The following is a 139,447-nucleotide window of genomic DNA, read 5'->3' on the forward strand; positions in this document are numbered from 1 at the left end:
AGTGACGATGACTTGAGAGTCGTTAGAGCTGCGAGCACTGAGGTGTGAAATGGTGTCAAAGTGGCAGAGACAGGATGTGAAGATGTGGCGGCAAGTAGCGAACACACCACCACCGCCACCTCCGCCACATTTGAACAGTTCAGACCGTCTTCATCTTCCAGAGCACTTTTAGAGTTTTTCTCCAACAGTGATAAAATAAAAGCCTCATCAAACTTCCCGTTGCCCTGTAAAACATAGAAAAATGGCCACCGATCCAAACTGGTTCCAGCTGGTTTTAAATGATATTTTGATGGTTTAAAAGTATTCCCACTCTATTCTCTTAAGCTCTCGTCACATATGGAAAGTGCTTTTTTTTTTTTTTTAAACCCCTGATGGTGATTTGAGTGACTCCAAATATGAGCATGGGATTACACCAGCCAGATTAAGCTCATGGCATTAAAATCTTATTCCAGCTAGGTAGCCAAAATTGGCAAACCTGTTATGAAATTACGAGATAAAACCTTCATGACAAACTAAATCCACTGATTTCATTTCATGTTAATGTGTTATTTTTTCTTTAAATGTTTTTTTTTTTAAACAGAATGTTATCACAAGAGTATTTCTGCGGATCTACTTCAAAATATATGAGTTCACTCTCAATAGTTTTCATGATTGAGATATAATAGTTTCTTTTAATTAGAAATAATCTGTTTATTTTACTTCAAACATTTTTTTTATTCAATTTAAGAATTTCAATCTAATTATTCTCCTTCATTCAGTTGCGAAGGCCTAAAGAAATTCAACTCAACACGGGAAAAATACACAACCGGCTCGCTTCTACTGAGGTTAGAGACGAATTTCCCTTCCACATTCTGTGTAACTGCAAAGAACATCATCATCATCATCTTTGCTAAATGAGCAGGAGAAGTTTCCTGACATCCACTTCAGTTGTGTGATTATCAGAGCAGCTGATCTGACCCACAGGGCACCGAAGGGACCAGACAGGAAGTAGCTCCTGCGTCACTGAGTTCAGTTTTTTTGCAGGGGGTTTGCTGGATTACTGCTGTTGAATGGACGTTTGGATTAAACATCTGTAAATGTTTTACTTCCTGCACAAAACCCCAGGATTTAAACTGGGATTGTAAATGTGTGTATTTTGAAGTGGAAACCCCTTAAAAAAAACCACACACACACACACACACACACACACACACACAAAAACCTCAGAAAAACATGGATTTCTCAAATCAACAGATTCCGGATGTTTGTGATATTAGATTCACTTCTAAACTGCACAAAACATCGGAGAATTTTAAACAGTCAACATCAGTGAGGCTGCTTTTTTAATCTTGAAGCAATTAACACACAGAGAATCCATTTAAGTAAATGTTGAATAATTTATTTTCCTCCATTTTCTTGTTCTTCTTCTTCTTTTTTTTTTTTTTTTACATCCGTCATGAAACTATTTCCACATTTTCGATGCTATTCCTCTAAATGTTCAGGTACATATCTGGAAGGTGTAAGTTCTGCATTGTGACGTACAATTTGTCAATAAAAAGTGCATTTCTCCTATTTTATGCTGAAAATCTTCAAATATCTTATGTAACAGCAAATCGTAGATATAAAGGCAATATCATACATGAGTGCTGCAGCAGAGGGTGGTTGTTGTTGTTTTTTTATGCCAACATAATTTTCTTAAATCAACATCATCGTCCAGTGAAGTTTAGGAGTAAAAAAGTAGATTCTTCCGAAGACTCAGCTCAACGCAGTTAATAAAAAATTCATAATACTTGCAAGTAAATGATTTTCAAGTCTCGTCTGGCGCCTGAAACGGACTCACATCCCCGTCTCCATGTTTTCGTGTTGCACCTGTTGCAGGGCCTTCTGGTATCCGTGTCCTCGTGTCTCACTGGTGCTGGTGGGACAGATGGGACGGCCTTCCTCAGTGAGCGGGAACCAGCAGGATGAAACCGTCTCTGCTCTTCTTAAAATCTGCATTGTTCTGGCCCGCTTTGGTTTCCACGGTAACACTCTTGGGTTTTCCCCGCATGTGTAGCTGTAAAGCTGACTGGCAAACCTTCACAGCAAAGGGGGCTTTTCTTACGCTGGGGGACAGAGAGACATATTTAATACGACTGCATGGCTTTTAATGTTTATAGCAAAGGGAACACGTAGGCCCGTTCACATGAGAACGAACCCACGAGATACCAAGACATACAGAGATTTATTATCCTGTAACAATCACCCACGATGGAGCTATGAGCCAAACGAGGTTTGGTTTGCCGACAAATTCGGTCAATATATGCAAAAAAAAGTGTTTGCAAAGGAATTTGAGAGGAAAATAATTCCTATGGTTTTAGCGCTGCTTGGTTCTTCCTGAGTGTCCAGCTCTAACCTCTCAATTTCACAAAATACGCTGCTAGAAGTTTTCATATGTGTTGAACGGAAGCTAGGTTTCCATCTGCTCCTCTCCCTGTGTTAAGATCAACTAAACGAGTCACAGCTCAACCAAACTGAATCCTCTTATCTGGTTTTATCATTATAAGTCCGTCTACACAAGCCAAAAAACTGACACCTGAGTTCCCTAGAACAGGTACAGGGTATCAAAAAACTGCTAGTTTGTGCATGCGAGTGTGTGTGTGTGTGTGTGTGTGTGTGTGTGTGTGTGTGTGTGTGTGTGTGTGTGTGTGTGTGTGTGTTTTCAGGGTACATTACAATAAGGCAGTGTAGAGGGGCTGTGTATTTCCACCACCCTAATGACTGCACGCCTCTCTGAGAACCTGGCAGGTAAAGGCCCAAACCGGTTCTAACTGATTTCTTGTGAACATTTCCACACCAGCTTGAACAACCACTGAAGTGGGCCAACAGAAAATATGAGTTCGTTCCAGACCATTTTGCCACAGAGTGATTTGAGGTGACCCTCACATGCCCAGTGCGTCTGCTAACAGCTGCAGTGAGGAAGTTTTGCACTGCTTAGTCGACTGCTGCACCGTCAGCTAAAGACGATCTGCCGTGGAGCCGCCGCCGCTGCCTCCTCTCGTCCTTCAGGCAAACTCACCGCTCTACCAGACACAAGTCGGCCTGGCACATGGCTGCAGCTCTGCAGCACCCCTACCCAGGGCCCTATACTGTATCGAGCTACGTCACGCCGAGGGCCCCGGGGGACTCTGACTGGGATAAATCTCTGATGTGTGGATTCACTTGACTTGTTTTTCTGTTAGTCAACACATTGTTTTTGAGCCCAACATGAGGAACACAGAACAATATTAGCCGCGCGGCTATTTGGGGATACCTTTGAATGGGGCTAATTAGCAGAGACGGCCAGACTGACAACTGTTTGACAACTTTGGCAACAACAACAACCTCATGTAGCAAACTGATGAGGCTCCTGTTCTCTCCAGACTGACATGAAAACAGTTTGGGCTTTTTTTTTTTTTTTTTTTTTTTTTCAAAGGAGAATTTTCAAAAGCGCAGATTACATAATGTTTAGTTATTATGAAATAGTGCCGGCAATCTGATTTACAACCGTAGATGAACATGCCAGGTGAGCGCAGCCGTGTGTGTGTGTGTGTGTGTGTGTGTGTGTGTGTGTGTGTGTGTGTGTGTGTTATAATCATTACTGAGATTAGTTTAATTTTTTTCTGAGTGAGTAAAGCAAATAAGAGTTTTAACTCTCACTTTTCCCCCTTTTCAGCATTTCAAATGTGATCATTTCGGCTGCTGCTGCGTGTCGTCAAATTTGTAAAAATAGCCCTCAGGGCAACTCCAAGACAAAAGTGCTCCTTTGAAACCCATGAAAACTGCAGTTTTGGATCTCGCTGTGTTACACCATTAAATCATGTGCTCTATGTCAGGGTTTCGCTCTGGACTAGATTGGCTTCACTGACGGAACAAATACATAAATCATACGTTGCTGCTTCAGCATAACTTTTTGTACACCACCAGGGATGCACAATAATATCAGCACGTCATCAATATCACTCAACATTGATTATTTTCTTCAAATGATTGTTCACCCAAAAATGCATACGCAGACATCATCTACCCACCATCATCAGTTTTCTTTTTTTTCTTTTTTTTTAAAGATTTTTAGTCCCAAAAGCCCTTCAGTGATATTTTTTTTTTATCAAGTTGGTACGTTAAGGCTTCAGGACATTTGGTTTACTTCAGCATGGAGGAATTTCGTGGTTTTATAATGTATTTTTTGAACCTTTGTTGTTTGGGGGAATATTGTGAGATCTTTTCCTGCAACTTCAGCATTGTTTTGTGAACTATAAAAAACTTCCCCCAACCTTCCAGGATGAAGGTGAGTAGCAGGTGACTGAATTCTTATTTTTGGGTGAACGATCACTTTGTCGATATATCGGCATCAGTCCGAGGGTCAGGTTACATCTTTGCTCATCATCCGTCGTCGTCCTCCACTTATCTGGGTCCAGGTCGTGGGGGCAGCAGCCTCAGCAAGGAAGCCCAGACCGTCCTCTCCCCAGCCTCTTCCACCAGCTCCTCCGGGGGAATCCCGAGGTGTTCCCCGGCCAGCAAAGAGATATAATCCCCCCAGGGTGTCCTGGGTCGGTCGAGGCCTCTTCCCGGACGGACATGCCTGGAAAACCTCCCGAGGGAGGCGTCCAGGAGGCAGCCTCACCAGATGCCTGAACCACCTCAACTGACTCCTCTCGACATGGAGGAGCAGCGGCTCTACTCTGAGCCCCTCCTGAATGACCGAGCTTCTCACCCTGTCTCTAAGGGACAGCCCAGCCACCCTGCTCATCATCCGTTGAAGTAAATATCTGATTCGTGGGCTTTTCCAAATGTTCAGGAAATAAGGAAAAATGTTCCTCTTTCAAATTCAACATGTGTTTTCCACTTTGTACAAAACTGGAGGATCATATAAATGTGTCTTGATGCCTGAAAATATTGACAGAGGTAAATATCAGCTATCGATCAGCTGTGGACCAAATCAGTTGTTAAATATCAACATATCAGAAACCAACAAAGAAAATAAATCCAATATCCTCCAACCCGATTCAACACCTATGTATCTGTTGCCATTGTAGTTGGTTTCTGGATGAACGACCTTTGATATCTGTCATAATCTCTTATCTGGAAACAAAGAGACACATTTGTCCTGTCCTGGTTGTTAGCAGACATGTGACTTCTGATCAGACCAAGAGCACCGGTTCACGTAGGAAGCAGAGATGCTTTCGGTTGGAAATTCCGAACAACAACCACACAAGGCTCAATTTGTTTTTCCGGTGCTAAGATAGTTGAACTCCGTGACTTCAGTTTTCCGAAGCTGTGTCACTGCTCATCATAAGTCACCCCAACAGGTGTGGCCTTGCTCTGTAATTTCTTAAATCCCTCTTGGCCTCATATCAACGTCAAATCCCACCTGCTGAAGCCTCCAAAACCAGCTGTCCCGCTCTGCTGGAGCAGAGACAAAAACCAACATAGAAACCCACCGACCTCCAGAGGGTTTTCATTGGTGTGTGTGATACTGATCTGATCACACAGCTACCACAAGTGCAACCCAACACCGGCGGGGCATGTCAAGAAAAGCCTTTCGCAGTGCCAGAGGACGGCTGTGAAGGTCTGCGGCGCAGTGGGACGAGTGTGCAGGCTGAAAAAGTGGTGAACAGTGACAAAGTGGGTCTCGAGCTGAACTAAACCCCTCTCTATCGTAACTGGATGGAGCTCAAGGTCTCTGCGGAGCTCAAACTCTCACTTAAGTTTTTCCTGCAACGCTTATTACCAGATTCATACTCTCGTTAATTCAAAATGGCTTCCACAGGAACGGTGTCAAGCAAACATCTGACTTCTTGCTTTCTAGTACGAGTGTGGGATGTTTGTGTGTGTATGTGTGTGTTTCTGTAAGTGTAGCCAGATGCAGTATACGTCCCAGAGTCTGCAGTCTGCCAACCGACTCTCGTGCTGCAGTCGAATAATTTATGGCCGTGGAGACAATGTTGCAGACAGAACTGGGGCGCAGCAGCAGCTCCTGCAGGGTCCTCCTTGGACCTCCTGCTTCTCTCTCTTCATCACCGCTCCCTTTTTCATTTCATCCTCCTTTTCTCAGCACCCCCCCCCCCCCGTCAACCCCTCTATGATGCAGAATGCTGCTAATCCGATGTGAATATTTGCCGCTGGTGTCTCCATTATGGGGAATTACATGCCGTTAATCTGTATGTGTGCTGAGGCGTAGCCACTGAGCCTGATGCTACACCATCTTACTGATGATGTTTGTCGGAAAATCAGATCAACGGCAGACCTGCACACTCTGCCTCCAATGGGAATAATGTGCCAGCGAGATACAGGATTATTTTCTTTACTCTATTGTTTACTGCCACAAGACGACACTCAGAATTTTGTCTCGATATATTGAACATGGTCAGACATTCCACTGAATTGACATAATGGATAGAGAAAGCAGAAGAGTTCCATTAGTAACAAAAAGAAACAGAAAACAAAGCCAAAAACTCCCCGTCTGTTAATATGAGTGGAACCTCTTTAAACTCATAGCGTCTTTTGGTGCTTAACAGTTTCACTGCAATTGTCCGAATTCACGAAACGGAATTAGTAGCGGTTGATGAATTTTGGGGACATTCTGCCTCGTGATGCGTCGTCCTGGATCAGATTCCTACCAAATCCCTTCCAGTGGCATCGACACTGTAATAATATTAGGATTTTTGAGCTTTAAGAGCTCTATTCTTAAAAACGCAATTCTGTTTCCACCAAGAGATTCTGTTGCTAGCTTGTTGTTAATCCTCCAAACTTGCTCGCCCGTCACTGAGTTACGATGCTGCGTCCCAACTTGAATGTGGAGGTCAGAATTTCTGATGAACTCTGACATTAACGATTTTTGGATCTTAAAGAGTAACATTAATGAATGATTTCATATAACACATCAGCCAGTATATTTTCTGAACTGATGTTACATTGATGAATCTCTGACATATCGACCACAGGAACCTGGGTCGTTCACATCTCTGGGAATTACACGAAGGTTTTGTGAAGATGAACTCAGACAATAATAACAATGCTAATGACTGAGAGTCTGCATTTCACTGCGTTTCGATTTGAGGCCATTAGTTAAAATATTAGCGAGCCACTGAGCGTGATACGCTTGATTTCTCACATCATAATGTCACATTTGAGTTGAACCAAAAAGTCGTATTACCTGTGTGTTGCTACATCAAACAGCGAAGGTTTTTTTATGACAGCAGGATCATGTCGACACAAAGGGGAGAGTGAGTGATTGCGGGGAGCCATTGCTTCTCAGATGTGGACACTTTGTACCGGAGAGCTGTCAGATGAGTTCACAAAAAAGTGATGACACGTGCTGCTGATGATCCCAGCGGTCCAAAACTTACAGGGACAGGAGAGCCTCTCACTGTCTGCTGCGACCCCACAAACATTCAACCTGCAGAACAGAGAGAAACTGCAGAAAGAAACAAGAGCTGCACACCTAACGTTACGCAGCAGCACCTGCATCAGACACTCCTAATGAGTGCGAAATCCCTTCAGGAGGCTGACGTGAGTTTTACGCTGCACGAAAGTTCGAGGACATGGTGCTCATCACTGCATCACCCTTTTCACCTCTGATTCTTTTGCACCTCCTACTTCAGTCTTACTGCTTCCTCCTTCTTGTCATCTGCCCTCCTGCTTCTCCATCCTCTCTCTCTCCGTCAGTGCCACCAGGTTCAGATATAATTGGGTCTCAGGAGGCGATCAAACACCAAAGGCTGTCAAAATACTGACCGAGCTGAGCAAAAATCTGAGGCGGGTCAGGATCTCAGACAAGAGACCCAAACGGGAAGCAGCGATGGACAAGAGCCAAAGCAAATGTGTGGTTAGTTCATTTCAATTTGGTACCAGAATTCAAAACATCTATTCACCGTCATTTTCCACCTTCAAAAACTAGTCTTCATCACAATGAGGAGATGACATTCCTGGCAGAGCCCAAATATTTTTGAATATAAGATGCAAGACTTATTCATGCAACAGTCTGGAAATGATCCGCTTGTGTAGGTGACGCTGTCATTCTAATACCGCATGTGACTCACTGTACACTGTACTATACGTATTTGGTGATTTTGGATCACTGAGATAATTTTTCATGAAAAAAGATGCCCTGTTTTTTTTTCTCCAAACTATGACAAATCCAGCCTTTTCAAGAGGAACCATTATCTCCTTTATTCAGAAAAACAGGAATTTTTTTTCTCATGAAAAAAATTATCGTATTAATTCAGAAATGCAGATTTTTTTTCAGGTTAATTCAATGCTCCTCCATAACTGAGATTTAATGTTAGTCATGTGTTCTCCTGGACGAAGATGAATGTTTTTCAGTTCAACTATTGTTGACAGTTCTTGGAAAAACATCTCTGACTACTGGCTCAGTTGCTGAACGCGGTCACATGTTTAACATCCACCAGTAGCTATGAGTCAGAGCTGCACCCATCTTTCCCTCACATCAACTTTTTCCCTCCACCCGAGTGTCAGCTTGACACCTGCTCATCAATACAAGCCTGAAACGTCCCCCTGATATCTCAGTTAGCTTTTCCCCAGCTGCCTGGCAACCATTGCTGGGGCAACAGCAGCATCTGCGTCCCTTTCGTCGGGGGGTGGGTGGGTGATTCAAGGCCACTCAAGCTGACCAGGCGGGGGGTGCAGACTGCCCCACTGTGTTCGTGTTAGCGTCATTGCGTCGATCATCAGCGATCTCATCCATTATAATTAACGTCGGCGTCATCGGAAACAGTAGTGCGATCTCAGCCGGCTGCACCCAGCCTCCAGAATCTCCTCAGGGGGCATTCTGGGAAAAAAATATTAGTCATATGGGCAAAGCGTGAGAGTTTTCTGTGAATGGGGGGAATTTTTATCAGTTTACAAAACCTGTATCACACGAAGCACGTGTCTGGGATCATAAATGTGCGTCATCAAGTGTGAACTGAAGTAGCACCGCGTATGACTAATTCTCACGACCGCTGCCACGTTTCTGAGCCAAGATCACATCAGTTTAGTGGTGGGTCAGTTCGGGAGCACACGGAGGAAGTGTTGCATTAAATGATAGATAATCAACAAGAGATATGATGGAATGCTGTCAGATCTTTGAATGCAGCAGGAATGTTCCTTCCATGTCAGGGAACATTTATTTGACAGGCAGCTGGAATTGGTGGATGTTATTGATCAGATCACGCTGAGTGACGGCATGAAAAATGTGCTTAAACAGTTTTTAAGTGATGAGTTGTGTGTACTCTGTTCAGCCAAAAACATCCAAACTATACCTGCCCAATACTGTGGAGATCCCCTTTGTGCTCCACTCCACAACACCTGTCCTGAGGTGGCTGCAAGTCCTGCAATTTTGGGCCTCAACTTTGGCCTTGATTGGCCCTGTTTTTCCAACACGTTCCTCAAGTAAGTCAGATAAAGATCTGGGGAATTTGGAGGACAAGACCCTGAATGTCATTGTTAATGTTCATGAGGGTCTCCGATAGTTGCTCCAGGGCTGCTCTTCCTGCTCCATCAGACCAGACCAACGGCCACTGATGATCCAGTGCTGATGTTTGGGGGAGAATAGATCCTGCAAGACAGGACTTGACCTGTCAAGTCATACTGGAGCATCAATGAGGCTTGAGTGACCCGCTTCACCAGTTGTCCTTCTTTGGACCACATTTGGTAGTTACCACTGCACACCAGATAGACTCCCTGAGATTTGTTTAGAATCTGACATCTATCATAATTTGGTACGCAGACCTTCACCCAAGAACTGACTGTTCACTTCCTGCCTACCCTGACAGGTGCCACCGAGACAAGGAAGTTAGTGTTTTTCACTTCAATTGTCAGTTCTTTTAATGTTGTTGTTTTTTTCTATAGTGAGCCTGTTGTGAAGCGTGAAAATGCCGCTCCATTTGTTGCAGTCTGAGGTCGATTTAGAAGCAGCACGTGGGGCACCATCTGAATCCACAAAGAAGCCTTTTGATGCAGATGTAGTTTCGAGGTCAGCAGCCTAGTCTGTGTGCCCAGGAGGCTGTGAGATGCTCCGACAGAAAGTCCCCACCATCTGACAACTGAGCCAGAAGACTTTGTAAAAACCTGCCCCTCCACAGTCAAGGTCTTGACTTCATCATACAAATATGATGTAGTACAGTACACTCCGATGTCTCGGAGGCGCTCACACGCAACACAAAGTATCTCCTATTCCTGCGCCAGTCACAAAGCACTGTGGGTTGTTTTGGTAGTTTGTTTTTGTGCAGAAAAAGTTTGTGGAGGTATTACAAGCCGCAGAAGAGCTTTTTTATGCCGCTATAGGTTGAGATGGTAAACATTAACATGCATCTTTATGCGCCAGTAATGATGGAAGTATCACAAGGCGAACATGAAACTCTCGTGAATTCCTTTGAGTTTAACTACTCCTGTTAAAGGAACATTCGTTCGACTGCTCGAATCTATTGGTTTAGATGAGAGGGACAATTGAAGACACATTTTAGAAGGTAACAACTAGTAAGATACGCTGTGTGGTTTCTAGCCAAGGCTACCGTCCGACCCCCATCCCTGGTTAGGCTGTTCTACATCAAAAGAAAAAAATAAACATGATTCAGTGATGGCAAATCACTAAGAAAATGAAGTGAATAATAGAAAGTAAAAACTCCAAACCCACATATCAGTAGTATCGTTTGTCTTTAACCTTTTCACCAAATGTTTTCAGGCTTGCTCTGGTTGGTAGAGTATTCCAATAATTGTTCCTAGCCACTGTTCGACGCCCTGGTGGTTACTCTGTTTGTTCATGTATCTTTTGTAATGAGGTGGACAAAGTACAGCTGTGGCAGGACTGCTTACACGGAAATCAATTTGGTTAATGAGAGCTTGATGGAATCATCAAAACTGAGTAACTATTTAAGTATGAAACAGTGAAACCATTCATTGGTTTGTGATTGAGTCATTCTTTCATGATAACTTCAAAGGACTGACGCACGCCAGCATCTATGCCACAGCATTTATGTTTTAGAAAAAAGTTCTTATAGCCAGAGCTTGAGTTATTCACACACATACACACACACACACACACACTGCTGTTGATAACAAGCTTCTTTGATACAGAGCGGCTGCAGTCAACAGTCAGATTGGAGCTGGACTTTGTGGCTAACTGGGGAAAATCACTACACCACATGACCTACCGGTTCAATGGGAGCTGAGCAGGAAGTAGGTCAGTCTGAATATACACTATTTAGCACCTGGGTTAAAAGCTGTTGCCATAGTAACGCTCTATATGATCAAAAATGCATTGATCATGTGCCATTAAGCCAAACCAGCACAGAAGCCATGGGATGGGAAAAAGAAAAACACGGAGCTGAGAGAAAAGTAAGAGTCAAAGCGAGCCGAGGGGCCGAGCTGGCCGACCAGCGTGGCGTTCAACGGCAGCAGACGAACACATCGAGGACAGTCACTGAGGGAGAAAGAAAAAAAGGAGAGGCGGAGAAAGTGAGGAGGCTATTTCAGGAGTAGGATAGCGCCTTTCATGACCTAAAATTTAAAATAGAGGCAGAGTTTCAGTGACTAACTGGTTGCACATGGACTGTTGACGTCTGACTAGATCAAACAAGAGAATCAACAGGTCCTCGGCATCATCAGTGACGGGTTAACGTGTGGGTGCCTCTCCTCAATCATTAAAACCACATCACAAGACCGCTCCTCCTTTTTCTTTTTCTGTCAACACAGGGAGAGGAGGGGTGACCCAGAAGATTGCTATTAATGCAACACCGTCCCGGGTCTTTCCATATTCATAAATGAAAACGCTGATGAAGAGAGGAGAGGAAGGTTGGAAGAAGAGTGCATGAATGTTAAAAAAGAAGGAGAAAACAACTGAGGGAGAAAATCTGCAAATCCTCACACTTGATAAAGTACAAATTATGACATTAATATTTGTTAGGATACTCATAAATTCCTTATTAAAATTGTTCAATTAATTCCCCATTGAATGACAATGACAGCAATTAGGAATTTTTGACATTTTCAATTCATCCGCTGATTAATATGGTTTTGTATGTGCATCCTGTTAAATATTTTAACAGCAATTAATGATGTTGTACTGCAATTGTTTTCTAACACTGAAAACAGAAACATGCCATATAACCAAGAAGAACTCGAATCCTCGCATCTGTGCATCTAAAATCGGTGAATATTTTACATTTCTGCCGTGGAAATTAAGGGAAACCATCAGCAAAACATGATTAAAACAGTCCGATTAAAACAAACTCTAATTATGATTAATTGTCTGGCGGCCTCTCATACAGCCTCCTTAAGAGTCTCAGAGTGAAAAGAAATATATATCATTTGTATATCGGGGGAGACGACGTGAGACCCAAGTTTCTATCATCTGATACTGAAACAGAGCTTCCATCTAATAACAAAAGCGCCGTAAATCCACAGGAGGAAAAGGGAGGGGTTTAATAGTTAAAACAAAGGTCCTCTTTATTTGCAATAACAACTATAGAAGTCCTCAGCGGTGTTGCCCATCATTAGTCTACACTACACTGTTCTTGTTTTCTTCGCTCCTACAAGGAAGAATCTTGAAATCGACACCATAGATGGAAAAAAAAACAAACCTCAGATAAGAGTGTTTCCTGCAGCTGCTGCTAGCTCACCTGTCAGGTGACACACAAGAGGCAGCGCAAGTGAACAAAATGTAAAATAGTCTTTGTGGTCATGGATATACAGAAAAAACAAAATCTAAATAAAGTCATATAGAAATCATCAAGAAATAGACTTTTTTTTTGCTATATTTGATCAAGTAATTGCAGAATACAATCAAAGTACTTTGTATTTGTGTAGTAAATGTGCAGTCGGCACGGCTTTACAAAGTTTTGTTGTATTCTCAGAAGACTGATTGATAACATCCCCAAATTGCTTCTTAAGAAAAGACCCCTCCTCAGTCATTCAAGGCCAGGACGGCTCACACCCTAAATCCTGCCCCCGGTCCTGTCATACACCCCCCAGCTGTCCCAGCAGATGGTCCACAAGTCCCACCCCCCAACTCACCGCCTATCTCTCAGTAGAAGCACATTCACATACCAACAAACACACGCACGCACACACACGCACACACACACACAAACACATACGCCTCACTCATGCTGACAGCTGAGACCCAGGTGACGGGAAGAGAAAGGATGGAGGAGATAGAGGGGATGGGGGGTGTACAGGAAAGAGCGATGGGTGAAGTGTGGAGGAACGTCGAGGGAAAACGAGACAGATTTGACATGACAGCCAACCAGACAGCTTGTCTTTGCCATCCTCACAGACAACACGGAGCAGCTTTGAAGTCAGATGTTACCTTGTGCCACTAACGCTGCCTCGACTGACCCAGTTTTGCGCGACTATGCACCCCTTTTGTAAACACTCAGAGCCTCACAGATCCCGTTTCTCAAGTTAAAGATGGAGGATGAGAAAAAAAGAACAGCAGCAATCACAATCACGCCATTGACCCATTCCTCCAGTGACCACTCTCCCATCCTCCAAAACTAAAATGATGTGCGCGTGACTCTCATGTTGTGGGATCTCATTTCCTGACAGAGGGAAACACAAGAAGAGTGTGTTGCCATCCCTCCACCCCCCCCCCTGCACAAGCTCACACACTTCCACAGCCTGCCCCCTGACTTTGTCTCATGAGTCTTCTTTTGATAATTCTAAGAGGTCACGGCCTCCTCCTTTCACCCCAGATGGTGGCACAAAGACTGGGGAGCTGAATCTGACTCCAACGGCCGCCGCACCTACTAGAGCCACGCAGCTGCTGCAAGGACCCCGTTGACAAATAGACACCCCCAAATGGTCCAAGACTCAAAAAGCCCACAAAAGCCTCAGCGGGGATCTGGGATCAACTAAGGGAGCACGCACACTCATAAAAGTGATAACACACGACCTGCTGTCTGCTCGGCCTCTGAGACGCCCTCCCGGGGGGCTCCAGCGAAATAAACGTCTGAACACAAGAAGTAAAACGACACTGAGATGAGTGAGCTGACAGCCGACGTATCAGGAGGCACAACAGGGTTCTTTATTTCCTTGGAGGTCATGTGACCATCACTTTTTTTTTTTTTTTTTTTTTTGGTCTGTCAGTCAGAAGGTCCATGTTGCACGGGCCAAAGGAGAACCCAGGAAACTTTTTTGGAAATATTTTTGCTGTTGTTATTGACGCTCTTTGTTATACAATGTGCCCTTTAGCTTCATGCTGAATATACGTGGCCGGCTCTTTCTGCAACACTTTAAAATAATGAATAACAGCTGGTTAATGCTCAGTTATCCCTAAGTAATGATTCATTAACCAACATTTAACTAACGTGTCAATAATCGTGTTCTTCAAAGGCTGCAGCAAAGATGGATAGCAGGACTGGAGGACACTGGGGAGGGATTAGGGGTGTTGGGGGGGTGAGGGCGAAGCCTTACTGAAGGGATACAAGTTCCCCGCTTTAAAATGAGGGTCACAAAGAGCATTAATAAATGGTTAATGCTTATTCAGCACTCTTGTTATTGAAACACCAGATGGTGCAACTTGGACATATCATCAGTGATGATGTCACGGGGTGTTTTAGGCCTTAGATCATCAGACACCCTCACCTGGGCGACCCACCCGGGGGTGATCAGCCCAGACTTGTCTCCAAGTGGTTGAACTACACCGAGGATCACCCTCCTCGATCCAAAACCACCAACCGCCTTTTCTGCAGCTTCTTGCTGTGTTCTTATACACAACTAAGCATTAATTGTGGTCGAGGTGGACAGAGCAACTCCACCTCTCCACAATCACACAAGCCCACAGCATACAGCCTCAAAGAGGACCACAAGGCTCCTTCTGAGCACCTCCAAAAAGCTGTGAAAAAAGGTAAGATTTATTGCAAGGCAAAGGTATAAGACTGCACTAGTTTTCTGCTGGAAGAAACTGATCTCCAAAAGTGTTTTTATCCTCCAAGAATGTGAGGCAATGAAGGAAAATGAGGAAAATGGAGAATGTGAGTGTTTATGCTCCAGCGTTTGTGTGTTTTCCTCTCTTTACATCACCCACTGTAGTGCAAGCAGGATTTGAAGGATTAATACTCAGGGAAACCAATCACAGCAGACTGAGTGCTGTCTCAGTGGGCAGCGCTTACGACGACACACAGACACACCCCCGCACGCACGCACTGACACTGCCACAACCTAAAGAGTTGGCTGTGTGTGAAAAGTTGTGTTGTCGTGGCATTCAAATCCAGTCTAATGTGGGTGCATGTGAATCAGATCTATAAACAGCAGTGACAAATCAGGTTCCGAGTGATAAATGTGATGAATGCGTGCATGGCTGACTCATTTCACATCAGTTATTCAGAGCAGGATGCATACACAGCAACAACTACGACTCTGATAAATGTCAACAATATGATCTGCGTAATAGTCAGGCTGCAACGAGGGACTTCACTCTCGCCAGTTACAAAAAGTCGAATCTTGCAATAGATGGGATGCCCAAACGTTTTCATTTTTCACAATCACTGCACCACCTGATCTTGACTGTTTGTTTCTTTTGTTACAATGAAAACTTTCTTTCTCCTGCATTAAAAAAGTTACAAATTCTGTGGCGCTTCTTAATCCCGTAGGTTTGACGTGACAGGACCGATCGCATTTACGTGGTGTGTTCACTCTTCTTCGACTGGCCGTGACTGATCATGACAATGTCTTAGCCCCTCCCACAAGTATAACAGTGTTTAATGCCCATCTGTCATTTAAATGACACCTCAACAAAAGAAGAGTATTTCATCCGTCAAGTACTCACAAGTCAGAGTCTTGGGCTCACCAAGATGTTTATTTCACAGCTGCATCACTTCTTTGTGGCTCCAGAAGGCAGCGAGATCCAGTATATTTAGCTTGAAGCTAATAGCTACAGATGGCTAACAACAATAACAATAACCAGCAAACACTTTGATTTGATCTGAAAGCCAAAAAAACTAGGATTATGGTGGATGTCAGTGAAGGCTCTCAGTCATGGTAGTCTAAGAGTTCGGCGTTTCACCTCTTACCTAAGACGTGAAACAACGTCTGTGAAACGTCTTCCACACCAAAGAGACCGACGCCGAACTCTTTGACGAATGGTGGATGCTGACAAACGCTGGCGAGCTGGTTCAACTGAAAGAACTACAGTGAATCAGCAAAAACCTGGAAGGAATGTAGTTAACTTCATTTGAGCTCAAAGTGCTCGTGAATGAACTCACAACCGGATAAAGACAACGCGCCGTGAGCTTTAAACTAAATATACGTGGCTGGCTCTGTCTGCATCCTGGAATCACAAAGAAGCTGTGACAAAATGTCTTCACGAGCTCAAGACACATTTGTGAGTTCTTCACAAGGGAGAGAAAAAATTACATTTTGGTTGAATTCATGCATCAATATTCTACTTTGTCACTGTGAAGCCAGTCATCCCCTCATAAGCCTTGAGTCTCTATGAAATTCCCTCTTCGAGTCGTTGCAGCTCGGCATGGAAAGAAAGTAAAACACTTTAACCTTGTTACAGAGCCTCTCGATTTCTCTGCATTCTTCTTAAGAAAGAATTATCCAGTAATTTACAAGAATAGCAGAACGGTTAGAGCAAAGCCTGTAAAAAATAAACAGGACTTTGTGCAGCGGACATAAATGATTCAGCTTGACAAACATTACAATTAGATTTGAAGTAGATAAACGCTACTCTGTAACCCTCATGACTGGGTAAGATGTCTTTTATATTTTGTAGTACCAGTTGTTGTTGTTGTAATAGTATATAACATTATAGATGGGTTAATTTAGCTCAGGAATTGGTATCACAGTTGAAAATGCTTGCTAACAACAGTTAGCGTTGGTTACATTTCCAAAGTCTTCAATCGAACTGTGAAATTATTCACTTTATGTAGCTGCTCTTTCTTAATATTGAGAATATTTTTGATGGGATGAGAAAAACTGCAGCTCACTGACCGTGTGAAGTAGTCGAGCAACATTCCCACCAGTTCGCCCACTCGGTCCTGGTTGGGACACAGTTCCCCTCCAGTCAGGCACAGCAGGACGTCATCCTGTGAGGATGTGTGCAGCACCACCATCTGGTCCACTCCGCTGGTCACACTTGCTCCTGTAAACTGAGGAGAACGACATAGTGGTTTTCATTCATGCAATTTTCCTCGCCACAAATGTGTTCTTTTGACCAAATATTTAGTCTTGCAGGCAAGAAACAAAGCCTGAAACAAATGTCGCTCAGTGCCCCCTGACATCTATTGCGTAGCTCTTGTAACTCTCAATCACTCAGGCTTGGAATCACTTGAGTTTTAGAATGAGCGATGTCTGTTGTGCAGCAGCACAGATTAGAGCGCTGGAAATTCATTTGTATAAAAAAATATTTCAGGGATTATCACGTCAATGCAAAGTACCTATGAATTTAATGCAATATGTCAGAGAATATCCGGAGTCAAAAATCACTCCATACTCCATCCAGTGGATTATTTCTGTTCCGCGTACGAGTGGAGAGACATTCCACCAGCGGTGCACGCGTGGTGTGGTGGTGCAACGAATTCATGAGCTGTGATCCGGCTGGAAAAACATACAGATTTATTTCCACTGAAGAATTTAAATAGGGGCGACATGCCCTCATGACGGATACTGTAGCAAAGATACAGAGGCAGAGAAAATGAGGTGCGTCACAGATTTTAGAGAGGGACTAAGCCTCTTACAGCCCCCAGCACACCCAGGTTAATCCAGCAGAGTGAGGGATGTCCTGACACTGTCAAGGCCACATTCTGGTACAACCTGTCCCCCCAGTGGAGGGAAAACAGCAGAGGTTATTCAGCTGCATCCAGGTGTGTTTCTGTTTCCAAACATGTCAGGAACAGACATTTTTACTCATTAATAGGGTGAGATTCCATGAACTATTGAAAAAGGGACTGCAGCAATGTATGTGTAATACAATATCTGTGTGATACTGTATGAATACGTCGTCTTTATATCTTCAGTTATAATTATTTCAATTATTGAGAAACATATTTGTGAGTGTAGAGAAAAGTAACGGGGAATAACGGAAAGGCAAACACCCCTTGGATTAAGTATCGCTTTCAATTGGCTGTCAGTCAGATCAATTTTCAATTGATTGACGTGCGATTTATTGCAGCCGTTGGTATTAAGGTGCTGTGTCAGCGTTTGTCTGCACAAGTCTGAGGCAGAATCGACACTATCTGATTTACTGACTCACTGAGTTCTAGTGAATTTCTTTTGAAACTTGCGTCACTTCAGCCGAGAAATCAAGACATTAAAACAAAACACACGAAACTGTTTGTTTCCTTGCTCAATCAGCTTCTGACCTCGACCTCTGACCTGTGTAACAGTCCAGCCTTCTGTGGCGATGACTCCGTACCAAAGAGCATGGTGATACAGTACGAGGACAGAGAAGTACTGTCTTTGGCCTTATTCTCTGTTTCTGACCTGGATAAGACTCGTACCCTCAGTCTGAGCAGCAGAGCTTAATGGCATCAGCTATCTTTAGACACTCGGCTGCTGCATAATGATGGTTTTTAACCCTCTGGCGTGTTTTGAGCTCTTTGCCTCTCTCCCTCTCTCTCTCTCCGTCTCTATCTTTCTCTGTTTCTAAAATCACCGGTAGAAATCCAGCTGAACTGGAGGTTATTCATAATGACTCATCATTGTTAACAACGTAAGTCTCCACACAAAATCCCTGACTTGTGCCAAACATCGGATTACCAGTGAAGCCTGTTCAACAGCACAGCTTTCCTTCAAATCTCTCCTCATCTATTTGACACAAAACTTCTCAGGAAGGTTTAAAAAAAAAAAAGCTTCCTCAAAAAAGAGCAAAAATTGGATTTATTTCAAAGTAACTTTGATGTAACTAGGCAATGTTTTTGGTGGTGGAGTTGTGTAGATTGGGCTGAAAAGAATCCATTACATTTTGGGCTAGTTTAGTTACAGCGCCACCAGGTGGCGACAGGAAAAGTAGGTTGTTTTTTTTTACACTTCGATGTAAGCCCACCCTCTTGGTGATGGGTTACTGTGACACCTGAAGGTTTTTGTTAAATGGCGTTACAGTGGGGAAGCTGACGGTTGTGATATTTCAGCATAGAACAGTACACAAAAGCACCTGGACTCCCGCCTAAGTCTTCCATCTAGTTAGTCTGAGTTTGCCTCGACAGAGTTATGCCCTCTCTGAGTGTCCTCCGGTTACGGTTCTCTGCCAACGGTCATCTTAACCAAAAATAAAGTAAATAATGAATCCCACTTTTTCAAGATCCCTCTCAGATCCATCCTGTTTCATTCAGAAACTCCTCCAATCACAGAAGAAAATCACAATCACAAAGATGTTTCCAGAGACCTAAAAACATCAGATTAAATGTTAAGCTCTCGTGCACTGCTTTTCTTCCCTCTTCACTTCCAGAGCTGACGGAAAATGAAAATCAAAGCCAGGGTGTTGCGCCGGTGGTCTCAGGTACAGCAACTTCTAACATACACTCAAATAAAAATACACACACTTGACTCCCTCACACAGGTCATAAGCCCTCAGAGCCATAGGAGATGCAGTTTTCTCTCACTCTTAGTCCTTTTATTGCTCTGGTTCTTCCCCCACTTATTGATGGATGGCAGTGACCCAGGTCAAACATGATGGAAGATGTGTGTTTGAGGACTTGTACAATCGAGAAGACAGAGTGGGAGATAGAGGACAGCTGGGATAAGTGAAGTAGCAGTGGTCTGACCCACATTGCAGACTGCTGTTGGGAAGTGGAGCCGCTGTACAGTGACTCTCACTGCCCCTCATCCTCTCCTATTTAAACTTGGATCATTGGCAGGTTATTGTAGGATTTGACCTTTAGGGTTAAGGGTACGGTTACGTTTAGTTCAAGGAAAAACTCTGTCAACTTTGCTTGTTAAATTGAGTCTATTTGCTGGAATGATGTCACTGCTAGGAGGAGTTATGACAGCTCTATTCACCCAGAACGTTCTATGAACTCCGTCGGCTTTCACTAGACCGATAATTCACCACATACTTGCCAAAATGCCAAGACAACATGCCGAAACTCTGTAAATCTGATAGTTAGCTATGGATTAGCGGAGAGAGAGACATCAACTCTGGGCCAAGGTTGAATGTGTAGGTAGTGCATGCAGACAGAATGATTTGTGTGTGCACACCCAGGTACAGTAAGTCAGGTTATAGTTCCAGTTCACTGGGCTTTAGTTCCAGTTCACATGAACAGTGAAGAATCAACGTATTCACCAAGTTTGTCGACCTCCAGAGTGGAAGGTGGCAGTACGCCGCCTGACTGCTGATGGCAAACTCTCTTCCAGGTCACCTCATTTTTGTCACATACCAAAACAAGTTAATCCGCGGCGTGCCTTTCAAACAGTGGGTTTAATTTCAAAGAAAAGAAAAGGACAACTCATTAAACTTAAACAGCATAAAAGTCAGTCTCTTTGTCCATGAATGCCAGTTCCTTGTTCACTGTTTGACTTCTGGGTTAAAAGCTGCAGTGGATCCTGCAGAACGCCGGCGGATGAGAGGTCAAATGAAGCGAATGAATCGTGGAGTTATTTGATTCCAGTCCACATTATCGAGGTGAATTTGTCAGACTTGGAACACTTTGGCTTAAGATAATTTAAGTCAACTTGTACCAACACCGTGTGTAGCGCTGAGTGAGCGTTGCTGAAGCTGGTGTGTATAAGGCTGCTGCTGTGTGATATCAAACCACAAAGTTCAACAGTAAGGTTCCTCATATACGGGGCATAAACTGTATGCTCTGAGTCCATTTCTGGCCCCCTTGTTGGAGCTGCAGGACTCGCTCGGAATTTGGCCCTAATTCTAGCTTCATCAGGCAGCGTTTGCCCTGCAGGGTACAGAAAGACAAGAGCCAATCAGCTGCTCCCGAGCCGCCGTCCAACGTCTGGATGAATTTCAGACATGTCCGAAATTCTGATTGGACGTTACCATCTTCTGACACAACGGAAGCCGACAGTCACGAGCTGGTATTCTGATGTGAGTGCGTTTTGTCACCTGAGGCAGGTTGCTTGACGGCACCAACAACAGTCTTCCTGCTCCGATCACAACAGTACGAACCAGAAAAATGCTGGCATCAGGAGCCCCTCAATAAACTTCCCACAAACTCTTCTCCTCCTCCTCCTCCTCCTCCTTCCAGATACCAAACAAATCTAATCTTCATCTGCAGTAGAGAGAGGTCTGCCGGTGCCCACCGCAAACAAATCTATTTGCACACTGTCGCTTAGAATTAAACGTTTCTCAAATCATCCGGCGTATATTCGGCTTTGAGTTTAAGAAGATAATGGAGCTCCATGTCACTGACACATCACGTATATCTAATTCAGGCCGTGTTGGCAGATTAAATTCATCACTGGTTTTAATCCTGACGAGAATGTCAAGACAAATGGGTACTCACTGCGTCTAAGGAAATCCTCTTCAAAACCTTGTACTGTTTCTTCGGCTCTAATTTGTAGACGTAACGGTCTGTGACGAGCAGACCACGGTCCGTGCTTTTGTTGAACCTGTTCACCTGGGAGAGAGGAGAAGAAACACTTTTACATCTTTCTCTTTGCCTTTGAGTGTTTTTTTTTTTTGCTTTTTTTGTTGTTGTTTGTTTGTTAGTTAGTTAGTTTGTTTGTTTGTTTGTTTGCCACTTTCTGGGTTAACGCCAAATCTGTTCGCAAACGGACCTGAGATGCAGCGATAAAACCAAAAAAGAAAAAAAAAAGGAAAAAACCAAATCCTCTGAGCTTTCTGGCGGCGTCGGCGCACACGTGCTGTTGCTATCTAGTGAGGCTAAAGCTGCATCCAGAATTAAAAGAAAGAAAAGAAAACGGGGGGAAAAAGAGGGAGAAACGTGGTCATTATCATCCACTGGGATATGATGAGAGCAAGTTCAGCGTGAGGTAAAATAATGACCCCAGCTGACTCCAACTCAGTTGATTCATAACTTACAGACTTTCTCACAACAGAAGCAACTCTGCATAAATTCACAATACCATTCCTTTCATGATTCATCCTCTGATCATTTCTCCTCTCCTTCCTAAATGTTCCCTTCTTACGGGTTACAATCGGTGTTAAAACATGAAGTCTTAAAAGACGACTTGACGCGAGGGCTGTGGGGGTGGAATAGAGGAGAGAGCAAAGTGAGGAAAACATCACCAAGAGAAAAGGAGGCAACAAAAGAGAGAAACTCCTCGTGGCTATAAAACAGAGTGTATTTGCTTCCCACGTACTGTACCTTCCTGCAGATGCCGGAGAAGAGGACCCGACTGTACCCGTCTCTGATCCTCAGCTCCTTGGAAATGGGGATGAAGGCAGAGCTGGTCTTTGGGCAGTCTAGCACCTGCACAAACCAAAGGCCGGTAGAATTACAAGAAAGCTGCTGATGTCACAGTCGTACATGAATGTATGTCGTTAGTCATGAAACTCTTGGTGGCCTCTCTCAGCTGTTTTTTTTTTTGTTGTTTTTTTTGTTGTTTTTTTTGTTTTTGTCGCTTTAAGCAGAAGTAAGAGATCAAAGCACGGAGCCTCGGGGAGCTGTTAGCAGACATTGTGTTTAACATAGTGAGGGATCAGAGCGGCTGATGCTGAACCTAAACCGCCCGGCGAGATACGCAGCTGAAAGCGTGTCACAGCCTCCCCTCCTAAAGAGCGGAGCTGTTCCAGCGCCACTTTTGTCTGACTATTTCTCTTTATAACCACGTCCGCTGTAGCTCAAGATTCATGTTACTGCTTTGATCACATGGCCAAAAGGACGAGGACAGCCTGCATGTTGGATCATGGGCTTTGCAATGGGCTGCATTAGTTCTAGCTGGGAGGAATCAAACATTAACACCGCATTTTAAGTTCTACATCAAGTCCCCGGGGACCGAATGTAGCCTCGCCTCAGTAATAATAACATGCCTGATAATACATAAATTATTTAAGAAATTACATTGTAAATTACTGTTAACGCTTTTTTGTGAAAGTGAAAATGCTCTTGATAAAAAGTGACTGAGTTTTTTTTCCGGGGGAGGGCTGGAGCCTACCCCAGCTGACACTGGGTGAGAGGCACCCTGGACGGGTCACCAGTCCCTGACAGGGCCATCAGGAGCCATCAGGGGCTCAGCATTTTGCTCACGGATATTTGGATATGGTCACCGGGGGAAGTGAGGATCAAACTAGCGACCCTTCGGTTGCTAGACAGCCACTGTACCTCTGAGCCATGCTGCCCTTCGATCACAAACCCCTCCAGAATAATGAAGTCAGTGTTTGAGAGTCCCTGTCAGGCTCCCTGCATATTTGTGTTTGCAGACAGACAGAGTAACAAGTAAAGTTCCAGATTTAGTTCAATGACTGCACCACAACAATCAACACGCGTGGCTAAAACCTATAAGAACAATAAGGGAGAGGAATACATTTTCATATGTAATAATAATGGTAATATATTACCAAGGCAAAACTGGGCCTACTGAAATGTAAAAATGAACATTAAAACCTTATCGTGTTAAAGGCCTTAGTTTAAAAACTGCTTTTACAGCTTTTCATAGTTTTTAAAGTGCAGGTACACTTTGACTCTCACATAGTCAGTTAGGTTTATATCAAGACAAATTCTATTTTAGAGGTGGTAGAATGTTAAAAAAAAAGATGTTTGGAGTCTAAAAATATATTATTTTGTTCACATAACAAATAGGGACCCCAAAAAAAGGATTTTGCAACCACCAGATTGAGAACCTCTTGCTCTCACCGTCTCCATTAAATAACTTTTTCATGGTTTCCCTCTCTGATCCCCGCACAGGTCAAGCTCCTGACTTGTCACAAACACATCCTGATTCATGTTTTTGTAATTATATCGAAGTACATTTTTAGGCTCGGAGAAGCCTGAGAACTTCAGCATTTGAGCTTCCCGAAAGCCTCTTTTACAGATTAGAGAATGGTTCTCGTAATTGGTTGTGAAAGAGTCAAACTTAAGTCAAGAACATAAAATCTATTCAAAAAGATGTCAATCCATCTCAGCATGCTTCGTTAAATAGAACCCTACAGCTAAATGTTGCCTCAAATGAATTCCCTCAGTGATAAAGGAGAATTCCCACAGTGAAACTTGGAGATGAACTTTCATTTTCTCACTTTCATTCTCCCTGCACCAGAGGAGCTCACACGTCAACGCGGGTATCAGCTATGTTAAAACAGTGCAATGCCTCCACGACTGGCTTTAAATGTCCCTTATTCCTTCCTTCCTGAGAGGCTTTAAGTTGAACCACTTCGGCTGTGTCGCCCTCCACACACCATTCTATAGGACTTTGAAGAATTAACCACGATCACGTGAAGCTGGAGCCCTGAAGGAGGCCAGTGAGTCACGGGCCGTCTGACAGACTAATGAGGGGAGTGACTCAGGACTCTGTTGCAGTCATGCTCACGCTCCCTGAAGCCTCCGGCCACCAAACAACCTCAGATTAGCTGCTAAATGAACTGAGTGTGGGATTCATTAAAAGAGCTGCTGTGTTCACCAGCGCCATCCTTCTCTAGTCACACTTTTTCGCCGTAAGACTCGTCACATGGACCGCATACGTTCACAACAGATTATTCCTGTGGGTCCATACACCGCCTCTCATTCAGGTCTTGTTTAACATGTGAAATTCAAGCGTTTAAGTTGCTGTGCCAGGGGTGAAATACATTCAGCGGATTTTCCAGATAGAGCAATAAAAAATATCAAGCATCCAGCTGCTGAGTGTGATGGTGTGATGTTTACAGCAAATTAGCTCCTCCTGTGGTGAGGGCAGTTCTGAAAATGCTTTTGGTAAAATCAAGTGAGGAGAAAACAAGGAGGACTCATAACTTTGGATATTTTTCCACAAACTGCACGCTATGTTCTGCATATTTCTGTCTCTAAAGAAGAATATATATTCCGCTTTCCAAAGGCAAATAAATACTTCAAGTAATTAGATGGAGATATTGTTCTTTCTGCATTTAAAAATACACAAAAAAAATGAAATAAAATGAACAAAAATGAAAGTAAATGAATCGGTTTCCTGTAAAAAAATAAAATAAAATAAACGAGTGAATTCTAAATTGTATGAAAATAAGTGTATCTTTTTCTAGTATTGTAATAACATCTGGTATTGATTCAGGATTTCTGGGTCACAGGTCATAGGAGGGGGGCGGCACAGTGGTCAGCACTGTCCCCTCACAGCAAGAAGGTTCCAGGTTCCAGTCCCAGCTCCATCACAGCATCTTTCTGTGTGAGTCTGCATGTTCTCCCTGTTCCTGCGTGGGTTCTCTCTGGTACTCCAGCTTCCTCCCACAGTCCAAAGACATCAAGAGGGGACGAGGCTGATTGATACTCTAAATTGACTGTAGGTGTGACTGTGAGTGGGAATGGTTGTTCGTCTCTATGTGTTGGCCCTGCGATGGACTGGCGACCTGTCCAGGGTGAACCCCGCCTCTCGCCTGAAGGCCGCTGGGATAGGCTCCAGCCCCCCACCCCCCCACCCCGACCCCTAACAGCACAAGAGGTAGAAAATGAATGGATGGAAGTTGGAGGAGTTATTGAAATTTAAGATGAACGATGACATGAAAAAATTCATGTAAAATAGCAAAAGTGGTAAAATCGTGAAAAAAGTTGTATGTCCATATTTTTTCACAGTATTTAATAATCTCTGCTGTTGTTTTGCTGTCTCTGGATCACATGATTTTGACAATATTCTAAATGATTGGCTGATAATTTAAGTGGAATATTCCAAACCTGCTGCTGCAAACATTGCATTAATGTACAAGAACGTGTTTTGTTTCCATACTGGGTTTGTGTTTTGTGTTCCTGCAGGTATCGTTCTTACATTGGCCAGGTAGTCCCTCTCCCAGGCTCGACTCAGGCCCCAGTCTTTTCTCTTGCCGCTCAGAACTGTCAGAGCCGCCACTTTGGCCCGAACCTCCTGCATGTCAGACGGTGGGATCTTTTTCACGATCTGCCTCGCCCACCACCTGACAGCACGGGGTGAGAACAATACAGGGCGTGGATGGAGTGATAGATCAAAGGTGTAAGAGGAACATACAGTAGGAGGAAGCCTGCAGTGATTAAGCTTCATCTGTCGTGCCAAAACATTGCTAATCCAAAACTTACTCTTTTAAACACACACACACACACACACACACACACACACACACACACACACACACACACCAGCCAAACTGAATCTAATTATAGTGTAGTCAGAGTTTATTACACTCAGAAATCTTCAGAGAGGTGGAAAGATTCTCATTTCCAGTGCAAATCAAAGCATTTCAGAGTCATTCTAGTTCTTTATTATACTCTTATTGATCGTGAGTTTATTTTCCGTGCAAGTCAATTCACCTCTCTTGAGTCTGAGGCTGAAGCATATCTCTTTTTTGACATTTCAATGCATTTAATTTTCTGACCTGCGATGCAGCATGACTGTGATGTTGTGAAACTGGGACAGAGCGGCGGGCGGCGTGGGCCACTCCACACTTTTCCCATAGTCGGTCATAGTTCGCACACTAGCGAACCTGCTCTTCATCTCCCAGAAGTGGGCCTTGACCTTGTAGCGCTTATAGCAGCCCATGATGGTGTAAATGGCCCTCATCCGCCGACACCTCATCCGAGCTAAAGCCCCACGCCACACCTTATGAGTGTTTTTTGGAGAAAAAAAAAAGGGAGACTTATTAAAGACAGAAATCAGAGGACAGAGCTGAATCTACAGACAGGAGGAGGAGGATGTCCCACTGAGCAGAAGACAAACTTGTGCTCCAGTTACAGACAAACAGACTTCTCTGCAGAGTCATCAAACTAGGTCGGGGAAAAAGAACGGAGACGAATATTTCATTGTAAGTAATTGACTTTTATGTAACTGTGCTCTGGATCTCATTAATTATCCCAATTATTGTTACAGAAAATTAGGATTCAAGCTGGCAGATGATTTTCAGTCAAACATAACCAGGAGCCACATATTCATGAGGCTGAGGCAAACTGCAGTCTCCACTTTGAAACCTAGACGTTAGTGGAGATAATGTTGTGGCTGATTAAATGTAATCACATGAGCTGAGCCGCTCCTGGCATCAAATTAGGCTTCTGTGTCAATTAATTGGACTGTCAAATCACTGCGTCCTCACCCTTCCCTCAGGAGGATCTACTGTAGCCTGTGCCGTCATTTACATGACTCAAATTTCTCCCGAGATAAAATTGTTGGCGAGCACCAGAAATCTTCCTTTTCAGAACCATAAAACATGGCCGACTGTCACGTCTGCTGTGGATGTGTTGGCCAGCGGTTGCTAAAACCCAGTTAGGAGAACGGAAATGATCGTCAATGCTCTAACGATTGACTTCCCATGAGGTCATCTGGCAACGGGTCAGAGACAGTTGTCTAAAAAATAAAATAAAATAGGAAGAAAGGCTTAACACTTCGGGCTGCCAGATGTAAAAACTTGACGACACTTTTTTAAACTGATGTTTCAACATTAAGTTAGTTTTCTTTATATTTAGCCAATTTTCCACCTATGTAGCAACGATACAACATAATGTTCATGCATATAAAATAATATTTTCAGGACTAAACCAAACTTCATGTAAATTAAAATGTTGAATAGAAATGTTGAGTCCAAATCGAAACGCTAAATCTAAATGTTACATGTAAATGCAAACATACGTTAAATCAGAATGTTGATTCTAAATCTAAATCTAAATAAATATAAATGAATATATATTTCAAAGACAAATATGAATGTTTAATGTTTCTATAAATATTAAGTCTAAATCTAAACTTGGATTTAATATTCAGACTATTTAGATTAAGAGTCAACATTTAGATTTGGGTTTAAAATTTAGATTTTAATTTAATATTTAGATTAAACATTCAGATTTCGCATTTAGATGTGATGATCAACATCTTGATTTAAATTTAGCATTTATATTGTACTTAGATTCAATATTTAGATTTAGATTAACGTTTAGATTTGAATTTGAATTTAATGATCAGATTCAGATATGCCATGTAGATGCTCTTAGACAAAGTTAACACAGTCATAGGGATGGTAACATGGCAGACCTTTTGTAAGAAGAGCACAAGGATGGGGATGAGGGTGGCTCTCTCCTGCTCCAGACTAAAGAGAGACCGCGGTGTTCGCACAAACAGTTTGGTGTGGCCATACGCAACATCATCCTGGAACCCATGCTGGGTGACGATGGCTTCCACGGCCTCCCTGTCGGAGGCCATCAGGTGGTTGGGCCAGGTGTACTCACATGTCATTTTATATCTGCAGCAGGGTTAGAGGGGAAGGAAGGATTTAAATCAAAGGGTATAGCAACAACTCTGCTGAATCAGGATGCTTTGGTACATTTAGTCCCCTGGTGTTGTGCTAAACTGCTGAAGGAGTGAAAAGAGAGGACTTTGTCAAAGGAAGGAACCAAAGGAATGAATACATCTTTTTCCCCAGAGGAGGGCTGCACATTGACCGTGTTCTCTTACCGCTGCAAGAAGCGATTGTAAGGTTGCCTGTAGGCGAAACCTGCCCTGCGCACCATGACATTCTCCAGCAGGCCAAGATAGGCCACCTGATGCTGGCAGCGAGCGTCGTCAAACAAAACGGGCGACTTCATCTCGTTGGGCTTTATGCATCGCACGTAGTACGGCTCCTGCAAGACAAAGGTCATTCTCCTGAGTTAGTTTGGTGTTGACTGGGTCAGTGGCAGGTACACAGATCCACCCTGAGGCATTTGTCGACCTAACTGTACCATGGAGACTTTTGCTTCCCAGCACAGCGTAACCAAGAATCATGTTGCTGAATCAGGTTGCGGTTGCTTATGTCTGTTTACTATCTTTCCTTTTTATGTATTTCATCACATCATCTTTATTCATTTTTTTTTTGTATTTTCGTTGAGATTTTAGTGTAGCTTTTATATACATACAGCATCCTTATAAAGGCTTTTAAACCTACTTTACTGTATTACATTTTCATCATTTTCAGTTTGTCTTCAAATGTATTGTCTCCCAGTGTCAGCTGGGATAGGCTGAAATGTTCAATGCCATTGATTTAAAGACTGAGATTGATAGACGGTTGTCAGGCAGACCCGAGTTCTTCAGTCTTAGTCAGAATTGAAGATGTCAGCAGTTGCTTCAACGGGCCAGCTCATCTTCATTCAATACATCTACTAATCAATGGCACTTTTATCTGCACATAGAAGAGATAAATGAGTGAGAGCTGGTGTGAGAGCTGGTGTGAGAGCTGGTGTGAGAGCTGGAGTGAGAGCTGGTGTGAGAGCTGGTGTGAGAGCTGGAGTGAGAGCTGGTGTGAGAGCTGGAGTGAGAGCTGGTGTGAGAGCTGGAGTGAGAGCTGGTGTGAGAGCTGGAGTGAGAGCTGGAGTGAGAGCTGGAGTGAGAGCTGGTGTGAGAGCTAGAGTGAGAGCTAGAGTGAGAGCTGGTGTGAGAGCTGGTGTGAGAGCTGGTGTGAGAGCTGGAGTGAGAGCTGGTGTGAGAGCTGGTGTGAGAGCTGGAGTGAGAGCTGGAGTGAGAGCTGGTGTGAGAGCTAGAGTGAGAGCTGGTGTGAGAGCTGGTGTGAGAGCTGGAGTGAGAGCTGGTGTGAGAGCTGGAGTGAGAGCTGGAGTGAGAGCTGATGTGAGAGCTGGTGTGAGAGCTGGTGTGAGAGCTGGAGTGAGAGCTGGAGTCAGGCCTGCACCTCAACAGGGATCCCACTCTCCCTGTCTGCCTGAAAGATAAACAAAGTGAGCACTTTCTGACACTTGCCCAACGTTGCCATCCACAGCGTCAGTGATGCATGTGTATGATTGCCCACAGTTTCATCTCAGTTCAGCAGAGGTTTAGGAGCAGAGTCAGTGGAAGGTGGCTGAGAGCAAATAAGAAGGGCAGACTAAACAGAGGTGCTCCTGCATGGCAGCTAAAGAAGGCAACCACTCTTTCAACTTTAACTCCAAAGGAAAAAAAAAAAGACGCCAGGAGACTTCCTTTTTCATTTTATCTCAGCCACACAAAGACAAGATGCTGCAAAAGGCCAACTGCAAACCATCCCGAAATAACAGCAGGAAATGTCAGACTTCAGTCAGTTAGAGGACGTCTACCTCCCTCTGCAACCCCATTCGCGGCAAGACAAGATGAGGACGAGCGACTTTACTCTCTAAAACCAGAAAGGGCACACAGCTCTGCACATGCGGCTGAGCACTTCCTCTTTCTCCATAGCTGATCATGGTGGCAGTGACACTCCTTCACCCTGGCAGCCTCAGAATAGCTTCTGACTCATAAAAGCATCCTCTGGACGATGACAGCAGTCGGAGGGAACGGCTCCACTCACTTGCCTATTTATTAGGTTCAACAAAGACTAAAGTATAATGCAACAGCCTCGCAATGAAGCTTCACTTAATGAGAACGGCAAAGGTCTGTGAGAGAGGTACATTTTGAAAGAGGCTGTAATTTGTAGTTCTTTTGAACTGTATTGTTGAAATGTGCATATTTTATTTAATACTTTTTTCTGTCTCATTTGTATGTATTTGTGTTGACAAAAACAGGAGGGACACCTCCTCTCTTACATATTGGCACTTAGTGCAAAATCTGTGATACGAAAACTGAGGCATCTTGTTTTGATAATTTACAATTTTATACATGCATTGTTTGTTTTTGGTTTTTTAGATATCACAATTATCATCAATAGTCAATCGTATTATTGACAGCTTTCTTCCATATTTGCATGTATAGATGTTTTTCTTGATTCCATTGCCATGGCAGCACGGTGGTGCAGTGGTCAGCACTGTCCCCTCACAGCAAGAAGGTTCTGGGTTCAAGTCCCGGCTCCATCACAGGATCTTTCTGTGTGAGTCTCCATGTTCTCCCTGTTCCTGTGTGGGTTCTCTCTGGTACTCCAGCTTCCTCCCACAGTCCAAAGACATCAAGAGGGGACGAGGCTGATTGATACTCTAAATTGACCGTAGGTGTGTCTGTGAGTGTGAATGGTTGTTTGTCTCTATGTGTTGGCCCTGCGATGGACTGGTGACCTGTCCAGGGTGAACCCCGCCTCTCGCCTGAAGGCCACTGGGATAGGCTCCACCCCCCACGACCCCTAACAGGATAAACTGTAGAAAATGGATGGATGGATGGATGGATGTATAAAGCAAGGTTACAGCTTCGCCCCCGGGGTTAAAGCGGCATTCTAATTTTGTTGAGCAACAGTGAACTCTGCTGACACAAGCAGGGCACGGGTGCATTCAGTTACTCCAATATAAGAATTAGTGGAGTGCTGTACTAGTTGTGTTTTGTATTTTATACACGTTGGATGCTTTTTCTTTTGTTATGTTCATTAAATCCTTGTCAACAGTAACCGCTCTATACTTGTACCCCGAGAGTCATGACATTTCAATCCTCTGCGTGTCTTTTACAGAGGCACCTTATTTAACTATTCAACATATTTGGGAAAAGAGAAGAATTGAGAGCAACCGTGACATCCTTCACACTTATGGTTGAAGTCATTAGCAACCTCTGTCAAGACTGCAAGTTCGTCTTAGCGTCAGCTCAGGTGGCATCGTTACCTTGGAGGAGGAGTGACAGTTGAACCCATCTGCTGTTCACAAGTCAGTGAATGTTCCCTTAAAAGAGGAAGAAACAGGAAGCCAGATATGAACAAGAACTACTTTCTGACCTTGCAACCCAGTTTATCCACCAAGGCAATGATGGAGTTCTTGAAGAGGGTGGCTGTGGTCAGGGGTCGCTTGGTGACCTCCGTGATGCTCAGCTGACCATCTGGCCACATCTTCTTCAGGACTGGGTTGGCACTACGAAAGAAGGGCAAGAAAATGGGTCAAATGTGAAGAGAGGATAACTAAACTACCAGAGGAGAGAAGTGTAAACAGGTCGAAGAGGAATCCATTTATTTACATAACCCAGTTACTGGGACTACGATGGAAAAAATGTCAATCAGGACTGTAGTTGGCACCTGTTGTACATGAGGTGCTTGAAATCTTGGAAAAGCAGGTCTTTGTTTTTGTCCAAAAAACCCTCGACGGAATATCTGTAACAGACGTAGAGGGGGGAGGGAGAGAAAGAGGAAGTTAGCAGACAAAAGTAGTTCAAAGGAAGGAGGGTGGCCTCACTGAAGAGCCCTCGGACTCAGAAAAAGACTCAAAAATTACAGAGGTCAGACAGAAAATAGCACAGTGGGAACGTGAGTGAGGGGGGTCACATCATTACCCGTTAACGCCACATTTCCAAGACCTGAGACCAGAGGATTAGAACAACTGTCACAACGCTTAGTCCAAATTACAAACGGAGAACACGGTCAGCTTCACTTTTAGAGAAAAGCCTACAGACTAATCTGTCTGCGGCGTACTACGCACTGCTCAGTTGGTTTTGTGAAGCATCAGTGGGAGGTCACAGGCGCACTGTCAGGCACAGTTACATAAGCCATTCAGCCGCTGGGTAAGAGCCTTCTGTGGTATAAGCGGCGCCTCAATTATTATTCACGATCTAACAAAAACTTGCAGTGAGGATGCTGCGCAAAGTGAAAAAGATCCCACTCATATATTCTAATCTTCACATCCCCGTCCTTTCTAGAAGTAAAACCAGTGTGTCGCTTGTCATCTGCGTGGCCCTGTGACTGTGTCCTAGCCTGTCACATCTGGAGGCAAAGACACTGAGGCTGGCTATGACAGATGTGTCCCCTTGGCTCATGGGTGCCGAAAATCACCTGACCAGATTCCGGTAAGCTCAAGAGAAGAGACGGAGTGTGTCAGAGCAAACAACAAAAACAACAACAACAAGCCACAGCAGTCACCGACAAGGACAGGACACACAGGAGAGAACACGCAGACACGAACGGTCTCCAGACACCAGGTGACTGTTTAGAGGATGAGCGTGAAGTAGCGGGATGCAAAGTGAAAGGTAGCACACTGGAGAAAGAGTCAGGAAACAGAAAGGTGAGGGTGTCTTGAGAAATGATGTTATGCAGGAGGGGGATTTGATAAATCTTGCGGCTGCTGAAAGTGCTGCATGTGCAGACTGAAATCCTGCAGGGACTTCATATGTGGATGGCAGAGAGACGGTGGGTAAAGGTTGCAGTATAGAGGGAGGAGAAAAAGAGGAATTAGGAGGAGGAGGGAGTGAAGTAGGTCAAAGCTTGTGACGGTTTGGTGAGAGTGGAGGGTATATTTAGCCAGAGTTAAGGCTTGACTCAGATGGGATGGGATGGGACAAGGAAAGACAGGAGACCAGCACCACCGAGGGGTGACAGCTCAGCTAAGGTGACCCGGATGTGGCCCTGAGTTGGGGAGAGGCCGGGTGAGGGGACACGCAGCGACAGCGATGGGTCAATACCTCTGCAGCTCTGTCCCACTCCCTCTGGTCCCTTGTGCTCCTCTGGTGGTGGAGGGAGGTATAACGCTTATTCAAGCACTAATAGTTCCGTTTGACTCCACTACACTTCAGTGACATGTATTTTACTTTTTACTGCTCAAACAACTGTTGACAACAGTTTAAAACTGTAATTTTGAGACATGGACATGTAATGAAATTGATGAAAATATTATAAACTCATTAAAAGTGACTGGATAAGAATAATCATGAAAAATAGGCAAAAATAATTTAAAAAAAGAACGACTTAAACAGGTAATCAGTGACCTCTGTATCTTAAAAGTTTATTTGGTGCAAAGATTACAGAGATGTCATCTTATCAAATGGAGGATTTACTTTTATTTGTCTTTCACTACAGTGACTTGTGGCTCTGACTAACTACGCTCACGCCACACATTTAACGGAAAAAATGCATAGTAACCTCAATCCTAATAAATATATCCATGGTAGAATAAATCATTTATAATTGCACCGCCATAATAATACTTAAAAATGACAACAACAGAAAAAATATGTAAATGAACAATTTTTCAACGTCATACTATCACTTGATCATGTTGATCATAATCAGTACCAGACTTGCAGTGGGGTGAACTGTGTCTCAGTGCGGTGTTGGAGCCTTGAGGGCCTGCGGTAGGGAGACGCAGCCATACTTGTGTCTTCAGCTCCAGAGATGGATGAAATTGCTCTGTGTGTTCAACATGGTGTTAGCCTGGATTTCCCAGAGTCAAAGGACCTCAATAAACCCTACTCTAGTTCTCCTTGATTACTGCGGCTGCCACATCCCAGAGCCAAAACCGTCTCATCAGCCGGCTCCGTCCCTCACCCTCCTCCTCCTCCTCCTCCTTTCGTGTTCTCTTGACATATTAATGTCAGATTGAGGCCAGTACACGTGAGCAGTGGGAGACCAAAGCCTCAACGGCTGAACGCTGGCCGGAGGAGGCTGTATCTGACCGTGGTGCCATCATTTATAAATTTAAAAAAAAGAAAGAACAGTAAAAATAAAAATAAGAATATATTTGCTTGCAACTATCTATCTATAAAATGAAAAAGAAAAGTTACGAACGTGACGTTACCCGAAACATGGACTGAAGAGTGTCCCTCAGCCTTGTTTCTCTGAGGAGGATTTTGATGGAATGAAGACAGTGTCTTACTATCGCCTCATATCTACTATTTGTATGAACATCTTCATATCAGATGAGACCTTTACTGACAGTACAAATCATTTTGTGCCATCATGCTCAGTTTCTCCAGTTCATTTGTTATCTGCTGTCCTGGTAACCTGAAGTATTCAAGTAATCAACAACAGTGACGGATACAAGATGATTGTAAGATCCAAACTTCTGTTTATAGGCTCGGAAATGAAAGCTACAACTGAATATTAGCCCAAAACCTGAAAGGGCACATTTGCATATTCTGCTCAGTGAGAGAGGAACCCCAGTACCACCACTGGAGCGTCTCTATGAATTCACCCGCTGTTCCAATGTCATAAACTGACCTCCACTAAAGGGATTACACGGTCTACACTGGTGAACGCTGCACCACGTCCTGCCACAGAGCAGCACAAGGCAGGGACAAAGACGGTTAGATGTGACTCACGTGACATCCCCGGCATAGTGGCGAATGCGGAAGTGTTTCTTAAAGTCCATGGTTTTGTCTGTCGGAGTTAGCTGGGAATAAGCACATGACACCGTGAGTGAAATACTATTTCTTTACCCAATCTGAATAAAACAAACGAAAGGCTCGTGTTTGTTGGCTTTAAAAAGGGTTGCAGTCAGCGAGAGATTGCCTCTGTTCATTGTTTTAAAAGAATCTCATGATATACGAAGCATTAAAGGAGGAACACTGCCCTCTACTGGAAGAAGTAGAAAACTGCGCTTGTGTTGCCTGACATTGAGAAGTCATGGTGGAGTACAGCAGCACTTTTTATTCTCGCTTGTCAGTTTTAAATATAGAACTTTTTATTGATAATATGAAAATGATGCATTCTTTACTGCGGTTATGCTAGTTAATAGTCATTCACCACCGGTAAATAATTTCTCTATTTTGAAGTAAATGAAGAACTAGGAACGAGGCTGTTGACTTGTTTCTTAATCACACTTGAGACAATTACAGTTTTGTCAGAGTTCGGTCGTGTCTGATCACTCAAGTACAAGATAAAGAATAGCAACATCAATTTTGTCCTAAAATAAGATTTCTTGATTCACGTTTCCCCAGAGGAAAACCAACTCTGTGTAAATTACCACTTCCTACTACGTTGGAACCACATTTTCAGAGATCCGTTTTTAAACAGTTTCATAGTGGCAGCAATCTATGAGGGGAGCATTTTGAAGAAAGTTCTATGCTTCTAAATCTATCATCCATACAAAAACAGCATATTAGAAGCATTTGGTAGCAGCAGAGTCGTACACACTCACAAACAGAGGTACTGGTTTGTACCTGAAAGGCTACAAATACCCTTTGAGAGACAACTGTGTACCTCTCAGTTCCTCCTCCCCCTTTTCTGTTGTCCTCTCTGGCCCAATGTACAAATATTCCTTTGAGGGAACATTTTCCAAAAGTAGTAACAGAACTGTTGTCCATATTTGGAGTGTGTATGAGCAGGAGGATGTTCTGTTCTCACCTTGCGGGAGGTGTAGTGGGGATGCTGTGCCAGATTGGTGTCCATCCTGTCCAGACAAACCATGTCAGTGACTTTACCAGCGGTGAGACAAGCTTCGTCTAAGATGGAGATGATTCCTTTATGTGGCTGCTCCACCAAATCTACGATGATCTGGTTGTTGAAGTAGTCGATCTGTGTAGAAACAGTCGTTCACATGTCAGTAATTGTTCGTGTGGTGCTTCAGTTATAAACCGGTTCATCGGTGTGTGTCAGCTCACGTGCTGCCAGGTGATACCCTCTCTATTATATTCCCCTTGTTCCTGGCGGAGGATCAGCTCAATGAAAAGCTGCTGCAGCTTTTCGTTGCAGTAGTTGATGCAGAACTGTTCGAAACTGGCCGGAAAAATAGAAAATAACACATCAGAATTGACATCAGTTCCCTTAAGTTTAAATAAATAAAAAGACGCAGCAGATTCACACAAAGGACATCAACCTGTTGTTGTCAAAGATCTCAAAGCCATAGATATCCAACACGCCAATGACGGTGTTTTTGCCGTGAAGCACCGGGTTATAGTCTTTAACTTCAATGACACTGTTGATGCGTCCAACAATCCAGCCGAAAAGCCTCTCATACAGAGCCTACAGTGAGAATTAGGAGATTAAAATAATGTGACAACTGTGAAAATGTAATACAAGCACAGCCTGCCACACTGATTACGTTCCTGGGAAGGCTGGGGAACCATTCATCTGCATTCTGTGACGGGCAATTATTAAACACTCTTTGTAAATGTTCAGTACCTTGGCAAAAGCATCCCGTCCAAAACAGGCCTCCTCAGCTGTGTGGCCTTTCTCGATGACCTCGCCGCCCCCTGTGGCCACCCTGCGGTACAGCAGGGTTTTGCTGAGACTGTCCGGTTCTGTGACTGTCAACTCTGAAATGTGGTTGAGAGCTTCTTGGCTGAGGACTTGGACAGTTTCACCGTCACTTTCAAACTGCACGTTACCCTGAAACAAACATCATGATGACATCATCCCATTTGATCCAAGGTCGTCGTACCTGCGGGTACATCGCTGTCACAACATTTAGAAGCCAAAGCATTACATGCAAAAATAACTCACCAGAAGCAGAATGGATGCCAGAATCTGATAAATGGTGTTTATTTCTTCTTTGGAGAAGCCGATGATGTCCAGGGCACTCAGAACTGCTTTGTGGCCGCACCGATCATTGTTGGAGGTCTACAGGGAGGCGCGGTCAGGAGAATCCGTCAGTTGTTTATGTAAATGTTTCCTTGATTAAAATTGTGAGGATGACAAACACACAGTTGCTGCAGCTCCCTCTTTTGTATACGGATAAGCAGCCGGATCACTCTGCAGGTGAAGCGATGTCAGAGTTTCATCTGAGCCTCCACGCAACAACTGCAAAAACAGCAAACACTGCGCTGAGAGCTAATCCATGAAACGCTCTCGGTGTCTGAGCTGCGTTCAGGAGGAACATGGAGCATCGTTAGCGTGTGTTCTGCAGCAGCAGCGCAGCTCAGACTTTACCTGGTAGAATGAGTGGAAGTTCCTTTCCCCATCTTGCTGCTGGACCACTCTGGGCTTGAACAGGAAAACAAACAAACAAACAAACAAACCAACAAACAAACATCCACCATCAGATGCTTTTATGCTGTTCATTCATTGAGGTTAAAATGGCTGATCCACATTTACAGTTAACATTCTCACAAACCTCTGAATTGTTTGCGGTTTTTCTTCTCAGCTATGAAAATGATAATCAGTCAGAGATTTATGGGAAAAGAGAATTGCTTAAAAGTTTATGGTTAAACCGCCAAATGCTGAAGTAAAACTCCTGTCATGGGGTGGCACCCACTGAACTGGGAGTTGCTCAAGTGAAACTGGGGGACAAACGTGTGACAGCCGTTCAGGGCCAGTCCCTGCCATCCAAATACATACCAGTAGTGGTTTTATTACGTATTCTTTTTTATATCATTCGTATCTATTTTTTTTAATTCACCTTTGTTTTATTAACATTTTATTCTATTAAAATATATCTTCTATTTATCTATCTTTAATAAACTGTAATGTATTCATGTACTTTGTGCAGGAATTCATAGTTGTAGTTTTCTTATCATTCCTGTGTTACCCTCATGAGCGTGTCAGTCAATGATTTTATTCATTTTGTTGTTGTTGTTGTTTGCGTGTGCATCCTACCTTGTGTCAATCATTTCTTAAACAGTTTCAATTTTTGGGGGGGTTGAAAGGTGCTACATAGAGTCTGATTGCTTGATTGATTGACTGGTTGATTAGTTGATCGATTGACAATGAAGAAGTACAAAATAAAAAGTATTTTTAAAATGCGGTTTCCCCAAATATTTTAGTACTTTAAAGTCTTGGAGGTCGAGCCTTTAAACATACAAAGCTGTCAGCGTGACGTGACCGTGCAGCACAGAAACAAGAGTGAGGTTATTTCTGCGCCTCCACAATGAATCACCGCGCCATCGCTCACACCGGCTCCCGGTGCCAGACGGTTCTTCCGTGCAGCAGACAAACACCGGAACATCAAGAAGCCCCAGGTGAGCCATTTTTCAACACACCGTCTTTGCAGACACATCTATTCATGGATGTTCTCTCACATATCGCTTATTCACCGTCTCATGAAACATTTATGTTCATGAGGAAAGATTTAATTAAAACTGCGCAAAGGAGCCGAACTTCCAACCCGTCCACCTCCTCTCACCTTCTCCAGCAGGTAGTTGTGGATGTGACCGCCAGTGGGATCACCATTGAAGTTGAAGTTGATGTCCATGTACTTTCCGAAGCGGCTGGAGTTGTCGTTGCGATTTGTCTTGGCGTTCCCAAAAGCCTCCAGCACACAGTTGGATTTGAGCAGCACATTCTTCACGCTGATTTATTCCGCAGCGGTAACCGTCGATGGAGGTCATTGGGGAGGTGAAAATGGAGTTTTGAAGGGCCAGAAGAAAGGGAGATGATTTATGGAGACATCAAATTATCATCAGTCAGTCTATCAGTGTTCAGTACTGTTTTAATAAATGATGTTACAATCAATCCAACTACCGTGATATTGTCCGCGACTCACCTCTCCACCTCGGCTCTCTGGCTCGGGTTTGTGATGGCTGCGATGTACTGCATGATGTATTTACTGGCTTCAGTTTTTCCTGCCCCACTTTCACCTGAAAAACACACACACACACACACACACACACACACACACACACACACACACACACACTGATTATATAACTGTTATAACCATTACCTGAACCTAAATACCATTTTTAAGGTAGATGACAAAAGAGGAAGCAGGTATGCACGTCAAACCGTCAGGTCTTTCCTTGCAAGTCCATGTAAAGTTACAAGTCATTGGTTCGAAGTCTGATTCAAGTTTCTTGCTCTTTGTTCCTCTAAATTTAGTCGTCATGCCAATAACAACCACTAGTAGCCCTCAATTCTGTCATGTGTGGTGTTTCCTAAACCTCAACTTCCAGATCCCTCCTCGGGTGCCTGGTAAGAGTTTAGCAAGTTTGATCCGGTCTCTTATTTTCCACGTCACATTCTAATATTGACCTTTATTTTACCAGGAAGTCACGTTGAGGTTTGAACCTCTTTTAGAAGAGAGACCTGGGATGGTGGGGTCAGAAATAGCAGTTTAAAGAACAAATTCCATGTAAAAACAAGACATTTCAAGACATTTTACAAGACGTTAAACAATAGCACAGAACATGATAAAATACCAAAAAACAACAGGCCGTTATTCAATAACCCAGACATGAATAAAGTCCCACAAAAGACAGACAAGCATGGACGTGGTTAGAACCTAACACTCTCTCCTGATCTTCCTCTCAGGACACAAAAAACATCATTGAAAAACTCGAGTTTGTTTGTTTGTTTGTTTCAAATTCAAGGCACAATGTCAATCAGTTTATGGCAATTCTTTTGTTCGTGCTTTGTGTGAGAGTCCTCATGGATAGAGTCTCTCCGATAGTCCCAAAACCTGAGTCCGCATCACGTCTGGAACTGTATTTAGAACACGTGAGTCAGCACCACGGCGGCTGAAAGGGCTGATTAAAGCAGCCATCTATAATTAGTCCAGTATCCACGCAGATGTAAAGCAATATTCATGCCACTGATGATGAGGAATGTGTTGTTTGCAGGCAGATTTGAAGAAGGGGAACGTGTCCTCAAGCAGCAGAGCCTCGGCAGGACGGTGGTCAGTGAGGAGGGTGAAGGGGACTGACCTGATATGACGATGCAGGTGTCTTTGGCTCGCCTCTTCATGGCCTTATAGGCGGCGTCAGACACCGCGTACAGGTGAGGAGGATTTTCATACAGCTCCCGACCGCGGTACACATCGATGGCGTCTTTGCCATAAATGTCCATCTGTCTGTAGGGGTTCACGGAGACCACCACCTCTCCGATGTAGGTGTAGATGCGGCCCTTCTCAAACCTGCCCACATGAAAGATGACATTGATGTCTGCGTAAACATGTACAGGTCTTTATTCAAGTGTCAATACATGCAGAATAACATGATTAGTTTGAACTTAGGGAAAGGAAGCAGTTTGTGACATTTTGACAGCACCCAAGAAAAAAAACCCAAAACCCTCCAGCTCAGACACCCATACGCCACCTGTCTGTGTCGCTGCCAGGAAGTGATACGAGTGTGAAAGCAGGAAATGAAACTTGTGGTTTAGAGTCTTTTGAAACATCCTTAGCTGGCTGGGGCAAAATTGACATGTCAGAGTCGAGGGTAATACAGACACTTCTCCTAGCGTGTGTTGGTTGAGTCGGTGACTTCTCAAGTCCTAAGCAGTTCCGAGGTCCTTGCGAGTGCTGCACTACTATTCAACAGGTTGGAAGCCCACTTGAGCTGATGGTTCCTTACCTGTTGACAATAATGTGATTCTCCTACACATCTCCAAACACCATGAGCGCACAGAGGAACCAAGTGACGTATTAGTGTGCAGTGCCTCAGTACAATGTGGAGATTTTACAGTTCCAGTCATATTTCTTTCATTTTCATGCGCCTCGCTTTGTATCACCGTACTTTAGAACTTCTAGTTCCTTTCACTTTTCTGTGACTCGTCCGTTTCCCTCTCTTGAAATCCCACCACTCATATTATTAACACCGTTTATGTCATCTATTTGGTCGTTTACAGTAAGAGCGCCGTCATTGATGAGCCATTGCGGGCGGTGAGAAAAGATGAAACTGAATCAGTGGGAAATTTTGAGGCCTTTTTTTTTTTTTTTTTCAACTGTGGAGCTAGTACAGGAAATGAGAGGTCTCCTCCCGTGTTATTGTGGGTTTTGGTGCCAAAAAAAATAAAGAAGTTAGTAGAGTCTTGTTCTTAGTCATAAAAAAAAAAAAAGCCCATGATGTAACAGATACAGGTGAGTTCATGTGGAACTTAATCTGCTGTAATCCACAAGGCATTCGAACAATAAATTCTTGCCAAGTGTTTTGTTTTTTTTGTGTGTTTTTTTTTTCAATTTGCACCCACAGCAGAGGTGTCAGTTGGTGGTTTATAGATAAAGGTGCTGTAGGTTGTTCAAGTACGTGTTTAATAGCTCCACAACCTGAGAGGCAGAACTGATCTACAGCCTTGGCTCAGTAACCTGGGTCCTCTACTCTGCAGCAGACAGAAGAGACATTTTCTAGTTTCAGGAGAGAAGATTCCACAAATGTGTTTTCTGATTCCAGTGCTGAAAGCCTCCAGGATCCGGCTGATAACCGGCTTTGTGTCACAGATGTATTTATCTATTCATTTCAGGTTCAAGCTACTTTTCTTGAAAGACACAAAAGTCTGAATGCTTCATTTTTTTTTCTTCCTATTTCAGGTTTTCATCGCTTTGTGAAAATCTCTTTTGTTGGTAGGTTTGGTTGTGAATTGATAATCTGTTCATGTGACGTCTCTATTTTAGATTCGCTTATTCATTACATGTTAAGATTTGCATTTGTTGGGGGGGGGGTTTCCCCTCTATTTCAGGTTGAAGTTTTTTTGAACATCTGAAGTCACAATAATTAAATAATGTCATTTTTTCATGCACTGATTCTGTACCTATGATTCACTTGGCGCGGGGGTCCTGTCATCGGTGTGTATAAAGAGTCTGCATGTGTGTGTGTGGGGGGGGGGGGGGGCGCCAATACGGCCAGGGGCAGACCCACGCTACCGACCAAACACTCTCAGTGATGGCTGTCTGAATGTAGAGCAATAAAACACTTGTTTCAACAAAACTGAAATCCCTTACTTTACCTTTAAGACTATAATCTGATGACTAAGCAGCTAAATGCGAGAAGTCTCCAACCACAGTAGAAGTCAGCTCATGGCTGGTGACAATCAGATAATTCAAACATAAAAAAAGGAGACAAGTACAAACACAGACGTGGGACAGCAGTGTGCGTAAGTGGATGCAGCAGGCAAGTCTGATCAAGCTTGAAAGGAACACCACAGACGCCAAGTGAGAGTTCCTTTTGGAAAAGAATGTTTATATTGAGACGTTTGCTACAAAGCTGAAGTAGCGCCTGATGGCTCATAGATTGATGCCACGGACACTGAGGAAGTGAGAAAGGCCAAGTAAAAAAACACAACTGTCTGGACTCGGAGTGCATCATCACGGAGAGGAGTAGAAAGGTCACAGCATAAAAGGGACTTATGGAAGAGTAGCTGTTGCTGCTTCACATGAGAGCCGGGTGTCAAGTCACGCGCGCGCGCTTCTACCTGAGAGAGCAGGAGAGTCCAGGTGCTTCCGCTCCTCTCCAGCTCCATCTTAGTGTCCTCTTATAACCTCATGTTTGAGGGGGAATCTTGCCAAAGTGGTATTTAGATTTAAGTTTGTGAGAGTTTTGTGGCAATTAAGTACCAGAGCGCACACACACACACACACACACACACACCCAACCCCACCCCCCTCCTCTAAGAGGGTATCAAGCCTCACCTCAACTTCAGGTTCTCCATAAACTGCTCCATCGTCACTTCATCCAGGAGCACAAAGTCTGACTTCCCAAACTCCAGGCCCTCCAGCTCCGCCATGCCTGTCTCTGTTCACCAAACCCACACACACACACATACACACACCAAAAAAAAAAAAGCAAGAGGACAGAGGAAGAGAAGGCAGCTGAAGAAAGAGAAGTTTGGTGTACTTCAGAGGCCAGCGAGGCGGGCCGTAGGCGTGGCGTGCTGATGTAGTGCTTAGTAAAGGCAGAGCCCTGTGGTGGACGTGCTACAGCACGGCATCCTGTCACTCACACGCACATCTGTATAAATAGTAGGAGGCTATCTTTACGACTCGCAGCATTACTGCATCCTCCTCTCTTCCTGCCACACTCTTGCTTCACTCTCGTTGTAACACTCCGTCTCTCTCTCTTCTCAGTGTGTATTTAGTTCTTTTTTTTCCTCCCACAAACAAGCCAGGCAAGAAAATATAGCCGTGCAAATTCAGTCGTGGAAAACAACATTTGTCCCTGGGGAGGACTGTGGCATTAGCATTCCTAATATGGCAGTGGCAGCAGCACTTTTCCCTCGGGGGGTTCTCTTAACCAGAGGTTCTTCGACTCACCGCAGCCACAATGGAACTTGAGAAACTTGGTTTGTAGATGCAGAAAACGGCAAAATATCTTGTAAGGCAGTGACCATGTCATACACAAAACCTACGTGTGAGGCAGTGGGGCGAAACTGAACCGGTTCCTTTCTGAACTGTTGCCCACATCTCGGCTTCTGAGTCGATTCATAACCTTTTAAAGATGAATTGTCTGTCTTTTCTCATTGCATTGTGGGTACTTCTCCGCTGTGTTTCGTAGAATGACGCTCAAAGAGTCACAACTGGGGAGGTATGCAGTAAGTGAATCATGCTACCTGGAAGTGAAGTGGAAGTTGCTTTACATTAGAAAAAAAAAAAAAAAAGTCCTAAGAATAAAGTGTTTGTGTTGTTTTTCTGCCACCTGCAGGTCAGTGACACTACAGCATCACATACCGGCTCATAGCAGTTAGCTATTGTTACTTTATTTTTCCAGATAATGCTAACCAAGCTAGTTTTGGGAGGCTGATACACATTTATCACGTTTAATTATCTCACTTTCAAACATCGCCGCATTTTAGATATTTCGGTGATGACTTGCAATCACAAAATAGCTATGATATATTTTAGCTACGTAGCGTCAAGGCTACTTCCATTAAAAGCCACCAGCTGTCTTTACCATTACTGGATGTTTGTTTATCTCGTTTATAGTGAGGTTTCTAATGGCAGAACAATTAAAGAGCAAAACAAACAAAAAAAAGAACATTTGATCAATAATGAAAGCGCAGGTGAGTTTGAGTATCTTCCTTTTTTTTTACTTTATAAAATCTTGAATTGGAAATTAAAGCCCTTTGTAATAAGACAGAAACATTTGTAATCAATAAAAACGAGACAAGTGTTTGTTTTTTGTTTACTGCATAGCAACCGTGTCCAATCCAACATTCTGGGTTTGAAGTTACCTTTTACATCATTTTACATCCCCACCAGCAGTCAGAACTTCCTCTGTTTCAGTGAATGTCACTTCCTGTTTAGGCTTCCTCTCCTCTGCTGTTTATGTTGCACACGGTAACAAGGGTTCTCGGAACAAATTTAATAGAAACAACCAGCGACAAAAGTTCCCGATGTGTAGTGCAATTACAGTGTGGCACAAACTTAGAGAGCACAAATGAATGTTTCTAAAATTAAAATGATATCTCTCTTTCATCGCATAAATTGATCTCGGAGGCCATTTGTGTTAGTTTTGTATTTATCATAATACTTTTGCCTATGAATGGCTAATGTCTGCAAAATAAGAACTACAATGAGGCTAATCAAGGGTTCCAAAATTTACACATTACCAGTAAACTGACATCAACATAATCTACTTGAAGAGATTTTTACTTCAAGACACACTGGCACTCATCATCTCACTGAAGTTTCTTTTCCAACCGTAGGAGATCTTGCTCATTGTATATTTGGAGTCATTTGTTCTCATAAAAACTTACTAATTATAGGACATCTTGTTTCCCTGATGTTGTGGTCATGTGCTGCCCCCTATTGCCTTGGAGTGTGAAAGGAACTACAATGTTAAGTTCAGAGCACCCACAACTTGAACCTGTAAAAATACAGATATTTCTGTATATATTATTGTATTCATCTGCCTGAACAGTCACAGACTGATTATTTACTGAAGCTTTTTATCCTCCACAGAATGATTTTTTTTCTAAACAGGTTTTCTACAAAATTCATGAGGAAACGTTTTGATTTGTTTCTCTCGTGCGATTCCATTTGCCCTTTCAGCCACAGCTCTGTCACGTGACCAGAGGCGATTCTGGAGCCTGAGGGGGCCCCAAGCAAAAAGTACAGGTGTTCATGATATCGATTAGATCAGTATGCATGACGTTGCTTTACCACATCTCTCATGATCACTATAACTGTGTGTGTTTGTTCACTGCAGCCGCCTTGACCACTGAATGTTAGCAACTAGCTTTGTTGCTAAATTAAGCTAAGCGTGATAAGATCACCGCGCATGTCTGGGGTTTCTATAAAAAAGCGTGGATCCTTTGAACTCTTGTGACCCCAGATCCGCTGTTTATAAGGGCAGAGCATACATGTACTGTTTATACAACAGGACAGGAGAAAAATGTCGTAATCCATCATTCCATCTCTATGGACGAAATTCTCGCTTGGCTTGTCCCACCGGCACACGGGCTGAGACCAGCAATCGAGGGCCCCCCAGCAGCTCGGGGCCCCAAGCAGTTGCCTGCCTTGCCTGTTGAAAAGCTGCTCCCCTGCACTGGACTCTCACTCGCCTCCTCTCTTAAAATGTCCAAATCTGAAGATACGAGCAGCCGCTCCTCATCCTGGCTTGGTACCTTAGACCTTAGTGCTTTGTTGCCGAGTAACCACGGGCGCCGGCTGGTAATGTCTTTGTGATGCCGTCCCAATCGTTGCCTTTGGACCGTCGATTGAGAGGTGGCAGAGTCTGGCTCCTCTGCCTGACGCCTTTATCAAGGGTTCTGCCTGTACGTCCCGACGGCATGACTGGCCTTCCCAAGAGCCTCTGCTTCAACTCATAGCTCTCGCCAGACGGTCCTATCAGGTGGAGTCTGTCTCTCATTTCACAAACCAGCACTAGGCTGTAAACGCCCTTGTTTTTCTGAATCCGCTTCAAAACCACCTCGGCATCCTGGCCCATGTCCTCCAGAGGAACTTCCTGAGTGCATAACTGTTTCTGGAGATCATTCAAGAGGCTTTGCAGTTTATTCGCCGCGACCTTTGCATTCTTCCCTTGCATTATTATATTGTAGCTATTGCCAATGTTGTGCTCTGTTAGTTTCACATTATGGCTGTGCAGGATGACGGCTATATCCCTTTCCCTGAACCGCTTGGTGTAATTGAACAGATCCGCATCAACAACAAAGGTCTCGCTTCTGGACCTGGTTGAGGTACGCTGCTCTGGTCGGGGGGGGGGAGTAGAAGCTCTGTACCGTGGCGCTGGTGAAGCTGGAGAAGCCAGCGGTGGCTTGTCCACGTATCCCTGCTGGTTCCTGTTACCATCTGTCCCTGAGATCTGGCTGGTGTAGTAACTGGATGTTGCTCCAGGGGAAACCATCGAGACCGGCGAGGATGACAACGATGTCATCCTGGTTTGTGAGTCAAGAAGCTGCTTCAAACGGGCCCGTACAACTCCTAGCTTCGAAAAAGAACCCTCGACATACACCCGATTACCGCTCAGACCCCACATTTCAAAACCATGCAATGTGAGGATTTTTCGCACTTCTTTGTGGTTGGCAAATGCATTCAAATGGATCGTTGCTTCCACCGGGAAATCCATCTAAAGGAAACAAGGGGAGAGAACAAAAAATGACGCACAATAATTACTCCAACACTGAATATTGCCAAAGTAAACTTACGCCGTTGGAGCTCGGCTACCTCGCTGCTGGCTGTTCACCTCAACATGTCAGAGCTCCTCCTTCAGCAGGAACTGTGGGAAAATACACTCAAGATGACTTCATGACTCACTTATTTATTGGCCTTGACGAGGAAGAAACCTGAAGATAAAAGTCAGCAGTTTTCTGCCGTGAAAGACTGGTTCAAAAACTACTTTTACTTTTACTGTGACACACATTTTAGCACTTCTCGGCACCAGAGGATGAAGGTTTGAAAGATTCAACACAAGCATCTGGGAGAGTTCGGTCAACAGTTGTCATGGAAAAGATGGTACCTTTTTTTTTTAAACAAAAAATGTCAAGCTTGTGCTGGTTGCATTTTTCTTTTTTTTTAAATATTAGGATTTATTGCTTTTTGTGTCCATTGTGACAGGAAATGAGGAGTCTTTAGGGTTTTGGATGAACAACAGGACACGTCACTTTGAGCTCTGAGAGACAGCCATGAGGCTTTTATCTAAATTTCTTAACATTTCAATTGTGGCTTAAATTCAACGAGCAATGACAAAACATAGTCGATTCAAAACCTGAATATCGAGCCATTATGTGAGTCACCGTCCTCTGAGCCCAGTCAGCTTTACTTTGACCTTATTTTATTTTAGTCGCTTCATTTTATCTTCACGATTTGAGTAAGAGCTCAGGGATAAATTGTGAATAGTTTTTTTTTTTTTAAGTTATGATCTCAGAAATATTTTCTTTTTTCTTGAAAATGTAAAAACTCAAAAAATGTCTGCGTACAGGAGAGAAACCAAATATCTATCTAGTCCCTATACTGAGTTTCCCTCAGCGCAACCACATTCAGTTGAAGCTGGACAACAGGGACGGAACGTTAATATTGTTGCACCTGCTACGCATGACCAGAAGAGGGCGATAGACCCGCTAAACAAAGAGTAGATACACCTGTAATACGGTACTTTAGTAGGATATGTGACAGTAAACTAGTTGAAACTTTCTAAAAACCATCGACATCCGTGACGGCTGTTTGTGAAGCGGTGACACCAGCTGACGGCTTGACGCATCACCACTCTCACTCTCTTTATTCATCCGCGGAGAACGCCACTTGTCAACAATGTAACAGTACTGCAACTACTAGTACTACTGTTAAACTCTGATAGTCTGGTCTTTGTCAACTTCAGGGGGATATTAGATTCATCTTCGAGATCGATCCGGGCTTAACGAACCACAACGATCACGTTCAATCGAAAGTGAAAGTAATTCAGTTTGGAACAATTATGCAGAGAAAACTAACTTGACATTTCTTCTAGAAACTTATTTTAACGTAGTAGTTTGATTTACAAGCGACCCGAGCAGAAGCGATAGCTACATGCCTTGAGCTCAAACCAAGTCGTGTTTTCCTCACCTTCAACATCAGCGTTACAAGGACACCACGTCACTTCCGCTGCACAGTTGCGAAATATTTACACAATAAATGAAGTTTAACCGTTTAACTTTTAAGCGTGATTTATTTTCTTTTAGTCATTTACAATGCGATTTTAATGAGAAAAAAAAATTACAAAGCTCGTGTTGGAATAAGTGATGGAAGTTGGCAGCGACCAGGTAACTGCTGGAAAAAGCCAAATCTGATTTAGAGACTTTAATTTTTCTCTTTTGTACTTTCAACAATTTGTCAGGACCCGCTTAGAATTCTACATTAAACTGTAAATAGAACCCAAGACCTGTTTCCTATTGCGCACTAAAAGAATAAAAAAAAAACAAAACACTTAAGAGTAACCTAGACAGTTCCGGTCTGGTGTGTGTGAAGCTCAATCACTACAAGGAGGTTTAGCTTTGATTTATTTTTAGGGGTTCTCATGTTACGTTCCATAACGTTCACTTGGAAAACCCCAACCTACAACTCATTACAAACAATTTAAAATATTTATATTCATCTGCACTCTTTTGAATCTTTACCCTCGTTTGTATTTTTAAGTCTTCTGGATAACCAGGAGTCAAATGCTTTGTGTAAGTGTGTGTACCTATGATCCAGCAACATGTAAAATGGCAGCTCTTATTGTTACAATATCTAAATTTGCAAGTTCATCACCAACATATTTTACTGAGTTCATTTGACACTTCAACGCCATGGAAATCCACTTGGAACAGCGATTCAGTCCAAGAACTTACAGGAGAAAAACCATGAAGCACACGAGGGGTTTTCTAACTTTACTAAGAAATCAGAGCGCACAGTAGAAGTCTCGTGGCAGCACCGAGGGCCAAACGCCGGCACTCAAACTTCACTCCGTCCCGCTGACTGGAGAACAGCTGGAAGACCTGAGGATTACAAACAAATGAGATTATTTTGAACAAGAATTTGTGCAAATGTTCAAAACCTTTCAACTGTGCTATTTTAGCGACAAGAAGAAGCAAGAATATTCAGCAGAATCCTAATGATTCAGTGCTCTGGGGGTAAATTTGCTTTGTGAGATAGATTTGAGAGACTGAAAACCATGTTTATGGTCCTTGGGCGTAGAGCGGCTGGTTAACACACCTGCAACAGGACGGGCAACAGCTGGGCAGCAGCCACACATCCAGGAAATTGAGGAAATCCTCCGTTACTGTAACAAGAAAGGATTTGAGTCCCCTTTCTGGATCACGATGGGGCAGGAAGAGAAGCACAAGGACTAAGGTGATGATGTCGGAGGTTTACCTATAACCCTGCCGTGAGGAGCCACAGCAGGGCCTCAAACAGCCCCGCGTCTCTCTAGCAGACACAACAGGAAAGAACCGAACCACCGCAGGTTCGGCCTCGCTGGAAAGGTCTGCGAAAATGTACCCTCAACTGAATTGTATCATCAGTCACAGGATGTCTGTCTCTAACTGGTTTACTTGAGAACCACAGAATTCACTTGTTTAATCGTTAACAAACCAAGTTGTAATTTTAGGTTTGAAGCACCAGGAGGAAATGTAGGAAAGAACTATTTTACTTTAAATCCCCCTGATGTGTTTTGAAAGGATTAGGCACAGAAGCATGACGTAAACCACCAATAATTCACCTCCAACAGAGTCCAGTCTCAACGCACACCTGAAGTTCCAACATTTTGTCAACAAGCAGAATTCACGTGTCAGTCGGGGGGTCTTAACACGCCAGGGGTGGGCTTCATCTGGTCACACCTGGAAGATACAGAGGATGACAACTGTAGAGCGACAGAAAGATGAGCCCTCAAGACTCAGACGCAAGTTAGCGGTGTTGAACGTTCCCTCGTCTCTTAATTTCCTTTGAACATCTCTTTAGGTTAAACGCTTGTAATAAGCTGTAAAACCTTTTGGTCTAAAACATGAAATACATCAATAAATACCTAATGATCTCTCTTTCCGAAATGGCGGTTGCTGACCTGTGGTTAAAGACGGTGAGAGGTGGTTGTGGCTTCTTGCTACAGCTGCTTGTGCTGATGTTAAAAGTCTACTTGCGCTTGAAAGTCGCAACGTTTTTACACCACAGAATGTTTTTATGGGGATCATCAAAATCTGAAGATTGAAAACCTAATGACCCACTGTCGTCCACTTCCGGGTTGGCCTACAAAAACACGTGATTCATTTAAATCAAATCCCACATCACATTTACTTTGATCCTCTTTGCGATAAATGTGTATTTCTTCATTAAACGATTCATTACAGCCTCTTTTTTTTTAAATTTTCCACGTCATTCTGAGCCTAAGTCGAACCTGCAGGAATCCTAGGACGGCTCTTCTGAACACGACTCATTCCCTGGAACAGTTAGCATAAACCGACAGAAGTGCATGTGTAGACTTTGTCGGAGGTTTACCTATAACCCTGCCGTGAGGGGCCACAGCAGGGCCTCAAACAGCCCCGCGTCTCTCTAGCAGACACAACAGGAAAGAACCGAACCACCGCAGGCTCGGCCTCGCTGGAAAGGTCTGCGAAAATGACCACATGATAGTAGAAAGAGGTCGTACCTGTCCATCATGGCGGCCCAAGTTACATTCATGTCTCCAATCTGTTGAAAACACAGAAGACAAAGCGGATGGTTTGGAAAGTCGCGTCCATGTTTTGGGGTTGTTTTTTTGCATGACTGGCAGCGGTAATGCGGCATTTCACCATCATCCACCTATAAAAGGGACATCAATCACAACGAACCACTCGCTTATCACAAGTTTTAACTTCTGCTCAAAGATTTAAGACATTCATAACATTGAAGGTTTATTAGTTTTAATTCGATGGAAGCGGATTTACTTTCCTACCTTCATAAACCCTCTCGACGAACCGCTTGCTGGTGTCCAAGTGAAGTACCCGGATGTGACGCGTATTAAAAGGGTCAACCCGCCAGTACGCCAGTCAGCCAGCAGGGGGCAGGAACACCCCGCAAGGAGCTGTGTGTTTTATATGTCGTAGATTAGAACATCCAAATACTTCTAAATAAAAGATGGCAACATTTAAACGTCGCTTTATGGTGAGAAACGATGAAGAATGAGAATGAAAATAAATTGAAAAATACAGCCAAAGGCTTTCATTTACAACGACAAAGGACACCAACAAGCAATGAGTCAATGATATAAAAGTGCAAGTTTAAACACCACAGTTCATAATGTTATAGAATGAAATCGAGGCTTCAAATTCAAGCTCAGTGGAATTCCAAATATTTTTGAAAGGTGAAAGATGATAAAACACAGAAACCATACAAAAAAGAACAGATTAGAAAATTATTTTAAATATATACCTATATACGTGTTTATATATGTGAGTATATACATATAAATGTGTGTGTGTGTATACGTGTGTGTGTGTGTATATATACATATATACATATATGTGTGTGTGTGTGTATATACATATACACACACATACAAATATATGATCACTTGCATACAAAATATTACATCACCGGGCAAAGATAGGGAACACATTGACATTGCGGTTATTTCGGCTGCTGGAATGAAGGTCTCTGGGCTTGGAGCTCCATGTAATTCTAATTTGTGAGACAATCGCTTAGAAACGCACAGGACCGAGATGCCACATTGATCAAAAATGTCCAAATAGCCTGAATTAAGCAGTTTACATTCAGTGTTCTGACAAGTGCATTCTGGGCCGTGATTGATGATATCTATGTAGGAGGGCTTTCATAACACAGTGGACAGCCGTTGCTGGTGGGTGCTGGCAGCTCGGGAGCGTCGCCCTCACGGGGGCTCGTGCTCCATGACTCAGACTGTATTGCTGCACAACAATGCAGACCATAGTAACCGGCCGAGCCCTCGGACAGCCCAGATGAATTCAGCTTTGTTTGCCTGCACTGATGCCGACCTCTTGCCCAGCTGAAATGATTTGAATCCAAATCTGACAATCTGAGTCTGTTTGGACTGAAAGATTGTCTGTTTATGTGTTTCTCCTCTGAGAGAACCACACATTTCATTTGGAATATTTTGTCAATTAATTTGGAGCCAGAGATTTCCAGCATCACAGCGAAATTGCAGGTAAAAAGATAAATTATCTTTAACCGTCCGTCTCTGAGGGCTCCAACAAATGGTATTCTGCCAATTATCATAATTCGATCTCCGTGAATAATCCTGTTTCTGCCGTGTCTCTGGATTAATTCTGACGTGCTGCATAAACATGCCTGTACAATATCAACAACATAAACAGACCAAGCTGGAAATGATCGAGCAAGATTGAACACTCAGATAATCACATTTCAGTCTTGGAGCAACGATCTTAAAATAGCTAAGGGACTAAAATGCTCTTCCCCAAGATTTGATTAACTCTCTTGACAAATGTTATTTCAAAATAAAACACAGCAGTAGGCACCATTGGGGACAGCGAGTTCATGTTGACTGTGTTTTGGGATTATTTAATATTTGATTTTCAAAAAATTGATTTGGAATTTTCACACTCAAAAATATCTGAGAACATCTTTGACACGAGCCCACGATCAGATACAAAACAGGGGAAATGGGTGACATCGGCAAATATTGGACACAACATTCCAGCTGGTAACCTTCATTACCTTCGTGCCCCACCCCCACCACCACCAAACACAAACACACACACACACACACACACACACACACACACACACACACATCCCTGAGTGACATCAAGGTGGGACGTCCTCTGGTACTCTTAGCTGCAAAGCAAGAGAACGAAAATGTAGTCAGAGCTGTCACCAAATTATCTGGAGACGGTTGTCTCTGGAGCACCTCAGTGCTATCCTGGACCCTGACCGGGACGGCTGGCAATATTTTTATGGCTATTTTGCATAGGTTGGGTTGGCAATCATTCTCCTGAGAACAGACTTGACGACCTCTCTACGTCCACTCGGACCCTCTCAGGAGTGCCCTCCTCGACCAGTTCCGTGCCCTCTCCAACAGTTTGTTCAAGAGGAAGTTGCTTGCTGCAAGGTGCCCCTTAACCATCTTCAGTTAGATGTATAGTGGCAGGGCCCCCTCTGCATCAGCGGCAGGCACAACTAGAGAGAAAGTGCTGCCGAGGCCCCAGCTGGTTCCCAGTGCAGTGGCTCCCAGCCACTCTTACGAAACCAGGCAGTAATTTCAGAGGATTTGTGAGGTTGCAGTTTGAGGATAATTGGGGTTTGATTCAGAGTTTGGGTTTAATAAGCGCGTAATCCTTTTCACCTGATCCCTGTCCAGCGGAATGAGAGGAAATTCTTAATTCCTCATGGCTGGAAAAAAAACTGTGTGGGGCCACAAAGTCACGATCTTCCCTTCGGTTTGTATCAGCTTTCTTCAATGTCGCTGGTCGATTTGAAATCCCCCAAAATGTTTGAATCCTGATTTGAACGCAGAAGAGTTTCAAATGCCATGATTACTTTTAACAGGAATTGTTTAGAGGTTCGTTTTTCAGCTGCTCCAATGAAAATGAAGTTTACGGTGAGAGAAGTCCAAAAAGTACTTATGCCACTATTATCTTGTAATTACAGGTTAATTATCTTCTTATGTTTATCTTGTTTTGACAAGTTATTTTTTTGTCAACAAAACATAACAATTTCAGGACAATGGCAGCTATCATATGTTAGTTGCCCCAGCACGTTGAGATGATTTATGTATCTCTTTTAACAAGTTATTAGCTTCCACTCATCCATCCATCCATTTTCTACCTCTTATCCTGTTAAGGGTCCCGGGGGGGGGGGTGGAGCCTATCCCAGCAGCCTTCAAGCGAGAGGCGGGGTTCATTTCACCATTCACACTCACAGTCACACCTTCGGTCAATTTAGAGTATCAATCAGCCTCGTCCTCTCTTGATGTCTTTGGACTGTGGGAGGAAGCTGGAGTACCAGAGAGAACCCACACAGGAACAGGGAGAACATGGAGACTCACACAGAGAGATCCTGTGCTGGAGCCGGGACTTGAACCCGGAGCCTTCTTGCTGTGAGGCCACAGTGCTGACCACTGCACCACCATGCAGCCTGGTTATTAGCTTATTATCAAAAATGATTATTACAGAGAAGTCGTAAGTCAGAAAATAACAGCAAGTATGACTTTTCTCAGCTTCTGTATTCGGAGTTCATAAACTGCATGTGTTTCCATGCTAATCAGGTAAAGCCCACCTGCTGATGAAGATGATGAGATATGATTGACAGCTCCTGCATGGTTGTATCTTCCTCTCTGCTGGATGAAGAGCAGAGGAGCTTGGTTGAGTCACTAACGCTTCCCAGAGAATGTCTGTGTAGGTTCTCATTCATCCAGGTCATCGTAGATCGAAGCGAAGTAAAATCTGGTCAACTGGACGTAAGTTTATCTTGAAGACGTTTCACCTCTCATCCGAGAGGCTTCTTCAGTTCTAGTGAAGAGTGTGGAAACTCCAGCTTATAAACCTATGTGGGAGTGGTCAGTGCTATTGTGGTGGAAACGACCCTCCCGAGACTCACCTGGCCTCCCCAAACGACAGTCGTTGTGCGGTGTCAGGGAGTTTCAGGGGTGGTCGTTAGGGAGTTTCACCGACCACTCAGATGCTAATGGGCTGTGCTGGCATCAGCCGTTCCACATGGGTCTTTCAGCTGAACTCTTTGGGGAAGCTTTGAAAGGACTTGGTTGTAAATAGGTGAAAGGAAATGTCGCATGTCAATGTGAACCAGTCTTTGTCTCAGAGTGTTGTCTGGTTTAAAAGACACAGGGATGCGGTGCTTCTCATAGATTCTCCTTAATTTCTCAATTTCATTTCAAAGACTGGTTCACCCCAAAGATCCCACCCCTCACAGCCAGAAAAGCAATCTGGTATACGCTGTCAGATGCAGTGAGGCCTGCACGGATCTCTACATAGGGGAAACCAAACAGCCTCAACAAGCGCATGGCCCAACATAGAAGAGCCAACTCTGGAGGACAGGACTCAGCGGTTTTCCTCCACCTCAAGGAGGAAAGCCACTCCTTCCAGGACGACCATGTCCAAATCCTCGACAGAGAGGACAGATGGTTTGAAAGAGGAGTTAAAGAAGCCATCCACGTCAGGATAGAGAAACCATCTTTGAACAGAGGAGGTGGACTGTGACATTTCCTTTCACCTATTTACAACCAAGTCCTTTCAAAGCTTCCCCAAAGAGCTCAGCTGAAAGACCCATGTGGAACGGCTGATGCCAGCACAGCCCATTAGCATCTGAGTGGTCGGTGAAACTCCCTAACGACCACCCCTGAAACTCCCTGACACCGCACAACGACTGTCGTTTGGGGAGGCCAGGTGAGTCTTGGGAGGGTCGTTTCCACCACAATAGCACTGACCACTCCCACATAGGTTTATAAGCTGGAGTTTCCACACTCTTCACTAGAACTGAAGAAGCCTCTCGGATGAGAGGTGAAACGTCTTCAAGATAAACTTACGTCCAGTTGACCAGATTTTACTTCGCTTCGGTTCCCAGAGAATATTAAATAATGACTTTAGTGACCTGAGGACTGTTTATCCTCATCAGATCAAAACTGAAACACATCCACCGTTGATCTGATTGCCCAATATGACTGTCTATCTATTCTGTGACTCTAGATGAATCCAAAACAAAATCATGGATAAATTATATTTGGTGGCTGTAAACTGCCTCATTAATCTGAGCTGGTGTGAAACACTTCAGACTAAATAAACTGCGATCGGCCGACGCTGCTGCCAAGAATGTCGCCAAGCTAGTAGGAGCATGACAGGCGATAAAGAGCAGCGATCGGAAGCTGTGGTCTCTTGATAGTATGATAATCTCGAGGGAAATCGGAAACCTGTCTTTTTTCCTCTCCTTCTTTTTCGTCAGAAAAAAAAAGTACTTTTCTGCCACGGAACAAAACAACTGTATTCTTTAACAACACAGAGGACTCATTTGGAATGTCAGTAAACGGTGTGTGTCAATGTTCAAGTTCTATTCTTCTTTATAAATGTGAAATGATCTAGCAAATCAATTATTGAGATAAATCGTTACGACTACACTGTGTGTGGTCATTTCACGAACTTGTCACTAACCAGCTTGTTTCTGAGTCCTCTCAGTCCCAAACTCAAACCCATGACGGTGCACGTCTTTGTCCACTAGTTTACGTCATCCTACATGGGTGAATGTTCGACAACACCCAGGAATGTGACAGCCCCATCCTTGCTGTAGATCTCATTTGAAAGAGAATCCACCTGAGCAGAGTGCATCTGCATTTGTAATCCAGGAGAAGGATCAGGTATGAATAAGATTTCAGGACGTGATTTTTCCACCGAGCGCGGTGAGTCAGATTCTTAGGTCTGCTGCACAGCACCAGACTCATGCAGGATGTTCTCTCTGTCTGCGACCCTGACTCAGCGTCTCCTCACCACCATTGCCCACTACACCTCAACACTCTCTCTCTTTCTCTCACACACACACACACACACACCTTCCCTCACCCTAAACCCAGTGGCGCCATGGAAGGCTTAAACCCAGGTTATTTGAGGAGGCTAGATCCTTCTCTAATAGCCTTATCACATGACTCTGCAGATACTCTCCCCTCCAAGCGTCATGCGTGTTCCTTCTGGGAATTCTACATGGTGTGTGAGGAACATGTAGTCTGTGTCTTCCTCTTCTGCTGAGAGAAACTTCATCTCAGCATAACATGTCCTGCATGTGTCCTCAGCAGCGTCACCACTCAGGATGCTCGAATATGCCGATTCACAGTCTGCAATAATGGAATTTTTTTTTTGGTTCACTTACGAGTTTACAATCAAAGTGGAACTAAATGTTTTGTTCTCAAGCGCCCGAAACAAAAACACATTCATGTGTCGCAACGCAGCAATATTGATAAGGAGTTAAACTGTAGCCGACTCTTTCGCAATGTTTCCTACATTTCTGCCCCTGAACAGGAAGTGATGACTGGTTTTTGTCACATTTTATTGCAGTTCCAGTTCACCGGGCAAGGGAACAAAATGTCAAGCACACATCAAGTATTTACGAGGAGGAAAAAGGTGTTAAAATTGTTTTTTTCCACTTTCAGATCAAGATGAATGTGGGACAAACACAATTTTCTCATTTTCGGTCACATGATGGAGAACACGGAGTGACTGATTGGTTCTAGACATGTGAAAACATCCTGAGGTCACGGCAGGACTTTTATTTACATTCAGTCGACACACTTATCCAACACATCCTCTCTTTCTGTCTCTCTCTCACACACACACACACACACACACACACACACACACACACGCACTCACACACACAGGCTCAGTCAATGCAAATACACTCCCATATAAACTGAAGTATGGCGCTGCTCTTACTTATAGAAATAGATGCTGAAAATAATCAGAATGGGAGGAGGAAAGACTCCATCACACCCAAAGTCCAGCTAATATGGAGACCAAATAAAGCAGGAAAAAGGAAGTACAGGAGTATTTACATGTTTTTTAAGAACTTGTGTAATAACATGACTCTTACATTGAGAAAAGCCTTTGAAAGACGTGATTATTTTTACTATAATTTTTTGCATTCGTAAAACATCAGCAGGATTTCTGGAGGGAGAACTGGATTTTGTGCTCACAGAGTTCACCATTTTCCTGTTGTTGTCTTTTTTTTGGGGGGGGGGGGATTAATTGCATCATCAGTCCCAGTGGCTGCTCCTCTCGTGTCTCGTAATTCAACCTATGGACTTTGGTTGTTTTTTTTAACCCCCATCACAGCAGCAGCGTTAACTTGAATCACGAAGGTTGGCGCACGCAGGGGCGGATCAGAAGCCTGATGTGATTGCCGCAGTGATTACGGCTCCATCAGACAGGCAGTAATTGTGAAGTAGATGTGAGGAGGCAGCCAGAGGCAGGGGGGCCGAGCAGCTTGACATCCGGCCAGGTTAGAGGGAGGAGGTCCGGGACAGAACATGCTGCTCCGCTGCTGCAGCTCATAATTGGTGGCTTGTTTCCTGGCCTACCTGTGGGGGTGTTGCTCAAACCCAACTGTGACACCCTAAAGCTATTTGAGCTTTCATGGCGCCCATTCAGGGACTTGTTTTTTTAAAAAGGATCCACACAGGAAAAATCAATTAATAGCAGCTAATGGCCCCAGGGAATTTTTTTTTCCTCTGATGGATTTAATCCATTTACACACATTTCAGGGTGGGGTAGGCGGTTGTATGTTTTCCCAGACTCTCCGCTTGTAGGGACATTTTGGTGCCCTGTTTGTCAGCTGGTATACCAGTCTTCTCTTTTTCAGAGTTGCTATCTCTCAGATATCTTTGCCTACAGTGCAGATGCAGAACATCAGCTCCCCAGAATCCTTTTAGTCTCTCTGTGTCTTCTTGCACTGCAGGATTTTTTTTTTTTTTTAAATCAAATCAGGTTTATGGACCGCAATCTAATATACCACAACAAAACAAACTCAGAACAGTTGGCTAATTCTAATTGAGTCATTCTTTACAATATGTACAGTTTGAGTGTGTGGGACAGGAACCCGTGAGGAGACGCAAAACCTTCAGTCCTTCAGCTGAAAGATGGAAACATCAAGGTCCCCTCTGATGACGTTTGTGATTTGAAGTGCAAGACTGTGTGTGTATGTGTGTGTAGTCACTATGTTTAGCATATTTGTGTAAGATTTTTAAATGAGGATTGTGCTACTAACATATAAAAAGTCCATCCTCTGTTTCATTCTCGTCTCACATTGAACCACACAGCTGATCTAACATAGAAAACCTGTCCAGTCCGGTTTCTAACACCGTCAAGACCAGAGTACATCAAGGGTATGAAGGAGGGCCCAGTGGCGGAGGGCCCAGTTCTGTTTCTACAATATCTGATTTTGATCTGCAAGAATTTCATACGTGACATCTGCATTGCATCACAGCGTCGTCAACTAGCGCGTGTCAAGTAGCTGCCGCTGTGCATTTTGGCTTTTAGACGATTTAAAAATCAACACAGCAGCTTCAGATGCAGCCTGGCACGAACCTCTCTCAGAAATTTAACATCACGACGATGAAGACCACAGCAGCTGTGACTGGCCTGCTTCTCCGCACCACATTTCATTTTCCTTTTTCTCCGTTGTGTTTTGTATAGTTTAGTAGATCGTTGGTCAGCATTTCTTAGCTTCGCCTCCAAACCTATTCACTCTGTTTCAGCCACCACTGAAACTCAACATGGTGGTGAAGTCACTCCATCACTCACTGACCCGGAGCACCAGTATAAATGCTCACTAGGGCCACTAGTTTATGGCTTTTGGCACATTTTTCAGTTTGAACTACAACTCAAGGCTCATTTAGGTTTGGTTACCATCTTCTGTTCCGATTTACTTTATTGCCAAGTGACAACCCTGATTGTGACCGACCTTTGACCCCATCATTCTGGAGTTATTCTCGACTTCAATGGAAAGGGCAGCAGCAGAGCGAGACTAAAGTCAGGTGAGCAGCTGGTAACCATGGAAATATGTTGTCAAGGAGTGACATTTGTGGCCTCCCACCCACTGATAGCCCAACAGCTACCAACACACGTGCTTTAATTACTGCAGACAGCTTTTTAGCTACTATTACTGATCGCTGTCGCCAGGTAGACTACACAATACACCTCTTAACTTCACCAGTCATGCTTGAACTATTTAGAAGTTAAGAAATGCAATTAAATAATAGCACAGAGGGCTAGACAGAGGAGAGATTATTATAACTGAGAACATTACATTCTCTCTTACATAAGTCACCATAATTCAATACATGTTCCAAACATCTTTATTTGATGTTTTGAGGCTGACGTCATGCCGGCCGTTCAAACCGTTAAGAGTTTCAGATTAACTGGCCAACTCCAGCCGATCAATGAGACCATCACAGTCCAGCGTGCTGTGATCCTCTGGCAAGTTTCCACATCAAGGGGTTCAGTGATTAGAGCTCTCAGCGACAAAAAAGGGGCAAGCCTGCGCTGATCTGCCTTTAAGTCCATTATCTGGAGCCCCGATCACACAAGTCTGATGGGAGCTGCGTCACACCCTCCTCAGCCGCACGCATAAATTCTGCCCTTGTAAGAAAACTTTTAATTTGTGGCGTCTTGCTCGAAGATTTCGCTGATCCGCATTTCGTCTGTGTGTCTTTGTCCCCGGAGGCTCCAAACACCTGACGATTGTTTTCATACGCTGCTGCTGCTGCTGTTTTATAATTCAACTGATCAGCAAAAATTACGAAGCAGAACTTTTGTCACACAGAACTGCTGATTTCACCCTGAATTCTGATACGAACACGTTGAAACATACGGAAGTATGTGCTGTTGATTGCTGCTAAACTTTTCACTCTGGTTATCATTCGACAAATAAAATGTTGGAATGTTTAACTATAACAAAACTTTCCCCAGAGAAAACAGTAGTGATCTGAAACAGCAAAAAAGCAGCAAATCCATACATTCAGAGGATGAAAACATTTTTCCGGATTGATATCATCATCAGGTGAAGGCTTTTGTGTTTCAGACCAGACGACACAGGCGACTCCAACACTTTGGCTCTGAATGTGACCTTCATTGACACGCATCGACGAACATATTAATTCTGCTGGATACCACTAACGACATCAGCGATAGTCAAATACAGGTTGTCCACTTCCCAACTACGAATAATGCTGCCAACAAGTTGTCAAAAAAATAATAAAGTAGAATAAAGGTTTGATAGGAAAAAAAACAAAGCGAGTGCACTTTGTCCAGCAGCGGAGGAGAAACAAACATACATAACAGCAGATGTCTGAGGTCGTCCCGGTCAGTGAGCTGCTATAATTAGCCAGACACACTTGAGTCTGAGCCAAGGAAAGAGCATATCTGCAGGAGGGCCAGTCAAAAACATTCTCAGTGCTGCTGGGAACCGCTCGGCTCTCTTCTGATGTCTCACGACGTAAGAGTACTCCCGGTGGGGGGGCGTCCATGGGCCATTGTTAAAACACACACACACACACGCACACACACCCAAGAGGGACATCTCACCCTGCTACACACTCATCTCCTACGTGGAGGTAACCCACATACAGAGAAACTCCTTTTGACTGAATTAAACCTGCAGATTCAAGACCAGCTTAACCACTTCCCTCAGTGCATTTAGTACCAATCAGTGCTTTAATCCCTTCAAGTTGCCCCCCCCCCCCCCCCTGCATTTTAGGTTATTTGTGCCTGCGTTCCTCCAGCTGTTGCTGAGGTCTGATGAACCAGGACAATCTCAGGACAGATGTGCTCCTGTGCTGATTCAACCACTTCAGTAACCAGTGAGGGCTCATGGATCAGAACTGGTGGCGAGGGATGCATGATAAGGCATGTGGTTTCATTTTATCCATGCAGCGTACGCAGTATCAGCTCTTCCTCTGATGAGGAAACAAATGTGATAATATTCGATTTATGAGCTTTTTCGCATTCAAGAAATAAAGAAAGCTTTACTTTTCCATATTTACTTCAGGGTGTTTCTCAGGATGTATAAAATGATAATATCCTACCAACCTGTTTTGGTAGAGATAATGTGACAGGTTAATATCAGCCATCAGCTGGATTCCTTCTCATATATCAGTTATTGGCAAAAAATCCAATATCTCTCATCTGTAATGATGACTGGCGTCGTTTCATCCATCTAAAGATGGCGCCGGGGGATTTGAGCTTCACGTTTCTCTACCACAAACTGGATTATGCCGTAAACGCACCAACCGTAAATTAATCTGTACAATGTATAACAAAGTTAGCTTAGCTTGGTGTGAGATTAGAAAAAAATATACTAGTTAAACCTTGAATGGGGAGTTCATTCAGGAAGTGGTGCTGTTCTACAATAACATCATCACACATCAACCAGTGGGACAGCACTTTTTTTTTTTTAACTGCTCTCAATTTATAACAAACATGAGAGAAACTTCTTTTTTTTTCTTGATGATATCTGCCAAAAGCGCATCCGCCATAAAAGCATCCTCGTATAGTTTAATTCTTCTCCGTCTACTTTGCTTGCCGTATTTATTTATCCAAACCACTTCCTGGATTCTGAGGAGCACATTGGAATCCGCAGAATGTGTTGTGTGATGAATGAATTAGTTTCCCCTTGCCAAAATTCAGGAAGCTATTATGAGATGGTGAACAGTAACACAGCGTATTTCTCCTGAGTAATGGCTCCTGTCAATCAAAGCACGCGGGAGAAGCTGCTAACCCAATAAATTATTTTCCTTTTCCCTGCACCTGTCAGGAACATCAGCTGTTATTATAATGAAACACACACAGCGGCGTGACCTGACAATAACCCTGCTGTGTCTTCCTGTCCATCCACCCCTTCATCCATTCATCCTCTCATTCATTCATGAAGTCAGATTAAACGTGCGTCTGTTAAACCCCACCCGTGCTCTCCTCATCCCCCATCCCTCCTTCATGTATACGCACTTTATCTGCTGTTACAGCTTTGTGGTGAAGAGGGATTGAATTTTTTCATGAATGATGGTTTTTATCTCGAGAATTATTGCACAGAATCATGCACGGAGGCTCAACTAATCCCAATTAAACAGACAGAGGATGAAAAATCCAACCAACACCCATCCCTCCCAGCTGTCGAGAGAGAAGCAGGACATCGGCCAGTCACTGCCGCTAACCTCAGACATGTCAGATTATCTCCTGCACCATGGCAGCAGAAAAACTGCCAACAAAATATTCAGTGAGACTTACTTTATTTATTCTGCCCTACAGGGCATTTATCACTGAAATAAATTGTCTTTAATTTTTCGTGTTACTGTGGGGAGTTTTAGTCTCACAAGATAGACGACATTCGGTTTTATGGCACTATTTTTCATCAGAGAATTATAAAGAGTTGGCGAGTACTGATCTATTTACTGTCCTTTCAGACACCCTGAAATGAAAGTGATGTCAAGTTTCCATGTTGGTCTCGTTTAAATCAATCTTTCTCGGTTGGCAACAGTAAAAATTTCATTAAGTTCGAATTGAATGAGGTCGTATCAGTGCAACCCCAGCAAGCACAGAATGTTCCCACATTCGCCTACCCAATGCTAACGATGTCAAGGAAAACGTTGATAATCTAATATTTAAAGAACATTCCAAGGATGTTAAATTATTTGAAATAATGTTCCTGCACGGTTAAATGTTTATGAACACAAACTAGCATAATGTTCACGGTGTTATATAACGTTAGCCATCTTGTTTTAGCAAGTTAGCATTGTTACAAAGTATTTAGCTAAAGGAAGGTGACACAGCGGGATTTTACCAGTGGTTACACTGAAAATAGTTTCTTAATATTAATCCAACACAAACCAACTACAGTGTTATGTGCTGTGGAGGTGTTGCCAGTGCCAAAGGAGAGGACACCGTTTGAAGGTTAGCAGCTAGGACACAGTGTAAGAACATGCTACCTTGCTAATTAATAAGTGCTAAACACAAACTGGGGCTGGTGGGACGCAGAAAAAGAGCTCACAAGTATTTCCTTTGTCTCATCAGAAATAAATCATCTTACTGAGAGATTAGTGAATTCTGACCTGTTTCTCCTAATCCCCACTTTAGGAGAAAGAATAAATCAATTCAAAACAAATGCTCCTGTCCAGTTTGAGAGAAACCAACCTAGAAACTAATCTACCAGCTCATGTGTGTTTAGTCTGGCGCCAGGCGAAAGAGCAACAGCGGGAAGGCAAGAGGAGCAGTAGTTCTAGAGCTAAACCAAAATATATTAACCTACTCACTATTGTTGCATCTTTGATATTTGCCTGCCACAGTGATTTTGACCTCTGACCACCAAAAGGTTTCAGTTCATCAAGTCCCAGTGGACGTTTGCGCCAAATTTCAAGACATTTCCTAGAGGCATTGCATATTCATGTGAGATGAGAGAGTGGCCCATCCTTTAACCAAAACTGTTTCAGTTCATCCTCGAGTCCAAGTGGACATTTTGTGCCAAATTTAAGGAATTCGGCTCCCTGAGATACATCGTCAACAGTAATGGGAGGAAACAGTGATGGCCAGTTCGTCCTCGCATCCCAGCGGGACTTTCTGCCAAATTTGCATCCCTGAAATACTAAATCACATTTAGAATAATCTATATTATACTGGATAGACGTCCTGTCAAAACAAAAATACCATCTTCACACAACAACAATAATCTATTAATGTCATTCATATTTATTTTTCTTAAACAAATATGAGATATAGGGACGTATGTTTACTTTCACTCATGGGACTCTGGTTTTTGAAATTCTTAGGTGACTACAGAGGATTTAATGTTTGTCCATTGGGAGTTTAATAACATTTAATGATGACATGTTGTAGCAGGGCTGTATGCCTGAGAGGTCAAAGGTCAAATAACGCTCATAAGTAATAATGAGCCTCTGACTCATCGTAAGCGCCCTGTTCAAAACAAAAAAACTCAAAATCGCTCAATTTTTATTTTTTTTTTTTTCAGAGTGAAGAAAATAAGATTGTTAAGTCTTGGTGGTCTCATGGTTCTTAATAAGAGTAAATGAATCAAATTAAGGTTATAAGGGTGGCGCCGACCACATATGCCATTATATAACACCCTCAAGGATATTAGCCTAATTCCACTCATGTGGCACAGTACAGGAGTCTCTCGTGAGTAGAAACACGAGTAGAAGTTTACAGTCCATACAGACACAGACGGGGGGGGGGGGGGGGGGGGGGGGGTTGGAAAGAGATGCCAGAAATGTTAACAGGTTGTAAAATACACTGCTCGCATGCATCTCAAAAGCTGTCATATGATTCTGTAACATGAGGCCGTCCTTGTGTGTTCTCTGCACCAGCGCTCAGCCTCTGGTTCTCATGATACAGCTCAGCAGCCCGCCGCTCTCATGATCCCATCACTGAGAGGTCTTGTTAAGGCACGTGGGTTTACTCGGGTTGTAGGCTGGGGATGTCAGGAGAGCCTTTCATGTTTTCGGTCTGATGTTTGGTAGGTTGAATTACACAATAAGTGCTAAGTGACAGTTTCTTTGCCAGAGAGATGGAACCAAATGATGTGCGTCTCCCTGTAGTTCAGGGTGGAGACGAGGAGAATAAGTTGCTTCAAAACCCCCAACCCTCAAAAACAGAGCAAGTTTGGGCAGCTGGTAAACATCAGTGAGCCTGTCTGTGCTGAAGAGCCTCAGAAATTATTTAATATGTTTACTAGCTGACGCTCAGTGTCCCACAGGTGCCTGCAGCACATTGAAGCCACACTGTGGCATTTCACACATAGCTGGATCATTTATGGCCTGCAGAAGTTGAGCTACGCTTGGATGATCTCCGGATATACAAGGACACGAGACTGATGATGATCATCTGTCACATCACCACATTCTGCCCCATTCAGAACCCGGAGCAGTGATGTGCCATAGCTTGCAGTTAAATCAAGAGGTCACTGGGAGAGATTACCGCCTTCATGGCCCAACCCGAGGCTGCACACAGCGGACTTCAAAGGCTCAGCAACATCAGGTAGAGAGAGCGGACGCCCGCGCTGCATCCTTTCATCTCTGATCGGCTTCAGCGAACCAGATGTTTTCTGCAGACCCGCAGGAAGAAACCACTCACACCTCCACTTCCTCCCCTGGCTGACTACAGCTGGTACACCGAGGGAGCCATGCAGGAGGGAAGGAGGACAGGATGGAACCACTGAGGCTACTGATGTTAGCTCAAAGCTAATGATCAAACTGCCAAAGGTCAACCCATTCCGACCTGAGGCGTAGTCCCAGCCACTAAAGCCTGAGTGTGGTCATGAGTCTTATTACACTAACTTAAAAGCATTCATACCAAACATGGTCCTAAAAAGTTAAAAACCCTCCTTGTTGACCTTTTTAAAGCTCTTACAATAATTGAAGTTCCATCGTCATCTTAAGAGCAGATCATAGACTTGTGCATCTTCATATAATAATAATGACTACTACTTTAGTAATAAATACAGGTCAGATTTTAGCCTGACAGTAACATCCGGGTTCATGGAATTTACACTAGTTTGAAATCAGTGTGGTAGGAAGAAGACTGACAACAGCCGTGATTGTTACTGATTAATTAATGATACATGATTACTTTTCTAGTGACTGTATTATCTTGAGATAAACACACCTTTCACAAGAAAGCAAAAGTTGTTTTCTCAACCGAGGGAGAACAAGCTCACTCAAGTTAACAAGATAATTGGCCGACCTCGAGATAACGGCATTAAAACAGTAGCATGGCCTCTTTCTCTGATTCCATATTAAAAGATACAAATCACTTGTGGATATGTTTTTGGCAGAACAATCTCTCTCTGTCTCACATTATCGGTTCTATGAATACGCGTGTGGTTGTTTATGTCAGCCTCATCACATACGTCACTGTCACAATTTGCTGTGAGTAGAACATAGAACATTTTCACCTCTTGACAGGCACCAGCTAGATTCTCAGCAGTCGTACAAACACACACGGCGTCCTCAGACAACAGCAGAGACACAATCAGGGAGCAACCTGGGTACTAACACCTAATCCATGCGTAAAAGTGATATTTGATATTGCCCGAGTCGTGTGTGGAGGATGTGCCAACAGGGGCTAATGTTCCAGCTGGAGACGGATTAGCACGGAGTCATTCGTTCAGTTCAGAACGTGTCTGCAGATGAACTCAGATTGGTCAAGCATATGTTTAAGAGGATTACGCCTGTGCCGCGATTCTGGCAAGTCTCAATTGCGAAATCAAGAAGAAGAAATTCTCTGCTTGAGTTAAAAATGATAGCGTGCAATCGACATGGAACTCCCACACCCTTTGTGCACAGAAGCAACTGCAGCTGGGTGAAGCAGATGAACTGGGTTGTTGCGTCAAAGGGTGACAGTGCTATTTTTAAATGTCACTGACAGGCTGGGACAGCTGTAAATGAGAGGGCGGAGGAATGTACAGTTCAATTAAAACATGCGTGATATCGACATTTGATGTTTTGACGACAAAGGAAAAAAAAAAACTTTGCGACTGACAGCAGCATTGTCTTGATGTTCGTGAAGGCATTTCAGAACAGAGAGGCATCGCCGCAAATATCAACGCACATTAAATCATCGTGGCCTAAATACAGCTGCTTCCTCTGCTGCAGTGATGCAGTCGAGCAGAAAAAAACAGAAACAAGCCGTATTCACATGCAGATGCATCAGTGTGATCCTGATAAAAAGAAAAAAACAAAAAACACTGTCACACGCACTGCAGTGACCCACTTCCACCTGTGTCTATAAAACAAGAGAAGAAGAAAGCAGCTCTCTCCGGGGAAGACACGCAGTGGAAAATTCCTCCTTCAGTGGCCAAACAAACAGCGAGGAGCCCAGAAGACGCCTGGACAAACTCGGCATTGTTCTGAAGAATAACTGCTTATCAGAGGAATCCCTGGGCTGGCAAACAGAGGGAGTTGCAAAACACTTCTCGGCATAAAAACAAAGGCATTCCTCTGAGAGAGAAAGAGAGAGAGAGGAGCTGAGAAAATATAACGAGGTGTCTGAATAAGCAGGGAGAAGCCGGCTGTGATCTTTCTGTCGGCTCAGATGACCAAGTCCCTTTGTCAATGTCTAACAAAAAGCAAAGGACAAAAGTGAAGCCATCGCGTAATATTGTTAGTAACGTAGAGCAGCGTTTAACCCCGCGACCTATTGTCTTCACAGCAAGCTGGTCCCATTTTTACTCGCCTTCATACTTGACCTCACTCGTGAATCTCCCGATGATCCGCAGGAAGTATCTGACCTCATCCTGATTCAGCGTGAAGGTCAAATCCAGATGTTTGTTAAAAGTCCCGTCTGTGACGGCTGAGCGGCGAAGGCTGCCACTGCTTAAGCAGCATAACCAACAGTTCGAATGTTTTCAACGTGCTTGTGCCTGGCTTCGTTTGCTGAAACCGGTCCCGTCAGTGAGACTTTCATTTTGCATCTGAAGTAAAAATGATACTATTAATTTATCAAAAATTATTTTCTTTGAAGAATTTTGCACAGACAAGTTTCAGAGTGACTCCAGAATTCAAGATATGTGAGGAATTGTAGTGGCTTATATTTGCAACAATCAACATTTCTTACAGACTTATATTAACATGTACACCAGCTGAGACTGGAGAAGGGGTATATGCATTGGTAGTAGTAGCAGTATTTGTGGCAGTAGTAGTAGTAGTAACATTACTAGTTTTCCTACTAGTATTCCACTTCTTCCTTCATCCCCTTTCAAAATCAATACTTCAAAAACTTTTTCACTTTTTTCTTCTAATGCACACACACACACACACACACACACACACACACACACACCTTTGATGCTTTTTCCTTCCTTCACTTTTCCTCTTTATTGTTAATTTGTTTGTTTCGAACACTTTCATCTCTCAAGTGTTCCGGATCTGTTTGTTATGCTGTTTGCGTGTTTATTTGTTTGTTTCTTTTGTCTGCTGGCTTTCTTTTACTTGGTTATTTTAATGTGTCATCTCGTTTTCTCACATTGCCCCCTTGGTATTTTAGTAAGTACTTAGAAAAAGAAACAATGGCGTATAAATAAATGGATGATGATTACTGTCGTTTCAGTTTTGCTGCACAGTTTTGACCCTGGTGTTCCAGGACGCCGTGTACGGCAGAGTCACAATTACCGTCTTTAACCTTCAAGGAGCTGCCAGCGTGCAGTGACCTTGTAAGGAAATCTCTCAAACCTACTCTGCCTGTACCACTTCAACATATAGCATCTGTGGACCAGTAATGGCAGAGGAACTGTTTGTTCCAGCACAAGCAGAATAATCAGCCATACATCAATAAGCGACAGAAGTTACAGAACGAAGATGCAACACTTTGAAGACATTTAACAGTGGATGTCCTGTCAGAGCATTTGGCCGGCGATACTGTACAGTACACGGATGATTCAATTACTCTCCTGGAGTTATTACATAAGTAGAAACATGACCATCCCGGGAGACAGGGAGACAGGGTTGAGATGCCGAGCAGTCCCTCCACAGCGTCTCTCCAGTGGTCATTCAGGACAAATCGGACCAAAACAGGAAATTTATCAAGTAATACTGGAGTACTTGCACACCGTCAGTCACCCAGAAAAACAGGAGAACAGCATCCAGCATGATCAGGACCTAAACTTGTACAGTTCTGGATGTGGGCCACGATTACACAATGTACATAAATAATAAAAGCGTCATCTTGAGTTTCTGCAACTGAGCCACGGTGGAACCATCGAATCAGAGCAATGAGGCTGATCTCTTACGTTCTAAATTCTTTAGTCGTCTCTCCCTATTTTTCTAGGACATAAAGCCGAAGCAGGACAAGAAGCAACTTAAAGCTGTAGTGCAGACCATGACATTATAGGCTACTCCGCCTTTACAGTTTTTGACTGTAAAAACAGTTGATAAATTGTTTTTTAGCGTAACTCACCTTTAAAATAAGTAATTTCACTGTAAAAACTGGATCTGTTTGGTATGGTAAACTTTTGAAAGTCGTAAGAGCTGCACAATTGAATTAGTTATCCACATTCAAGATAGCAGGGGGGCTAGCAGGAAGTAGTAGTTCCAGCTGGGCCTGCACTCTACTGTTACTGCAGCTGTAAAATGGTGGTAAAAAAGCTCTGCGCGTCATGAATCCACCACGAAATGACTAATTTCCCTTTTGGAATTTGATCCATTTTTCTGATACCACTGGAAAGTCTAGAATTGATTTAATTATTAATCCTCATTCAAATTAGCAGAGCGCCAACTGGAAGCAGTAAGCGCCTTCCTGGCAGCCACCGAAACAAAAACATCTAGCATGACATGCCTGACTACAGTCAGTTGAATGACTATTGATTAGGAAGTTCCTTTTTATGAAAATCTGATCTTGATTAAGTTGTGTGACCTTAGGGTGCAAGATCCTTCTTTCACAACACTTGATGTTCTTAATCCACCATCACACTAGCCTGCAGCAACTGTCACCAAGATTCACCTCCTCCACACCTGCCCTCTCTCGCTCCAGTTGAGCTCCGATACACTCGTATCTGGTCTGACCATCACACTTCTGAAAGACTTTGATGGAGAGAAGATTACAAAAACAACAACACCTGAGTGGTTTTCTTTCTTTCTTTTTCAGTTTTTGTCTTGTTAACATTTTGCAGAGTGAAGCTTGTTATCTTTAACAGTTTTTTATTGATTTTCACATATATTGGACATACATTGTTTACAGCATAGATTGCATTATCAACAAAAGAACCCGTTCCCCATCCCTCCCAACTCTCCCTATCCCTCCCTCACAATTGCCCCTGGATAGTCCCAATAGTCCAAAAAAAAAAAAAAAAAAAGGCGAAAAAGAAGAAAAAAACAAGGAAAATAATAATAATAATAATATAAATTAATTAATTAAAAAGATTAATAAAATGAAATTAAAAAAATAAAAAAAATAAAAAAGGAAGGGGAAGGGGGGGTCACCGCCACACAGGTGTTATTACTCTAGTTCCGCAGCTCGTTCAGTCTGCTTTACTTAATGGGATTTGCAAGCTTTCATAATACTCTAAAAAGGGAGTCCAAGTCTTATTAAAGTTTTGCAAAGACCCTTTGAGGGTATATCGTATTTTCTCAAGCTTCAAAAATTGCATAGTGTCTTGAATCCATCTTGAGAAGCTAGGAGGAGCATGATCTTTCCAGGAGAGGAGAATGATTCGTCTAGCGATCAGGGAAGTGAATGCAATGACTACACGAGGTTTGCCTCTAAGAGTATAGGTTTCAGGAATAAATCCAAATAAGGCACACATGGGGCTGGGAGTTATGTTGCAGAGTGAAGCTTTTTGACTCAACATTCTGGCAGGTCGCAATCCAGCCGATTGAAAATACGGGCAGAGATGGTCTTTGTAGTTCTACGTAACCTCCAGTGATGCCCTTGTCCTCCGTTTTTTCCTGATTCTGCATGAGCATCAGACTGTGGATGACGTCGCCCTGGAGGAGGACATTGCATAAGGAGTCGGCTTTTTCTCCACTTAAATGTGCTGGACTCCATCTGGGTTAGGTTGTCTGGACTGTAAATTAATAAGAGGGATAATAACTGCACATATAAAATGAATTATGAAATCATTTTCTTCTTTGTTTTTTGCAAATTTTTAAAGCGAAGTACCCAGCCTCTTAACCTCTCCAGCATGTATGTAGCATTTAACTGTGAATTCACCGCAAAACTTTCCATCTAACTGTAAATAAAATCATGGGCTAATCAGTGAGATTAGATAACAACAAAGAGACTGAACAGCAGCAATTTGGGAGGCTCCCTCTTGTTGTCAGAGTTTAGCTTTGTAAAATTGTGTTTTTCTACTCATTCAGGCAAACGCAATCATGGAGGTTTGAAAATCAGCAGTGTTTTTTAAAGCCAAAAACACAGAGAGCCACAGGCAAGGCCCCACTGTTCATATTCAAAGGTTAATTATCAACCAACTTGAATTCTAAATTAAACGATAATGACAAAAGATAATGGCAAACAATAAAAAAAGCAATCCCTGATAGACCTCAGTCAATAACAGAGCCAATAAACCCATCCCATCTCGCCGTCCCAGTTGTCATCGTGTGATAAAAACAAACCAGAAAGTTGAGTGAAGCGATTCTATACAAGTGCGTCCTGTTCCGCCTGGTTTGTCTGGTGCCATTACTTTGACATTTCACACTGGTGGCTTTGTGACCATGAACAGAATTTCGGAGGTGAAAGCAAAAACGCAAAGTCCTTCGCTACCAGCTGTCCGGGAAGTGAATCACATCTCGTGCATCTCGCGCTTACAGCCGGACGACACCTCCCACATGCTGCTCGCTGAGGCCGGAACTATCGGCGAGTCATAACAAATATGCTCAAATTTGTTTCCACTTGAATTAAACTACATGTGAGATTTCCCCGCTGCGCCACACTGTTGTATCTGAGAACCAGTAATCCCATTATGCACAGGACTCACCATTATAGTAACTGAATGGGAGGCTTCAGTAAGCTCAGTGCAGTCAATGGAGCATGAAGCAGAGGTCTCAAACCCGGGTCTACGAGGTACCAAACATGCTCGCAATCAGAAAGGGCCGAGAGTTGCGATCCGTGAGCACGTTTGGTACCGTAGACCCGGGTTCAAGAGCAGGGTGGGGTGACCACCCCTACCTACACTACAACTGGTGTCAGAAGTGGGATGATTGGGCGTGAGGTCATTGGAACTGTGCCCAGTGTATGAGCCACATGAAGGGCCCCTGGGATAGGTTGACTCACCGTGTGAGGGAACCCAGAGATGGGTAAGGCACTAGGGTGTGGGGCACCCTGGGGAATAGAGGGGTGGAAGATGCATGAGCAACGTCTGAGTGTATGGTTAACTTCCTCAAGGACAACTAGTCTAAAATACTCGTTACAAACTAAAACTAAGAAGCATTTTAGTAAAAATGCTGAGCTCTAGTTGGCATTCAGCTGTTTGACAAAGACAAAATTCTCATTAAATAAGTGTCACCAAAACTGCTTGTTACTCTCTCTCTCTCTCTCTCTCTCACACACACACACACACACACACACACACACACACACACACACACACACACACACGCACACACACACACACACACACACACAGCGAGGTGCAGCTTTGGGAAGACACTGTAACAGGTTACATTTTACTTAGGTTGAGATAATTATAACACTTTTCACCATTTAGAATTTGATTAAATAAAAACAGAATAAGGGTGATTGAATATGAATAAAAGTAGAGAGAAGACAAAAAACGTGACATTACTTTAAACAGAACATGTGAATTCATATGTTGTTCCTTGTTATCAGCCTTATGACTTCACATTCAAGCTCCAGAGGCATTAACCCAGATACAAATCAGCACAGTTTGGTGACGAAAAAGCTGGCTCCTTATGCAACGCCATTCTCCGAGTAGGGCAACATCACCCGCGGTCTGATGCTTCCTGTGCATGCAGGAATCAGAAAAGAATGAGAAGAATGGGGGACAAGAGCATCACTGGAGGTTATCTAGAGTAAAAAGCTACTACATTCATTCACTGCAGCTCCTCGGGCCTGCTGACGCTAGTGTGCCCGGCCATGCAACACCACAACTGAAAGAAGCAAAAGAGCTTTTCACAAGCACCGAGTTCCTCCACTCCAGCCTCTCGGTTTACATAAGAGAGGGAAGAGCCGTCAGTGACATCGGGGGCTGACGATGAGACAGAAGACGGAGGAGAAAATTAAAGAACAAAAAGTCATCTGGAGACAAAATCCAGCTTAAGAGGTTGAGACGATTTAACCGCCTCATCGACTAACTTCTTACATATTCAGTATTTTCATAAGGCAAATTGATGCCTCATCCACCAACAGCCAGCTGTTCTGGTGTCAGCAAATTAAAGTCTTATTTCATCAATCAGTTGTGTAAGCTCTTCAACTGTAACAGAGGCTGAACGTTAACTCGGCTCACCGGCAGGAATATTTCTTCCACTGTCGACAGCAGATTCTCATATCCCACTCCAGTCCGCAGAGTTAATGGTCAACAAAGAGCACGTTTAGGATCCAGGAGCATTAAACTAAAGAGCTGAATGGTTTTGTTATTTATTAATATGCTTCCTGGAAATATTAGGTCCTCTTGTGTAAATGAAGTAAAACAGAACACGACCATATTAGACGTCAATAAAACAGTCACCCATGCTCCCTTTCACCGGGCACACCCGCGTCTTTGGCAGCTGCTCTGCATTTCTGCCGATATTTCTGGGTTACATTTTCTCCAAAACTAGTTCATCCGGACATGCTGGCAGAGTAATCCCTGGCTGGTACGCTCGCAGCACAGCCCTGTGAAATTCTTGTATAATCACAGTGTTGGCTGATCCCAGGTCTTTGTCTAGCTTGAGTTTTGTGTTAATGAACATGATCTACATTTCTGTAAAGTATCCATCACCCATGTCTTAACAGTGAGACTCACAAGCGTCACAACCATTCAGAGCAGTCGGAGTTATGAGCGTAATGTCCCAAACCCGTCGCACCAGTTCGGAACTTTTCTCAGTGATAAAGTCAAGACGTTTATGCTTTCTCCCATTACTGTCGGAGTACCAGTCCAACTTTTATCAAACTTGATTATCGATATTTTCATTGGTTTATTTTTGGTCCATTTACACAACTCCAATCAGTTGGCTAGGCTCAGTCCAATTGGAATTCATACGCTTGGTTCATTTTTTTAGTCCAGTTCAGTTTCACCTTGGGCTCAATGAAGCAGACCAAATTTTTAAAAACGCATTTGCTGAGGGGCAAAGTTTGGGACTGTGAACGGCCTCTGAATTAGTTGACCGATTTCTGACTGCAGCGTTTGAAGTTCCACAGACTCAGATTGTTGTTATTCTTGAGAATGAAAGTTGTCTTCGTTTGTAGCACAGCAGGACGTCTCATTCGCCTCTTTTAAGGGTGTCAGTTATAATCACGATAATGTAGGATGAGGACATTCATCACTCTGAAATGAATAATTTCTGCCAAGGGTGTGCGCAGTTCAAGTGTTTCGTAAAAGTGAGCTTTGCTATGAATGAACTTCCCTGACAAAAGTCAGAACAGTTTGGGATAAAAAAAAGATCCAACTGTTATAACTGTAGCTGATGCTCGCCAACATCCAGCCTGCCTCCTGGTTGAAAACCAGCCCCCTAACATGAGGGGTTAGATGTTAAATACAAAATGTGGGCAAAGCATTTTGAATATGTAAGAGGATTGGAAGCATTTTCAATCTGTGCTACAAAGGTTGTGTCATCCTGGGTTGAATGCTAATCAGCAGTCTTTGTGAGCAACAAAAGAGGTCTGGCAGTCAACGCTTTGATATGCAGGTTTTCAAAGCAACACGAAGCACCAAAGAGCTCCAACCATCTGTACCCAGACAGCAGGTGCTCAGGTGAAAGTGATCTCCAGCCCACACACTTGCTTTGTTTGTAATTTAGATATTTTGCTATGTTTTCCTCCACATTTGGGCTTAACAACGAACAAAACGTGTCATAATGAAAAATGTCAGGCTTCCTTTAAAGTGGTGCTTCACCCAAAATGTATATTTGAGCTCACATATACGTTTTTCCCTGCATCGTAACTTTGTCACTCCAGAATGCAGAAAGAGCCAGTCACGTGTATTTAGCTTGAAGCTAATAGTTCCTCACAGCCATCAAACAACAGCACAGCATCTTTTTGTAAACTCTCAAGTGCATCTCCTGGTATAATTCCTGTCTTCTTTTATGCTCAGTAATCCACAAACACTTTCGCTCTTCTAGCTGGTTTTCTCTCACCTCAAATCAAAGACTTTGTGGACTACTTAGCATACAATTGGATGACACCACTTCCAGGTTTGTAAACAGACATTCTGGACAGTTTTGCTGTTGTTAGCCCTTCCACCCATCTGTCCATTTTCTATACTGCTTATCCATTAAGGGTCACGGGGGGGGGGGGGGGGGGGCTGGAGCCTATTCCAGCTGACATTGGGTGAGAGGCGGGGTTCACCATGGTAGGGTCGCCAATCCGTCGTAGGACCATCAGGAGCAATTAGGGGTTAAGTATCTTGCTCAAGGATACTTGGACATGGTCACCGGTGGAAGTGAGGATCAAACCAGCGACCCTTCGGTTGCTAGACGGCCACTCCACCTCTGAGCCATGCTGCCCCATGCTGTTGTTAGCCATCAGTTATTATTAGCTTCAAGCTAAATATACGTTACTGACTTTCTGCTTTCTTAAGTGACAAAGAAGTGTTGCAAGAGGGGGAAAAAATGGTGTTTATGTGCTTAAAACACCATCACTGAGTACTTGAAAGGCCAACTACTCTTTCTGGGTGGAGTATCATGTTGTTAAAAGTTTTTATGTTAGTTAGAGACACACTTAATTTTCACATCCCTATTCAGAGTTTCATACAGTACTTCATACCACAGTGCTTTTGACACCTTGGTTAATATCAATCAATCTTATCTGTCAGTTTCTGTTCTGCTGAGAACCTGTTTTGCATGATGCAGCTGGTTCCTTAGCCGTATGTTCTTACAATATTTAGTCATCTCAGATTTTTTCTGTCTTCACTTCTCTGAGAGCCACAAAGGCTTGGAGGTCTCTGAGTATTCCCTGAAAAGCTCTGAGCATCCTTGAACACCCTTTACAAAGTTTTTTAAACCATCACGTTGTTTTTTTTTTGGGGGGGGGGGGGGGGGGGACGTCACACTGACTTCCTCCCCGCAGGCCTTTGCCTCATCATGGTCTTTAGGTGACGATAAACAAAAGGATGATTCTGCTGCCTTGAGATGATGGAGCCCATCGGGATGTACAACTTATTTGTCTTCCCTGTGGAGTAGCGATGTGATTTCACATGCTTTCATTATCACACCACATAAGAAAGACTGAGGTTTCACGTGCGCTCAGCAGATGAGCAGTGAATTTGAGATGACGACAGAAGAAGCAAAGAGGTCAGAGTCACTGTTGGGTCAGATGAAAGCTGCAGGCCATGAATGAGGCTTTTTGTTGTTGTTACTGCTTTTTTAAAATTTTGTTAGCATCCTAGCAACCTCAGGGTGATACCAGACTTCAACTCCTGACTGTAGCTTCATATTTACTGTGAGAGGAGAGAGGTATCGCTTAGATTTAGTGGTCTTTAAGAAACCAGCTGAGGATGTTTCTTGATAAATGTAACTGTTTCAAGAGGAAATTTGATGAACTTTCAAATTTAGTGTAAGTATAAGTCGCCTTTATTGTCACCAAGGGATCGAGCCCAGGGCGAAATGCCATAAAGGGCTAGTTCAGATTTTTGAATCGAAATCTGAAATATCCCTTTAAATGTTACCCAGGTGAAACATTGCTTAAAAGGTAAGTAAATCCAACAAACCAAAATCTGAAAAGTAAAAAAGCAGCTGATTTATATTTTTGGCGGCACGGTGGTGCAGTGGTCAGCACTGTCTCCTCACAGCAAAAAGGTTCCAGGTTTGAGTCCCGGCTCCAGCACAGGATCTTTCTGTGTGAGTCTCCATGTTCTCCCTGTTCCTGTGTGGGTTCTCTCTGGTACTCCAGCTTCCTCCCACAGTCCAAAGACATCAAGAGGGGACGAGGCTGATTGATACTCTAAATTGACTGTAGGTGTGACTGTGAGTGTGAATGGTTGTTCGTCTCTGTATGTTGGCCCTGTGATGGACTGGTGACCTGTCCAGGGTGAACCCCGCCTTTTGCCCAAAGGCTGCTGGGATAGGTTCCAGTCCCCCCCCCCCCCCACCCGTGACCCTAACCCTGAACAGGATAAGAATATGGATAGATGGATGGAATTATGAGCTGAGCTGCTCAGCCAGCCAACACTTCTAGCAAAACCCCAAAATATTCCTCCAAGGTTCAGCTGATTATTAGTGTTACTGAAGGAACATCTGCAGATAAATAGGCAAAAAAAAAAGAGAAATAGGTATGAAAATCTGTCTAGGTGGATGAATTTCTTTTCCATCCATCCATTTTTTTTTTTTACCATTTATCCATTAAGGGTCACGGGGGCTGGAGCCTATCCCAGCTGACATTGGGCGAGAGGCAAGGTTCACCCTGGACGGGTCGCCAGTCTGTCGCAGTTGTTTTTGTTTCCTCCCATGAAAAGTTCTTAAAGTATGATCTGCACAATGTGACCCCGCAGAAATGGTTACGTTTCAGCACTCACAGAACTTGTCGATGGCATATTAACATCTGACCACAAGTACAAATCGACCACCGACTTAGATGCTTGTATAGTCTCTCTCTCTCTCACACACACACACACACACACACACACGCACGAGACTCAGGATGCAAACCTAAGACTGCAGCGTGACGGCTAGACCTCCCCCCTGCAGCTGTGGTAAGATGGATCAATGAAGAAGATCATTCATGTAAAAACACGGTGCCTGTGGGCCAAACTCGACTCTTCAGGCAGATGAAACAACACAAGTACTCAGCTTGAGAGAATGAGTCAGCCATCGTACCATGTTCCTGCTCTGTCCGTGCAGACTCCACGTGTTCAGATGCTAAACTCGTATGCAGGGTCAGACGTCCCAGAGCGAGTGCACCTGTAGGTCAGAGCACCCCCCCCCCACACACACACACACACACACACACTGCTGGTGTCTTTCTTTGGAGCGTCTCCTTCCAGCTGATTACATAACTTCCATCAGACCAGGGAGAGGAGTCAAAACACATGAGCTTCAAAACCTTACTGCTTTCAGCTGTTTACCCTCCGCTGAAGAGTTCATAAAACGTTTTTTTATCCACTTTCTTATGGACAACAGACAAGACCAGAGACAACCGAATGACGAACCAGCACTCTTCTATCTTATCACTGATCTAAAATTACACTGTCCTAATAAATAACTCATTAATGAGCAGTCAAACAGTCAAATAAAAGAGCAAATTCAATTAGGCAGTCCCTGAAAAATGAAACAAAATGATTTTTGCCATTTAAGAGGTCCGTAAAGGTTTGCTTGGAATAAATTATCAACGGATGATCAAATTGCTGTCATTTAATTTCCTGTAAATTACGAAAGTGGATCAATGTGCTTAAACAGTTCAGAGAGTATTTGAGGAAGTGCTTGTATCTCCCCAAATTCCCCCCGAAGGTACTGAACAGACAAGAGTACTTCAAGGTATCATGACACCATTATCCATCCAAAGGATTTCCCAGAACCTACAAAGTGAAACTAAAAGATAGCCTGGACCTGACTGAGGGAATGTGTGTGTGTGTGTGTGTGTGTGTGTTCTCTCACTCTTTATGTAAGTGTTCCAGTCATGTTTCTCAGATTCGTGAAGGGATTCGTCATCCCCTGCTGCAGCGCCGGACTGCACCTGCTCCCCTTTTCTCTTCTGAAGTCTCACCAACGCCATCATGTCAGACAGGCTCATTAACATTAAGAGTCGAGGCTCAAGCTGACGTAATCGTCTCCCTCTAACCCTCGCCAGCTCTCTTAATTCCTGGCGGCAGTGATGTCATTTAATACAACCCAGGACTGGAGGACATGTAACTTGACATCTGGATTAAACTCCATGCAGAGCTTTGCGGCATCACTTTATTAAAATTCAAGCTGTGAAACAAACTCTCCAACAGAGCAGAGTGACGCTGCGCTTGGATCGGTCCTGGTTGTGTTGGAGCTGTACGGCATCATTCAGCCCTGTTGTGCAAAAAACATGAATTCACACCTACAGAATTTTTAAAAAATGGAGATATCAGTACTGTAATAGCTGAAAAAGAGTTCCCTCTTTAAATTTTGAAAACGGTTGGGTCAATAACCCGATGAAGAGTTTCTCATCTGGCTGACCCTTTCAAACTGATGCAGAATCAAGCCTTTCACAGGCTGGGATCAGGGTCCCAGGCCAAAGGGCAGGGTCTGGTGGAGGGGCTGTTTTGAGTAGCAGGAAAGATAAAGATGTAATAAATAAATGCAAAAATAGAGAAATATCCCTAATAATTACCAAATAATATTCATTTTCCCATTCATTTATTTCTACTTTTTTGTCTTTTTTTTTGTCCAATAAAATCTTAAACAATTTTAATTTTGTTGTTGCGCCGTTGATCAAAACAGTTGGAAAATATCACTTATGCACAGTCTTTTAACATTTTGTAGCCTTGAGAGATTCAATGTGCCAAGCAGAGTTTTCTTGTAAACAAACAAAAGCAATATTTCGTTGGGAAGGGGAATGTAAAAGTACACAACAAACTCATTGTGAAGGACAAAAAAAGTAGAAATAAATGAATGGAAAAATGAATATTATTTGGTAATAATACGCACACGTATACGTAATAATAAGAGGCTGAAACCAGTTAAACATTCACATTACCTCTTGATAACTTACTTAAAATTTATAATCAATGACACATTTAATTGACTTGCTGCAGAAATTCACTCTTGGCAAGTTGAATGACGAATGGCATCATCATCGCCATCATCATCACCGCCATCATCATCACCGCCATCATCCTCCAAGAATAGCTAAATGAGCCAGTGGTTGACACATCTGGGACACGAGGCTTTGAGATGAAACACCCTCAGCTAACTGAGAAAATCCAGACTTTTGGTCTTTATACTAAATATCTGGGACACGGCTTATAAACAAATGTTGCATTTATTCAGACTTTGTCTGCATATCTGTCCGTCCTGGGAGAGGGATCCTTCCTGGGAGAGGGATCCTTCCTGGGAGAGGGATCCTTCCTGCGCAACTCTCCCTGAGGTTTCTGCTTTTTTTCCTGCTTTTCAAGTAATTCTGCTTTGCATCGTTTTACACCCAATGATGCGGCAGAAATGAGGAGGAAACAAAGTAATCCGCAATATTCTATGAAAAAACCTCCACTCACTGGTTAATGGCCTGGTGTATGCTGATACCCCCACCCCACCCCACCCCACCATTCCCAGTATCCCGCCACATCCCTGTGATCCCATCCAGTTGCGCAGCAGCGGTTAGGTAAGATTCCGAGAGTCGTTGTGTAACTTTCCAACAACAAAGTCATTCCGATGATATACGCTGATGAGACATTTCAACTCATCCTGCTTTCTGGTCTGGACACACAGTGCCACATGCGTGACTGCACAACACACACACACAAACACGCTCGTGCACTTATACAATAAGCTGTCATTGAGGAATTGGCAGATTATGACATAAATAGTGAAGAGATTATATGTATACACATCAGGGTTACTCTGCCAGGACACATTAAGGATCTGACTGCTTGTGTGATGTAATGTGTGGTTTTACCAGTTTTCTAACCTGTGACAGAGGCCGGAGACTTCTCAGAACTACATGCAAGTGAGCGGAGATGAGCGAGCTATTTTTATACGTTATATTTTCCATCCTGCTCTGTCCTTGGGGGTAGATGCCCTACAATAGTGCAAGTTCAGAGCGCTGCCCTCATTGAAGTGGTCCCGTTTCCGACAGCGCAGTTGTTCTCCAGTAAAACCAGTTTGCTATAAATTTGACTTCACGTGATCAGAATTGCATTCCAATGAATCATTTACCAGATATCTGACCGGCATCATAAAGTGATTAAAGGTGTCTAGGTTATCTGTCTTCTTTCAAGCATGCGTGTGTGTATATGTGTGTGTGTGTGTGTGTGTGTGTACACCTGTGTGCATGTGTGTGTGTACACGTGTGCGAATCAGTGCTGATAACTGAAAGTGACATGACGAGAAAGCCTACAGAATCTCATGTCTACCATTACTGTAAACACAGTCTCCTTTCACCCTGTGAAATTACTGGCACACATAGCCCTCTCTCGCTCTCTCTCTCTCTCTCACACACACACACACACACACTGTCCAAGTACTGATGGCACACAACTGCATGACAGTCCATCTACAGCTCAGTGTTTCAGTAAATAAATAAATAGTGGTTTCTTGTTTTCTACTCGTTTTCACTCCTCTTCATCTTAGTTACTTGTTGTAAAAAAGCAACAGCCAAAAAAGCGTACAAAGTTGCATAAAGCCTGTATAGATGAGAGTAAAGTGTTTTGTTGATGTTTAATCCATAAATGTGTATTTTTGAAAATAGGATCACAACTCTGACGCTGGACTCAAGCTGCTTTGAAGGCACCTCAGTCAGAAACTCTGGTATAATTTCAAAAATGTAATTTTTGTTGATAAATTTCCAAACAATTTGATGTGTACTTCTGAAATCTGTTTGTCTCCTTCTGATCACAACAGTATGTTGGGTTTAACGTCCCAGCAACGAGCCACAACATGCTGCGCCTCCATCAGGTGTGTTGTATTAGACGAACGTTTTCATCGGCCACGAACGCCACATGAATAATTTTTCATGTTACGATGCAAAGACGATCAAAACAAAGCTCTACAAATGCTGATGTATTTGGTGAACCCAATGTTTTGGGTTTTTTTTGTTGTAGTTTCACTCAGAAGTTTTATTAGGCATCAATAATGGAATCCGCATAATCAATAATGATCAATTAAATGGTATTATCCCCACCCAATAAATATCCATTTTCAGACAGATAACTCGCGACAAATTAGAAATGTATGACTTTTCAAATTATAGTGGGAGTTCAACTGAGTTCCGATACGAAAATTTGTGTTATAATCAAATTTGTAAAGATATGCAGTAAAAATGAAATACATGTCCTGTCAGTTGGTGCCAAGTGTGACTCAACATTTCACATTCAGGATCTCACGGTTCTTAAGGTGACTGAAGTAACCTGCTTGTGTCTGTTTGTATGGCCATGAGTGATTAGCTCTTCCATAACCAGAGAGCAGTCTGGAGGCGGACTCAACACACACACACACACACACACGCACGCACGCACGCACGGCAGTTTTCTCTACAATATCTCACTTGAACAAATCCTGTTTGCTGTGGTTCTTTATTGGGTCCTACAGAGAGACAGTTCCCATGTTAAGTCTTGGGAACCACAGGCTCATCTCTCAGGCTGAATTGATACACCCACCCACACACACACACACACACACACACACACACACACACACACACACACCTGACAGATCTCTCTCCAGCATGACCTGCTGCTAATCAGGTTAAAGATAGAAACAGTGAGCCGGGGAGCCGGGGCTGTTCCTGGACTGACCTACTGTGCAGACAATGTGAACTCAATCCCTCACCTCCTCTGGCCTTCTGCTGCTGCCCACAGGTTACGTGTCCTCCAGTCAAAAAAAGACACTCAAACTAAGACTCGTCTATTTTCATACGGATTCACCTTTCGGATGAGGAGCTCGGTGCAACATTATACTGTACTCTCCTGATTATTTTGAAAACTGTTGAGTTCAGCAACACATATTTCGTTTTGCTTTTATAGTTAAGTATTTATGGTTCAAAAATGTAATCAAATGTCATATTTGCTCGTATTCAATTCAGCTGTACGCATACAAGTCGGTTAATGTCAGTGGCATCGCTTGTACACCGTCAAAGACACACACACCAACACACACATACACATGCTCTCTCTCTTTCAACTAAACACTTGCCAAATGGTGGAGGAACTAAATCAAAAGAACCGTCACATTTTCAGAATTTTTGCATTGATTTGGAACCAGAATATCAGTTCTTGTAACATCTGCACAGCTGCCGACCAACACCGTGACGTACACATACACAAACAGTCTGGAACATTCCAAAAAAGTCTCTTGAGTATGTATGTTACACTAAACTCTGATCCTACGCTGGGCAGGGCCTCTTCATCAAGTGACCCCCTCATTCATGTGAACCACCTTCTCTCTTTTGATCCTGAACTCCTGTTTAGACATCCTGCTGGTGCTGGTCAGTTGGATGTGCAGCAAAACTGCGAGAACTGACTTCTAATCCGGTTTATTGTTAAAAAAAAAACAACAACCATGTAGCAGCCTGCTATCAGCAGCCCCCTTTTCCTCTTCTGTGGCATTGTGATGTGACCTTTGATTAACCCTTGAACTATAATCACATTTGAAGCTGCATCTTAAGATTGGTCATCCATTTGTTTCATCTGACAATCGGATTTGTTTCTTCACTTAATGAATTTTCCTACAAACAAAGACAGATCCATAAAAGCACATTTCCTCTTTAATGGATTTGTCACATCCAACTGGAAGAAAGAAAAATAATATGATTCTATTTGACCTCACTTGTCCTGTTGCCTGCCATCAATAATGAAACAACACGGCACCTGTCTTTGTGACAACAAAATGGTGCTTTTGTGGCTTCTGCATGTCGACTCCCATAGACGTCACTCTTCAACACACGTATCTGATAACCTACAGCCAGAGGCATCCAACTGACGACTCACGCAATGAGAAAAAAAAACACATAATTTTGCCCCCCAAAACGCCCCCAAGACAAGAAATGTGAAAAAGATATGTCCTGATGAGCTGTGAACACACCCCTGGATCAGTGGTGGGCAATTAAAGCATCTGGAAAGCTCAGGATCGGTTCTCTCTATTCCTCAGGTGGTTCCCTTGTTATGGAGACCAGTTTCCCTGAGGTGGAACTCTCACACTCACAGGAGCTGTAACCAGACACCAGCTTTTGTTTTGTTATCCAGCTAAAAAAAAAGAGCAGATGAGGGTGGAGGTGGAGGATTTGGGGAGGGGAGGAGGGAGGATCTGGGGATGTGAGGCAGGTGTGTCACACATCTATGGTTTCAGCTATTTGGTCTCAGCGCACACACTGGGCAAAAAAGAGGAAGGAACAGACGGAAGACAGAGGGAAGCTCAGCAATGAGTGCAATCTGCCTTTGAACCAAAGACTTTCAGACCACAGCTGCAGTCAGAGCCATTGGAAAGAAGGGCAAGAAGGCTGAGGAGGTGTATTTATAGGAGGACTGCAGTCAGAGACATCTTTCTCACACACTCAGTCACCTGGATGCTCTGCAGCAGACGCACGTTTATTCATCAGAGACTCTAAACCTGAATCTAATCAATCGCTGACACCATGAAGACGGGAAAGAAATCCTTCATTGGTAGGTGCCCCTTTAATTCGCCGTCTGTGTACGATGAGATTGTCTTGGAAAAAACACGCAGCCCCTCAGCAGCACTCAGAGGGTGATGCACCTTGAGACGTGCAACTTTTAAAGCTTTTCCATTATGAGATTCTGTATTATAAACAATTTAATCGCCCATTGCATTTCTCTCCTGCTCGCTTTGGCGTCATCGACCGGATTTAAATGCACCATATGCGCTCATCTGTTAGTTCTGGCATTGTCTGAATAATTTCATAATATTCAACCTTGAGAGCCTCATTTTCTCCCTGCAGTTCCGCCTCTCCTCCTTTCATTTTTCACTGACAGAGGGGCCTACTGTCCTGACATAAAAGGATGAATGAATCCAGTCTTGAGTTATAGTCACTTGACTCCATGGACACACATGCATACGGAAGCTCGATTCTGCCAATGAAATAAAGCATAAATAAGATTTTGTAAGACAGTAGAAGGATATACATCCTCAAAATAAATAACTTTGTTTCAGAATAATGGCATGACATCTCCAAATAATGACATAGCATCTCAAAAATAAGGACTTAGTTTCTCAAAATAAACATGTAGTCTCAAATTAATAAGAATCCCTCCTAAAAAAAAATATGATAGTATCTCAAATGATGGGAAACACTGTCAAAATCTAAAATTTGAGAAAGATCCTCAAAATATTGGACTTTTCATTTCAAAAATAATAGCCTTGACTCAAAATAATGTCTTAGTATCTCAAAATTATGAGATATACTGTCAAAAATAATGACAGTATCTCAAAAATATTGATGTGGTATCTCAAAATATTGAAAAATACTGTCAAAATAATGACAGTATCTCTAAAATATTTAGTTAGTATCTCAAAATATCTAAAAAAAAAAAAATACTGTCAAAATAATGACTTGGTTCCTAAAAATAATGACTCAAAGTAGAGAGACACCCTCTTAAAATATTAACCTTGTATTTCAAAACATTGAGTCATGGTGTCAGCAGTGGTCTAATTTAGCCAGCAAATAAATGTCCCTTGACTCACAACCATCTGTTAGGTCTCACTGGCTGTTTTTGGATTAGGGGCCTCATCAGTCGGAGCAGACCTATATAACTTCCCGGTGGTGATTGAATCAGATCGCAACAAAGTGAAAGACTTCAATCTCTTGCCCCTGACTGAAAAATCCCGAGCGCTCGCAGAGCTTAGACTGCAACATTTTAACAGATAACGTCAGTTTCTGAATGGCCATGAAGTGAGAAACGGTCTTGTCTGCGTCATAGCTATGGTAGACGGCTCTATGTTGACTGATGGTGCATTGAAACTGAGTCCAAATTCAGAATATAATGCTACTTCACTCTCACACTACATTAACTTGTTTTGTTTCCTCCTGCACTAGTTTATTGGTTTCCCAGAGGGAACCTGATGCTGGATTTGCAGGAATATCATAGGCAGGCCATAAACACGACCCAGTAAAACAACCCAGTGGCTTTGCTGTCAAATCCTCTTGATTCAAGCAAGTTGTAGTTATTTGAAGTAGTATTTCCACTTGTCCAGACGGTTGGTTTCTCCTGACAGCTCAGATCACTAACAGAGAAACAGGAACTGCGCTTCATATTGGAAGTCCCCATTCATTCATGGTGTTTGGACTACAGAGAGGCCACCGTGAATCAAAGTGTCTCTGTGGTCTGTCCTGTTTCTTCTTGACTGTTGTGTTTCAGCAGACACACAAATCACTGGACAGCGCAGAAGTGTTAGTAACACCGGAGTACCTAGTTTTGTTTTTGAAATTATAGCAGTAATAACAGTCACATTAACATAACTCATTTGCTGTTCTAAATGGACACCCCCCCCATGCTTCACTGCAAATGAAAGTAGTGCATCATGTGAAATTAATTGGCAGCAGAGTGTTTCTGAGTCATCAAGAGAAAATGTTTTCCCTCTTATTTTTTATCTGATGAAGCAGGCGTCTGAGAAGCCCTCTAATCCCCGTAGAGAATGGAAAAAGCATGTCATCCACCCAGGAATCCACGAGGGAAACAAACATAATTGTAATTCCAATTTTGAGAGCAAAATCGGCTCCCACACGCTGGAGCCCGAGGCTGCACTGCGGCGCTCTTGTGAGTGGACCGCCACCTTCGGTCTTAGCCTCAGCGGTTCTCATTATGAGTAATGCCAAGTGCCTGGATATGTGAGAATGATGGTGACAGCGAGCTCAAACTGCAAAAGGGGAACTGCAGAGAAATGTGATTTAAGCAAATGAGCTGGGAGGCAAGTTGACAGTCCTGTGTGGGTGTCAAAACAAGACTGCTATCGCTCCTCAGAGCGAGTCACCAAGACCAATGTTGTAATTAGACAGCCTCCATCCTCATTAGCCAGCAGCCTTCCTGTCCCCCCCACACACACAGACACACACTCACTCACACAGCTGGTCACAGAAGGCTCGTTGGCTTGCGTGGCTCATTTCACCCCCTTCTACTGCTAGCTAACCAACACCGGTAGGCGCAGCGCCACAGGCAGAGGTCCTGTTATAGAGCAGCCCCAGGTTGTATTTTCCAATCATATCAAACCTCCCAGAGTCACACAACCTCTGACTTAGACAAACACGGATTATAAAAAAAAGTGACCTGTCTTAACAACACTAGTATCTCCAGAAATCTGAAAGGTTATTCTGACCATCCAAAGAGGAAATATTCAGTCAGTCAACACATTTAATTTTAATTCTTAAAATTGCACTTCCTTTTTTGAAATCAATAAAAATTGTAGCAACAAATTACATACTTCCTCCGCTCAACCTCAAAGAGATGTTTTTTTAAAGCTGTTGATAATTGAGTGTTCAAGCTATAACAAACTACTGATTCATATTACTAGAATGCAGGGAAATTCATGAGCTGGAGGTGAAATGTTCAATTTTTGAGTTGATTTATGTCTTAAGGCTCACGTAAGTGATGGCAGGCTGTGTCCTCCGTAGGGGGGCCGGTGTGGGCCGCTGCTGTCTTGTCAGGTGACTGTCCCCATTACGTAGCGTAACTCTACGTTCTCTGAGTGCAGGAGCAGCCCTCTGGCACAGCTGAGACTCCTTTTCACTACAGTCAGTGGATTTACACGCACACTTGCAGTCAAACTATAGTTAAGTCATCTAAATGTCCCAATTTTCCAAAATGAGGAGGAATTGATTGATTCATGGAGGGGTGAATTTCCCTGTTGAGGAATCAATTAAGTCTTATCTTAAGGATCTCTGGAGGAGTGAGAGGAGGTACGCCGCCTTACAGCTGGTTGCAATCACATGTCCAGTTGAACTTTTGCGTCACATACCAAAAATTTAGTAAGCAGCCTCCCTAAATAGAGGCCTTAAATTCACGCCATACACTACGACGGGATAAAGTTTATCTCCTTGTCTAGACCCTAACATCCACCCCCATGGTTCCTACACAAGTGTCCAGTTCCACTACTGCTGTGGGCTGTGCGGGATGCACGGAACATGCGCAGAACGCATCTGCTAATCTGAAACTGAATGGAGCGAATTCATGAATAAATCCATCCCTGAATAATCTAGACTTTGATCGCTTTAGCACACTTCAGTCACTTATGGATTTACTTGTACGATACATAGACATACATATAAACAGACATCAGCTATAGCGTGTTGAGCTGTTTACAGGTGATCTCTATATACCTTAAAAGAAATAGGGGGAAAAAAGGAGCAAGACCGACAAAATTCAAATGATTGTTTGGGAAAAGCTGATGCTACAAACTGTAGAAACGGAGGCAGGTTGTTTATAACTCAGTTCCAGTGAGTACGTCTAGGGTGAAGTGGCAGCGTCACTGAAGCTGGAGAGGAATGAACACAGTGTGAAATTCAGAAAGGCTCTTACTGGAACTGCTGGCTGGTGACTCCCACGTCCACTTGTCAACGAGCTTGCCTGCGCCTTTTTGGCGTCAATCACAGGATTGGACAGAGTGATGGAAAACAGGTCAGCTCTTGTGAAAGTGCTAAAAGCTGATTAATCTGTCATGTGACTAGTGATAGGAGTGAGACATTTGAGACCGTTACTGTATCACAACGGACTGATGTTAACATGAGATTCACAGTTTAAAATCTATTGGTCGGAAGAGGAAGTAAACAGTATTTTACGCAGAGACAAGTTGGGTTTTGTTCAGCTGCTGCCCACGTTCTCTTCCATTGCAACACAAATTATGCAAATCCAAGACAGAGTAGGAAATACCCCGGTCATGTCACCAGAGATCATAACATGAGACACTTAAATAATTGAAAGAAGGAGTAAGTGAGGTGACAGAGAAGGTGTCACACAAAAGCCTGCACGGGGGAGGTATTGCTGTCGCGCAATCGGATCTGTGTGTTTCTGGGTGTAAACAGAGCTGGAACTGAGCTCCGAGTGGTGGCCTTCCCCAGTATGGCATGACACCCTCACCACCGGCTAGTTTCTCTCTGAGCCTGAACCACGGATAAGTTCCTGTTTCCACTAAGACCTGGTGAAGTCCAACTTCCTTTAAAAGAAAGCATGACTGTCACATGTGAGACAAACGACAAAACCCCGGTTGTTCCCCAAAACTTTCACTGTCTCTGTGGGATAAAACACTATTTGTAAACCAGGGTCACTCTCTGGGTGATCAGACTACTCCACTGGGTTATTTGCAGCTCATTCTCCTCAGGCGCTATATAGCGATTCGCACTATGGCACAGTTATGTAACTTACAGGGTTAGTGGATCACATCTGTTACAGCTGGACTGATCACCGCCTCAGCTTAGAATGATGTCATCTCGAATTTCTCTGAATTTATATAATTCTGCAAAGTCACCTTGACCTGATGGCGAGGCGCAGTAAGCCGCACAAATCCACTAATTATTTGGAATGAAAAGCCTGTATGGGGGGATTTAGAAAATGCATGGATTTATAATATACGCTGCATTCTGCAGGATTTGTTTCATGCAATTTATAATCTTTCAGTGCAGCACGATATAGGAGACGCAGGCCCGCTTGTACCACAATAAAAGCAGCAGTGTTCACCGAAAAGGGTACAAAGCTCCTCGTTCACTTATTATTAGGCCAAATGTGCGCTTGAAAAGCAATATTTTTTACTTTAGAGGTAACAAATGTACCTCTAAAGGGATCTTTTCAAAGGTTCACCTGCAAATGAAAGTTGTTGAGTGTGTACATTTATCCTAACTCTTCAAAATAAGCAAGGAGAAGCAGCCGGGCCTTCTATTGTGATGTGCGTTGTGTTCTGATGAAATCCACTTTCAAATGATAGAAGAGGAGGAAGGACAAGTCCTCTCTCTCCTTCCTCCACCTCCACCTCCACCTCCTCCTCCTCCTCCTCCTCCTCTGCGGTGAGCTCGCCTCGTCATCCCCGCAGGCAATCAGGCAAGCACAATATGGGTGCAACGGAATCCCGTGACGTCACGCCCACGGTGGTTGCCGTGGTTACGCAAGTGATGTAAAAATGGGTGTCGCCTGAAGTACCACGTGTTCCATATAAAACAGAGGCTCACTCGCTCAGTAGGCAGCGGCTGTAGGGAGCGGAGTGGCGTCGGTGGAGTTCTACGCGTTTACCCGAACCACATCTAAGTGACAAGAGAGAACCGTAGACCGACTCTTTCAGTTCCAGATCCTCTGACGTTTAGAACCGGATACGCGACATGGCTGTGACCGAAGCTGGATGTGATCTCACTTACTGCAAAATGAGGGGGATTGTAGCCGTTGTGACCGGTGAGCCACTAAAATGATCTATCACGACACATATTTCTCTCTTAAACTGCGTGTGTGTTGATTTGACAATGTTACGAAATGCATTAATTACTATTTACTCATAAGTAAAAAAAATTTAAAAAAAAAAAAGCTCTCAAAGGACCAATTAGGTCAAGTCGTGAAATGTTTCTTTGTTCCGCTTCCATATTCATTTTGTATTTTACGCGCAATTAAGCAGCTAAAATAAGTAAGCAGCTTTATTGCATCAGAATAAAAACCAATTAATTGTTGATGTAAGAAGATTTCAGGATGGAAAATACTTGGTTAGCCACCACTGAATGAGTGACCCGAGTGGTTGCATAACCTATAAGCCCGCAGCATTAAGAGGTCTACGCACAGCAGCTCAAATCTGTCCTATAACAGGACATTTGGAACTCGCACACAGCGGGATTAAAGCTCTACGCAGTCAATTTCTTTATCACGAACACAACAACAACAAAAGCATCTTCTGTGCTGCGGGATTGTGACTGATGTCCTGCTCAACGGTTGTCGTCTCTCTGCATTTACAGCTTTCATCAAGGAGAGGAAGATGGGACTGAATGACTTCATACAGAAGCTGATGTCCACCCCTCACATCTGCCAACAGTGAGTAGAGCCATGACAAAGATCCTCCTCTGTAATGATTGGGGATGGAAAACTGGCCGAAATCAAGCACAATGCGCATCCTGGTTATTTCTGATCTTTGGCCGTCTCATGGCCGGACTACTCAACCACCTGAGGTTTGCCAGGACATTCTGTGAAACGTGTAATCTGCGTCCAAGAAGCCAGAGTAAGAATAGGTCTTTCATGAGCAGCCCTTAACAACCACGGCCTAATCACCTTAACAAATCCTCTGTGTCCCTCCGATGACGATAAACCTGTAATTCAATTATTACATGATACCGCTTGGCTCAGGTCGAGGGTCCGGTACTGTGGAAAAATACCTGCACGCGGCATCTGTGTCCTCCAGATGCTCCACGCGGGGAGGGCGCCTGAGCTGGACCTCTTGAGTCCTGCAGAGCTGTCTGAACCGTCATGTCGCGGGTCAGCAGATTAAGCTTTTTCTCAGACAGGTTAGGCGGCTAACACGGATGAGCCCGCCGTTACCTTGACCTATCTGGATCAGACGCGTCATTCACACCCCGCCGGCAACACCGCGACACGAAAGAAACGGCGATGGAGTTCTTATAACTTCTTATAAAAAAAAAAAACATTTTTTTTTGTTTAAATCTCCCCAGTGTTGAAGTTAACAACTTCCTGACGATCAATGAGGATCAGTGTGAAGATGATGATCAAATTACCGAAAGCCCGGTAAGCAGAAACTGAACTGACTGAATGGATCGTTTTCTTGCTCAAATATTACTTTATTATTTATCAGTTTCGTATCTTTCAGATGTGCCTAAATTCACGAAGTTCACTGGCTGAGGACACTCAGTAAGTAGCCTTATTTATTACACCTAAGTCCTGCCTGCTTGATGAAAAATGTCAACAGATGTCCTCATCATGCTTGTGTCTCTACTGTAGGATCAAACCCTGTGATTTTGACTACCTCAAAATCATCGGCAAAGGCAGCTTTGGAAAAGTGAGTCCGTCTTCCTTTTCGCTTTGTCCAGCGTCAGTTTCTCTTCATGGTTCTAACGATGACGTTTGTTGGGATGCAGGTTCTGCTGGCCCGACACAAGGAGTCAACCAAATACTACGCTGTCAAAGTACTACAGAAGAAAATCATCCTGAAGAAGAAAGAAGTAAGAGGCTAGTATAGATGCACTGGTGTTGCGTCTGGTGCTTGCAGAGCAGGAGAATGACCTATCTTCTACCTCCCTCCCAGCAAAAGCATATCATGGCTGAGCGCAGTGTGCTGATGAAGAACATCAAGCATCCCTTCCTGGTGGGGCTGCACTACTCTTTCCAGACTACTGACAAACTGTACTTCGTACTTGACTACGTGAATGGCGGAGAGGTAACGCGCAGTGACAGGGTTTTAGATGGAGAATCTCTTCAAGCTTGATGCTAACAGCGCTTGCCTGTTTTTCTGCAGCTCTTCTACCATCTTCAGAGAGAGAGGATCTTTCTGGAGCCCAGAGCCAGATTCTATGCTGCTGAGATTGCAAGTGCACTTGGCTACCTCCACTCCCTGCATATTGTTTACAGGTAATAAACTAGCCTACAGCACCCTCTAGTGGTGGTCTGAATTGATGCATCAGCTTTACCAAATGCACCTGCTCTTCTTCACAGGGACCTGAAGCCTGAGAACATCCTGCTGGACTCTCAGGGTCATATTGTCCTGACAGACTTTGGCCTGTGCAAAGAAGGACTGGAAGCTGATGATACCACATCAACATTCTGTGGGACCCCTGAGGTACAAACCCAACTTAAAACTGTCGTACTACAGTTACCACAACAGATACAGAGCATGGTGACAAATGCGATCGCTGACTTTACTGGTTGTCTCCACAGTACTTGGCCCCCGAGGTTCTTCAGAAGCAGGCGTACGACCGCACAGTGGACTGGTGGTGCCTGGGATCTGTGCTCTATGAGATGCTGTACGGACTTGTAAGTCCCATCTATAACTTTAAGTCTCTGTGGTAAAGTGTAACATGCCTCTCAGTGACTCACCGTTACATGTTTTTATCTCATGACGATGGCGGCGGCTCTAGTTTGTTGTGTCTATGGTTTATTGAGCCCACGGCTGGGCGAAGAAGTAAATCGGAGGATTTCCTTTCGCTGTTGTTTGCAGTTATTCTTCATTAGCCTCAAGCAAAAAAAAAAGTGGCTGGTGTTTTTTTTTGGGGGGGGGGGTGTAGTCATCTAAAAGTAATGCGGGGGAGGAGGTTAACTTAGCAAGTAACGGTTTAAATGAAAAGCGGGGGAGGGGGTTAACTTAGCAAGTAACGGTTTAAATGAAAAGCGGGGGAGGAGGTTAACTTAGCAAGTAACGGTTTAAATGAAAAGCCAATTTCTATTTTTGGGAGAGGGAACTCTCCTCCTGCTTCTACAGCCTCAGTTAACTCATCATCTTGTCACCTCACTTTACAGCCGCCATTCTACAGCCGCAACACAGCTGAGATGTACAACAACATCCTGCACAAGGCTCCCATGCTTAAACCCAACGTGTCCAATTCCGGCAGGGAGCTGCTTGAGGGGCTCCTGCAGAAGGACCGCACCAAGCGGCTTGGAGTGAAGGATGATTTTGTAAGTGGACGAAACCACCTGATGTCAAACTCACCTGGGGAACTGGAAAAGAGCCGTGATCTTAATGTTCTATTTTAATGTTCCTGCAGCTGGAACTCAAGTACCATTCCTTCTTTTCTCCGATCAACTGGGATGACCTGATGGCCAAGAAGATCTCACCTCCCTTCATCCCCTCAGTGGTGGGTTCTGCTGCTTTTGTATCAGATGATTTTGTTCATGTTCCACAGAGGAGTGCTTGCAAGTAAACTGAACAGATGCCCCAAGGAAAGATTACAGCAAAGTCAGCACCAGTCAGGAAGGCTAGGAAGCACTGCGACATCTTCTACACCTCCACCTTAACTTCAACACTGACTTTTTTTTCCCCCCACTTCCCCGCAACTTGGAAATTTGCTCCTTAGTTGGTGAAATTAAGTATTTAATGACAATGAATCTTTCAATAATGATAGTGTACTGAGGAAAGCTCCGCATGGTTACCTCTACTGTACATGCAAGCTATCAGTACCCAGTGACAACCAAACACTCACGAAACGATATTTCAGGCGCTCGTACCCATACTAGTATGATGCAGCAAACTTCTTTTCCTTGCCTAATGTTCGCTCCTGCATCATTTTCCAGAGTGGCCCCACAGACCTCCGACACTTCGACCCAGAGTTCACCCACCTGCCGGTGTCTTCATCTCTGTGCAACGACACCCTGACTGTGACCAGCAGCATCATGGAGGCAGCGGGAGCATTTCCTGGCTTCTCTTACGGGCCTCCGGCGGATCACTCCTTCATGTGAACGCCGGAATCTTCTCCCCCAGGAACTCTCAGGTTCTCACGGTCTGGATCAAGAGTCTTATTACAAAAGAGGGACCACGCCAGAGCAGCAGCCTATCTGGAGGGAGGCAAGTGTTAAAAATTAAAAACAAAACGGCCTGAGAAGAGGAACAGTGGACATAAATACTGCGGGTCGGATCTTGTGCATGACTAGTGTACAGATGAGGACTCTTCTGCCTCAACCACCCAAAACTCAAATGTGCCAAGTACGGATGCATACTGGGGGGGGGGGGGGTCATACAACATCGCCCTCTGATGACGCTGGACCACACAGCTACTGATGTGGCACGGATGAAGCAAGAGAAGTGCCTGAGGTTCGAGGGGAAATAAAGCCGATTGGGTGGCAGCAAATTTATCAGACACCACAACTTGACTGTTGACAAGGGTGATGCCTTCATTACATGTGTTCAAACTGTTTATCCATGCGTTTTTATTTTCATGTGAATGCTCTATTGCACTTGAGGAAACAAGGGTCAAGGAAAGTGAAACATTCGGCATTAGACGGCTGCATATCTTGTCCATGTCCGAATTCATATCTCCAAGTCGGACGAAGAAATAATTTCTACACTGCGAGCGATACTCGGACCAAACACCGAACTGGCTTTGTCTGACCGCTTGTCCTCATAAACCTGAAGATCAACTCCTCTGTGTTGAAGATTTCATTGAAAAACCATAAAACACAAACATTCACTGTTTACCTTTAATATATATTATAAATATTTCGTATTATATATATAAATAGATATATGTCAGTTAGGAACGGCACTCTTTTTTCCCCATCCAGCGAGTGTTTCGATCTATATCTGATTCCTCTGATTGATCAGGAGAGTTTGAATCAGGCAGCAATAACAGTCCCCCACTGACAACAGCACATTAATCCCTGTTTTACTGCAAACACTCCAGGCAGTGTTTTTGTATTTATGCATCATGTAGAGAAGAACTGTGAATGTCTTGTGCCTGTCCAAGGCGGCCTGACCCATGTATACTGTGTGTACATATCTCTTACCCTGCACCTTCTGCTCCCCACTTTAGAAGAAAACAATTGTTATTGAAGTGCTTCATTAACTTGACTAAGAACCACCAGGTGCAGCAGGCGTTGGCCGACACGTCCAGCCAAAGGCCTGCTGCATGATATGGTTCTGGAAAGTGCAATAAACTCTTTGTTGGTTTAGTAGAATTATCACTTAATCTACTTTAGCAGAAGTTGTAATTTATAAAATGACATGCGTTAAATTATTGAGAAAGGATATCCGACAAAGCAGAAATCGACTTTTATTCATTGCTCCGTTGAATCTACACATTTTAGTCCGATGCATGTAGAAGGTGCATTTTCAAGCGTGCTGAAAACACAGTTCTAGATGATTTTCTTCCATATTTGGAAGCATCACTTTCCTCTTTTGTATTTTTATGTATATTTATTTTCATGCCATTGCTATTGTATGAAGAAAATAATTTACATGATCTACTGAAATACTGAACTGTAAATTTGTGTCAGAAATGAAAAATAAAATCTCTTAATTGGAGGGAAAATGACTGGTTTTGTTGCTGCAGTTAATAATTAAAATATTAAATTTAAGGATGCACACCAACACTGGCATGTCATCATTATTGACAAATATTATATCAGCTAAATTTTGCTCTAGTCTGTTCATGAACTACAGATGTTGACAATGCTGTAAATATATGATTTAAAGAAAAAAACATTTTAAGTATGTAGAAATTGGCCAAATCAGTAGTAAAACATCAGCAAAGAATCCAATATCCTTTATAAAATGGAAGACATTATTTAAAAAAAAAAAAAAAGAAGGCTGCCATTAGTTTTTGGGTGTCAAACAATCCAAAACAAACTCAATTTTCCCAGAAACACGGTCCTTTAATACACCAATTTTTTTTTTAAATAGTGGGCGCAAGCTATTTCTAAAAAGGATTCTAATATATTTATGAACATAACTACATAGGAGACTTTGACAGTGCATCCGTCAGTACAAGCTAATCCACCCCAGTTTCAAGAACAAAACAGACACGTCCCAGTAAACTCTTACAGCCACAAACAGCAAGCATGCATTCACAGCAACTTACCGTAATTAATCCAACAGTGGAGCACCAGTTTGTTTCTCCAGACTACCTTATTTCCACAAATAAGAATTCAAAACTTTACATACATGAGCTTAAAAAATCATAAAAACTCTTACCTTGATTCTCTCTGAAAAGACATTCAACCACAGAAAGAACTGAAGTACTATTTTTCTTATGGAAGCCAGAAACTGGTGGGAGTCCCGTCCAAGGCCCTGAAGAGGTTGGCAGACCCGAGAGGTGACGGCGCTCGCACGCGCTACGGACTTCACGGAAGATCACGTCGCACATGCGCATTCGGCCGATTAAAGAAAACTTCCTGCAAAATAGTGCTCCTTATCAACAGACAAAGCTCTACTTAGTGGAATCGAGAGACGCAAAAGGAAGGCGTTGCGAGTTCGCTCTTTCAATGGTAAGACTGTTTTGACGACTCTGGTGTGTCGCGAATGTGAGCCGTTTATTTCGCTTCGCTTTATTTTGCAGCAGCTGCAGGCGTGAGATGTTCTCACACGCTGCCATTTCAGTGCGTTACCATCCCCTATGGCCCCGACTATTCACTGGAGGGGAAAACTTTCATGTCCAAACTCAGTATTTCATGACCATTAGTTAGACGACGAAAGCATGTGGAACAGTGTTTTTTGTTTAAAGATATTGCCAAGCCGTCTTCGGTGTTACGCTAACTGTTAACGTGGATAAGTTAGCTAACCTTGCTGCCCCGAGGGTGGCGTGTAAATGCAGATATATGCAGGGACGCTCTGTCACAGACCCTCACATTCGTTTTGAGTCAGTTATTCATGTTTGTCGTCATGATATAACCCCACAGTTAGTAGGAAATAAAGCTTCTCTCCTCTCGGAGGGGGAATAAACGCTACACTCGTTTTCAGGAAGTAGCCAGATATCAGTCGTAACCTTTACAGAGATCCCTCCTCGGCCGTGTTATTTGCTGGTTCCTGCAAATCTGATGGTGGTCCGCTAACATAGGAAGATGAGATAAATGGGGATGAAGTTGATCTGAGCAGTTCCTTCAGAATGATATGCAGAAGGGCGACAGACAATATTAAAGACGTGGGAAGAAGATCAAACCGAGATATCGACACGACACCATCATTAGATTAAAAAAGAGGACTGACAAAACATGATCGAGGCAGACAGCTTTATCCCGCTTGACCACTGACGTGCCTGTAACCTGAAATACTACGAGGAAATGTATTGAAATAAATGACTCTGCAGTTTAGCAGTGAGACCGAATACTGACACTGGATACACTTCAGAAAATGATATTGAAAGACCCGGAAAATGAACCTTAAATAATTTACACATCCAAAAATGATTGCTGCCTTGTTGAAGTTCAATTATAATTGTAAAGCAGGGCTGTGTCATACATCAGCAGTAGCAGATTTGGCCTGATTTACTACCATCAATCTATTTGTTATTAAGGTGGTATGCATTGGTGATAGTGGCCAATGTTTTTCTGTTGATGTGAAAGGTTCTACTAGAGGTTTGGGTCTAAAACGAAAACCTGCAAAGCATAAAGTGCTCCTTGATTTTTTTTTGTTTGGTGAGTAAATCTTCCAAAAACGTCCGCTACTTTTGAATGAGAGTAACGTTGCCTTCACCTGCTGGGGGGGTGTGTGTGTGTGTGTGTGTGTGTGTGTGTGTGTGTGTGTGTGTATGTGTGTGTAGCTGTTTGAAGAAGGATTACACAGAGCCTCCAACACAGCCAGCAGACCGGAGGATAGAAGCAGCATGACTGGCTGTAAACTGTCAGTGACGCTCATTCTTGTGTACACAACTCGCATGTTAACACCTTTGATGTCATGTTCATATGAATATGTTCAGATGATAAGTCGATTATGGATTTATTGTTACAGGCCTTGATGTATCACAATACTTCTTTTAGTGGATATCAGTACTCTGATGTGACATAGCGATACTTAATCAGGGTTTTTACTATAATGTAGAAATACAACTTTAAACAATATAAAGACATTTATGATGGGAAAGGTTTGTAACATAATATCGTGGACAATATGACATGGCACAGTCCGTCCTTCATTTTTCCCTCTCAGTTGTACTTTTCTTCTTCACTTGCTTATTCTGTCGGTATGTTACAGAATTTCCTTGTTGCTACTGTTTGTATCGTGACACATTTGCTCTCATGAGCTCAGTATCATAATAGAACTGAGATTCTGATTCCCCACCCAGAGCAGAGCAGAGCCCAGGGGGATGTCACCTCATGCCAGTGTTGTCTAATAGTTTGACAAAAAATAAGAGTTTGGAATTTTACACTCATAGATTGCAAAGAAAAACAGTAAATTGTCACATTGAATGCACTAAGCCCACGACTGTTTCTAGTGTTGTTATTTGGGGAAGAAAAGGAGTAAAACATGAGTTTTGTTTTCAGTAATATCAGTTTATGTGATTTTTCTGAATTTTTCAGAGATAGATTTCTCATAACTGTACCAGCATAGTCATTTTCTTTTAATTGACTAATTCTTGTCAATTGCATAAAATGTTCTAAGGTCATTGTAGGTGAGAAATTGCAGGTTTGGTTGGTTTCTCATCAGTAAATACACATGCTGTGGAGTGGAGGTGACACGCTGTTGATTGGCGACTGCCTCAGACATTCGTGAGCTGTTGAGTTTGCCTTCTGACCTCTTTTCTCTTCGTGACCACCTGTGACGAGAAAGCCCAGCTATGGATCTCGTCCCCAGGGGCGTCTGTTGATGTGACCGCTTGCACCTGAGCACCATCCTGCAGGACGTTTGAATTGAATTAAATCAGGTCACATTTGCGGTATAGAAAACAATAGTTGTGGAGGCACCTGCCTCACCTCTTGGTCTTGTGCTAGAAATTTAACCACGGCGTCCTCCTTCCTACATCACTGCCTGCCACCTTTCTGCCAGACAACCCCTCCGCCGATGGCTGCAGGGGAGGGATGCATTGATGTGTGTTTATGAGACAAGGGGAGGGGGGGAAGCTACATAAAGCACTGATCCATTCATTCTCTGCTCCTGTGGCTGTCTGACCAGGGTCCAAACGGGCTTCCCAGGTACAGAGAGTAGGCTGAGCGTGCAGACATGTCGGGTCGCTCTGCTGCAGAGATGGATGACCCGCAGGAGCTGCCTCAGCTGCCGGTGAGTCTACACACCAACGCAGGGAGGGGCCGCCTTTATTAAATTACTTTGTCTCAAGGGTTTCCCATAGTTTAAAAGTTTGGAAACATCTGGTGAATACTTGGTGACGGGATGCTTGATCAGTGTCACGCTATTTGTTCCGGAGATCTCCTGCTCAAGTTTCGAGTTGAACTACATTTGGAAAAAAATAAATAAATCGCCGAGCTGAATAAATGACATTGACTTTGAGGGCTGTAATGAGTAGCTGACTAATCAATTGACTGATCGAATGTGATTCAAGAGAATTGACAGTCCTTCTTTGTCACAGCATTTTAAATTGATTGACCCTTTGGTTTTCAGTTGCCAGTTTGACGAGCTTGTGCTTGTTGTGTTGTGCTGTGAAAAATGTGCTGATATAAGCCGTTGAAAGACAAATATGTAAGATAAGTAGATAGAAACAGCAAAATGAGTCTCTTTGTTTGTTACAGGCAAAGAAAGCCAAGCTTGAGTTAGACCAAGGACTGGAGAAAGAGCAAAGGTTGGTCTCCACTATAAAGTTTTAAATTGATTTGATTCTTTAAAAATCATCTTTGTAATTTTCCACTGGTATCTTTGAATTGTTAAATTGTTATTGGTTAAAAGAAAAAGTCCTGAGCTGATCCTAGTGATTAGTAGCAGGGCTGATTCATCTTATTTTAAAGGATCGTGTTGGTTAAAACAAAGGTTCTCTTTGTCGGTGCAGTAATTTGGGTGAGGCGGGAAGCCCAGTGGCTGTGTTGGGTTCATCAGAGCAGGGTAGCTCTTATTCTGCCTTGTCCTCCAACCAACTTGATCCAGGTAAGTAGAACAAGAAAAGAGAAAGCTGAGGAACGGCTGCAGATTGTTGACGGCTTGTCTCTGGTAGCAGGAGATCGGGAGCCGTCTGAAGCAGATGGGGGGGCAGCACCTCAAACATGCGGTGACTCCATGAACTCGTACACGCATTCTGGTACGAACAGAACCTCAGCTCTTGAACAGAGCATAATAGGAGTCTGTAAAACAGAAGGCTGCCCTTGTGTGGAAACTAATGCTACATTGTCTTCACAGGCACGGAACCAACCGCCACATCTGAGTACACTCAGCAGGTTTATCAAGGAAGCAAGTGAGTGCACTTCAGTTGTTAGACATACAAAGCGAACGTTTTGTTGTGAACGTACCACACCAGGGACCCAGGACTCCAACCTCACCACAGCGAGCCTCACGCTGCTATTTTCACCGTGATATTTATTCACAACGACTTCAGTCTCACTGAGCCACTCGTTGGCAGCCACCGTTTTAGGAAGCTTAGAAATTCACAATTGTGCAATTTACTGATTTAGGTTAAGTCATTGAACAAAACTTTTCAAGTGTCTTTAAGCTGACATTAACTGCAGATCCCATTCAGGCATCTTAAAGAGAACCTATTCAAAAACCATTCTAAAGACGAGGGAACTGGGCGTTCAACAACGCTAACTTACTTCTGAGCTTTAGGTCTCATTCCTGCATCACTTTACTGCCCTTAAATTGAATTCTGATCTTTTCATTCTGGGTTTAGCTCACCTCTGCTTTACCACTGCTCTCTGTTACCACGGCCGGGTTCTCAAAATGAAAAATGATCGGTTCGTTGTGATAAAGAACTTGTGTGTATTGTCACAGGAGCGTTGTGTTCAAGATTTGGTTTTGGCAAAACGGAGGCTTTTTGGCTTTTGACTTTGAAAATGACAAATGTTGCTAGGAGCAAATCATATTACCTGTCACTGGGAAGTCAGTGAGTTAATAGATGAAAGGCCAACATTGAATTATTCTGATGTGCTCTTCCTCCAGCCGGTGTTTATACTCATCCCAAAGGTTTGTTAGGGAGGAACCTCCACTCACCGTAGAGCTGCTTGAGTGTTTTCTAATAAAGCCGAGTGAGACGTCCTCGATCAAGCAGAATCACTTTCAGTTGTCTTATTCTCTATGAAACTGTCAGTCACGTCCTATCAGCTGTTGAATCTATATTTAGTTGAAGTGGCTCATGAGTTACCAGATTAGGTAGCTAAAGCTGTATTTTGCTTTGGTTTACAGTCTAATGAGTTCGTTCTGACTGGATCACATGTATTTTTCCCACAGAAAATTTGATACGGAAATTTTATTGCATTTTATTATAGAGGATTTTCAGCATCTTGGCTTTTATCTTTAAAGTTGAGAGCAGAGAAAAAGAGAGAAAACCAGAAGCAGACACAGAGGAGACTGACATGCAAAGTTCTAAACAAAAATACTGGTTCTCCTACTCTCTCTCTTTTCTTTCAGCCCTGCTGTGACATCGTACACCAGCCAGGTTGCCTTTCCTCCTCTGGCTCAGTCCACTGTCTACTCTGCCTTTCCTCAGACGGGCCAGACCTACGGCCTCCCGCCCTTTGGTTAGTCCCTGCTCCAACTCTATCCACCTATAACTCTGTCTGCTCACTAAAAACCTAGCATTGCACCTTTTGTCACGTTGCTTTAGAGGCCTTACTGTGCTTTGGCGCTGTGGAATCAAAATGCTCTTGATCTCTGCTTACAATCAAAGCCCACATCTTGACTGGAGGTTTCTTTACCTTTGCTCTGTCTTTAATGACCCACTCCTCTTGCTGCCTCTTTCATTCTCTGCTTTCATTGCTGTCTTTCATCTTCAGGTGCTATGTGGCCAGGCATAAAAACAGAGACAGGGCTGCCAGAGGTGCCCTCTGGTGGCCAGCCTGGGTTTCTCAGCTTCAGCACCGCATATACCTCAACCCAGCCAGGCCAGCTGCACTACTCATACCCCAGCCAAGGCAAGCTGCAACGTCACCCCATCTCACAGGATAACGCTTAAATCATACCGGGCACGTACGCGGAGGGGGGGGGGCACACCAGCGGCTCAGTCTCCGCTGTCATGCAAACCCTGTCACCCTGCATACGTGCCTGGTGCACTTCAGCCATAACACTATCACACTTTCTGCAAATTTGGGAATCGCCCATAAATAAAATCTGAATTTGCAGTGGCACAGCTCTGTTGCTATGTTGTTGTCAGTCACTGCAAATGTCACTTTGATATGCTGCCCCCCATCCTTGTTCTAAGTGAGTACTGTCTTTCTCCAGGCTCAAGTTTCACAACATCCAGTGTGTATTCCAACATCCCGTCAGCTACAGCTGCCACTACCACAGCCTCGACCACCGTAGCCAACCAAGTAAGACCTCCTTTTTCGAATGGGCTTGTTTTCTTCTTGTGGTAGCGCAGCTTAAGAGGAAAGAAGAAGAAAAAGCATTGGAAGAAAAGTGTTTTGCTTCGTTTTCAGCAAATTAACCCCCTTAGAATCGGATGTTAGCATGCATACCGCAGGTTATAAACTTAAGTTATCAGTCAGAGTGTCAACTCACGCATTGAAACAGAAGCAGCGTTATGTTCTGAGGAATGTTGTAATGACTGAAGGTGATCTCATGCTTTATCCGTTTCCTTCAGGAATTTAGTGGCTATAACTCCCTGGGACAGAGCCAGTTCTCTCAGTACTACACGCTGCCTCCCAATTATGTTCCCGCCGGGCTGCCTAGCAGCGATGATCGCGGTGCCGGTGTGGGAGGGGCTGCATATTCAGCTGTGAAGTCGGAGGAGGCCGCCTCAGCTGGACTTCCTCCTAGAGGTGAGTCATTTCTGGTCATTTTAACTTCTTGGCACGTGATCATGCACCTCACGCGCAGGTAATATAATAATTGCAGGAAATGTTGTCACTCATGTCAGACTTGTTGTGGTTTTGTACTAAGATGCGTCCCCACCGGAGAACCTCCCGGCAGGCGCCGCCCTTCCTACCAGTGTGGCTCTCCCTACTGGAGCCAGAGACCAAGATGAGGTTGGACGCAGGAACTCAGTTGGCAAAGCCAAAGGAAAGGGCAAGAAGTGTGACAACTCCCCCCCTACTGACAGTGACCTGGAGGTAATAAATTGGGCAGTGACTTGCTGTTGCTATTCAAATGAAGCTGAGCTGAAGTCTTCATCCATATGCTGCCTCTGATTAGCCACTCAGTTCAAGTCCACTATTTATGATGTAAACTGAGCGAGAACACATTATTCTGTTTTTAAATGTGTGATACCCAAAGAGTTAATGGCTTATAAAGCTTAAAAATACTTTTCTCTTCTGTTTTAGCGCATTTTTCTGTGGGATCTGGATGAAACCATAATCATATTCCACTCACTGCTCACAGGCTCCTACGCGCAGAAGTTTGGCAAGGTTTGTGTCTGTAAAACAGTTTTCAGGATGACAACCTCAAATGAAAAAGTTTGCACATTTTACTGTCTTAACTATTCACGAGGATCTAATGTGTGTTTGTGTGTTTGTTTGTTTGTTTGTTCAGGACCCAACAACAGTCCTGAACCTGGGCCTGCAGATGGAGGAGTTCATCTTTGAGCTGGCAGACACCCACCTTTTCTTCAACGACCTGGAGGTACAGTCAGATGATGATGTTGCTGTTGTGACTCCCTGAGTTCAAATGTATCGTCATGTTCCAGGATCATTGAGTTCTGGGAAGTCATGTACAGATGTGAATTTGAAAGGAGCCTCACGAAAGTGAGTTTTTATTCAAAACCTGTCAACCTACACCAGCAGACAACTTGTTTCCATCCAGCAAAAACCCTATCAAGAGGGGATTAAATGTCAGATAACTCAACTAGTCAGTGAAATTTTCTCTATTTCTACAAAACCCTTTTAACAGGATCTACAGTTACTGGATGTTCAAGTCTTACATTTGTGATCGTACAACTTTCAATAGCAGGAACCCGTCTACTTTGTGTTTTAAGGAGTGTGATCAAGTCCATGTTGAGGATGTGGCCTCTGACGACAACGGACAAGACCTGAGGTGCATTTCTTTACTTTTAATTGACAGTCAACTCTGTTGACGAAGTTTCAAAATGTGGACACTTTGTTTGTTGTCCTGACTAATCACTGCTGCAATTCTTTACTTAAGCAACTACAATTTCTTGGCGGATGGCTTTAATGGCCCCAGTGGAGGAGGAGCATCCGGGGCCACGACAGGAGTCCAGGGAGGAGTTGAGTGGATGCGCAAACTGGCCTTCCGCTACAGGCGGCTAAAAGAGATCTACAACAACTACAAAGGAAATGTTGGAGGTGAGTCAAAAGACAGGCAATAGAGTGCTGTTAAGATATTTAGTAAGACTAAACCACCTTGTAGGTAAAGTAAAACTGTTTTGTTTTGTTTTTCTTTCGCCTCCACTCAATGTTTCATGTTTACAAGAAAACCATCTGAGCATTTGCAGTCATTTGCATGTTTGATGACCATTACACAAATCAAGAAGGCAAAAGTATGCTAACACACCAGATCAGATTTTCCCAGCTGTGGCAGACGTGTCAGTCCCATCGATAAAGTGCGTCACATCCGACATTTGGGGGAAAATCAAGTGGGGAATAACGTTCCATGTTGTTTTTCCCAGGCCTGTTGAGTCCCATGAAGAGGGAACTTCTCTTACGGCTTCAGTCTGAGATCGAGAACGTCACAGACGCCTGGCTAAGCACTGCACTCAAATCTCTGCTGCTCATCCAGTCCAGGTATAAGGAGCACACTATTATTCTTCTTTGAAAAAAAATCTACTGCAAGACAAGGAGTGATAAGATAAGATGACTGTGCAAAATGTCCTCAAGTTGCTGAGTTTTCAACGTATTTACCTGCTTTATCATGACTGTTGCACAGACTTGTCCTTCTTTAATTTGTGTACGTGTGTCTGTGTGTGTGTGTGTTTCTCCACCAACAGGGGAAAGTGTATGAATCTCTTGGTCACCACCACTCAGCTGGTTCCAGCTCTGGCTAAAGTGCTGCTCTACGGTCTGGGAGATGTCTTCCCCATAGAGAACATTTATAGTGCCACAAAGATAGGTACGCACTTGTTGATTCCACTGAAGACATTTATTTTTAAAAGGACATGTGAGCCAAAGGTTATATTCTGCATTGTGGTTTTGTTTTTTGTGCAGGTAAAGAAAGTTGTTTTGAGCGGATCGTGTCTCGCTTTGGGAAGAAAGTGACTTATGTTGTAATAGGTGACGGCCGGGATGAGGAGTTCGCAGCGAAGCAGGTTTGTTTTAGGTTCCGTTTCTAAGGAAAATGTTTTACCTTGTGTCTATTAGCTTGAAGAAAAAAAAAAAAGTACACTGAAACAAAATCGCGTCTGGGGTTGTCTTGCAGCATCAAATAAGACAGGCGTGACTGACTGTGTTGACATGGACTCATGGAGTATCTCAGTTATTTTTAGGTATTTGAAGTATCCAGTTTTTTTTGCATCGTATTTCTCAGAAACCTGGATAATGGAGAAACTGACCTGTTCAAGTCTGTAGTAAACAGGCTAGAGGACATGCTAGGAAAATTGGACTTAGTCTTGCCTGAAGTACAAAAAAAAAAAAATTACCATATTACTGTTAGTGAATCTCAGGACACCGGTCATGTGGGCATGGAGTGGCATTGCACTGGGGGGAGCTGTTGTGCAAATAACCACAGCATGGCGTAGTGTCTCTTGATTTGGTAAGGATGTTTTTCTGCCCCTTCAACTAAATGTTGACCCAAAAACTGTAATAGAAACTGAACCCTGGGCTCGCCGCCTTGAAAAGAAACCTTTTTAATACGTGTTGAACATAGTTGTTTTTTTGTCTGTTTTTGTAGTCAGAAAGAAGCAAAACAGTGACAAATCTCAAAACTGGCCAGTGTATGAATGATAACTATGAACTGCTCATCACTTTACCATCCTGACATGGTATTTAACTGTCCCTGAACATTCCCTGTCATCACGCTCTGGTTTAACATTTCTGGCCCTCTGGTCTCCCATCAGTGGAAATGAGGGTGATAAGCCAAATCTGCTGCAGTCCTCGTCATCAATATCGCTAATCTCTCCGTAAGCCATCGGCAGTTTGTGTTGTGAACATGAACAGCACCCGCAGAAATGGCAGTTACCAGAAACTGGAATACTTTTACTTATCATGTTTAAAGAAGGGGATTGATCAGATTTCTCTGTGGTCCTCATAAAGGCCGTGTTGTGAATGTGATGAAAGGCAGGATAAGCTCCTGGGATAGTCCATGCTGACACAGCTGCTACGGTTCGAGAGATGTCCTGCAGCTTCACACAGTCTAAAGCTTCCTTGAAGCAACATGAAACACTTAACCAAGCAAAACTCCCGAGACAATACAGTGGTAAACAGTCACACGAAAGATCTGGTGATGAGAACCAATGAATGTGGTTTTGTCTTGCCTCGTCAGTGCTGGGTGTGACCACTCCAAGCCTGATGTTTGTCCAGTATGTGTGTCTGAAAGCAGCTGTTCCGTCTGTCTCCCTGTGTAGCACAATATGCCTTTCTGGCGGATCTCCACTCACGGCGACCTCGTGTCCCTGCACCAAGCGCTGGAACTGGACTTCTTGTAAAGGAAGCGGGCGGTGGTGCATGTGGCCCACTAAAGGAAAAATGTAGTAGTGGTCCTGGTGGTTTGCAGAGCGACCCAGACCAAGAATCTGCTGCATCCCAATGATACTCAATCGCATAAAAGAAACCCATCAGCTCTCACTGGGGACTAATGCCTGACTGGTAAATGTACTGAGGCGGACTCTGGGTGGGAGCGGACTGTGAGGAACAGACTTGACGCGCGGTCGGCTGAGTGAAGGGTCCTCGGTGCCCAGCACTCCCTCCACCTTCGGCAGCTAACCTCACCAAGGCTCAAACTGGCACTGATTTGGACACAGAAGGGAAGACATCCATCTTTCTATCTTTATCCCACTTTCTTTGAAGCATCCAAATCTCCTGCGCTGCACAACTTGTGTTTCTGATTTGCAAAACAAAAGATCTGTTGTTCTTTGTAACCATTCTGCTTTCGGGTTGTTATTTGTTGTTGAACTTCATGAATAATGTCAAAGCAAGTTTGTTTAATAAGAGATGTTTCTGCGCTGGTGAGCACTCAGTCCATTTGCACTCGCTGTATCTCATCATAGCCACTGCATTAGTAAATATGAGGAACTAGTTTAGTTTCGAGAACCAGTGGGGACCTCCCCTCCTGACCACAACATCAGTCAGCTGCTCTTTATGTAGATGAAGGTCAAGGAATTCCCTCTGAAACCTCTGTTCTCTGAACATGGCTCCAGTTCAGCAGCCACTAGCAGGAGCGTTGGACATTGGGCAGTTCCACAGAAGCACCTCTCCTGCTCCAGTAGTCATAGTATTAATAGAAAAGCAGCATGCTGGTTCTTGAGATCTAGTGACGTTTCTCTGAAGTGTTCCTTTTTGTTTGGTTTTACATTTAAGGGAGTTTTCTCCAGTTTGTCACCAGAAGACTCACATCGTGACAAAGTTGAAATAAGCTCGTACAAAGTTGGAGATGCCCGGTTTTGAATACTGGTGGTATGTGAATGGTCGGTCCTCCAGGTTCCTCCTAGCACAGTTCCTCTAAGTGTCCTTGAAATCACAGGAGGAGACGACGCGTTCACACATGTACAGTTTATTAGGGACGAGGCCGCCATCCATGTTGAATAGGATCATGTGACCCTGCTCTCTCGATATTCAAATCACCTTCTGGTATTTTCAGTGTTTCAAGTGCAGGCGGGTGAATGTGACTGTGCTAGTATGTTCATAGGATCACCATAACCAGTAAAAAAAAAGGCCCCCCCCCCCCCCCCCCCCATGACCTGACAACTGTAGGTTCCTAAAGCAAGGCTAATGCTGAGTAGCCGGTTACTAGATTTTTTTTTTTTAACTTTATTGCAACAAAATAAGAAAATCTTAGCTGATGCAATTGAATGTCACCGTGGTATTATACCAAAAAAAGAAGAAGAAGAAGAAGCTATACCTCTGGAATCATTTGTCAGTTTAAATATTGATTAGTTGATTAAAAAAAAAGAGAGAGAGAAAATGCTTTCAAAGTACTTTTTTTTTTTTTTTCAAGCAAGAAAACCAAACAAGTGTTGGTTTGTCTGATGGTTCAGCTTTGCATTGTTGCCGAGACAATAATCTTAGATAGTTAATGAAGAAAAATGAAGAACAATCATAAATTAAAGTAACACAGTTTAACAGTTGTTACGCTAATTGGACCTTGCACAGCTTTGCCGAGTCACGCTGGAGCGTACGAAACAAAAGACTGTGCAGTACACTTTTATCTGGTTGTTTGCTCACAAAACGTAACCTTTTTTTCTCCTGGAATAGCGAGGAAATCCAGCGGGGTCGACCCTCCCTGGTCCGTTGGAGATTACGACTGAACAATACTGAGCCTGAAGAAGAGTTCCTATTTACACACAAGCAGCTTGACCGTTAAGAATGTCTTTGTTTTTTTTCTGTGCATTTGTTTGCGTGTGTCTTTGCATATTTATATTGTGCCTTTAACCATCGTGTATGCATTATCTCAAAGGGAAAGGTTTTTTTTTGTTTTGTTTTTTTCCGTGTGTAGTACATGTATCACTGCATCGTTATATTATCTAAAGAGTTCTGTTGTTTGTTTGTTTGTTTTTTTGGAATGGTATCATTTTTTTTAAAGCACTGTGGAGGTTAGTAGTGAAGCTCCAGTAGGTATTTGACAGAACATTTAAAATGTTTGTTGTTGCTCAGTGAAGGCGAACACTCACATCAGTTTGGATTTATGTACTTTTCAATAAAATTTGGAGCAGCAGTCTAAAGGAAGTAAATCTCATCGCCATCCTCCTGCTTTCTGTTTCGTTTTGAAAAGGAGACATTTGTTTTGTTGCTGTGAAACACTTCTTTCCGCTTGAGGACAATCACACCAGTGTGTGTGTGTGTGTGTGTGTATAGTGTGTGAGTGTTTATGCGGGTCAGAGGACTAAAGCGTAAAGGTGGTGTGTTTTGATCGTTCAGTGTTGTACTACCTAAGTGAACCGGAGGGAAACGAGTTGATTTCACACATTTTGGGGGGAAAAATCTCAAAGAACATTTGCGTTCTTTCAATTTTTTTTTCTGAACAAGTTTTTTGGAAGTGTTTTAATTTTTTTTCCTGCATGTCTGTTTTGGAGTGAACCATGGCCATGCAATGTGTAAGGGTCTATATTTTATTGTCTATTCTTTTCTTCTTCTTTTCCCCTCAAAGCCAAACGCTGTTATTTTTAATGTCTGTTCTGTTTTTCTATATATTTTTTTTTAAAGCTATAATTCATCTCATGTCCAAGGAGGCTACATAGGGTCGTTTAGAAAGCCTGATCCTTTCAATTATCTTCTAATAATCAATACTAATTTAATGAGAATAATCACTATTTTCCCACCGTGGCTGTTTGGGAGCTCGACGCAACCCTGTGAGGTTTTCCTGTGTACCCAAAATATTCAATACAATGTAAATAAATTTTAAAAGTTTCAGACTTACTTTGGTTATTTATTTTGAGTGAAAAATACCCAGAAACTTGTTTTATTTCCTTTCTTGAAAAAAAACAAAACCATTCAAAGATACAGTTTTATAATCTTGATATACATTACTTAAAAAAATACTTTTAAGAAAACTCATTAAAGTTGGATCTCTCCACTACGTTTCCACCCAACCATCTCTGTAATATTTAAATAACACAAACATTGAAACATCTTTTTGATTGGGATTTCACATTAATAGGGAGAATCCCAACTGAGCAGAGGGACGATATTCAGTTTAAATGAAGCCTTGGCCACCTGATGTGGTAAATTCAAGTATTTTGTAATTTTAGGATAAATTATTAAGTAAGACATGGACTGCTGGAGCCTTCTAGTTAAGGGACTAAGAAAAATGGTGCAGATGATGGTCGTTTAGGAATTCCCTTCAGCGCTGATTCATATTTGCTCCAAGCTCTGGACAGTGATGAATGAAAACTTAAAATGTATTAAACAGCACCAAATAATTTTTTACCAGAGTTCATAACAATTCCTCCAGGATTAAGTTCTCGTCGAGAAAAACAAAAACAGGAAGAAACCTCACAACTGGACTCAGGATGGCAGCAATACAGTCCCTTAAACTTCTGGGCATGTGTTTTGCACTAAGGGAGGAAGTCATTGCTACACCTTCCAATTCTTAAAACTTCCTCTTCCGTTTCTTTTTAAAAATTAAAACCACCCCTGCAATATCGTGGCCTGTTCCTCTCTGTGGTCGTTATGGATGAAGAATGTGACGAACAGCTGGTTCCACTTTGGACAAAACATGCTGTTGGAAGTTGCTGTGGACAAAAGTCTCAGCTAAATGCCACTAATGACCTCTTTGATTGGAATGTCAGTTGTTTGAGCTCCATTCACAGACGATGGCTCCTTAAATTAGAAACATATTGAACAGTGACTGGCATTATGGCCGCAGCAGGAGTAACCCCAGGAACAGGAGCTTGGAGTTGCCTGCTTCTCCCCACAACCACATGATCCTCGACACGACCGACAGCCGTTTATGGGACTTCCTCTCATTTTAACCTCAGTGTATGTCAAGTGATTTTATCAAGTGTAGAAGCTTTCAGCCAACTTCCTCATCCTTTTATTATACAGTTCAACCGCGGGTGCCGGCAGGCTGCGAGCCGCAACTTCTCCATCCATCCTGGCTGAGTCCACCACATCTTCACCAGACTTCACCTTCAGCTCGTCTTTGGAAAGGTTCGGATGGAGGTGTCTATAATAAACTATTTTAATTACTAGACCAACGATATAAATGGAAACAACACAGACAGCAGTGATGATCGCATTCAAGACCGGGATGATAAAGAACGGTGGTTCTGTGCTCATCTTCCAGCACCACAAGCCGCACAGGAGGATGATATCCAGCAGTATGTAGCCGTGGTAGAGCAGGGCCTTGTTCCTTGTCCTCCCATCCACCACGCTGAACCAGCTAAAATACCAAATGAGCCCCACTGTGGCCCGATATATCCACTCGCCAACAGGGCTCTCCATGAAGTCAGTCCCAGATCGCCAGGCGGAGAAGAAGAAAACCAGCCAAGAACAAAGGAAGTGGGTGAAGATGAAGCAGGGTAGAACCGAGGCGAACAGGGCGAGGGCGGTGAGGCGGGACAAGATGACAAGCAGGTTCCAGAGGTAGTAGACTGCTGATGACAAGGGCCGCTGTTGGACCCTGTCAGGCAGGAAGGCCCGCAGCGAGCGGTGGTACATGGTCACGCTGAAAGCAACGGCTAAGGTCGACGCCAACGCCTTCAACACTGAGGAGGACAAGACCTTCTGTCAGAAAGGCCACAACAGCTCCCTCACACACACACACACACACACACACACACTCACACACTTACACTGAAAAAAATTGAGAAATCACAGAAAGTCAAGCAACTTTCTGCTCTAATTTTTTTGTATTCATTGGGATCTAACAAGATTTAGAGAAAGACCTCGTTTTCAAATTAAGAATTTTGAAGGAAGAGTCTAGTAGTAGGGGAACTGTTCCTCTGAATTTGGGTGAATGGACATTGAAAGGAAGGATATCTGAAGTATCAGTATCTACTCTCCTCCCAGTGTACTTCACTCATTCCCGAGTACAACAGTCACTCATCAATCAGTAAAATGTTGCACCTGTTATAGGGTCCAGTTTGCCCCACTGCAGCATGATGGTGACCATGAGCACCAGCTGAGGTGCACTTTCTGAAAATGTCTCTATGAGCCGCAGCATGCTGAGGTCATGGCTCAGGAAGGCTGCCCAACCTTTATGGTCTGGATCCCTGGAAATGAAGCTGCGCGCCGACATCTCCACGACCCCTGCATGCCTGAGGGAACACATCAAACAGCCAAGAACGCTCAGCTCTACACTGAACCGACAGGGAGAACACAAGCTTTGTAAGCTAACATAGAGGGAAGCCCCGTTGGTTCAAACAGAAGCGACTTAAAGGAACACATCAACTTTTTGAGGGAATTTGCTTACTTGTTACCGTCCCTATGAGATAAGAAGCTAGACACCCTGCTCTCCTCTGTGCTGCATTAGAGAGCTGAGGCCTTCAGCGACAAACTGACTTCTAGTTAGCTTAGCATAACGAGTGGCTGAGGGTGGTAGGTGTTAGCTCACCTCAGGCAAAGTTATAAAATAGATCAGGGTCAGGATCTTGATTTGTCCAGATGTAACCCTCCCCATCCGCTCTTAAAAAGTCAGCTATGATTAGCGGCAGCAGTTCTCTTCTAGATGTCAACAATCACCAGGTTTTGTTGGCTGAAGTTTGCAGGTACTACATCAGGCAAGGACTATTTCAGAGAAAAGCGTGTTTGGTGACTTTTGACAGAGGTATGCTAACCTGCCCATCAACTACCATTCACTGTGCTAAGCTAACTAGCGGCCATTTGGCCTCCATGGGTCTCAGCTACCTAATGCAGTGCAGAGGAGGGCAGACTATCTATCTTCTTGTCTGACTCCGGGAAGATGAATTCTAAGCATATTTCTCCCTTTAAAAAAAAAAAAAAAGATGTGTTCCTTTAACCATCAGGCAAAATTGATGTAGATATCACAGTGATGGGTTTTTGGTTGCTGTTTTTTTGTTTGTTTGTTTGGTTTTTTTACATGGACCAATGGTGTAAAACATAACTCAACTATCATCATAACTGTCTCTGTCACCAAAATGTGCCTTCATAAATTAAAAAATACAGCAAAAAAGGGTACAGTTGAAAGGAACCATCCGGTGTCACGTACAGCGTTCATTCATATTAGTATTTTCAGCCTTCCTGTTCATGCCTGCACAAATCTCCTCACCCACATGGTTCAAATCAATTATTGTGGCCCCAAAATGAAATCATTAAAACGTGTGTGTTAACTGTGGAGGTGTCAGAATTGATATCAATGTTTCTTTTTCATAATAAGTTCAGCTACACCTTGAACTCTCCAATTGGGGGACTCTGGGGTTCAGTTTTTTTATGTCATGTTTACTTATTTTCTTCATGTTTAACCCTGCAGTGTTCCCTTAATCTTTAAGGCATGCTAATAATTGAATCGCTGTAATTACATATTCAGCACAACATTCTTGTTTGGACATGTACGCAACTAATGGGTTCATGCTTTGGCTTTCCTGTCCTGTGGAATGCTTTCGTTTCTTGCTCACGCGAAAGATAAACTGAAGGCTTCTTACAAGCCAAATCTCATTTATCAGTGATGCCACCTTTGTATTGATACCCAGTTTATCACACACATTCCGACATAAGGGGGGGGGGGGGCGACAACCTGTTTGGATACATAATAAAACAAAGTTTACAAAACCTGAAGTAGATTCCCAGCTGGAAGAAATGGAGAAGCTTGAGTTGTCCCATGCTCAGGCAGCTCTCAACCTTTGTCACCCTATCAAAGTCCTGATAGCTGTACCAGAGCCAGCTGTAGACCTGAACGAGAACTGACGAGCCCACCAGGAACAGCAACAGGATGCCGAGGCACACATAGTCCTCATCCTGGTAGAAAGACACAGCAGCTATTATATCCAGCACTATGTCCGCCAGCAAGAGCACCAGACCGACACAAGTGCAGAGGAAGTCCAGCCGGGAAAAGCTGAACCTTGCCATGGTGACAGCGCCTGCGAGCACAGATGTGTACGTTTCAGCAGGCAGATAAGTAAAGGGTATGCGTGTTGTGTAACTCCTCCTACAACTGACACTCCCTCTGGCCTGCTGCTTAAAGGCACATTCTTATAATATTCATGGCATTATTAGCTCACATATAAATCTGCTCACTCCCTTAGCAGGTTCTCAAATTGGAAATAAAGTTATTAACTGTAAATCAAAGATAAATGCAAGTCATCGTCAGGGTTTTCCCGCAATTTTACCAATAAAATTCCATGAATTTTTCAAGACAAACACAGAAATCCATGTCTAACCGTCCTAGTTTATCTTCAGTTAAAATGAATGATACGCTGTATGGTTTAGTACGACACAAACAATGAAATAAAATATTAACATAAGTAATATACTCAGTTATCTTAACCGAACCTCATACAGTTTTAGTATCTAGGTTTTTATGAAGCGAATTTAAAGTGACTTCTCTGAAACTTTCAAAAAACTTTTCCAGTTAGTGCAACAAGTTCTTTATTAACTTTTTTTTTTTTTTAGTGGTTTAAATGCTTGACAGACAAACAAAGATACCCTACCAACAACAAACCCAAATTCCAGAACTTATCCAGGTTTCTAAGAACCGTAAGAACCCTGAATCATTCATTACTCTTTGCTGTCTGCATCAACTACCTGTGGAACAAAGAGATGCTACGACTACGGTACTACTTTAATAGCAAGTATCCACCCATTATTTGGACTGGAGCCTATCCCAGATGACACTGAGTGAGAGGCGGGGTTCACCCTGGACGGGTCGCCAGTCCGTTGCAGGGCCATCAGGAGCAATTAGGGGTTCAGTATCTTGCTCAAGGACACTTGGACATGGTCACGGGGGAAAGTGAGGATCGAACCAGCGACCCTTCGGTTGCTAGATGGCCACTCTGCCTCTGAGCCATGCCGCCCCCTACTTTAATAACAGGACATGGCAAATGAGGTAAAAGAGTTCCAGCGAAAAGAAAACAAGTAAATAAGTGGATCAACGTATGAACATGCAGAAATATGGGTTGAATAAAAAAAGGTAGAGAATAACAAAAAAAAGAGCCAACAAGTTCAACTCTGAGCTCACTAGTGTAAACAGACATGTGACTTTGAAACAAGCTAAACAAACACTGGTGCTGATGTAAGGTTGGTGTTTCAACTTGTTGAGAACTTCCTCAACTTGAATGTCGAGAGCTGAGTACATGGTAGAAATTTGCACTTAACTAGTTTTACTCAATTTGATATAAAAAAAAAATACAAATCCTGTTTAGCAAAGTCGCAGGACTTGAAAATCAAAACAGAAAAATGTACAGTAAAGAAAACCAAAAAAAAAAAAAAAACTACATTCAAAGTCTCTCCAGTGGTAGCAAACGTAACAAGAGGCAAAATACAATACACGCATTTTATGATTTCGCCCAAATACAGAATAGACAGCCTCTTCAACCCTTTGAAAAATAAAAATAGCTAAAATATCCGATGTATTTAATCTTTTTTTTATGTCCTTAATATTTGCATAGTTATTGCAGGTTTGTGCTTTGGAAATACAAAGTATTCAATGACACTGGTGTATCCTAGATTACAATGCGACACTGAATTCTATCTATTGATGTGTAGAAATGTACCTCATGTGTAAATTCAATGTGATTTATTAAAAAAAAAAAAGTATCAAATATAAGTCTGATTTTAAAAGATTAAAAATTAGCTTATACAGCGACTCGACTTACGGACTTTAAATTGGAGTTAAGAGAGAAAATGCGTGCTGTGGGACATGAATTTTTGAACATTCAGATTTTAACGCACCGTCGACTCTATCAGGCTATCCAGCAAGTCGAAATCATTTTGGCTGCAATGTGTTCACAAACCTGATTGATTCCATTTGCTTTGACACTGACGGACATTCCTGTCTGCTTTATTGTATTTCGGTGGTCTTATAATCCATAACCTCGAAATTAAAAGATTTGACTTTTTTAAATAAATACTTAAGTACAAATACAAAGATTTGAACAGGGATTTTACCAATATTTGTATCATGTTAAACATATGTCACAGATTCTATGGCTTTCTGTTCTGTTCTTTTCTGTTCATCATTTACATTCACAATGTAACTCTACTCACTGAATCCCCTGAAAATTGACATGTTTGTAGCAAGTAATGCTAACATCCTGTGGCGGCCATATTGGATTACGGATTTTTGGTTGCATAATAGTTTAAGGATGAGCAGCTACATTTGAAGAATACATGCAGGCAACTCTTAATGTTGATTACACACAATAGTTTTTTTTGCCAATACACATAATTTAACAACTGATTTGGAAGATAGCTGACACTTAGAGATGCTAATACCAGCTTTCTGAACACAAATTTACATACCTACATTTTACATAATAAAAAACATATGTGAACATTTATTTTTAAAAAAGTAGCATTTGTCTTTGGTTCCAAAATGATTGGAAAAGCTTATGACTCATATATTTGTTGTTTCCTCACTACTGAGCACAGGAGAGGAGACTTGAGAAAAGCTGTGACATCAGAAAGATAGCAGTACTTGCTTTGTTTTTTAAAAGGTCAATACCTGCTGATCAACTGCGCCTGTGGTCTAGTTTCATGTACTGTTTTTGAAGTTGTGTGTTGGTTCAAAGTACACTGAGCATTTGGTAAAACTGTAGTACAAACAGGAGGCATTCACTGACAAAAGAGAAAGTAAGTCTTCAGCAGTATGAGGTTGTCCACGTGATGTCTCTGCATCACTGTTTCTACTCTTGACTCTTTGTTAACAGTAGAAACGCGTAGCACTGTGGGCCATTCTTTTGTTGAGAAATTGGGGGGACGGGGTACCGTCCTGGATGGAAATGTTTCTGAAGGATACTTCTGCATCAGGAAGATCATCAGGCAGTCTTGGATCTCTGGCTGGGGGCCTCCACAGCTTTGGGTGAAAGCAGCAGTAGTAGAGGGCTTTGAAGAGCAGGCCCAGGAGGTAGGTGAGAGGTAGACTGATGAGCAGAGCCGGGGCGTAGGGCTCCGTCGTAACAGGGTTTCTAAAACACCACCAAGTCCCCAGCAGGATTCCTCCGTCTATCGTGATGAAGGAGTGGTAGATGATGCTCCTGACTCGGGTTCGACCCTCTGCTACATTAAACCAACTAAAGTACCAAATCAGCCCAACGGTTGCGCGGTAGAGCCATTCCCCACCAACACTATCCATGAAGTCCGTCCTTTGTCGCCAAGCCCATAGAACAAACACAAACCAGCTCATTAGGAAATGAAACGCAATACATTCTGGTAGGACGGAGGCGAAGAGGGCGAGGGCAGCAACACGGGGGGAAATTAGTAGCAGGTTCCACAGAAAGTAGACCAGAGAAGAACGCCAGCCCTGCTTCGCCTTATCCGGGAGGAAGGAGCGCAGGGAGCGGTGGTAGTCCACCACCATCCAGGCTATGGAAGTGGTTGATGCAGCGATGCTCAGAACTGCAAAATAGGAGGTTAGGAATCAGTGCGGTAAATAAGATGAAGCGAACATGTCATGTGTAGTCTTTCAAAACCAAAGAGTGGGTTTTTGCAACCTCAACTGTGTGATTACATCTGATTCACACAAACAATAAACAGATTACATCTATACAGATTTGCTCTTCTGCACTGGGGGAAGTAAAGCAAACTCACACTGTATAGTCCTGGCTTTGTTGGTGCGCAGCACCACATAGATCATCAGGGTGAGCTGGGGAGCACTCTCACAGAAGGTTTCGATCAGCCGCAGCATGCTGAGGTCATGCGTCAAGTAAACTGCATATTCTGACCCTTCCTCTTTCCTCCACCACACCCTGAAGCCTTGTCGAATGGCGGAGATGTGCCTGTGTGAACGAATGCGTTACAAAACGGATCGGACACTGAATACATGCAGCTACACACGCAGCTACACACCCACACACACACCTGTTTAACACTGAATGGAGGGAATGCTGCATAACAGATCGCTCATTATTAATGCACACAGGATTTCTCACACCTGCAACTCATGCTCACTGCACCTGTCAAATGTTATTACATCATCCTGATCTATTATGATGGAGTATACCTTTGTTATTCACAAGGACATGACAAAAAGCATCTTGCACTGAAGCCTAGTTATCTGTGTTGCAGTGTTAGAAATGTTAAACGGTGTTTGAAAAAAAATAAAATCCACATATTGAGAACAGCCCTGCTTATACCTGCAACCGTTCATCCATTCATCTACCTGCAGAGGAAGCCCAGCTGCAGCACATGCAACAGGCAAGAGAGCTTCACTTTGTCCCCGAAGAGCATAGTTCCATCTCCAGTCCGTGTCCTGAACCCCGGAAGTTCTCGGTCGTACTGGAACCAGAACCAGCTGAACATTTGGACCACAATTGACGACAGGACCATGAGGGCCACCAGTGCTCCGAACCAGAAAAAGTCCCCGCGACAATAAAACTCGGTAGCAACTAAAATATCCGAACCCCAATCGAACAAGAATGTACACATCCCGATCACGGAGAAGACGAAGTCAATCCATGAATATTTAGAGAAAGCCGCGCGCTCCATGACAGTTTGACCCGAGTCAGTGAACTACAGCTCGCGAGCCGACCTGTTGCTATTAGCTAACATTCGGCTAATGTCGCGTACCGTTATTTCCCTCCAATGCGACTTCTCATTCTTCATCCCATGGAGAAACAAGTTCCTGGTCTCCTACATGTGAACAACAGTATAAACTCACTCCACTACAGTCATGTTCAAACACGGGATGATTTCTGAAGAAATATTCGCCTTAAAATGAAGAATAGCAACTCCCGTGAACGCTTAGTGTTTATAAGATCCCAGTGGTTGTTGGCCCCGCCCACCGGGCTCATACGTCACGCCTAACAATGTGTTGCCAAATCCGACACAGAAATTTGAGTTGAGTCGAGCAACTTTGATCCACCAACTCTACACAGCTCTTCAAATGTTGGGGAAATTTTTCCAGGATATTGAATCCCAGAGGGTTTATTGAGAGATTCTTCGTGAGCATAGAGTGAAACAAAAAATACAATTTTAATTCCAAAACATGTAATTTGTCTTTAAAAAAAAACAAAACAAAACTGAATTGACCGCTTGTTATATATCCTGTCCTAGAGTAACAAAAGTGATCGAACAAGTTACATCTCATGACAAACACACGTGGGCCTTTTTAAACAAGCTAAACAAACACTAGGGGTAAATGTAACATTGTATTTTTTTCTACCTTTCTCTCTGCACGCACACACACATATACACACACACACACACACACACAATTCCAACCAATAACACATTATTGAGCTGGCAATATATATGAGACATCAGATATCATGACTGAACGATCATTTCAAATCATGCTGTCTGATGATAATGAATGTCTCTCTTAAATTTTACATTTCTGTAAAGAAAATCTTTTTTAAGAGCCAGCCTAGATCAGCTATCATATCAATCTCACTTGTAAATTGACTGGGTTGTGATTAGGAATGCATCAATTTGATTACATATTTGCCCAAAAACTCAAATAGCAGGATCAGATATCAGTCAAAATGCAACTGAGCTATGAGATGGAATGATGTGGTGCAGGATTGTGTTGTACAGGTCACCTCATGCATCAGCAACCTGCTGGGTGTCAGCTATGCTGCTATTTATTTTTACATGTATAAATTTATGTTACATTTTGTTTTACAATGTTAGGGTCGCAATGTGTGAGTCACCCTCGATGGGTACCAGTCCCTTCTGCACAGTGTGGAATACAGCTTATTGATCACACATTGGCCCTCAATCATTAATCTGTATCGGCTAATACACCAGGCCCGGGTATCTGTATCAGTATTTTTGATGGTAAAAGTCGAATCGTGGATCCTTCAGTTTCATTTGAAGCCATCGCTTTGGGCCTGTCCTTGAGAACATTTCTTTCTAAAAATTTCATAAATTAAACAAATGATTCATTAATAAACACATTTTGATGTATTTATTTTATATTTTCCAGGCTATGAATAATTGTTACTTTGCTCTGATAATATTTTATTGTTTAATTATTTTTAAAAAAACATGTTGACTGTGGTTATTAATAATTCATTTAAAGATAATTAATTCGTTTGTTTATCAGTTTTATATGTGTGGGAACTCAAGCTGCCAACAAACCCCACAAATATTGGACAAAGTCATTTTTTTCTCATTCCCAGTGTAGTTTGGTTGGGTTCCTATACACCTTTAGCTAGTAACAGCTACATTCCCACACAAAATACAGCAAAATGTATAGTTAAACAATTACATTGGATGATTTTGAGTCTTAAATTCATGGAAAGCGAACTGTCAAAAGCGTGACTGTTTTCAAATATGTGTGTTTGTTACCTCCATGTGCTGCAATTGGATTGCCTGTTAGGGCGAAACGCCGACGTCACCAGAGGACACGCCTCTTTCAATCGCGACCTATTGTGTCAGAGGAGCGCGTGTGTATATATCGCGCTCCATTCTCTTCCTCCGTTCGACGGCTCGCTTCCCACGTTTCGGCCGCACGCTATCCGGCAAGATGTCGAGAGTTTATATCGGAAGGTTGAGCTACCGAGCAAGAGAAAAAGACGTGGAGAGATTTTTCAAAGGCTACGGGAAGATTCTTGAAGTGGACCTGAAAAATGGGTAATGTTGACGTCGTTTGGTGAAGCTCGCGTCGTCGCAGCGAAGCTAACGCGTAGTAGAGGCCTCATCCACTGCAGCAGGCCCGACCAGCTCACGCCAGCCAACCAACAAATACAACCAATCAGCCGGCCAGCATCATAAGTTCGACATTAAACTTGAATTTACTACTCAGTCGGAGATTAATGAGTCTTATTTGAATTGCATTTGTTGCATTTTTTTGGTTTGCGGCCTTCTGACCGAGCTAGCAGTGGCTAATGTTAATGATAGACGTGGCAATGTCACACTCGGGTGTTTTAAGTCACTTAAATCGTGAAGCGGTCAATGCTTGTTAGTTCACACCTGTGAATATCTTTTAATTTAATGACCACCGCCTCTTTTATTTTTTTCCGTTTAGCCAATAGCTCTTTATTTTAACGATAGCTTCCTATTCCTCACACATGTTATATCGGAAACAAAATGTCCGTTAAGCGTGAAATCCTCCAAGCAGCCCCGCACATGAACACAGTTCACGGTGCCCGGACCTGGATTTCCATTTAACGATCATACTTAAATGTGTGCATTGTGATCATGTTGCCGTTATTAATGTTTTCTTTTATTTAGGTATGGGTTTGTTGAATTTGATGACCCCCGCGATGCGGACGATGCCGTGTATGACCTGAATGGCAAAGAGTTGTGTGGGGAACGTGTTATTGTGGAGCACACAAAAGGACCTCGTCGCGACGGAGGCTATGGTGGTGGTGGTGGAGGTGGCGGCGGCGGTGGTGGAAGGAGTAAGTACCTACAAAGACGATCCTTTCCTTTCATATTAGTGATACAATTGAGGGATTTCTTTCATCACGTGAATCGTTTTAAAAATTCTATGGCACCAAATTTTAAGCTTGTCCTTGGTGGCTGATGTGCATTCAGTTTTTATCAGATATGATGGAAATTTCAACGAGTGGTACTCTTTTCAGCAGAAATTCAAAACAAAATCATACACACATCCTCTTGCTTGTAGAGCTGTGTATCCTTTTGAATCATTTTAGTGCCAAAATCTGCTTCAGATTTGTTTTTGAATACAATGGACCTGAATGACATTTCCTTGTGGTGCAAAAAACGGTAGCAAGGCCTCCTTTTTACAGTAGTCATGGCTTGGGTACTCAAAATAATCCATCTGCCTTTTTGTGATTGGAAACTTTCACATAGTTTGTTGGATGTTTACTTCTTTGTTGAAAGAAATGTCCTGAGGATTATCTTGAGTAACTAGGTTGTGGGTTTTTTTGTTTTGTTTTTTTCCCTTCCAAATACTGTTGAAGGGGGAAATGTCATCAAGTACCATTGTAGTCAAGAGAAAATACATGCTTATAGGTGGCATTACAGGTATTTTTGCTTGAATTTTTCCTTAAATCTTTCAGAAACCATTGCTTCTGTATATTGTGGCCAGAGCAAGGCGTGTTGTGTGTAGGATGTATGATTGTGCTTTTCTGGCCTGTGGTGAAGCACGGAGACGGTACAGGTACCAGCAAGCATTTCCATTTTCAAGATTTTCACTGTTTTAAAGGCGGCATGAACACAACATAGAAATAATCTGTCTGAAAACTGGACCAGACTGAGCCCTCTCATATCAGCTCTAGTTGCTCTGCTGACATCTATTCGCTGGCTACTGCAGCACAGATAATTTACAGGCTCTTTGTTGCAATTTCTATGTTGGAGTTCACATGGTCAGCCCAAAGTGAAACTTTTGGTTGGTCGTGTACACTCTCACACACTGTCTGTTTTTAAGCTCATTAGAATTCACTGTGTGCACTTAGCCCTTGAGCCTTGTAGTGTTCTCATGGGCTTTTTAACAACCCGGCTTCTGAATTGGACACTTCAGAGCAGCAGTTTTGTTTGTTGTATTGCAAATAGTCTAGACATTAGAGGAGAACCACTCACCAAAGCACAACAGTTCTCAACTGCACAGCAGGCAGGAGAGGTTTCCCTTTCAGCACAGCATGATTACATTTATGTGCACCAGAGCCACCAATGACCTGAAACCAATCTTGCGTTTCCATTTGATGCATTTAAGAACTACGTGGGGGAGTCTGATGGGGAATTGGCTTACTGATGGAAAGGAGAGTGTATGTCTTGATTTGAATACTGTAAGGTTACTATTTGATTGTCAAATACATTGTAAGTGATGTTTAATTCCATTTATTTTATTTAAAATGATTGTCAATTTAAAGGTAAAGATTTAACAAAGAACCTCAATGTTTTAATTGAAAGAGTCCTTTGCTGACTGCCTGCCCCTATTGCTGGCCATGGTGTCCCCCCTTTCCAAGAGTGTGGTTTGACCATTCTGGGCCCCTGGGCAGACCAAAAAAGGGAGCCATTGTGAATGAAGACCGCTTTTCCCATTAGGCCCAGGCCGGGTGGTGAGGATGCCATGGGGTTAGGAACAGATGTGGGTTCAGCTCTTATAGGTGCCTGAAAAAGAACATATTTTGTAACAGTGAATTGTTTTTAGATAGGATAGCTTAGAAACTTGCTTTAGTTCACCGTAAGTACTTCCACAATCAGTTAGGTTTTTGGATTTTTTTTTTTATTATTTAGAAAATAGGCCTTTTTTTAACCAAAATTGAATGAGCTGTAGTTATGTTGACTAGGCCTAAGTTTTAAATGCTGAAAATCATAGGAAGGCGAGTTTTTTTAAGTTTTATTTTTTTGTTTTTGTAAGACTTTCCTTTTTTTAACTTTCATTTGTTTTCCCAAGTGAATATTATATTTTGTAGAGAATAGCTTGGAGTTTAGAATAATTGCACCATCTCAGTTGCTCTTTGGTTCTCATATTCCTTTTCTTTCCTTGTTACCATGAAAGGTGGATACGGACGCTGGGGGCGAGATAGATACGGTCCACCAATAAGGACTGATTATCGGCTCATTGTGGAGAATCTTTCCAGTCGTTGCAGCTGGCAGGACTTGAAGGTATAAATGAGTTTTTTTTATTCACTTAGTAGGTTTCATTACGGAGGCAGTTTGGTTGTGACTTTGCAACAATTCAATGCTGTTACTGTCTTAGAGTCCAAGTGAGGGGTATTCTCAACATTGGGGATAAAATGTGCTTTTTTTTTGTGAAATCTGATCTCTGAAGGACTACATGAGGCAAGCAGGGGAGGTGACATATGCCGACACGCACAAGGGACGGAGGAACGAAGGCGTGATTGAGTTCAGGCTGTACTCCGACATGAAGAGGGCTCTGGAAAAGCTGGATGGCACCGAGGTCAACGGTAGAAAAATCCGTCTTATTGAGGATCGTCCTGGTGCCAGGCGTCGTCGCTCCTACTCCCGTAGCCAGAGTCGTTCCAGGTTAGTGTTCCACCCATATATAGATATCTATGGATGAAGTCTTCACTGCTCTTGTTGCTAAGGATGTGGAATACTAAGTTGTTTTTTATTTTAACCAGGTCCCGCTCTAGGAGCCGCAGGTCTCGCAAGAGCCGCAGCCACAGTGAGAGCAGCAGTCGCAGCCGCTCACACTCCAGGTGCGAAATCCAATCATTGTTTCTGACAAACCCGACTGATTTAGTCGTACTGCAGGGGAACCTTGCATGAATCATTGTCTAGTTTTGAACTCACTGCCTCACTGTATTGTGAGTGCAGAAGTCTGGGAAGTGACTCTTTTAGTTTTTCATGCATGCAAATAGGTCACCAAAGATGAGTAATCAGCAAATGTTTAAAAAATATATATATATTTTTACTCTTTTCATGGGTCTTGTCTAGGAGCTTTTACAGGTGAACTTGATGTCAGTTCTAAGTCTAGCCTGTCTATTTGTTCACAGGGCAGCTTCCGGCTCCCGCAGTCGCTCCCGCAGCAAGAAGAATAAGGGCAAGGGCAAGAAGGAGGAAGAGGAGCGCAGTAATGGTGCTCAGAAGAGCAAGGACCTCAGCAGGAGCCGCAGCCCAAAAAGCAAAAAGAGCAAGAAAGAAGGGAAGAAGAGCAAGAAGGACGACTCCAGGTCCAGGTCTCGCTCTCGCTCCAGGAAATCGGTCTCCAAGGGTCTTGAGCAACCCAAGAGCGATGATGAAGGCGGTGAACCAGAAAGGGCTTCTCGCTCCCGTTCTCGCTCTCCTGCTGAACCCAAATCTAGAGCCCGCTCTAAATCCAAGTCCAAATCCCAGTCCCCTTCCCCTGCTAAGGCCCGCTCCCACTCCAGATCTGCCTCCCGCTCAGAGTCCCGCTCTAAATCCCGCTCCCAGTCTCGCTCTCGTTCTCGCTCCTAGTGGACTTTTAATCATGAGCCCTTGTCATAGTGTCTCCCCTGTCCTCACTTCACATTCCCCAACCTCCCCCTGCTCCTGTTTTTGATAAATAGCTGTAGAACTGCAGGCCCTCTCGCTCCATCGGCTTTTATGCAGACGCTTCTGTTTCATTTGATTTTACTCAACATTATTTCATTAGCGCTGTCTGTTATGGAGGGGTTTGTGGAATAACAGGGTGCAATCTCAGTTTTTATAAGTTTAAGTAATGGTATGTGTGTTAGCCCCCCCCCCCTTTTTTTTAAATGACATGTAGAAGCCTACTGTTGGTAATACGCTGGGTTGGAATATGTAACATTTCACCTTTGTGAAATCCTTGTAATTCAGATTAAAAATGCCTGTTCTTGATCAGTTTACAGTCCACGTCTGCTCATTTGTGGTTGAAATTGATTCAGAAATTTTTAATTAGTGGCATTGATCTGATGGGCTTCACACAAAAGATGGCTTTTTCTTCTACAGGGCTGTCAGCTACATGTAGTGCTTGATGCACGTTTATTGTAATGAATTAGGGCAGCTGCATTGACTGGTTCATTGCCCCCCTGTGCAACTTCAATGTCCTGCAGCAAACTGTAAAACTCCACAGTAAACTGAGCTGGGGGAGCAGGTAAAATCTGCTCCAGTGTAGTTTTGGTTTCACTCAACTTTGTTTGCATTCAGAGAAGTGTCAAGATTAAAGTAAGCATACCACATCGTTGTAGTTTTTCTTAAAATTCTAAACCAACTGTTTACTAAAATGTGTACTTACTGAGCAAAGATACTCCTACCAGGAGCAGCACCTGTTAAGATGGAGGACTGATCTACCGTAGCTGCTACATACCAGCTTAGAACGGGCTGATCTGGATGAGATGTTGTGAAAATGAAGAGCTCGTAACCACATGGTGGCTTGGAGGAAACTAAACCTCCCTTGTCACATGATGCCATGACACTACCACACTGGAGGGGGTAGGGTGGAATAAATACAGTGGAAAAACACATTAGTATAAAATTTAATTACAGTATCAGTTGGCGAAACAAATGTCAAGTCCATACGTTCACTTATTGCATCATCCAGTCATCCCCTTAGACAAGGTTGTCAGCAACACTTCTTCTGTACCCTCTATGGGGGGGGGGGGCTCAAGCACCTAGGATTGAACCCTGGACCTTCTTTAGCTAAGTGCGGACAACTGAACCACAGTGTCATATAGTGAGTATACACAAATCTCTGGGAGGTTAAACACTGTTACCCCCTGTGCGCTGCAGTTGGGTTCTCATTTGACATCTAAACAGTGCTGGGAAACCCCATGCCTCTGTCACCATGGTAACTAGTCATGGTCCTTTAATAGGAGGCACAGCTCCTGAGTGCATGCATGCAGGGAAAGCCATCAGTCTCCAGAACATGGCCCAAGACTGTCAATCATCATCTTCTTCAGAGGAAGAACGCATCACACCGCCACTGTCGTCACGGTAACACCTGGCCAACAGGCGTAGCTGCTCCAGGGCCTCCTGGTAGTCTGCCATCTCAAGCCCTTGAGACAGAAAGCTAGGAGCCACACGACGGATGTCAAAAGAACTGGCCACACGGTGCAGCTGTGAGAGCCAGGGATCAAGTGCAGGCCCGGACTGGAGGGAGGTCATGACTGGTACGGAGGAGACCCCAGGAGCCAGAGCTGCGGAGGGTTACACCCATTAAACAGACAAACTCAGCACGGAGACACTTGCATAGAAGCACATGAAAGTAGAAGGACGCAGGAGAGAAACTCACAGCTCGGGTCAACCAGGGATTGGCTGAATATCTGAGGGAACGGCGGCGTCAACTTATTGGGAGTGGACACCAGCTGCAGGGCCCTGCCAGGGACCGGATCAGGAGAGCAGCATCGTGTTCAACAGTAATATTGAAAAATGCTTCAACAACACGCTGACCTTAAGACTTGTGGGTAAAATGCTGACTGGTCTGGGTAACAATGTATGTCAGTGCAGGGGCTTACAGAGGAGCTGCGGGATAGAAGGATCGGATATAAGATGCTAGGACGTCTTCTCCACTGTAGAGACTGTGCAGAGGGGTGGGTGGGGGCGTCCCGGGGGGCAAAGAGCTGCAGGCAAGAAAATCAGAGCACTTCAGTTAAATCTTTGAGAGCTGATGCTGGATCCGTGTTGAACGTCTGTTAACATGGTGCAGTAAGTACTACGAGACGGACCTGATCAGTTTCTGGCCTTCGAAGCCTTTCAGTGTCGCCCACTGGCCGTAGCATCGGCCATCGCCCGTTTCTGGGCAGGTTGACAGGGGTTTCCACGGCAACGAATCTGCATAGTCAATCAGGGCATCGGGGAGAGAGCTGCCGTGCATCATGGGAAAAGGCACGGCACCATAAGCAGCCACCACCTGGAAATCAAATCAAATTTGGAAGAAGAGCTCACAATTCTGAAAGACTCGAACACCTGAAGTTAGTAAACAACTGGAAAACTCTCAGAGTGCAAACTTCCTGCTTGGCCCTAATTAAAACCAAAACCCAGAACACGAGGTACAGTGTGTCTGTTCTTTAGAGCAAGAGGCAAAATCTGTTTATGTTTGAATGAAAGCGTTTCTGAACACATCTGAGAGACACCCAACTAGGAGGAGTACATCGAAATGTAAAAACAAACAAAGATGTCATTTCCTGTTGCCTTCAAATGGAGCTCTGATTATTCTGACCCATAATTTACTGGATCCGTGCCAATACCACACCCTTCCACCAAGTTTGATCAGAATCAGCATTGTAGTTTTCACATAATCCTGCTGATAAACCCAGACAACACGTTTTCCTGGATTCTCATGCAGCGGTGAGAGTTCACTCTTTGGGGTGAATCCTCTGGATTATGTCTACATAATTTAGCAGGTCTGATCCAACACAATGAACTCACCTTCCTTCCTGACATTGTCAGTGAATCCGCCACCTGCCACATGGGGACGCTGTTGTTCCTCAGCCTATATGGCGCCGTGAGTGCATCCAGGGCCAGAGCCAGAACAGAGCTGGAGTGGTACCACATGGAGGGCTGGCAAAGACAGACGGATGTTAGCAGCCGAGGACAGAACAGTGTCTTCGGCAATAATCGGTCCAGTTGTGGCAGAGGTAGATGTTAAAGGCAAAAGAGATTGAACTCACATCGTAATTTAGATAAGGAAAAGCTACAGGAGAGGAGGGTCGCCTGCCCAGATCGCCACGCAGTGTCAACGGGCAGAAGAGCGAGCTGTGATTGGCCAGGTGGACCGTCCCTAGGGTGCAGTTTAACAGGTGGTAGAGGTCCATCATTGGTGTCTGTACAAACCCACAGAATGCTGTCAGGATACATTCATTCAAGTTACCACTCAGATATGAAAGAGAGGATGTGAAAATGGTGGCAATATCTTCAAGAGGTGGTCCGAGTGTGTACACCAACTCACTGAATTAGGGTGACTGACAGGTGCCAGACCCCAAGTGAGGATTCCTCTCCCTCCATAGGCATCCTGCAACATCTCAGTGACCTTTGACCCCAGACCAGCAAAGCCATCGGCCAAGTCACACAGCACCTGGAATCCCTGAGAAGAAAGGTAGGAACCTGAGTGAGCACTTGGTGAATTTTATAACTGGAGAAATGTATTCATACCAAAAAACAACAACAACAAAACACTCATGAAATACTTCAATACTTCATCAGAATCAGACGCAGACTTGCCTGAAAGTAATCACACTCTTCGACAAAGAAGTGCAGTTTGTCCTCCAGCTCCTCGAGCACAGGCCCCTGGAGGAGAGCCTCTCCCTGGCCGAATGCCTCCAGACGGTGGGCCTCTCTAAGGCACACAGACCCATGTTGAGAGGGGCTACAAACATCTGACCTCTACTGGTAAATGCTGGTGCTGCACCATCTGCTACTGTCTGGCACTCAGCAGCAACTTTGTGACATTTGTTTGTGGTGAAACTTAAGAGGTGACTTCTGCCTTCTTAAACACACATTTTAATCTTTGAAACATGTTGGGATGAAACTAACATTTATCATGACTTTGGCAGAGGAAAACCATCCGGTTTGAACCATCAAATGACAGCTCTTCCTCACCCGTCGTGGTTGTACTGGTGAATGATGGAAATGGTGCGCGGGTGCAGATGGATCCTGAGGAAGTCGGACCACACCTTTACGCTGCCCTCCAGCCTGTAGCCCTTCTGGACTCGAGCCAGTTGGCGGTTGACTGTGTCCACACTAACCGAGCTGGCTACTGGGAGAGGGTTCAGGGGTCACTGCTGCGCTGCACCATGTGTTATTACCAACAAGAATCACTTCCTTTATGACGAATGTGAGGTTGCACTTACCTGAGCACTGAGGCTGGGAGCTGGGGGGGAAATCCGCCTCAGCCAGTATCTCTCCCTTCTAGGACAAAGACCACTGTCAGGAGGAGGAATATGTTTTTTTTCTGCTAAGATGTAATAGTATGCAAGCACGGTAGAAGTCTTCCTCCCCAGCCGTAACGGCACGGCAACATTAAATGTTTGGTTCACTGCCTTTAAACGGTGCTGAGACTGGAGATTTTTTGAGTTCTATTTCAACATAAATACTCACATCCAACTTGTCCAGATCTTCCAGGAAGGAGTTCTTTACAGGGGGGCTCGCTTTATGCATCACGAGGCTTCCCTCCCTGCCAGGCAGAACACATTTCATACGAGTTTATATGAAGGTTCATACACATTTTAATTTTTAAAAGCGGCAGAAATGATTTCTTCATGAAAAATTATCCAAGAAATTCCGAAAAACGGATTTTCTCTCAGGTGCCTGCAAAAGTCCTCCCTACTGACCAACATCTAGTCTAATATTTACGTATTTGTAAAGCAAATTTCAATGACCTATTAAAATTTTCTGGCTAATTTATTTCTGAAAAACTTAACAAGTTTTACTGAATTTAGTGACTTTTTTATGATAGTTTGTACCCTAAAATCTGTTTATTCCTCCCTGAAAGACCAATTTTCAAAAAACTTGAGCATAAAAGCTACAACTGTGGACCCTTAGTGAATTTTACCTCAAAATATGTATTAAAAAAAAAAGTGTTTACTGTCACCCTCTTATTTACCAGGTAACTGCGGCGGTATCTTTGCCGGAGTCATAGAGCTGTCCCTCCTGCCGTAGAGTCCGAAGACTTCCTGAAACACAGAAATAATAGATGATAGATAGCAAGTCATAATAGCATCCTGAGCAACAAGGTTGCAAAAATTAACTCACAGTTAACATCTTCAGCATGAATAAAAAGCCATGATGGGACATGTTACCTTTGAGGTCCATGGCAATGAGGCGTGGAGTGTATGTGACGTGTCCACCGAGAGTCTGTCCCTCACGGAACACCACATCACTCTGGATCTCTCCTGGAGGCACTTCGGGGTCATAGGACATAGAGGCATCCTGCAAACACACACACACACACACACACACACACACACACACACACACACACACACACACACACACACACACTTTTACCTGTCACTGTCTAAAAACACCGAGAAATGAATGCAGGCATCACCATTGCCAGATGCTCAGGAAAACGCCGGGTATGAACAGGAATTTATTTCATTTTTTTCTCTTGTAAGTTTGCGACTGGCCATTGAGGACAAATATACTGAATATATGATTTTGGTTCATCTGGTTTACAGTAAGAGCAGGAGACGGTCCTTTTCCAAACGTAAAGAAGATAAAGGGGTGGAACCACCGTCGTTATTTGCTGGATAATTTTCCAATAACTACCACGTTTAAAAACTTCTTATTCCAGAACTTTGCAAAAACTATGAAGTCTACGTAGGAACTGGTTTATCGGAAAACAGAATTTGATTTTGCAACACATTGAAGTTTCAACTTGGAATCTATTTACCTATTGAGAGGTACATGATGTCTTAGCTAAGGGGAGATCGTCACAAGAAGTCTCTGGAGTTTGTCAACACACGCCAAGCTAACGTTAGCTAGCTAGCTAACTAGTGTTAGCCGCTGTGTTTCCTCACCTGTAAATTCCACCAGTGAGTCCCCACAAAGTTCGAATAATGTCCCAACTGCAGTGTGATGACCTCCCGACAAAGGCTGCCCATCGTGGCAATAACAACAATTACGATATCAAATAAAATGACCCTGCTTTAAAAATAATGGACATGTTTGGAGATGACAACACTGCGAAGCGACATACCACTAACGCCCGCCTACATGCTATTTCTCTGTTTCTCATTGGATGAAAGAAACCCACTGGAAAATCTGATTGGCTTTTGAAATGACGTAAGCATTGTAGTTCGGTTTCACTGTGCCTTAACTTCACATGCGGCCCCGGCTCGCTCTCAGGCTGGTTTTAGTACTAGTACTTCAAGCGTACAAGATTTCAAGTAATAATAAACTGCTTTTAACGTGAATTTTTACATAAAATACAGACCTGCAGATATATAATGTGAATTAGACATGATCTTTTCGTCTCTGTGGACGAGGAGTTATTATAGAAAAAAGGTGGATTCCCTGAGTGTCACAACTGTTTTTGAATTTTTTTTCAATTAAAATTACAGAAATAAGATATAAAAATTAAATCTATTCTTTAGTTTATAATTACAAAGGTAAAACTGGATTTTTAGGGCTATTTCTGTTTCATTTTTGGATCTTTTTTATTCAAATATGAAATAGTTCACTTGCAGGATTATCATGTGTATAATTATTGTCTTTTTCTATCTATATAGTTTGCATGTTCTGTGAATAGTTTGTATCTGCTATTTGTACTTTTATCACCTGCTTAGGGACTCAGAGCATTTACATCCTCTATTTTTTATGTACTGCTGTTCATTTGGTGTCCCTATCAAACAAACAAATAATTAAATAAATGTGCTCTGCTCAACACAAAAAAAAGAAACTCTGAATTTGACTCCTTTTACAGTTACAAGTTAAAATGGAAATTAATCCGTGTGCAACGAATTAATCTTCCCAAACACTAAATCTACTGTGAAAATATCATTTCCTCATCAAAGAGTGACTTAAATGAAATGATTAAATCAGACTTTACTTGAGTCACAGCTGTAAGGTTCTCTAGAGGGATTTTAAGTATGAAAAGGTGCATTCGGCTCGTTCAGGCCAGCACGGTGCGTTTTGACTGCAGGTGGAAATGTGAGAGTGAAACTGGCATTTGACACTGGAATACCAAGTAGAAAAATAACTGTGTGAGGTTATAATTTCTACGCTTTAAAACTTTTGTTCAGGATACAAAACAGAAAATTCAGACACTGCATGTTGACATTTGCGAATAAACAAAAGAATGTAATTTTTTTCATAGCTGGATATCTTTATTAATGAACCCCTTTGAAAGGGCATGCGATAGGAAGTGGTGGATAGACTGTCCAGACTATGGTTGGTTTACATGAGGTCACTGATCATGGAGACGAGAGGCTGGAACCAGATGCGAAGCTCCTCCATCTTCTCCTGCATGGCGGAGCTCAGGTCGTTGGAGGTTTTCTCCAAGACTACCTTGATGTCCTCAGCTGTGCTCTCAATCGTGTCCTTCATGGTCTCCATCTGAGACGTCAGAAGGCCGTTCAGGGTGGTGATCTTTGCCTGGGCGTTGTCACGGACCTGAGTGAAGTAAGGGTCAAAACGTATCCTCATGTCCTCCACGTTGTAAGAGGCGCGGGACTGAAGTTCCTCAAAATAGTCAGCGACATATCTGGGGAGAGGAAAGAAGCGCAAAGTAATTAAACTGTCAAAATAAGTGTTTTTGAGCACAAAGAGGCAATGGAATAAAAAATAACCCTGGTGAGTTCCACAAGAAACCAGTTAAAGTAATCAAGCCATCAAAGTCGTCTCTTCACTCTCACCCACTTTTTGATCTCCATGGTGTCCTTGTTGAGACGTTTCTTCAGCTTGCGGGTGTAGGCAGTGACCCTGGCCCTGACATCATCGACGTTCTGCTCCATCATGATTTGCCCTTCCTGGACGTACTTGCCCATCTGGACCTTGGCTTCACCCATGTGGATGCTGAGTTTGTCCGTCAGCTTCTGCAGGTCTTTGCTCAGACGCTCTGCAGCCTCCTGAGCGTGGGGGGCCAGCTTGCTCTGCAAGTCGTCCCTGTATGTGACCAGCTCCCCCATGCTGTCTTGGATCATGGTGCTGATGGACGGTGACACAGATGCGTTTAGAGTCTTCTTCATTTTTTGTTTTTTTAGTATTTGGGTCAAGACCAAGACGTGTCATGAATTTAAGGGACTACATTCATTTCAGGAAATTAAAAAAAAACTTCACCAAATTTTGAGGACACAGAGATGCTTTCTCTTGTAAGTCCAGTTCAGTCTCACACTCTTTCCGCCATTTTTTTTATTTTTTTTATTTAGTTGTCATGTTAGTTCCCCTCATTATGTCTCTCTTTGGTCATGTTGGCAAAGACACACTGGAAAACATTCACCTTTGAAATATATTTGAGCGACCCCCAATCAAACAAGTTAACATCCGACAAGACTAATGGCAAGCTAACGTATAGCTGATGCAGCTAAGCTAACGTTTAGGTATTATTAGCTAAATGGATTGAGAGTATTTAAGTGTTGTAGCTTTCACAATGAGAAAAGCTTCTCATCTGTATTACTGAGTAGAATGAAAGTCTCCATTTAGAAGCTCTGCTGGCGTCACGTAAAGTGCAGTGATTCATCGCTATGAGATTTAACACAGTGCAGCTATATATATATATATATACATATATATATATATATATATATATTTGTGGGAAAAAAGTACTCTGACTAAATATTGCAGATAAAATGATGTATATCTTTAATGACATCTAGTCACGGTAATATAAATAAACTCACTCCAGTTCTCGGCTGATCTGGGAACTCTTGATGTCCGTCATGAAGTCCTCGGCCAGCTCTTCCAGATAGTCCTTAAACTTGTCCACCGTGATCTCCCAGGGGCTGTCGCTGTCCCCCACAGGAAGACTCATGGCCTGGCAGCCTGGTTTGAGTGGAAAAAGAAGAAAACAGCTATGAGATTAAGTTCATAAATAAACGCAGAATTAAAAGCCTCTCATCAGAACCCACCTGAGAAGACGGCCAGCGCCAGAACTACTGCAAGCATCTTCATGATGATCAGAAATGGGACACCTGGAACGATATGCACAGTTCTCTGTTACCCCCAAAGAAGTTGATTAATTTTTTTCCCCTTCAATTTAAGATTTTTAGAGATATTATTTAACTTTTGAAACAGCAACCCGGTTTAGGTTTTTATAATATATTATCAGGATAAAGAATGAATTCAGCCAGTTAGGATCAACAGCCTGTTACAGAGAAGAGAGCAGCTACAGACGGAGACTGTGTCCTACCTCAGGGATCAGAACTGTGACCACGGACTGAGCTCATCACGCCATATTTATACAGATTAGGTGGCACTGATGTGATCCAATAAATGTCACAAGGATCGCTGACTTGCGTCCGAAGTTCCTCGCATGAACTGCCTTGTCACCTTTTATTGCTGCGCGTCCTATTTTGGCTCCACGTCGCACGCCGAAAGTACACATGGAAGCGCAGGTCAGAATTAGGAGCCGTCTGAATATCTGATCAGACGTAAACACCGTCTGCTTGTTTCCAGGATTCATTTGAAGATAAAATGTTGTTCTCTGTTCCTCCAACTGAGCTGAATTTTGCATGTAAAATCAGGTAGTTTTATTCACCTGGTTTATCACAAGCAAAATGCTCCTGATAACACAACAGGGGAGAGGTCAAAGGTCATTCTTGTGCCATCTCATCGTCTGTCTGATCTGGTTCAGAGTCTGCTTTAACAACAGTGTCCACGCAACTCTTATTAGATGGGAGGACATCTTCCAACAAACTAGAAGTACACAAACAGATTGTATTTATTCACTTTATTACGGAGAATAACTTTTGTTCCACCTCTGGAAAAACAATTATTGCCTCTCTAGATTCTTATGTGTTCAGTTATGGACTCTGACTTTTGTCTTTTTGTTGTTGTTGTTTTTTTGAAATTTAATTTGCAACATTAAAACAATGTTAATGAGGCAAATGCAAATATAAATGCAAAAAATAAATAAACAAGAAAACAAAACAGATATATAACAAATCTGTCAAAACCATCATCATTCTTCTAAACCTGTGGAATTAATCTGTGACGCTGCCTGTCACTGCTGGCGTTTGGTCTGCGTCTGTTAACGACAACACCATCTTGTCTATGGGAATAATTCAAAAAGAGAGAGAAAACCAGGGATTTCTTACCATTCAAATAAAAAAAACTTATCACTAATCAAATATATAAAAGGACTCAAAACCATTTCTGGGTTCATCCAACTTTAATGTTTTAGCTCTGAGGGTTCATGGAAATTTGTCTTAAAATTAGCAAGACTTTCAGTATTTCCTGATGGATCCAGCATTGACTATGTTTTTCAGTTTAGTTCCTGTTTTACTTTGAAATGCATTTCCCTCCTGTTATTTATCTTATTTTACTTCCTGTCTGTTATTGCGCTCCGCTGTGTAGAATCTGACTCAGGCTGTTTGTCCAAATCTAACCGACGCCATCGCTGCTGGGTCGGGTGGTCGGGCTCAAAAGGGACCTTCACGTTTTACATTTGACGGCATTTAGCTTCTTCAGTTGTTTGTCGTCCTCTGACATGAGACGTCTTCTTCTAGAGTATCTTAATGTATTGGAGGAACCTGGAACACCCTAACACACGTGTGTTCAGACACGTCACGTAAAAGTCAAACCCAGGACTGAGCAGAGGAATTCATTAATTGTTTATATTTCCACTCAAATGTGACTCGGACCCAAAAGATCATTTGATTAAAATTTATCTGAACCTTAGGAGGATTTCTGAATGTTTGTCTGAAGTGGATCACGTCAGTCTCAGGTCAGGTAGTCCAGCCCAACTTCTCCTGTTGTTGCATTCTTTGGTTTCATTCTACTGAGGATGATGATGGTGATTTCTTCCTCTACGCTGCATCACAAAAAACAATTTTCCAACCTCCTTGTTGGGGATCTCTGAAGGTCACAAGACAAATCTCACATAGGCAAATATCTGTTTTTATGACTTTGTTCAAACACCATCCACCCACCCTTCCATCCATCCATCCATCCATCCATCCATCCATCCATCCATCCATCCACCGACCCACCCATCCATCCATCCACCCACCCACCCATCCATCCATCCACCCACCCACCCATCCATCCATCCATCCATCCACTCACCCATCCATCCACCCACCCACCCATCCATCCATCCATCCATCCACTCACCCATCCATCCATCCCCCCACCCATCCATCCATCCATCCATCCACTCACCCATCCATCCATCCCCCCACCCATCCATCCATCCATCCATCCATCCACCCACCCACCCATCCATCCATCCATCCATCCACCCACCCACCCACCCACCCATCCATCCATCCATCCATCCATCCATCCATCCATCCACTCACCCATCCATCCATCCACCCACCCATCCATCCATCCATCCATCCATCCACCCACCCACCCACCCACCCATCCATCCATCCATCCTTCCATCCACCCACCCACCCACCCATCCATCCATCCATCCACCCACCCATCCATCCATCCATCCATCCATCCATCCACCCACCCTTCCATCCATCCATCCACCCACCCACCCACCCACCCATCCATCCATCCATCCATCCATCCACCCACCCACCCATCCATCCATCCATCCATCCACCCACCCACCCACCCACCCATCCATCCATCCATCCATCCATCCATCCATCCATCCACTCACCCATCCATCCATCCACCCACCCATCCATCCATCCATCCATCCATCCACCCACCCACCCACCCACCCATCCATCCATCCATCCTTCCATCCACCCACCCACCCACCCATCCATCCATCCATCCACCCACCCATCCATCCATCCATCCATCCATCCATCCACCCACCCTTCCATCCATCCATCCACCCACCCACCCACCCACCCATCCATCCATCCATCCATCCATCCACCCATCCATCATCCATCCATCCATCCATCCATCCACTCACCCATCCATCCATCCATCCACCCATCCATCATCCATCCATCCATCCATCCATCCATTTTCTTCCACTTATTCCTGTTGCAGCCTTCAGGTGAGAGGCAGGATTCACCCTGGACAGGTCTCCAGTCCATTGCAGGGCCAACACATAGAGACAGACAACCATTCACACTCACAGTCACACCTACAGTCAATTTAGAGTATCAATCAGCCTCGTCCCCTCTTGATGTCTTTGGACTGTGGGAGGAAGCTGGAGTACCAGAGAGAACCCACACAGGAACAGGGAGAACATGGAGACTCACACAGGAACAGGGAGAACATGCAAATTACTTCTTCATTTATTTCAACTTGAAACGTTTATGTCTCAGTCGTTTGAATAAAGAATTTGTTCAATCGTTTTCTCCAGGGTATTTTTTTCATGTTTTTTTTAAATTAGTATATCAGCGTAAAATCCTGTTTGATTGATTCTCATATAAGTGTGTGGATGTATTGCTTGTATTGCTTTTTGATTTTTACTTTGTTTACTGGTTCATTTGCAGAAGGGACACTTGGATTTCACTGTTATTATCCAAACCATTTATTGTCTCTCACAGTTATACAGTTACTTTTGTCTTTGAAGTTGTACACAGTCACACATTAAATAGAATACAGACAGGGCTGCATTGGAGAACATCTGTCATAGAATAAAAATGTAGAAAATAAGATATTGCACTTTTCATGAGTCCCACTAACACTGGTCTAACTCATCAGTTACTCTGGTCACTGGGTCTTCTTGGTGAAAGAGTCCCAGAGAGCGGCCAGCTGAAGCTGCAGGTCCTGAGCGCTGGCGTCCACCCTGGCTCTCAGCTCCTCCCCGTAGGGAGCCAGGCTCTGCTGGATCTCCTGGGTCTTCTGGGTCAGCTGTGTCTCAAAGCTCTGGGTCAGGGGGATCAGGCTCATCTGAAAGTCCTCCAGGCTCTTCTCCACCTTCTGTTTCATCTCATCAGTGTAGGGAACCATCTGAGCCTGCATGTCCTTGACGCTCCGATCCAGCTGGGTCTTCAGCTCCTGGCTCTTCTGCAGCAGGACGGCCTTCAGGGCCTCCGGGTCCATGGACTGGACGTGGGGGGCGGCATCCCTTTTCAGATCCTCCACCTGCTTCTGGATCTGAGCCACCAGTTCTTGGGTGTAGGGCTGCAGTCTCGTGCTCACAGCAGTCAAATCGCTCTCCAGACTCACCTTCAGCTGCTCGGCCTCCTGGAAGAGCTTAGACGTGAACTCCTGGGTCAGGGGGGCCACCTGAGTACGCAGCATGTTGGTGAACTTGTTGATGGCGTCCACGCTCTTAGAAATGAGGGGGCTGCGGAGGTGCAAACAAAAAGATCTTAATATTTCCTTCATTGTGCATTCATCACCTTCTCCAAGCTAAAGCAAACGATGCCTTGGTGAGAACTTCACTCAGACTCTTACTTCGTATCCCTGCTGAGCTCGGACTGCCTGATCTGCCTCATGATTTTCTCAAGGGTCAGACTGGCCTTGGCAGCATATTCCCAAAAAGCATCCTTCACCATGTCAACCTGCAGTTCGGGCTGGTTTTGCCGAACGATGCCGGCATTGCAACCTGCTAAAAGAGAAGTATCATTGCCACCTGGTTGTTGGCCCCCTCACACAGGAACACACATGCACACAGGACATTTTCTTACCAGTGAAAACTGCAAGAACAAGAACCAGAAGGACCCTCATGACTGACGGTGCAGAGGAGCGATTCGGCCAGTGAGCTGGTGAATACTGCGAGAGTCCCGCATGCTTCATGTAGGGGTATTTATACACAGCTGCAGGAGTAAAGTCCAGCGCTGAGCTGTTGAGCTATCACTGCTGTTTCCACATCACAACAGCAGCGCGTCAGATAGCACCTCTGATGTCATCACTGTCACAAGAAACCCTTCAGAACCGTTCTGTGACCGTGGAAGGATTGGAAATTATAAATGAATCATTTATGGGTAATACAGTGAGTTTAAAAAGTTTCTTTTTCATTCTCTCGCTGCGTGCAGGAGGCAGTTCGAGGTTCCTCGCGTCGCTTCGAGGCTCACTGAGCTGATGGGTTAATACCGTGTGAAAGAAAAGAAACTTGCCTACCTTCTGGCAACCCCCCCCCCCCCCCAAAAAAAAACTCAGTAAAAAAATGTGTTGGAGTTAAACTGACATTTTTGACAGCAACTGAACTGAACAAACTCTTTTTTTCTCACGATGAAATATACAAATGACACTGTTGGGGAAAAAAATATCAAAAAAAGAAGATGAATCCGTTTCATAACTCAGTCTTGCCTCATCATTTTGTTCATGTGTCAGAACTGGGGTTCATCTACAGAGCAGGTCAGTGAAAACTTCTCCCCAAAAATAATCTAAAAAGGCCATTTAGTTCACCAAAAGATTTCCCGTGAGTTGTGCTTTTATTGCCAGTTTCTCATATTCAAAAAAATACCCCAGATTTGTATTTATGACTTTTGTAGGTATTCGCACTCGTACTGCTGTTCTGTGTTTCATACCTACAGTACCATTTTCAATATTTAATTCAAATGTAAATG

The 139,447-nt window shown here is 43.4% G+C and overlaps 10 protein-coding genes and 2 non-coding genes across 24 annotated transcripts; 3 read left to right on the forward strand and 9 right to left on the reverse strand.

Annotated features, from left to right (window-relative positions):
• Positions 1 to 1,210: 1,210 nt before the first annotated feature.
• Positions 1,211 to 43,065, reverse strand: myo1g (myosin IG). Its single transcript, XM_086194406.1, has 22 exons — positions 42,876 to 43,065; positions 40,180 to 40,388; positions 39,021 to 39,114; positions 38,661 to 38,826; positions 37,469 to 37,522; positions 37,244 to 37,339; positions 37,043 to 37,159; positions 36,722 to 36,928; positions 36,417 to 36,562; positions 36,202 to 36,316; positions 35,945 to 36,115; positions 34,921 to 34,991; positions 31,910 to 31,984; positions 31,616 to 31,748; positions 28,441 to 28,607; positions 28,021 to 28,228; positions 26,378 to 26,601; positions 25,798 to 25,942; positions 22,224 to 22,328; positions 21,399 to 21,512; positions 16,936 to 17,093; positions 1,211 to 2,084 (listed from the first exon to the last, which is right to left on the reverse strand). Exons 1-22 carry the CDS (start codon positions 42,968 to 42,970, stop codon positions 1,922 to 1,924), a joined length of 3,033 nt encoding a protein of 1,010 aa, XP_086050532.1. The 5' UTR covers positions 42,971 to 43,065; the 3' UTR covers positions 1,211 to 1,921.
• Positions 43,066 to 44,029: 964 nt separating this feature from the next.
• rbm43 (RNA binding motif protein 43) lies at positions 44,030 to 54,682 on the reverse strand. 3 transcript variants are annotated; one of them, XM_086193882.1, is made up of 6 exons: positions 54,399 to 54,682; positions 51,082 to 51,210; positions 50,797 to 50,837; positions 49,876 to 49,993; positions 49,371 to 49,437; positions 48,245 to 49,153 (listed from the first exon to the last, which is right to left on the reverse strand). In XM_086193882.1, the coding sequence occupies exons 1-4, from the start codon at positions 54,540 to 54,542 to the stop codon at positions 49,945 to 49,947; spliced, it is 363 nt and encodes a 120-aa protein (XP_086050008.1). In that variant the 5' UTR covers positions 54,543 to 54,682; the 3' UTR covers positions 48,245 to 49,153; positions 49,371 to 49,437; positions 49,876 to 49,944. The 3 variants fall into 3 exon arrangements, with proteins under 3 accessions (XP_086050005.1, XP_086050006.1, XP_086050008.1); XM_086193879.1 differs by lacking the exons at positions 49,876 to 49,993; positions 50,797 to 50,837; positions 51,082 to 51,210; positions 54,399 to 54,682 and adding exons at positions 44,030 to 46,770; positions 46,850 to 46,920; positions 49,530 to 49,869 and having other exon boundaries at positions 48,243 to 49,153; XM_086193880.1 differs by lacking the exons at positions 48,245 to 49,153; positions 49,371 to 49,437; positions 49,876 to 49,993; ... (1 more) ...; positions 51,082 to 51,210; positions 54,399 to 54,682 and adding exons at positions 44,030 to 46,770; positions 46,869 to 48,211.
• Positions 49,513 to 49,647, reverse strand: LOC147240817 (small nucleolar RNA SNORA9). The gene has a single exon (XR_015111399.1). It is a non-coding gene; the product is annotated as a small nucleolar RNA SNORA9 (small nucleolar RNA).
• On the reverse strand, positions 50,629 to 50,763 carry LOC147240818 (small nucleolar RNA SNORA9). Its single transcript, XR_015111398.1, has one exon. It is a non-coding gene; the product is annotated as a small nucleolar RNA SNORA9 (small nucleolar RNA).
• A 29,571-nt stretch (positions 54,683 to 84,253) lies between the features above and the next one.
• LOC147240819 (serine/threonine-protein kinase Sgk1) lies at positions 84,254 to 95,815 on the forward strand. 2 transcript variants are annotated; one of them, XM_086193878.1, is made up of 13 exons: positions 84,254 to 84,545; positions 90,815 to 90,890; positions 91,523 to 91,595; positions 91,678 to 91,718; positions 91,809 to 91,866; positions 91,946 to 92,029; positions 92,113 to 92,244; positions 92,323 to 92,435; positions 92,520 to 92,643; positions 92,742 to 92,837; positions 93,321 to 93,476; positions 93,566 to 93,655; positions 94,092 to 95,815. In XM_086193878.1, exons 1-13 carry the CDS (start codon positions 84,518 to 84,520, stop codon positions 94,254 to 94,256), a joined length of 1,236 nt encoding a protein of 411 aa, XP_086050004.1. In that variant the 5' UTR covers positions 84,254 to 84,517; the 3' UTR covers positions 94,257 to 95,815. The 2 variants fall into 2 exon arrangements, with proteins under 2 accessions (XP_086050004.1, XP_086050003.1); XM_086193877.1 differs by lacking the exon at positions 84,254 to 84,545 and adding an exon at positions 90,050 to 90,266.
• An 813-nt stretch (positions 95,816 to 96,628) lies between these two features.
• eya3 (EYA transcriptional coactivator and phosphatase 3) lies at positions 96,629 to 109,841 on the forward strand. 4 transcript variants are annotated; one of them, XM_086193873.1, is made up of 19 exons: positions 96,629 to 96,779; positions 99,400 to 99,504; positions 99,972 to 100,021; positions 100,226 to 100,320; positions 100,388 to 100,471; positions 100,570 to 100,624; positions 101,794 to 101,903; positions 102,159 to 102,296; positions 102,604 to 102,692; positions 102,965 to 103,142; positions 103,264 to 103,433; positions 103,644 to 103,727; positions 103,852 to 103,941; positions 104,294 to 104,352; positions 104,461 to 104,621; positions 104,945 to 105,059; positions 105,263 to 105,384; positions 105,480 to 105,580; positions 106,835 to 109,841. In XM_086193873.1, the coding sequence occupies exons 2-19, from the start codon at positions 99,448 to 99,450 to the stop codon at positions 106,913 to 106,915; spliced, it is 1,839 nt and encodes a 612-aa protein (XP_086049999.1). In that variant the 5' UTR covers positions 96,629 to 96,779; positions 99,400 to 99,447; the 3' UTR covers positions 106,916 to 109,841. The 4 variants fall into 4 exon arrangements, with proteins under 4 accessions (XP_086049999.1, XP_086050001.1, XP_086050000.1 ...); XM_086193875.1 differs by having other exon boundaries at positions 108,681 to 109,841; XM_086193874.1 differs by having other exon boundaries at positions 100,391 to 100,471.
• An 84-nt stretch (positions 109,842 to 109,925) lies between these two features.
• Positions 109,926 to 113,951, reverse strand: LOC147240821 (XK-related protein 8-like). The gene is made up of 3 exons (XM_086193178.1): positions 113,656 to 113,951; positions 111,993 to 112,183; positions 109,926 to 111,631 (listed from the first exon to the last, which is right to left on the reverse strand). The coding sequence occupies exons 1-3, from the start codon at positions 113,949 to 113,951 to the stop codon at positions 110,922 to 110,924; spliced, it is 1,197 nt and encodes a 398-aa protein (XP_086049304.1). The 3' UTR covers positions 109,926 to 110,921.
• A 511-nt stretch (positions 113,952 to 114,462) lies between these two features.
• On the reverse strand, positions 114,463 to 118,810 carry xkr8.3 (XK related 8, tandem duplicate 3). Of its 2 annotated transcripts, XM_086192835.1 has the most exons (4): positions 118,608 to 118,810; positions 118,201 to 118,316; positions 117,630 to 117,817; positions 114,463 to 117,437 (listed from the first exon to the last, which is right to left on the reverse strand). In XM_086192835.1, the coding sequence occupies exons 1-4, from the start codon at positions 118,641 to 118,643 to the stop codon at positions 116,743 to 116,745; spliced, it is 1,035 nt and encodes a 344-aa protein (XP_086048961.1). In that variant the 5' UTR covers positions 118,644 to 118,810; the 3' UTR covers positions 114,463 to 116,742. The 2 variants fall into 2 exon arrangements, with proteins under 2 accessions (XP_086048961.1, XP_086048960.1); XM_086192834.1 differs by having other exon boundaries at positions 118,201 to 118,810.
• Positions 118,811 to 120,416: 1,606 nt separating this feature from the next.
• srsf4 (serine and arginine rich splicing factor 4) lies at positions 120,417 to 125,562 on the forward strand. 2 transcript variants are annotated; one of them, XM_086192864.1, is made up of 6 exons: positions 120,417 to 120,617; positions 121,218 to 121,387; positions 123,454 to 123,560; positions 123,727 to 123,941; positions 124,040 to 124,117; positions 124,415 to 125,562. In XM_086192864.1, exons 1-6 carry the CDS (start codon positions 120,511 to 120,513, stop codon positions 124,854 to 124,856), a joined length of 1,119 nt encoding a protein of 372 aa, XP_086048990.1. In that variant the 5' UTR covers positions 120,417 to 120,510; the 3' UTR covers positions 124,857 to 125,562. The 2 variants fall into 2 exon arrangements, with proteins under 2 accessions (XP_086048990.1, XP_086048991.1); XM_086192865.1 differs by lacking the exons at positions 120,417 to 120,617; positions 121,218 to 121,387 and adding an exon at positions 121,401 to 123,058.
• A 298-nt stretch (positions 125,563 to 125,860) lies between these two features.
• msto1 (misato mitochondrial distribution and morphology regulator 1) lies at positions 125,861 to 131,068 on the reverse strand. Of its 4 annotated transcripts, none has more exons than XM_086192863.1 (14): positions 130,862 to 131,068; positions 130,139 to 130,268; positions 129,943 to 130,012; positions 129,438 to 129,513; positions 129,191 to 129,245; positions 128,940 to 129,093; positions 128,562 to 128,676; positions 128,290 to 128,424; positions 128,012 to 128,164; positions 127,770 to 127,901; positions 127,067 to 127,251; positions 126,857 to 126,961; positions 126,634 to 126,716; positions 125,861 to 126,538 (listed from the first exon to the last, which is right to left on the reverse strand). In XM_086192863.1, the coding sequence occupies exons 1-14, from the start codon at positions 130,943 to 130,945 to the stop codon at positions 126,282 to 126,284; spliced, it is 1,734 nt and encodes a 577-aa protein (XP_086048989.1). In that variant the 5' UTR covers positions 130,946 to 131,068; the 3' UTR covers positions 125,861 to 126,281. The 4 variants fall into 4 exon arrangements, with proteins under 4 accessions (XP_086048989.1, XP_086048988.1, XP_086048987.1 ...); XM_086192862.1 differs by having other exon boundaries at positions 128,940 to 129,096; XM_086192861.1 differs by having other exon boundaries at positions 125,862 to 126,538; positions 129,191 to 129,248.
• Positions 131,069 to 132,164: 1,096 nt separating this feature from the next.
• apoea (apolipoprotein Ea) lies at positions 132,165 to 134,542 on the reverse strand. 2 transcript variants are annotated; one of them, XM_086193036.1, is made up of 5 exons: positions 134,331 to 134,542; positions 133,910 to 133,972; positions 133,682 to 133,823; positions 132,702 to 132,989; positions 132,165 to 132,546 (listed from the first exon to the last, which is right to left on the reverse strand). In XM_086193036.1, exons 1-5 carry the CDS (start codon positions 134,512 to 134,514, stop codon positions 132,240 to 132,242), a joined length of 984 nt encoding a protein of 327 aa, XP_086049162.1. In that variant the 5' UTR covers positions 134,515 to 134,542; the 3' UTR covers positions 132,165 to 132,239. The 2 variants fall into 2 exon arrangements, with proteins under 2 accessions (XP_086049162.1, XP_086049163.1); XM_086193037.1 differs by having other exon boundaries at positions 134,191 to 134,541.
• Positions 134,543 to 137,475: 2,933 nt separating this feature from the next.
• On the reverse strand, positions 137,476 to 138,635 carry LOC147240826 (uncharacterized). Its single transcript, XM_086193259.1, has 3 exons — positions 138,566 to 138,635; positions 138,333 to 138,486; positions 137,476 to 138,222 (listed from the first exon to the last, which is right to left on the reverse strand). The coding sequence occupies exons 1-3, from the start codon at positions 138,603 to 138,605 to the stop codon at positions 137,643 to 137,645; spliced, it is 774 nt and encodes a 257-aa protein (XP_086049385.1). The 5' UTR covers positions 138,606 to 138,635; the 3' UTR covers positions 137,476 to 137,642.
• Positions 138,636 to 139,447: the final 812 nt, after the last annotated feature.

This window comes from Aulostomus chinensis, chromosome 22 (assembly GCF_037954235.1).
Source record: "Aulostomus chinensis isolate RoL2024-O1b breed Wild chromosome 22, RoL_Achi_v1.0, whole genome shotgun sequence".
NCBI classification, from domain to species: domain Eukaryota; kingdom Metazoa; phylum Chordata; class Actinopteri; order Syngnathiformes; family Aulostomidae; genus Aulostomus; species Aulostomus chinensis.

Coding starts and splice junctions, on each gene's coding strand:
- msto1 (XM_086192860.1), bottom strand. CDS start 130,945: ATGGGCAGCCTTTGTCGGGAGGTCATCACACTGCAGTTGGGACATTAT. Junction 129,249..129,437: donor AAGATCTGGACAAGTTGGAT/GTGAGTATTTAT, acceptor TCTTTGTCCTAG/AAGGGAGAGATACTGGCTGA. Junction 126,539..126,633: donor ATCCCTGGTTGACCCGAGCT/GTGAGTTTCTCT, acceptor AACCCTCCGCAG/CTCTGGCTCCTGGGGTCTCC.
- LOC147240826 (XM_086193259.1), bottom strand. CDS start 138,605: ATGAGGGTCCTTCTGGTTCTTGTTCTTGCAGTTTTCACTG. Junction 138,487..138,565: donor TGTTCTTGCAGTTTTCACTG/GTAAGAAAATGT, acceptor CTTCTCTTTTAG/CAGGTTGCAATGCCGGCATC. Junction 138,223..138,332: donor GAGCTCAGCAGGGATACGAA/GTAAGAGTCTGA, acceptor GCACCTCCGCAG/CCCCCTCATTTCTAAGAGCG.
- xkr8.3 (XM_086192834.1), bottom strand. CDS start 118,526: ATGGAGCGCGCGGCTTTCTCTAAATATTCATGGATTGACTTCGTCTTC. Junction 117,818..118,200: donor CAGCTGGGCTTCCTCTGCAG/GTAGATGAATGG, acceptor TCGTTCACACAG/GCACATCTCCGCCATTCGAC. Junction 117,438..117,629: donor CAAAGCCAGGACTATACAGT/GTGAGTTTGCTT, acceptor CCTATTTTGCAG/TTCTGAGCATCGCTGCATCA.
- myo1g (XM_086194406.1), bottom strand. CDS start 42,970: ATGGCGGAGCTGGAGGGCCTGGAGTTTGGGAAGTCAGACTTTGTGCTC. Junction 28,608..31,615: donor TGGATAAACTGGGTTGCAAG/GTCAGAAAGTAG, acceptor TTTGTCTTGCAG/GAGCCGTACTACGTGCGATG. Junction 26,602..28,020: donor TTGTGCTCTTCTTACAAAAG/GTCTGCCATGTT, acceptor AACACTCATAAG/GTGTGGCGTGGGGCTTTAGC.
- eya3 (XM_086193873.1), top strand. CDS start 99,448: ATGTCGGGTCGCTCTGCTGCAGAGATGGATGACCCGCAGGAGCTGCCT. Junction 102,297..102,603: donor CTACTCATACCCCAGCCAAG/GCAAGCTGCAAC, acceptor GTCTTTCTCCAG/GCTCAAGTTTCACAACATCC. Junction 105,581..106,834: donor AGGAGTTCGCAGCGAAGCAG/GTTTGTTTTAGG, acceptor CTCCCTGTGTAG/CACAATATGCCTTTCTGGCG.
- rbm43 (XM_086193879.1), bottom strand. CDS start 46,770: ATGGATTTCCCGGTGGAAGCAACGATCCATTTGAATGCATTTGCCAAC.
- LOC147240819 (XM_086193877.1), top strand. CDS start 90,197: ATGGCTGTGACCGAAGCTGGATGTGATCTCACTTACTGCAAAATGAGG. Junction 91,719..91,808: donor TCACTGGCTGAGGACACTCA/GTAAGTAGCCTT, acceptor TCTCTACTGTAG/GATCAAACCCTGTGATTTTG. Junction 92,030..92,112: donor TCATCCTGAAGAAGAAAGAA/GTAAGAGGCTAG, acceptor CCTCCCTCCCAG/CAAAAGCATATCATGGCTGA.
- LOC147240821 (XM_086193178.1), bottom strand. CDS start 113,951: ATGGCAAGGTTCAGCTTTTCCCGGCTGGACTTCCTCTGCACTTGTGTC. Junction 112,184..113,655: donor CAGCTGGGAATCTACTTCAG/GTTTTGTAAACT, acceptor GTGTTCCCTCAG/GCATGCAGGGGTCGTGGAGA. Junction 111,632..111,992: donor CAAACTGGACCCTATAACAG/GTGCAACATTTT, acceptor TGTCCTCCTCAG/TGTTGAAGGCGTTGGCGTCG.
- srsf4 (XM_086192864.1), top strand. CDS start 120,511: ATGTCGAGAGTTTATATCGGAAGGTTGAGCTACCGAGCAAGAGAAAAA. Junction 123,942..124,039: donor CGTAGCCAGAGTCGTTCCAG/GTTAGTGTTCCA, acceptor TATTTTAACCAG/GTCCCGCTCTAGGAGCCGCA. Junction 124,118..124,414: donor CGCAGCCGCTCACACTCCAG/GTGCGAAATCCA, acceptor ATTTGTTCACAG/GGCAGCTTCCGGCTCCCGCA.
- apoea (XM_086193036.1), bottom strand. CDS start 134,514: ATGCAAAATTCAGCTCAGTTGGAGGAACAGAGAACAACATTTTATCTT. Junction 133,824..133,909: donor GGCGCTGGCCGTCTTCTCAG/GTGGGTTCTGAT, acceptor CACTCAAACCAG/GCTGCCAGGCCATGAGTCTT. Junction 132,547..132,701: donor GACACCATGGAGATCAAAAA/GTGGGTGAGAGT, acceptor TCCTCTCCCCAG/ATATGTCGCTGACTATTTTG.